Source organism: Trichomycterus rosablanca, chromosome 7, assembly GCF_030014385.1.
Source record: "Trichomycterus rosablanca isolate fTriRos1 chromosome 7, fTriRos1.hap1, whole genome shotgun sequence".
Lineage (NCBI taxonomy): Eukaryota > Metazoa > Chordata > Actinopteri > Siluriformes > Trichomycteridae > Trichomycterus > Trichomycterus rosablanca.
Genome location: NC_085994.1, coordinates 21,259,858 through 21,366,134, shown reverse-complemented (window position 1 = coordinate 21,366,134; position 106,277 = coordinate 21,259,858). Strand labels below are relative to the sequence as shown.

Sequence of the window (106,277 nt, the reverse complement as noted above, 5' to 3'; positions counted from 1 at the left end):
TAAGACTGCAAGGGAAGCTCAGCTTCCCCTAAAATGTCAAAAATTTAATGGTCAAATATGTACAGTTGTGTAACATTTCATTGACTACAAATGCATTAGAACACGTTCATCTCAAAGACGAGTTCATTCAGAATCAGCTACTTATCACATATCGACTGACTCGATTTTGTTAACTCCCGTAGCGTCAATGCATTTGCCCGTAGAAGCTGAGCGTCTATTCACTTCAATGGGACTGCATGGAACGGTTTTTTTCATTGCTTCGAAACTCGCCGGTCATTGGATAAATGCCACGATTTTGTCCCGCCCCCGGACGCTGAGCGTCTCTGGGGGTGAATGGAGCTGTGGGCGGGTCTGGACGCTGAGCTTCTGCAAGATGATTGGAGGATCAGTCAAAAGGCTGAATCCCGTTTTGATTGACAGCTATTTTGATCTCTACACCATCACTTAATCACTGGGAGCTTCAGTCCCATCGCGGATTTTGCGAGTGAAGTCGAAAGACAAACTGCAACCCATTTCAGGCCATTTTCTTGAAAAGAAACGGAGGGCAGAATTCATGTATAAATAAATTGACAAATTTTATGATGTAGGCCGACAATGAAAGACCAGCAGCCGCCACTGATATAAAAGCGGAGCTTTAGATGGGATAAGGCGTAGTTATTGTAACAGACTTTTCTGTGGTTGTATCGTGACAATGGTTTGATGGACGTTTCTACACGAAGTGAGTGTGTTTTGACCCTTTGGGGCTTCCATAGTCCATGGAATAGCATGCTTGGCTAACGACTCTAGCTGTCCGCTATTCGGTACCGTAACAGAAAAAGTAATAAAAGTGTTCTGCTCCCGACAACTTGTGAATATACCGTGTATTTATTTCTTTATTAAGCAAGTGCTACGACGCTACGACGCTCGGTTACATTTGAGAAACGCTGTCTTAATGAGAGATGCCGTGCACGGTCAAGTCTCAACATAAACTACGGATGACTCGCAGGGCCAAATAGAATTTGCGTTAACGGCACTATTTTTTAAAATCGCGTTAAATTGAAATCGCGTTAATGCGTTATTATCGCGTTAACTTCGACAGCCCTAATATACAGTATACAGTATATATATATGAAATTTCTTTGCACTGGGCCCCAGGAGCTCCTTGTTATGCCACTGCTCTGAGTACATTTTAAATGAGTTACTTTTTACTTCAGTACATTTTTAGACTAGTAATTTTACTCATACTTAAGTAAATAGCACTTTTACTTGACTACAATATTGTAGTACTCTTTCCACCTCTGGTTACAAGACACCACTGTAGATCATTAAATGTTTTTGACTTTTAAAGAGTCGGCTCCCGACGTTCACCTGAAAAGCCGATTCGAAGAGCCGACTCAGTGACGTGACTCGTTCACGAACGACACTTCTCACTACAGTAATAAAAACACAAGTGCGCCATCTCTGGTTAGTAGATTAGGCGTTTCCTTTTTCCAAAGAGAAGAGCTAGTTAACCATGGCTGTCAGACGCGGAGCATGCTCACACGGTGTATGAACTGTACTGCACTTCCAGTTTAGCACAGTTTACCACGAGCTGGTTCAGGTACAGACACAGACCGGAGCAGTTTACAGAACCGGTGTGTGCGCTAAGTTGTAGGTTCTGATGGAGGAGTCGGCGGCGCTGTTTAACCGGGAGGAGATCAATGGTACAGTGTGGGAAGTACCCGTCAAATACGTCCGATTAAAGCAGATCGGAACCGGAGCTTACGGCACAGTGTGGTTAGTACCGATTTATTTTTGCATAAATCGAGATTGCACCAAGATCAAATGTGATGTTATTTATACAGGCCTGTTCATGATGTCCATATAAACAGTGTGGAAATTCCACTAAAGGCTGTTTTGCTTCAGTGTGTATACTTTTCTTTCTCTACTGTAAACATTTACATTACAACATTATTTCAGAGCCAACGTCTTCCCTGCTATTCCAGTCAGTCTCTTACTTTCCCTTTGCTTGTCTCTTTCCTGTCTTTTGTTTGTCTCCTGCATGAGTTTTGACATGTCCTGTATGGCTTGGAAGGCCAAGCTCTTATCATAATGAGATAAAATGGACAGCAACGTCTTATTGTTATTATAAAAATACCAGTTACGTTGCAGTGGTTTAGAAATAAAGTGGTTTAGTCATTCAGTCACAGCAAATGCAAATCACCTTCAGATAATATTAAGTGTCCCTTTGAAAATGTCTGGATCAAGTCAGATTTAACCAGTTTATTGTACTTAAAACCATTTTAATAGTCTGGTTTTCTATGATGACTACATTTACATTTACATTTTCGGTATTTAGCAGACGCCTTTAATCAAAGCGACTTACAGTACAGTTACAGTATACAGTCTGAGCAATTAAGGGTTAAGGGCCTTGCTCAAGGGCCCAACAGCAGCAACCTAGCGGTGGTGGGGCTTGAACCAGCAACCTTCTGATTACTAGTCCAATACCTTAACCGCTAGGCTAACTAAGACCCTAACTAGTCAAAACGGAGCTACATCATTGTTAATGCTCCAATTAATAAAACGACATTTACAGCATTTAGCAGACTTTGAATAGTTGTTGTAACCCTATACAATACAAGCATTTGAACGTTAAGGGCCTTGCTCAAGGGCCCAAGTGGTGGAATTTGACCCAGCAACTTTCTGATAACTAGACCAGCATCTTAACTACAATGAACGCCTTTATTTGTCATATATACACATATCTACACTCACTGTCCATTTTATCAGCTCCACTTACCCTATAGAAGCACTTTGTAGTTCTACAATTACTGACTGTAGTCCATCTGTTTGTCTGCATGCTTTGTTAGCCCCCTTTCATGCAGTTATTTAGTGGTCAGGACTCTCCCAGGACCACGACAGAGTAGGTATTATATGGGTGGTGGATCATTCTCAGCACTGCAGTGACACTGACATGGTGGTGGTGTGTTAGTGTGTGTTGTGCTGGTATGAGTGCAAAAGACACAGCAGCGCTGATGGAGTCACAGCTGGACTGAGAATAGTCCACCAACCAAAAATACCCCGCCAACAGCGCCCCGTGGGCAGCGTCCTGTGACCACTGATGAAGGTCTAGAAGATGACCAACTCAAACAGCAGCAATAGATGAGCGATCGTCTCTGACTTTACATCTACATGGTGGACCAACTAGGTTGGAGTGTCTAATAGAGTGGACAGTGAGTGGACACGGTATTTAAAAACTCCAGCAGCACTGCTGTGTCTGATCCACTCGTACCAGCACAACACACACTAACACACCACCACCATGTCAGTGTCACTGCAGTGCTGAGAATGATCCACCACCCAAATAATACCTGCTCTGTGGTGGTCCTGTGGGGGTCCTGACCATTGAAGAACAGCATGAAAGCAGGCTAACAAAGCATGCAGAGAAATGGATGGACTACAGTCAGTAATTGTAGAACTACAAAGTGCTTTTATATGGTAACTGGAGTTGATAAAATGGACAGTGTGTGTAGAAACAAGGAGGTGGTTTTAATGTTATGGCTCATCGGTGTTCATATACACATGTACAGTACAATGAAATTATTTCTTTGCATACCCCAGCTGGTTTGGAAGCAGGGTCAGTTATTGTACGGCACCCCTGAAGAAGAGCGGGTTAAGGGCCTTGCTCAAGGACCCAACAGTGGTTGCATGGCAGAGCTGAGATTTAAACTCTCAACCTTTTAGTTGATAGCCCAAAGCCCTACCCACTAGGCTACCACTGTACCTGAGCTACCACTGCCAATTTTGTAAGATTGGATTGGTCAAGTCAATTCAAATGTATTTATGTAGCACATTTATGCCTGGAAGAATACATTTTAGACACCCTTAAGGTGGACCATACTATTTTTTATCTCATCTGTCTGCTTTCACTTCCACTATTGAATGCATCTTCGGTAAGGTTGCAGTTGGGCGAACAAGAGAATGTGCTCCGTGTTAATATAAATAGCTATCTATCTAGCTTGTTTAATACACTTTATTGCTTCAGTCAAATGTATACTGAATAATCAACCAGTGTTTAAGTTTTGCCTGAAGTTACACTTCACTAACTAACTACCCTCCCCCAGTGTTTTATTTTAACCTCATTTTGGGGGGTCCCCCCCATAATTCAAACCATGCTGTTGTGCATGCCAAAGGCAACAGTGGCAAGGGAAAAACTCTCTTAAAAGTACAAGGAAGAAATCTTGAGAGGAACCAGACTTAGCAAGGACCCATCCTTGAATGAATTAGATTTAAACAAACCATATATACACACACAAATAATTTTAAACAAAAGTTAACTATAACTATGTAGTTATTGCTAGTGAAAAGGGTTATATGTGTGCCCGGCTTGTACATGTACCCAGAGTCTTGCCAAGTAAATACCCATGATTTAAGAGATAAAACAGCACATGCTAGAGCGTGTCTTGCAATAAAACTTTCCTGTCATACACCATAAGGGAATCTTTACCAACATGTGTATTACCTGGAGTTATTTTACAGCTTGTTTTAATAATGGGCTGAAAGAACCTAATCTTTTCAGACAAATAGTGGGTGCATGCACTTCTTTAAAAATACTTGCATGACCATCACATTAACATTAGTTAATTTTGTAATAACTAATTACCCCCCATCATTATGTAAAATTAATACCAAACTAGAGCTGGGTGGTATGACTGTACATTTGGTATACCGGCTTTGAATCCCCGTACGGTATGGATTTTTCATATACCGCCATACCCTAGCATAATTAATACAACAGCTGTAAGCTTCAAAAGGCAGCAAATCATATAATGTTGTCCGCCACGAAAAGCGCAATGGAGCGCTGTACAGATTAGATACAGCTCACTTGTTAACCAGGTAGCGTTAGCATAACAGTGTTAACAGATTAGAGAGGTTTTCTCGATATGGTGGACAATAATAAACAGAAACAGCAAAGAAATGAGCTGTGTCGGCAGTTTAGAAGTTTTTTGTTCCGACAGATTACAACACTTTATACTGTACAGTTTGTCGGGGCATGGTTGTTGCAAAAAAGCAAATGGAGCGACTTTACTACCAGGGCGAAAATACTTCAGTTGCAAGCTGAAAGCGTAGATATATATATTAAGTCATTCACTTTTCTACAACAGACCTGTGATCAAGTTGTACAATCAGTGGAGTCATACATCAGTACAATGGTATAACTGTGCACTTCATCAGCGGTGACTGTAAGACTGCAAATGTCATTTCATTTGTTAAAGCGAGAGCTAACAGTATTTGTATAATACTAAAATATTATATTAATAATAAACATCGTATTTATTGAATTGGTCTCACGCATACTAATTCCATCATATATTGTGTCATTTTGTGGGGACAAGCAAACCTTATAGTACTCAAAACCTTCGTTGTATACATGGTAAAATTTAAATCTTTTATATTCTATGTACTTATGACAGTAAAATCATACATATAAAAAGTCCCAGTCATACAAAAAATAAAACTGTGAAACCGTCAGAATCTTAAAAAAATACTGTGACTGCCCAGCCCTATACCAAACATAAGAAAACAGCTAATAAAATGATTCAGAAATGCATTCAGAACAGAAATCTACTTTCCATAAAGCACCTGTGCTATCTGTATCACGCTGTATAATGCTGTGTTAGGTAGAATAAAGATGCCGTGAACACATCTGTTATATGTGAGATTGTTATATCACATCAAGTTGATGTTTTCATGTCTAAGAGAATGCAGGGTCTGGTAAACTGCATGTGTGAAAGTAGCAAAGTCTTTACATCACTGGTGAAAATAACCTCTGCATAACATGTGTAGGAAAACATTACAGGTAAAAGTAACCTGGTAATAACACAGGTTTTATATGTGTAGAGACTTTTGTACACTCAAAAAAGTCCTGTTTATGTAAATGTGTAGAGATGCATAAAGCTGGAAAAGGTTACATAAACATTTCTAAAGACTTGTTGACTGTAAGACAAATTATCTACACATTCAGTACTGTTGTTACTTTTCCTAAGAGTGGGTGTCCTGCAAAAACCACATCAAAAGCACAGCATGCAGTGCTTTAGGGTTTGAAAGATAGTAACAGCAAAATACCTGCAGAAATCTCTCAAACTTAACTCAAGCTTAAAGTTTCTATTCATACAGTTTATGGCCAAAAGTTTGTGAACACCGCTTCAGGTGCTTCCAACTTTGTGGCAACAGTTTGCTGTCTTCTGTTTCAGCATGGCTGTGCCCATGTCCAGTGTCATAATAATGCCCATGGTTTTGGAATGGGATGTCTAACTTGCTAATGATCAGGTGATCACATTTTCTGAAAAATACTAAACAATATGGCCTCAATGGAAAGACACTGCAAAGAGAAAAATTAACATTGTCTGATGTCTTAAGTGGCAAATTCTACGTAGAAGTTGCAAATCGAGGTCGGATAATGCAAACTTTGGTTACTTTGCAGTCACTAAAAGAAAAATACATAAATATTTTTGAGAAAAATTATGCAGTTTTTTATTTCTCACATTACACACATTTTATTGATGTTTTTTTTATTTTATTTTATTGATGTTGATGAAAAAAATAAACTAATAAATGTGCATGTTGCCATAAATCAGTGTTCTGTACAGAAATCTACTGAAGGGCTCACAAATTCTAAAATAAAATGTAACGGTGGATATGATTCCAAAAGTCACAACACCTACTTACTGTTCTTCTAAAAACATCTAAAAAGTAGGTGAAACCAGTGATGAGTACCACCATAAAAGTCAGCACCACAGACTGGAGTCAACCCAGCCAGATATGCAGATATTTACCAAAGGCAAGACAAGTGTAATGTTTAGGTGTTAGAAATTCTATAAAAGCTGATTTGAAATACAACGGATTCAGCAAGTACTCGGACACCTTGACTTTTTATACTCTTGAACTTGAACTTTATTGGGTTCTGGATTTTAAAAGAATGTCATTTCCACTTTCACCCATCAATCTACATTTAATCACCAATAACGACGAAGTGAAAACGTTTTTGGAAAATTAATTTAAAATGAAATTGTTTATTCACTAAAGTATTCAGTCTTTGCGCCTTCTCTCCAAATTATGCTCATATGCATTCTATTTTGGAGGTGCCAAAATGCCCCTAGATAATTTTTTATAAAGTTTTTTATGTTTGTTATATTCAGACCGGGATATGCTCGTGTTTAAATAATTTTGTTATTTATGAATTTGGAAGTCCACATTTGTTAATATCAATCCTTGTTATTTTAACATGTGTGCAAGCCGTAGCCTAGTGGTTAAGGCACTGGACTAATAATCAGAGGGTTGCTGGTTCAAGCCCCACCACTGCCAGGTTGCTGCTGTTGGGCCCTTAAGCAAGGCCCTTAACCCTTAATTGCTCAGACTGTATACTGTAAGTCGCTTTGGATAAAAGCATCTGCTAAATGCCGAAAATGTAACACTTTAAGAATGGCAGGTAAATTTTGCTATGCGCAGTATGAGTGTACACGTTAGTTAGATTAAGATGAATGAGGATGGAGCCTAAAGGTTTTCTGACCGTGTCGCATCGTGTCTTTTAGTTAGATAACTGTTGGAATAATTACACAGCTAGGAAGATACTTACAAATATTTATATTTTAAATTTACTTTATTTGTTCATAGTTAAAGTAAAGTTTGACAAACAAAGGAAAGTGCGGTCTTTTTGCTTTTTTTGATGGATCAAGTGGACTGGATATCAGTAGAACACGCGTCAGCCATAGGTTTCCGCGTCATCTTAAAACTTTTTCAAATTTAGGATACACATATTTGTTTTAATTATTTCTAAGATGTGTCCAAAACTTAACTTGAGTCCACTTGTTTCAGTTTGAATTGATTGGACATAGTTTGAAAAGGCAAACACACAGGAGTCTGACTATGGCTGGTCTATTTAGGTAGAATAGCAATCACTGTGTCTAAATAAAGTATTAAATAAATGGTGTGAGAACTTTTGTAAGAGATTTCAGTTTTTAATTGTAATGAATTTTGTAAAAACTCAATACATGTTTTCATGGGTGATTTTTAGTCTTTTTTAGATTGATGGGTAAAGATGACAATTATATTCATTTAAAAATAAAACTCTATGGTCCGTGGTAGTCCAATTTTTGGTTTGACATCTGCAGCGAGACACTACATGCACCCAGTGCATCAACCTTTTACTTGGGTCTTATTGCTATGCCACTTTCACATTAGACAATCTACATACGCCTACACTCTTACACTCTCAGTCAGCTCCAGTGCTGCCGGGTGACATTTACACCATGCTGTAGTTTACATTCCAATACCAATACCAAGCAAATGATGTACCCCTGATCCTGAGCAGAGCTGGGATATATACTAATTAAAAAGTGACTATTGGGGCATATTGGAGGTAGCTCTTAAAAGAACTGACTAATTTGATATATTGTAGTATACACAGTGAGGAAAAACAAGTGATTTGAATGATTTTATACACCTAATGTTTTTAACTAATGTAATGTAATATTAACGATTCAGGATACAGATTATTAAAAAAAACTCATTTAATAATGTCTAATTACCTTATCTTTTTATTTAAATTTTATTTAAATATTATAAAAAACAGGAGAAATGTCGTGATGTCTTAATGTCGAATTGAAACTCATTTATAAATGAATGAGTTAATTGGCCATAGCTTTAAACTTTAATTCACCAAATGAAATGAAATGGTATTATTTACATACTATATATATTTATACAACAGTTAGTTCCGACCTTACAATCTGATTGGTTGAGAAGCGTTCTAACCGTGCTGATATTTGTGATAACAGCACGGCCTTTTCACACCACAACTGTATTACTCCGCTGACGCGTTGCCAGTAACGACAAGCTTCATGCACACAAACGCGCAGGCGTCACAGCCTTTTTTCCCGATCGCGTTTTAAATCCGTTATCTGATATACAATCTAGCGCACTGTGTAGGGAACATAACCAATTGTCTAATTCACCCACTAGTGCACTATGTAGGGAACATAAATCCGTGATCTGATACACAATCTTGTGCACTATGTAGGGAACATTAATGTTTTTGTAACGCGAACAGTTAGCAGCTTCCAAAAGTTCACCCATATCCTTTGGTGTGTGCAAGAGGTTTTTTATTTCTTTTTTCCCTTCAGAGGTTCTTGCCTTTTTCTTCTTGTTCTTACCTCCCTGAAATGAGTTTTTGCAACTTGGGATGTCTGCTTTGTAGTGTTAAACTTTATATTCGTTGTGGAACTACTTTTTGGCGGAAGGTATTGTCAATATTAAAGCATATTTATTATGAAATTCAGGGCTTCTTTGATTTATTTTCTTTCTTTATTTTGTAAAAACTGTTGTATAAAAGCAATAGAACATGTTATTCGCGATAACACGCTCCCTCTCGTGTTCTATTGCTTAAATACTGTATATACACATGGAAAGTACAGATCTTTGTGTGCCATTTGTTCAGGTAGAATATGTTTGTTATGACTTGGATAACAATCAGTCAACATTTTATGAGTAATGCAAAAATCTGGGTTATTCCCAGGGATTTGCAAACTTGCAGGTGTACATTCTTCTTCATGTCATGTGTTGTAATGATTATGATGCAATCTGATCATTTTGTCTCATACCCTACCCCTACTAATAATCCTTAAATGTCAAGCTTGTATCTACTGAGGTGAAAACTAACTGTAAAATGTACCTGGTTTCTATGTTGGTGGGCTTTTTCTTTGTGAAAACATCTGGGCAGCCCCGTTCTTAAAACCTGCAGTGCAGTGGGGTGCAGAAGTGCAGTCATTACAAACTTGTGGTTATTTGCATTACCAACATTTTTAACCTTGCCTTGTCTGCCTTGTCCTGTTTTAGCTCAGCCATCAATGAAAAAACCCAGGAGAAAGTTGCCATCAAGAAGCTACACAGACCCTTCCAGTCTGATATCTTTGCAAAGAGAGCCTATCGAGAGCTGAGACTGCTCAAGCACATGAAGCATCAAAATGTAAGTCCTGTGTATGATTTCTTGCATAATTAAAATCGGCTCACAGAAAAGTGTTAGAAAGACACGGTTGAGGTAATTGTTCCAGTGCAGGTTGTTGGTAAAATTCTGAAAGAGCTGCTATTTTATCTTATATATATTAGGGCTGTCACGCGATTAAAATTTTTAATCAAGATTAATTGCAATTAAAGAACCAAATTAATCACGATTAATCGCGTGCAAAAATAACAACACATAATTTGAACAGTTATGCACATTTTTATTGCAACAACATGTTTACCAATAAAAAAATTATAAAATTATGATAAAATGATTAAATCTAAATAATTTTTAGAAAGCCAGCCAATTCCTGTATAGAGTTGTTAACAGCTACCCACCTTTCAGCCAGTTATTTCAAATGAGTCTGTTCACATTAGTAAGCAAAAGTGAGGATCTTTACCTGTTCGTAACCCTGCCACTGAAAACAGGCGCTCATAATATGAACCATTTCTAGATGCAACACCAGTGGTGTAACTAGGAGCTCATGGGCCCCAGTGCAAAAAAATGTTTTGGGCCCCATCAACAAATTGCATATGCTGATAGCTGATCAGAATGAATTAAAAGTACTCACTCAGAAGTTACATTTACATTTACATTTTCAGCATTTAGCAGACGCTTTTATCCAAAGCGACTTACACAATGATCACAATGAAGTTACACTTCAAGTCCAAATTCCTGGCTCTGGTATTTTTAATGCACAGTTTTTTAGTTATTTTAATTGTACTTAACGAAAATATTGTCATATAATAATAATGACCTGGCGAGTGCAGCCAATGTGGGGGGGCAGTGAGGTGAGTGATTGAGTTTATGTCTTGGAGGACCCCCGCCCCCCCTGCCATGGGCCATCCAAATTCATCTGAAATACAGTTAGACTGAGTCTGAGCTCATTTTACCTGTAACGCGTATCCGTGCGCGCAGACACCTGACGACACAAATCCGTGCTCTGATCAAAGATGATGTTAAAGCGTAAATTAATAACTGTAATTTTGTCTAGTGATGATTTCTCACGCTTTTTGAAAATAATTATTTAAAATACCTGATATTGATACCTGCCCGTGTTATTGTTATACAGTATAAAAGGTCCTGGGTTCGATCCCCAGGTGGGGCGGTCCTGGTCCTTTCTGTGTGGAGTTTGCATGTTCTCCCCGTGTCCACGTGGGTTTCCTCCGGGTGCTCTGGTTTCCTCCCACAGTCCAAAGACATGCAAGTGAAGTGATTTGCAGACACTAAATTGTCCACAACTGTGTTCGATATAACCTTGAGAAGTGATGAATCTTGTGTAATGAGTAACTACCGTTCCTGTCATGAATGTAACATTAAAATCCTAATAAAACAAACAAAATACAGTATAAACACAATGTTACTGTGTTAAAGCAGTGCAAATTACCACAGAGACACATATTTACATGGCACAAACATAGCCCAATAAAAATAGTTTGATAAAAAATTTTAATCTCGATTAATTTTTTTAATCGCCATTAAAATTTTAACGCGTTAATCGTGTTAATTAACGCAATTAACAACAGCCCTAATATATATACAAATCGACAAATCATATATCGACAAACCATACAGTATATAGTGTTTTAGTCTGTTCTAAACTGCCGACACACCTCATTTCTTTGGCAGGTTCTTTCAGTGCATATCAGGTCTTCCTCTCTTCATCCTCCATCTGGTTTTGTTTAGTTTTTTCACCATATCAAGGAAGCCTCTCCAATCTGTTAACACTTATGTTAGCGCTACGTGGCTAACTCATGAGCTGTATCTAATCTGCACAGCGCTCCATAGTATTTTTAGCGCTGAACAATATTATATGTTTTGCTGCCTACTGAAGCCTACAGCTGTTGTATTAACTATGCTACGGTATGGAAGTGTTTGAAAACTCCATACCGTACGAGAAATCAAAGATGGTATACTGAATGTATTGTCATACCACCCAGCACTAACTGTTCTAAATTGTATGCCTAATTAGTGCACTGCAAATGGCTTAATTACGCGTTATGTAAGACATAAAAATCAGGAATGCTGCCTGAAACTGTTAGCAGAGTGTGCATGAATTAAAGTTGTCTTGCAAATGAGTATGATGCAGTAAAAGTAATTTGTAGTTGTAACATATAAACATTGCCTGGTTTGCTAAACGTTGATATTTGATGTGACATGAAGGTTAGAAAGTACAGTATTATAAACAGCATGTTCTTGTCAGACAGACATGGTACTCATTGTGTTCCTCTGTTGTTGTAGATTTAACTTTCAAAATGTGTAAATCTGCTGATCAGTTCTTTTTAAATGCCGGGGTGAATTCATACAGAGAGATTTCACACGTAGATGAACAATCTATGCACTCTGTGCTTGCACCTTGACCAGACAGTCTGCCTCAGTATTTCAGAGGCAGGGGGGTAACTTACTTTCAATCCAGTTTTCCCTCCCTCAGAAACAGCAAATTATATTTTCCAGTAGCACTGCTGATAATTAAACCCATGTCTCTGTTCTGGTAAGCTACCTTATTAGACCGCTAGCAGTCAATATCAATTATATATATAATTAATGCTGTTTTATGATTATTCATTTAATAACTGGACTTTTGTCTCCAGGGGCACTGCTGATAATTAAACTCATGTCTCTGTGTTGATGAACTAGCTTATTAGACTGCCAACAGTCAATATCAAATATATATAATTAAAGCTGTTTTATGATTAATCATTTAATAATGGGACTTTGTGTAATATCAGAAAACCCAGCTCTGCATAATTTACTCATGTCTTTTAGGAGTGTCTCTATAAGCTGTTCTTTAATGACATTGTCCAATAGTAACAGTGACCCCTTTATTTTGTTAATACTCATTATATATTATTTAATCGATTGTGTTTTTTACTTCATGCTGTTTGATTGGAAGCACAATAAGCTTAAAGTTATTGGTGTATAACATATTTACTCCTAAATTACATAATTGTTTAACCCTTATGTGGTGTTTGGGTCTGTGGGACCCGTTTTCAATGATTACCAAAGAAAAATGATGCTATTTATCATTATTTTAACCTCAGACTCTTTGCCTTTGGCTCATTTTGTGTGAAGAACATATAAAATAACACATTTTTAATAAGTTCACACTGTACACCCCCCTACACATTTCTATTACACGTGGTGTTCGGGTCCACTGGACCCGCAGGTATAAAAATGTGTCCCTTTACTGTGTCCTACTACAACATGTCCTGCTGTCAGTGTGACAGACAGAGAGAAACAGAGAGACAGGCAGAGAGACGGAGAGAAAAACAGACAAACAGGCAGAGACAGACAGACAGATAGTTAAAAACAGACAGACAGGCGCAGACAGACAGACAGACAGACAGACAGACAGACAGACAGACAGGAAAAAAACAGACAGACAGAGACAGACAGGAAGGCAGGCAGTCAGAGAGAGAGACAGACATACAGAGAGACATACTGATACAGACACAGAGAGAGAGAAACAGACACAGCATACATGCATTAAATGAATGTATGTAACACACACACACACACACACACACACACACACACACACACACACACACACACACACAAAGTAAAGCTGACCCTCATGTATTGTATAAGCTAGCATAAATAGACTGTGTTGAATGGGGCTGATGTGTAGACTGATACAGATACTGTATCTGTTCAGGCTGGTGTTTCTTACACTGACATGTTTTACATTTCTTAAGGTTGTTCCATTTTGATTTGTTCAAAGTAAACATGTTTTTCCAGCCATATTTTGATAGTGATTTTTTTCTTTTTTATATTTTATCACAACAAACGGATGGCACTATTATTTATAAACATGATCCAACACAGGTAAATAGTAAATGTTAACCAAATATGCTGTCATTATTGCCTTAAAGTAAACCTCTGATATTTTGTATGGTAAATAAGTTATGGCTGTATTGATTTAAAAACACAATAATGCGGTGGGTCCACCAGACCCGCAAACATTGGCTGAGTAACAAAACTATGAACACCACACAAGTGTTAAATGTTAATTTTTAAATATTAAAGGTGGAAAATGGTACATAATGCTAACCAAGTAATATATTATTTATATAATATATAATAAATATATTCTCCCTAAATATCTTCTAATTTCCAGCAGAATATGTAATTACATTTAATACAGTCCACACCCTTCAAAAGCTCATTGCGTCTTTGTTTGGAAATGTTCTCCTACTTAAGGCTGTTTTAGAGTCTTGTATTCAGGTTAGTGGCACAAGTTGTGGCATGTCCAACATGGCAAAACCAATCGATAAAAAGAACCTCTGACTCCAGGTGTACTCTGAGTTGCCAGTTCAGTAAGTTGTACTGTATATTTACTGAGTTTTTGTCAGGTTTGGGGCAAACATGAGCCTTTTGAACAGCTTTATTGCACTTTGGCATATTCTAAATGCCTTTCAAATTGTACTGACAAAAGGGAAACATATTATAAATTATAATATTTGTAATACTATTGTAATATTTGACAATAGTGGTGGAGACCACTGTGTAATACCTTTGGTTCAAAATAACCCAGAGTTCAATTGAGTTGAGATCTGGTGAAAGTTCATAGGGTGGCAAAGAGTGTAGTGCTGTCCGTCACCTTACAGCAAAAAGGCCCTGAGTTTGGTTCCCCGGCCAGACGACCAGCGTCCTTTGTGTGAAGACTCTGGTTACCTGCCACAAGTTAAAAGACATGCAGCCAAGCCAATTGGAGCTACTAAATTGTCCCAAGTGTGAGTGTGTGTGTGTGTGTGTCTGCCCTGTGATGGACTGCCGACCTGTCCAGGGTGTTTTCTGATTTATACCCGATGAATCCTGACCAGGATAAAGCGGTGGTAAAACAGACAATGAATGAATGCATGAATGAAAGTTCATAGCATATTCATTTTAATATTCACCAAACCATTTGGTGATCCATTGCGCCCTTTGGGTGGTGTCAACTTTGAGGAGACCACTTCCAGCAGAATAAAATATTGCATCATATTGATCGGGTGATCAGTCACAGATGTTTATGGTTAGTAGATGATCAATACTCAGATAGACTAAACATTCAAACAATTCTTGATTTGTAATAAAGGCTCAGTGTGTGACAAGAAAACATTTTCAACACCATAACACCACCAACACTACAAACTGTTGTCACATAGCCGGTTGGGTACATGGAACACTGTGCTTTACACCGAATTCATTTTCAAATGCTATAAGCCTGTGCTTGTTGTAGCCTTAGAGCCCTGTTCTTGGCTGGCAGGAGTGGAACATGGTGCAAACTTTCACTGATGTGGCATTTTCACTTCAAGGCTCAACTTGTCTTTTTCAAGATGCTTTTTTGTTTACCATGATTGAAAAGAGTCTTCGTGTTAGCTCAAACCAGTCTAGTTGAAACTCACGGATTGTTGTGCATGAAAATCCCTGAAGATCAGCAATTTTTGACATTCTCTAAAAAGCCTGTCTTATACCATTAAACATGCTTTTAATAGTCACTTAAGTCACCATTCATGATGTTCATTTCAGCTACACCACTTGCTACCAGGAGAATAAAATCAAGTATATGAAATCAACTGTTCATAACTGCTTCTGACATGATCTGGGCATGTGTTTAATGCTCAGGTTAAGACAGGCCTTGCACGCTCTTTATTAAGACGAATCATCACATACTGATACAACTGATTTAAAATAATCATAATAATAATAATCAAACACTGCAAAAATCTGATTTAGGCAATAATTTAATTAGCCTGTTCAATTACTTAGTAAATCTGATATTTCCATAATAAGATTAGTTTTTAATTACACAATGTATGTACTTCTTCAGTTACTTTATGTTTCCTATGATGTGCTGATATCAACAGTAAATGTATCATAGTATAATATACAAACCATGTTTCCAGAAAAGTTGGGATGTTTTGTATGAAATAATATAAGAATAAAATGTTGGAAAAGAGGTGTATTGACCCCTGTGTTCCATTACCTTTTCTTTTAATGACTTCTTAATGCTTTGGGAACTGAGGACACTAATTGTTGCAGTTTTGCAGTGGAATTTTTGCCCATTCTTGCTTGATACGAGACTTTAGCTACTCAACAGTTAGTTGTTGTGATTGTCTGATTCTCCTTTTATTGCTGCTCTATACCATGAGGCTATTTACATTTACATTTACATTTTCAGCATTTAGCAGACGCTTTTATTCAAAGTATACAATTTAATCTGTATACAATTTAATAATGGCTTTCACTTAATGTAATAAAGTTTCCGGTTGCATTTCTTAATGCAGTGGTTCACTGTGTTAAGTGACAATCATTTTCTGAAGTACTACCAAGTCCATGTGGCTATATTTATCACAGTTACATGTTGGTTTCTCATGCAATGCCGTCTAAGAGCTCAAAGGTCACATGCATTCAACAGCTTAACCCTACATTGACTGAAATCTTTTCAGATTCCCTGAATATGTTCATAATATTATGAACAGTAGTTGGTGAAAGACTTATATAATTGCAATTTTGCATTAAGAAATAGTCATTTTTGAGCAAGTCTCTCCTGAAAGTGTTACCAATTCACTGCTTTTTGTGAAACACGATAACTTGAATATTGTATTTCTATACTTTTGCTCTTACTTTGCATGTGTCCCTTTTTAAAGTGTGTTCCTAAATACAAAATACAATTAAGTTAATCAGTGAAAACGTTGGAAATCTTTTCTTTCTACTTTTGTCAGTTAAATTAAGATTCATTCGAATTAACAGATCACAGATTCTTCTTTTTATTTTCTTACAAAACATCCCAGCTTTTTTGCAACAAATCCACAAGACTTGCTCTACCTGTAATTTCTTCCACTGAACGTTCCCCCTGTTATTTTCTGCTTGATTCAGGTAATAGGGCTGCTGGATGTGTTCACACCTGCCACTCGCCTGGAAACCTTTCAAGACTTGTAAGTAAAATTTCAGCCAACCTTTACTACTGTGAGTTCATGTGCATAGACCTGCACAGTTATGTTAACTTGTTCTACAATTCTTAAAGGAAGCATGTGCTAGCCCTGAAGTTGTTTTTATCTAACAGTAGACACAGAAATTTGGAAAATCAGTGGAAATTGTAAATGTCTAACACTAAAACAAAATCATGTCATTTCACTGTAGCTCAGTGTGCTAAAATTACAGAATCATAGATTCAGAGCCTTGTTATCTAAACAACTGTGCTAGTGGCAGGTAACCAGTTAACCTATTAGTTTTTTACTGCTCAGCTCTTTAACCGTTGAGATCATGCCAAAGTTCTGTGTTCTGTTCAGATAATATCATACAGCAATAATTACAAATTTGTTTTTCTATTTTAGCTACCTGGTGATGCCGTACATGTTCACAGATCTCTCTAAAGTGCGGGGTCTGCTTTCAGAAGACCGGTTGCAGTTCCTGGTGTACCAGATGCTTTGTGGTTTGAAGGTATGTCAGCCTTTCAGCTGCAATCAGTCAATGAGCCAGAGTTAATAAACTGCCTGATGATGGACTTTAGATGTCCAGATGTCCTTTTTTTCAACCTCTTTTTGGAAGTAAAAAGGGCATCCAGACTAATTTCTAAACTGCCTTTAATGGCCATTTAGACTTTCAGAGTGACATTTGTTTTCTATAATAACCATATACTGGTATCTATATTTATTGTTTATTTTATAAGCAAGACCTACCTTACAGATTAACTGACTGCAGCCCTGTTGCTCTGTACACTTTGACACTCCCCACTTGCCATACCCCATTCGTTAATTAAAAGGGACCCCCACTGACCTAATGTTATTGACATGGTTCAGTATGTTTTTTTCTGAAATAAGTGTATCAGGTGTGGCAGTAAACCTCCTTAATGTCAATGCTGGGAGTTGAATAGTGTTTCAACCATAACTCTAAACTGCCAACTGATAAAAGACCTAAGTATAGGAATGTAACGATACACTCTACCCATGATGTGATGCGATTCACGATACTGGGTTCACGACAGATTTTTTTCTTGATTTTTTTAAACAAAATTAAATTAAAGACAAATTATGACAAAGTTTCCTTTTGTTATTTTTCTTTAAAAAATGAAATACTGTATTTGTGTTTATCTTGTATTTATCTAAATAATGAATGCCCTTTAAGTACAAACTATGTAAAACAATGCTGCACATTTTCCTTTTTGTGTAAAAAAAACAAAACTGAAATGAAATAAATCCCACATAAATAAGTGAATAATACAAATAAAGAAAGTATTCTCACATAAATACATTTGGTTGGAAAATTCCGAACTTGGCAACCCTGTAGTGACGTCAACCAGGCGAGGTGAATAACGCCAGTGCCCTCTGCTGTTTAAAGTGAATATCGATTCATTATACATGTAAACCGATTTGAATCGTTACACATGTGAATCGATTTTTAACTGTCTTGTGGTGCATCGTTACTTAAGTATGATTAACACACATTGTGCATGAAACAAGAAGATAGTTCAAGTCTCCAGCTGAACACATAAACTATGGGTATGTGCCCCTGATAAATATGCCAGCAAGTTTAAATAGTACTTAAAATCCCAACAATGCTGCTGTAATGAATACACTCATACCAGTACAACACACACTATCATATTATTACCATGTTGGTGTCATTGCAGTGCTCAAAATTTTTTCATTGCATATCCCCGCTTGTTTGGAAGCTGGGGTCAGAGCGCAGGGTCAGCCATCCTGGAACAAAGAGGGTTAAGGGCCTCTACCCACTAGGCTACCACTGTCCCTATTTTGTCTTCTATTTGAGTCCTCAGGCTTCTTAATGGCTCATTTATTATTCCTTTAATTGTACTTATTCATCTTGTTGCTGGCTGCCTTCTTTCTCCATAAACTATAACTCTTCCAGGCATTTCTTTTCCAATAAATTGGTTCTTCTCATTATGTGTCCAAATTTATCTGTTTTGAGTGAGCGGTAAGGTTCCATTGGGCTAATTTACCTAATAAACTGCTTGTCTTTGTACATTGTTTATGCATGTTTGCATTATTGATCTTCTGTGTATAGAATACAAATGTAAACAGCACTATTTTTATGTCTACTAACTTGCAAATCACTTGGACTATGGGAAAATTGATTTGATCTTAAGAAAAGTATACTTAGCCATGTTGTTAGGACTGAACAAATGTTGTTGTTAGAGTGCTAACTTTTGGAACAAACTTGAATAACATAGTTGTATGGTTTTGAAGGTATTTTTCAACTATTTACACCCCCCCCCCCCCCCTTCCTCTTCCCATTCTGCACCTTATTCCTGGTTGCAAATTCAGGTTAATACCATACCATACCAATACCATACAATCAACTATCACAGGTCATGGGCCTGAAAAAAGTGTCAGGTTTGAACTTGTGGCACATGTTTTTGGAAAGGTGGCTGTTTTACAGATTCCATTGGATAAAAAAAAGAGTGAATATCATGTACTAAATTAGAATGTCAACCTGAAGTGAGGAAAGTGTAAAGTGTAGCTGTTTTTAGCATGTAGCTCTTTCAGTGTGAACTGAAACCACATGAAATAAAGCTGCACATTGTGACTTGTTTAATACATCTTGTCTTTGCATAAAATGTTACGCTTGCTTAGCTTGCTACTGCAAGTGTTTGTCCTGTAATACAAATGAAAGCTTTGTCACACCCTGTTATACCTGCATAATGAACACATTGTTAAACAGCTATATAATGTACTGTATAAATTTGCCAGATATATAAAGAGTGTATCACAACTTTTAATTATTAGAATAATGCTAAAGCTGAACATATGTCAGCTATGTTTGTTATCTAGCTAGGTACATGTTCAAGTCACCACCAAAAAAGTGCAAGCTTGTTTACATAGGAAATACATAAAATATACGTTTACATTTACGACATTTAGCAGACACTCTTATCCAAACGACTTACTTTGACAGTATATTGTCTAAGCAATTGAAGGTTAAGGGGCTTGCTCAAGGGCCCAACAGTGGCAACCTGGCAGTGACCTTTCAATTACTAGTCTAGTACCTTAACTGCCCTAGTAATACTGCATTACCATAAGTAGTGATGCAGTATAAAATAAAGTTCAATCATTATTCATATAATAAAAAAGGAGCGTTTTGTTGGAGTTGCAGTCTTATTAACATAGACCTCAAAACAGTCTGGCCATCAGACTCCTACTGTCTGGTGACGGTGTCTGCATAAATGACAGAGCAATGTTTAGTGAAACGAAGAGCTTGACAGCTTCAGACATGTTGAAGTGGGCATATGTTAGCCTACAGTCCTCCGCAGCCAGCATGGATGACGTAAATACGGCAGAAATAGTGCAGTGGGGGAACTAGATAGAGGTATGGCATGATGAAACAGCTAATGAAGTGGGTGCCACACAACACCATAGTTTTAGAGGTCCTGGGTTCAATCCTCATCAGTCCAAATTGTACAAACAGAGCCAGTCTTAATTGCCTCTAGATGTGAGTGAGTAAATGTATGAGTGTCGGGTTTTGGTGGTGCAGCCGTCTGATGCGTCGGCCACCACCGTTAAGATTCAAGTTCAAATCTCAGCTTAGCTATTACCCGTCTGGCTACACAGCCACATTTTGCTGTGTCTGTTGGAAGGGATTCTTCATTACTGCTGAAATTGCGGGCTTTGCTGGTTAAAGGCACCTGCACAGAGATGGTGCCTGATGGATAGCAATGCATGAGAAACACAGTAACATAATGAACGGGGCAGTAAAGTAGAACAGTGTGATAAACATAAACACTGAGCATTCTAAATGTAGATTTTAAAGTGGGTAACAAACAGCGTCTCTTAAGCACTAAACAAGACATTTTAATCAACGAATAGATATGCAGTTCAAATACTAAATGTCTTTCTGACATCATCAGTGAAGTTATTATAAGATGTTAAGCAGTTTTACCTTTACCTTCAGTTTTACCCAGGGACAATGGTAGACTAGTGGGTAGAGCATTGGGCTATCAATCCAAAGGTTTTGGGTTTGAATCCCTGCTCTAACATGCAGCCAGTTAACCCTCTCTGCTTCAAGGTAGCTGTTCCAGTACTCTGGCTCCAGCTTCCAAACGAGCTGGAATACACGAAAAGAAGTTGTTATTAAACTGTACACGTGTCTGTATATTTGACAAAGTCATTTTATTCTATTCTGTAATGGGACGATGCAAAAAATCCACACATCCAGCACTTAGGGTCGGTTGTGTTGAATTTCATACCAACCTTCTTACTCTGTATGGACTGTAGCTTCACTCTCCATTGGAATCAAGTGTCAGCTGTCGGAATTTAAATGACATTTTTAACTAACAGCGTAAAACAAACAATGACTTTAAACATTGAACAATTGGTTAATCATTGATTGGGATGTCCTACTTTTACAAGCATTCTTTTGCTTGTTTTTACTGCACTTGTAAACAGTGGTACACAACAAGTGGTAACTACTACAGTCTTTAATTGTGTATTTTAGACAGAACTTTGATCAAATCTGCAGAAGCAATATGAAAAGTACAACTTGCCTAGTAAAAAGGGTAAAAAATAACATTTAGACTTTATACTTTTTGAAATGGTATATGGTTGTTTTATTTTATAAATAAGTAATTAAAAATATGTAGGTATAAGTAATTATAAATAAGTAAGTATACAGTAATTATATGGAAAACAATGTTATTTCATATAAGTGAATTGTAGGGGAATATAACCAAAACAAGTTATTAATAAAATTAGAAATAGAAAAGCACAGAACTCTGAAAGTAAATTTAGGGCAGTTGTAGCCTAGTGGTTAAGGTACTGGACTTGTAACTAGGAGGTCACTGCTCAAACAAGGCCCTTATCCCTTAATTGCTTAGACAATATACTGTCACAGTAATGTAAGTCGCTTTGTATAAAAGCGTCTGCTAAATGTCGAAAATGTAACTGTACATTTTCTTGCCCTGTGACATCAAGGTAATCAAGTCTACAGTAAATTGTAATGCAGCAAGTTTTTATAACCCAAAATCTTGTGTACGTTCCAGTTTTGTATTCAGTTGCAACATGAAGGGTTAAACAGTTCTGAACATGACTAACTGATGTAGACTCATGTTTTTTTTATGTCTCTCCACAGTACATTCATGATGCTGGCATCATTCACAGGGTAAGTTTTTGGCAGTACATAACTGGCATCTGTCATTACTCACGATTTTAGAACAAGGCTGAAATGATGATAAATAATTAAATAAAATGTCCATGTTCACAAATTCTAGAAACAACCAAGTTGTCTTTACACACTCATCAGCCGTAACATTAAAACCACCTCCTTGTTTCTACACACACTGTCCATTTTATCAGCTCCAGTTACCATATAAAAGCACTTTGTAGTTCTACAATTACTGACTGTAGTCCATCTGTTTCTCTGCATGCTTTATTAGCCTTTCATGCTGTTCTTCAATGGTCAGGACCCCCACATGATCACTACAGAGTAGGTATTATTTAGGTGGTGGATCATTCTCAGCACTGCAGTGACACTGACATGGTGTTGGTGTGTTAGTGTGTGTTGTGCTGGTATGAGTGGATCAGACACAGCAGCACTGCTGAAGTTTTTAAATACCGTGTCCACTCACTGTCCACTCTATTAGACACTACTACCTAGTTGGTCCACCTTGTAGATGTAAACTCAGAGACGATCGCTCATCTATTGCTGCTGTTTGAGTTGGTCATCTTCTAGACCTTCATCAGTGGTCACAGGTTGCTGCCCATGGGGCGCTGTTGGCTGGATATTTTTGGTTGGTGGATTATTCTCAGTCCAGCAGTGACAGTGAGATGTTTAAAAACACTCATACCAGCACAACACACACTAACACCATGTCAGTGTCACTGCAGTGCTGAGAATGACCCACCACCCAAATAATACCTACTCTGCAGTGGTCCTGGGAGTGTCCTGACCATTAAAGAACAGCATGAAAGCAGGCTAATAAAGCATGCAAAGAAACAGATGGACTACAATCAATAACTGTAGAACTACAAAGTGCTTCTATATGGTAAGTGGAGCTGATAAAATGGACAGTTAGTGTAGAAACCAGGAGGTGGTTTTAATGTTATGGCTGATCGGTGTATATCCTGGGATGTTAATGATTAACACATTATTTGATGCTGTTGACTGCTGTCCATTGAAATGTATTTCCAACTTGAATAGAGAGCAGAGCTGTAGATTTTGCACAAATTAGCCGCACATTAATATGCACATTAGAAATATCAGCTCAGCCCATACCTAACTCTCTCTATGGCTCATATATTTAATAACACTTGCCTTTTTTGAATAACGTTTAGTTGAGTACTGTATTTGGTGCTAATTCGGGTTGGCTTGGTCTTGCAATACATGTAATTTAAAGATGTTACAGATATGCTAAGGTGAAAGAAATCAGAAAGGGAGCAAAATATTTTTATGGCATTGTTTAATACAGTTTTAACACTAACAATAACCACTCATAACATAATTTTTGCCACAGATTTATTGCCCGTTGTTTTTTCATACTCTGTGTGGCATTAAAGGATTCTGGTGAATCATGTTGACATTCAGGTTAATGCAGTAGGTGGTTTCCTGTAGGGTGTAATGCTATGTTTGCATGTTCAGAACTGTTCAGCGGCGTGCAGGCTCTATTAGGAAACGGTTTTAAGGAAACAGGACAGAGGAGTTGCACAACAGCATGTTGTGAAATGTTTGATTTGATGAGCGTAATGCAGTGTAATCAGAGTGGCTCGATTACTTTCTGCATCACTTGTTTCCTCTTAATTCTAAACTATGAATTTAAAATTGACATTATCGTTTCTCTGCCTTTTGGCCAGATCAGGTGTTGTATTTGTTCTTATCAGTTTAATATCTGAAACGAACAAGTAACTGCCGGCACTGTGGGAGTGGCAGCCTGTTACGGCAGCTCTTTCTGTTCTATCTTATCTTATATTTTGATAAAAATTTATGGGTTTACATTTCAGGTTTACTGTACTTTTTTAAAATAGCTATAAAAACTGTGTCTGTGCAGCTGGTCTGTGATCAGTTGCTTTGTTCCATTGTCTGCTCTAGTTTCCCGTGCATTCCCGTTCAGTCCAGATAACACAGTGTATAAGTACCTCACATTTTTCAAATTGCAAAAACCCTCTTAAACCAGTATTCACCTTGTTGTTATATCTGATTAATGTAGATTAATAGGTAAAATGTCCATTATATTCATTCAAAATAAATCCACAAGACATTGTTCAAAAAGCTATGGGGTCTGAACTTTATGGATCCCCTGTATATTATAACAGCATACTCAGAGTGCTTTATTCCTTATCTAGTTTACCATTTTGTTCAGTTATCATTTTTAGTTTAGTCTTCCAGGAAAATCAAGCTAATCCACATTTTCACACCTGAGCCAAGTAATAATTCACTGGCAGACTGAACACAATACAGTGTGGGCAGGCTGGTTGTTCCAGACATTTGTCTGAGATACTTGTACCAATGAATGTTGTTGAAGCAACAGCAGGATATTGTATTGTAACTAATATTCTGTTATTCTGTATTCATGCATGTAAACTTGGGGGTATAAATATTTAAATATTAACTGATTTAATTACGACCTCTGCTGGCTGATTATTGGCGGCTGCACAGAGACTAGGGATAATGCGTTGATCAGGGTGTGGCTTTCCGTACACAAAGCTGATCCGCATATGAACCCGCTTTGTGCAGGTGAAAAGATGCAGTTGGCTACTGCACACATGTCAGAGGGGGCGTGTGTCAGTCTCGGCTCTCCTCAACCAGGGTGGAGATCAACATCAGTAGAGAGAAAGTATAATGCAATCGAGTAATTGGATACAACTAGATTGGGGGGGAAATTGGGAAAAATGCAAAAAATAAAAACAAACAAAAAAAACAATGGAACAATAACACCACTGATATTAACTTTTTTAATTACTCATTTACAATAAGTCAGTTTAACTACTGTGAGGGTTTAGAATGGGTATGGTATCTGCTTTAGTTACCACTCAGACGTTTGATATTAATATTGAAAATGAAAGTGCAGTGGAATGGTAAACCAAAGTGAGAAACCAGACCACTAAAAGGAGATCATGTTCGACCACTGCACATATCCAGATGTAACTATTTGACGTGGTTGTGAGATGCTGGGCAAAAAACTTTATTATTAAAGTATTAATAGCTGAAAACTTAATGAACACACAAAAGGAGTAAAATACAGAATACATTTCAAATTGCTCTCTTTGATTTTCTCAGTTCCTCTTTTCTGTCACACTAAATAATTTCAGATCATGAAACAAAACATAATATTATACTAAAGAAACATGAGAACCGTGAACACCCATAATGCTGTTGTGAATCACTTGTTTAAGCAGGGCATCTCCATTTAATTTACATTTATAACCATGAGCTAAACCATAATGACCACCTGCTCAATATGCTGTCAAAACCACTCTGACCCACCAATATAAGGACTCCACAAGACACCTGTCTGAGAGAGTCCTGTGGTATCTGGTGCTGGGACATTACATCACCAACAGGTCTTTTAGCTTCTGTATGTTGTGACATGGATTTTCATATAGTACATCCTAGTGCCATCTCCACCTGATCTTGGAGAAAACAAATAATTGGACCAGTCAACTTTCTGTCATTCAGTTCTGATGCCTTTTGATGGTAGACAGGAGTTAGCGTGGGCACTTGGACTGTGCTATGTGTTGTGATATATTCACCTCATCACTAGTAACAATCTGCAGTTTCAGCCACAATAGCCTTTCTGTTGGTTCATACCAGACATCGTAGTCTTTATGTCTTCATGCATCAATAAGTATTCGCTGCCCAGCAACCTGTTGGCGGTATCTAAATTAATAAAAAAAAGTTTTATGTGTTGTGTTTTAATAGAAGTAATCTTTGTAAAATTTAATGTTTTGACTCTGCAAGTCATTTAAATGTACAGCATTTGGCAGACTCTTGTCCAGAGCGACTTACAGAAGTGCTTTCTTAGTAAACATTTCCTTTCATGAAGAGGATGTAATTTTACAGTTTGAAATTGAGATTGCAGTTAGGGGAAGATGAGGTTACTGGTATTACTGCCTTTTTTGTATGACTGGCAACATCTGTAGGAGATATGGACAGGTATTAGTGAATAGCACATGTTGGGGAAGGATGACAATTAATCAAAGGAAAATTAGGGTTAATGTGAAGAATTAATTGTTCACCCAAGAGTAGCTGAGAGGTTGGCCAGTTACAGTTGTTACTATAGGGAAAAGACATTGCAGAACAAAGAGGAGAAGAGATGAACCTGAAAGAGTACTCTAGAAATGACTTAGGTCGGATTATACCAATTAAAGCCCTACAATAAACACATGGGACATGGTAATAGCAAATCACCTGCACAAATTGCTCCCACAAGTAACCTCTTATCCATTGTATAATATGTATATTAAAACAAAAAACTTTGACCAAATGCTTTTTTAATGTTTTTGTATGTGGTAAATTGACCATTGCACTTACATACACTGATCAGCCATAACATTAAAACCACCTCCTTGTTTCTACACTCACTGTCCATTTTATCAGCTCCACCTACCATATAGAAGCACTTTGTAGTTCTACAATTACTGACGGTAGTCCATCTGTTTCTCTGCATACTTTCTCTGCATACTTTCTTTGCCCCCTTTCAAGCTGTTCTTTAATGGTCAGGACTCTCCCAGCACAACTACAGAGCAGGTGTTATTTGGGTGGTGGGTCATTCTCAGCACTGCAGTGACACTGACATGGTGGTGGTGTGTTAGTGTGTGTTGTGCTGGTATGAGTGGATCAGACACAGCAATGCTGATGGAGTTTTTAAACACCTCACTGTCGCTGCTGGACTGAGAATAGTCCACCAACCAAAAATATCCAGCCAACAGCGCCCCGTGGGCAGCGTCCTGTGACCACTGATGAAGGTTTAGAAGATGACCAACTCAAACAGCAGCAATAGATGAGCGATCGTCTCTGACTTTACATCTACAAGGTGGACCAACTAGGTAGGAGTGTCTAATAGAGTGGACAGTGAGTGGACACAGTATTTAAAAACTCCAGCAGCATTGCTGTGTATGATCCACTCATACCATCACAACACACTATGTCAGTGTCACTGCAGTGTTTAGAATGATCCACCACCTAAATAGAACCTGCTCTGTGGTGGTCCTTTGGGGGTCCTGACCATTGAAGAACAGGGTGAAAGCAGGCTAAAAACGTATGCAGAGAAACAGATGGACTACAGTCAGTAATTGTAGAACAACAAAGTTCTTCTATATGGTCAGTGGAGCTGATAAAGTTGACAGTGTGTCTAGAAACAAGGAGGTGGTTTTAATGTTATGGCTGATCAATGTATGTAAATCTAAGTATGTGCATTAAAGGACCAGGAAACTAAATAGTAAATAACATCAAGAGAAACAATATTTTTTTTAAATATGCTTGTACTAATGTTTTGTTTTAGGATCTTAAACCAGGCAACCTGGCTGTAAATCAAGACTGCGAGCTAAAGGTTGGTTAATATCGCTTTTGATTTCATGGTAACACGGTAGCTTGTCAAAGTCTATGTTGGTAAATGCTCTTGAATTTTCTTGAAGACGTGGTTGAAGGGATTTGTGAGGTATTAACTGTGTTATTTATCCATGGCTGCAGATCTTGGATTTTGGCCTGGCACGGCATGCAGATCCAGAGATGACAGGTTATGTTGTGACGAGGTGGTACAGAGCACCTGAGGTCATTCTGAACTGGATGCACTACAAAAAAACAGGCAAGACAATCATTATGCCTTTTAAATCACACATAATAATCAACCCAGTCCTGAGACTGGAAACTGGAAACAGTTAATCCACATGAGAAAGCAATGAAAAAATAATGGGTGCACACCCTCTTATAACTGGGGATGTGGCTGTGTTCAGAATGAATCAATCACATTTAAACTAATGTTAAATAGTACTAATTAATTAAAGTGACACCAATTAACTTAAATTTAGCTTGTATATCCAGATTTTCCTGACATTTATAGTCCACAAATTGCTTACAAAACATCAAAGGGATCTTATTGTATAAAGGTATCAGTCAGAAGAAGGGGACGAAATATTTTCATGGAACATAGTGAAAATGGAAATCACAAGGGAATAAAATATGGCACAACACTTACATTACCAAAAACTGGGCGTCCCTCCAAAATTGATGAGGCTGGGAGGCTGCCAAGTGGACAAGAGCAACTTTAGAGGAACTGCCAGAATTTCTGACAAGTACTGGTTGTGTACTACATGTGACAACAGTCTCCTGTATTCTTCATATGTCTGGGCTGTGAGGTAGGGTGGCAAAAAAATACATCCAAGCCTGGCTAAATATTGTAAAAAGCTACATCAAAAGCATGTACAAACAAGTGTTATGGTCTGATAAAACCAAGGTTGCAAAGACTTTTTGGCCATAATTTAAAAATGTGTGTTTGGTACAAAAAGTGAAGCGTGGTGGTGGCAGCATCATGCTTCAGGGCTGTTTTTCTTAAGCTGGTATTGCGGCTTTAGTCAAGGTGGAGGAAATTACAAACAGTTCCAAATATCAGTCACATTTGGTACAAAACCTACAGGCCTCTGCTATAAAGGTTAAAGAGGAGTTTCACTTTTCAGTATGACAACAAGCCAAAGCATAGCTCCACATAACAAAAGAATGGCTTCACCAGACGAAGTTTTGGAATGACCTAGCCAGAGCCGAGAGCAGAATCCAATTGAAAATCTGTCGGGTTACCAAAAGAGGGTTGTGCACAGCAGATGTCCTTGCAATCTGATACATTTGGAGCACTTTTGCAAAGAAGATTTTGAGTTTGAGTTTGCAAGTCAAAATGTGGCAGGCTGATAGACTACTACCCAAAAAGGTTCTTCAACAAAGTATTAAAGGTTGATTGTTTTTATTTTTATTTTCTACCTTCCCTAAAAGATTTCATTAGATTTTCAATTGAATTGTATATATTATAGGTCACATTAAAGGTGTAAAAAATTCTGTGATGATGCATCTGTTCGAAAACCTAGTGAGCTGCCTTGCTGCCTACTGCCTACATAGGCAGCTTCCTGAGTTCATTTGTTTATTAGGATTTTAACATCATGTTTTACACACTTGGTTACATTCGTGACAGGAACTGTAGTTACACAAGATTCATCAGTTCACAAGTTTAATGCCAAACACAGTCATGGACAATTTTGTATCTCAATTCACCGTACTTGCATGTTTTTGGACTGTGGGAGGAAACCAGGGCTCCCAGAGGAAACCCACACAGACACAGGGAGAACACAGCTGCCTAAGTAGAGAGGATTCTAATAACCCGTTGACTTATAAGGCAAGTTATTTGAACGCACTACTTAGACAGTGATTTAATCAGTTTTCGCTTACTAAGCTAACACATTTAGTCTCATGCCATTTAAACCAATGAGATGAGGTGGCACAACACGCTAGTGTACCAAAAACAGTTAAATTTGCTGGCAAGCCCGAATTCGCAAATAAATGACACTTGTACACATTTATACAAATAAAAAATCAATGATCATTTATTTACGTTTGAAAACAACTCCGTTCGTTGCTCCGCACCGTCCGCCATATTTTTTTATTTTCTTGTGAGAAAAGTTGTGCCGCACTGAATGCTTGGATCGCCTTCACCGCTAAGGCAGCATCGGATGCTCTTTCGTTCTTCTGTCAAATTACCGTTCAGATTTAAAGTGCCTTTAAGCATTTTAAGGCATCTGAGGAATTCGAACACCCTCCTTTTCGGGAGCGCACGTAGGATGACGTAAAATAATGTTTATGCAGAGAGCTCACTAGGTTTTCGAACACAGCCTTGGTCTCATTTTTTTCACATCACAAAAACCTGGTAGCTTAACAGGAGTGTGTAGAATTTTTATATCCACTGTCTATATTACATCATGAGAGGTCTGTTAATAAAGCACATTTAGTTTGATATTATGCTTTTAATCAAAGTGTATGCTTTGATTAAAAGCAAAACAGTTGTTTTAATGACTTTACCTTAACACATTTGCAACCCTGCAATTGAAAAAATTGCTACCTTACTTGAATGTAACTGCTATGAATTATTAATTCTGTTGTTTTTTGCTTGCTTTTTAGTGGACATCTGGTCAGTTGGGTGCATAATGGGAGAAATGTTTAATGGGAGGACACTCTTTAAAGGAAAAGACTGTATCCTTCGATATTTATCATATAATTTTCCTTTCAGTATTTTTTTGCATCCAGCTAGGGCTGGGCGGTATGACCAAAAATTTGTATCATGGGATTTTTTAAGATTCTGGCGGTTTCACGGTATATCACGGTATGTTTTTTTTGTATGACTGGGACTTTTTATATGTCTGTGGCTTATTCTATTGTCATAAGTACATAGAATATAAAACATTTAAATTTCACCATGTACTGTATATAATTAAGGTTTTGAGTACCATAAGATTTGCTTAGCCCCACAAAATGACACAATATATGATGGAATCAGTACGTGTGAAACAGTTGCAATAAATAAAATTTTTATTGTTTATTTAAGTATTGTACAATTACCCTTAGCTCTCCCTTTAACAAATAAAACTGGCAAACTCCACTGTACAACTTGACTGGTCTGTTGTAGAAAAGTGGACGACTTTAAATACCTCCGATTCCAGTTTGCTTATAACGTTGAAATAGCGACTAACTAAGTATTTTCACCTCGTAAGACAAACCTGAAATCCAGTGTTTTAATTATTGCTCTGAAAGCTTCTTTCTCGACTGTTTATAGAGGAATCGTGTCCTTGCGTATGTGGATTGTTACTGCATTCGTAATGTTGTTGTTTGCAACAGTCGTGGGTCGACAAACCTACAGAATATAGTGTTTTAATCTGTTCTAAACTGCCGACAGGACTTATTTATTTTGCAGGTTCTTCCGCTCTTCGAAGGACGGTATACCGTCCTACAGCCCTACATCCAGCATTTTTGAACATTTCAGTTTATTCCAAGAAACCTCCTGAATCATTTGCTGGGATGGATCTTGATTAGTTTTGCATAAGTATGAGGGATCTTCAAAAAGTTTCTGCACTTTCATATTTTGGTTGGAAACGGTGAGGGCGGGAGGAGTAGTAATTGGTCGTGTCTGAGAGACTGAGAGAGAGCTTATAGTCCGGATTTAGCGCCATCTGATTTCCACCTTTTTGGACCCTCAAAGAAGCTTTAAGGGGAAGAAAATTTTCATGTGATGATGATGTGAAAGCAGCGGTGTATCAGTGGCTACACGCTCAACCAAAATCATTTTTTGCTGATGGCATTAAAAAGTTGGTATGATGATGGAAAAAACGCATCAGAAGGTGATTATGTAGAAAAGTGATGTTATTTGTTTTTGAAATTCTTAATAAATAGAGTTAAAAAAGTGTGAAAACTTTTTGAAGAACCCTCGTATGTACTTTTTGACGACATTTACTTTTAGACTTCATTAAGATTTTTACTTTTGGATTTATACAGTATGTTTAACACGTTACAGCTTAACGCAAAAGCTTAAACATAAAAGCCATCTGGGTCAATACTTATTCACCATGTTTTACTGTGGGAATGTAATCTCCAAAATGCATTTTTGACTAACTCCAAAAGAGATTACATTTGTGTTTCCCTTAACATAAAGCCTAGCTTTGAGGAGTGTCTGGGCAATGGTTATATAGTAAACAGCTTCTTCTATTTGAGCTGTGGATCGTTAAAGTTCCTTTAAATTTACCATCTTGGATGTTACTCTAGGTAGAAGTGCTTTTGTGCAATAGTCTGTCTGTTTTTATTAATGAATTCATTGGTGCTTCACAGGGTGTTTAGAACTTGGGATAATTTGTATAGCCACATCTTGTTCCAAAACGTTGTCCTGGACTTGTTTGACCACTCCTTGGTCTTCATGATAATGATTGTTTAGGTATGTTCTCTAAGAAATTCTGGGAACATCCAGGACCAGGTGTGTTACAGCTGTATGTTTTAAGATCACTTGACAGGCTCCATTTAACTAATTATGTGATTTCTAGCGGACAGTGAGTGTACCAGAACTAATTAAGCAATTTACAGCAATCATGGATATCATAATTATGCAATCCTCCACTCTTTATGTGTAAATATGTGTGAATCTTTAACATCTTAACTTTAGACATGGACCAACTTGTTCAGATCATGAAGGTCACAGGAACACCTGGCCAAGAATTCATAGAGAAACTAGAAAGCCAGGAGGTAAGAAAGATGAATCTCTTCTACACGTGTATGTTCATGCAGCCATTTAATGGGCTGGCACTGTATATGAATGCATCCCAGAGATTAAAGCAACCTTTTACATTTGCTTTGTAAGTAGCAGGTGAAGTCATGTGTAAAATAAACAGATATATAAAAGAATTAGAGATCTAATTAGGCGAGGGATTTCTTAAGAATAATTAAGTTAAACAGTCACAAATCACTCACTGCTGTATAAAGCAATATTTAAAAGTAGGGCATCACTAATTGTGTCTATCTGTATCGGTATCGTCCATATCGATACAGATACTTTTTAATAATTAAGATAGATGCATCTTCAGATTGCTAAATCTGAATGAATTTTGATGACATTTAAGTGTATTATTGTAATGCATACATTTATTGTAAGTAGCTGCTCTCGGTAGGGTTGTAAATAAATTCAGATGTTTAAAGTGGTCCGATTTCTTGTTTCTGGTGCTTTACTTTCTCACAACGTTACCATCATGGCGTATCACCACAAAGCGGCTAACGCATAGTTGTGTTTGCTTGGTGAATACATTTGTACATTTTTAATAGTGACCGAATACATGTGTCCTTGTTAATTTCAAATAAAAAATCGATGCTATTCTGTTTACAATTATAAGCACAAAGTCAAAAGAAATGAGCTCTCATTCACCAAAACACAGAATAAGAGCCTCACTACGCATGCTCCGATTCATGTGCACAAGGTGCGTCCGTACTTTAAGTACGTATAGTTTACACTATTATTTCCATAAAATTTACCCTATTTATGTATCTGCAAAGCAAAGTATTCAAAAACCTACAATCTTCCAATGCCTACCAATGTACTGATGTCTGTTAGGATTTTAACAACATAACAACGTGACGGTACCACAACAAAACACAGCAGAGCAGGAGGTGAGGAGTAAGCTGTGCATGTAAGATGTGAGAGGAGCGGAGTCTGTACAGACATGGTCTTTACTTTCTGGCGAATGTGCTGAATGTAGCGGAGAAAAAGTAAAACTAAAGTATCGATCCCATCACACTAGTATCGATCCGATACCAATACCAACGTTGATATCGGTAATATCGATATTTGGATCGATCCGCCCACCACTAGTATTTAGCACCTTGTGCACTAATGTGTTCTATTGATGTAGTGTGCACAGAAAGGAATGTTTATACATTTTGGGATAAAGCAGGGTTCTTTTCCTTTGGTGAGTATCTAAAGATACTTTACCTAAATTTCAGCAACAAGAAAACTTTAATGTAAGTAAAAACAATGCCAGCCATTCTTGGTCATCTGTAATCTTTTCTCTGAACAAGGGAAGTTACGGCCCCTACTTCAAGTACTCAGATCTGCTCATTGACATCAGTAAAATAAATTCTGTGGTAAAAATGTAGCTATAGGCGCCCAGGTGGCGGATGTTCCGCTGACGCACCAGCGCCGGGTTTCTGAACTCCCGGGTTCAGGGTTCGGTGTTGCCACCGGTCGGCTGGGCGCCATCTGGCGGGCATGGTTGGCAGTGCCTGCAGCAGATACTAATTGGCCACCGTATCTGCAGGGTGAAGACCGGACTATATGTGGGTGGGTGGGTCTTTGTGCGCTGTGTGGGGACCCTGGTTGGAGGAGGAGACGCCCCGTCCGGGAAGCAGGGATGAGAAGAGGAGGGCTGTACACGTGTAGGGAAGGCGTGGGCAGCGGCGTGCTCTCCTTGGATGCAAATCTGGGGTCTGTCAGCAGCGTAAGACAAATTGGATGTGCTAAATTGGGAGGGAAAATGGGGAGAAAATGCATAAAAATACAGTGTATCACAAAAGTGAGTACACCACTCACATTTCTGCAAATATTTCATTATATCTTTTCATGGGACAACACTATAGAAATAAAACTTGGATATAACTTAGAGTAGTCAGTGTACAACTTGTATAGCAGTGTAGATTTACTGTCTTCTGAAAATAACTCAACACACAGCCATTAATGTCTAAATAGCTGGCAACATAAGTGAGTACACCCCACAGTGAACATGTCCAAATTGTGCCCAAATGTGTCGTTGTCCCTCCCTGGTGTCATGTGTCAAGGTCCCAGGTGTAAATGGGGAGCAGGGCTGTTAAATTTGGTGTTTTGGGTACAATTCTCTCATAGTGGCCACTGGATATTCAACATGGCACCTCATGGCAAATAACTCTCTGAGGATGTGAGAAATAGAATTGTTGCCCTCCACAAAAATGGCCTGGGCTATAAGAAGATTGCTAACACCCTGAAACTGAGCTACAGCATGGTGGCCAAGGTCATACAGCGGTTTTCCAGGAAGGTTCCACTCGCAACAGGCTTCGCCAGGGTCGACCAAAGAAGTTGAGTCCACGTGTTCGGCGTCATATCCAGAGGTTGGCTTTAAAAAATAGACACATGAGTGCTGCCAGCATTGCTGCAGAGGTTGAAGACGTGGGAGGTCAGCCTGTCAGTGCTCAGACCATACGCCGCACACTGCATCAACTCGGTCTGCATGGTCGTCATCCCAGAAGGAAGCTGACGCACAAGAAAGCCCGCAAACAGTTTGCTGAAGACAAGCAGTCCAAGAACATGGATTAATGGAATGCCCTGTGGTCTGACGAGACCAAGATAAACTTGTTTGGCTCAGATGGTGTCCAGCATGTGTGGCGGCGCCCTGGTGAGAAGTACCAAGACAACTGTATCTTGCCTACAGTCAAGCATGGTGGTGGTAGCATCATGGTCTTGGGCTGCATGAGTGTTGCTGGCACTGGGGAGCTGCAGTTCATTGAGGGAAACATGAATTCCAACATGTACTGTGACATTCTGAAACAGAGCATGATCCCCTCCCTTCGAAAACTGGGCCTCATGGCAGTTTTCCAACAGGATAACGACCCCAAACACAACCTCCAAGATGACAACTGCCTTGCTGAGGAAGCTGAAGGTAAAGGTGATGGACTAAACCCAATTGAGCACCTGTGGCGCATCCTCAAGTGGAAGGTGGAGGAGTTCAAGGTGTCTAACATCCACCAGCTCCGTGATGTCATCATGGAGGAGTGGAAGAGGATTCCAGTAGCAACCTGTGCAGCTCTGGTGAATTCCATGCCCAGGAGGGTTAAGGCAGTGCTGGATAATAATGGTGGTCACACAAATATTGACACTTTGGGCACAATTTGGACATGTTCACTGTGGGGTGTACTCACTTATGTTGCCAGCCATTTAGATATTAATGGCTGTGTGTTGAGTTATTTTCAGAAGACAGTAAATCTACACTGCTGTACAAGTTGTACACTGACTACTCTAACTTATATCCAAGTTTTATTTCTATAGTGTTGTCCCATGAAAAGATATAATAAAATATTTGCAGAAATGTGAGGGGTGTACTCACTTTTGTGATACACTGTATATATTTTTTTTAAATGTAGCTGTAGTTACACAAAAATGTTTCAGTGTATACAAACTAGGTTCCCTCAGCCTTAATGTAAGATCTAAAACGTTTAGGGACATTTGCTTTTCTCAGTTTTTATCCGAAATAATGGGGCGGCACCATGGCTCAGTGGGTAGCACTGTCGCCTCACAGCAAAAAGGTCCTGGGTTCGATTCCCAGGTGAAGCGGCCCGGGTCCTTTCTGTGTGGAGTTTGCATGTTCTCCCCATGTCTGTGTGGGTTTCCTCCGGGAGCTGTTTTCTCCCACAGTCCAAAGAGATGCAAGTGAGGTAAAGTGAAGATACAAAATTGTCCATGACTGTGTTTGATATTAAACTTGTGAACTGATGAATCTTGTGTAATGAGTAACTACCGTTTCTGTCATGAATGTAACCAAAGTGTGTAAAACATGACGTTAAAATCACAATAAACAATTAAATAAATTAATGAATAATGAAATGAGATCTATTCATCTTAATCATTCCTTGTGTACCTGCACCTTAGAATAAATGATCATGCCAGACTTGCATGTTTAGGACAAAAATAGAGCTGTAATTGGACAAAGCTGCAAGTCCCCAAAGGACTGGAATAATACATTTATTGTGGTCTGTTAATGTAGTTTTGTTTTCTGATTGTAATGGCTCCTCTTTGTTAATGCTTGTCTCTCCATGATTTGACTAGGCAAAGAACTATGTGAAGTCACTTCCTTTTTATCCACGGAAAGATTTCTCTGAACTGTTTCCCCGGGCTAGTGAACAAGGTAAGTGGACCAAATGAACTTTTTCTTCTAGACAAAGATGCATGTTTTAGTTGTTCAGTCACAGAAAACAGACAGTTGCAGTATTCACTGAAATCCAAATACTGCAACAACACTGTGTGGACAAAAGTGGACATTCCTCTCCTAGGTATTAAGTTTAGATGTTATAGTCAGACCCGTAGCTAACAGGTTCTAGACCAGGGGTGTCAAACTCATTTTCACCGAGGGCCACATCAGCATTATGGTGGCCCTCAAAGGGCCGATTGTAACGTATCCTGCTGTGATTGCAGTCTGTTGTTTTTCTTGGAGGCCGAATTCTGCATTTATATTGTCCTAGTTTACCACAGACACGGCCTCATAACACAAGAGATGCACCGGTTTCTCTTCCTGAAGCACAAACTTGTTTTCACTTTCATAAAATTTCCTCCTTATGCTTAATTTTCTTACTTATCTTCTTGTACATTTTAGGATCATGTGTAAATATGTGTAACATCTACATCTACATCTATATATCTATATATCTATATATATATATATATATATATATATATATATATATATATATATATACAGTGTATCACAAAAGTGAGTACACCCCTCACATTTCTGCAAATATTTCATTATATCTTTTCATGGGACAACACTATAGACATGAAACTTGGATATAACTTAGAGTAGTCAGTGTACAACTTGTATAGCAGTGTAGATTTACTGTCTTCTGTAAATAACTCAACACACAGCCATTAATGTCTAAATAGCTGGCAACATAAGTGAGTACACCCCACAGTGAACATGTCCAAATTGTGCCCAAATATGTCATTGTCCCTCCCTGGTGTCATGTGTCACGGTCCCAGGTGTAAATGGGGAGCAGGGCTGTTAAATTTGGTGTTTTGGGTACAATTCTCTGATACTGGCCACTGGATATTCAACATGGCACCTCATGGCAAAGAACTCTCTGAGGATGTGAGAAATAGAATTGTTGCTCTCCACAAAGATGGCCTGGGCTATAAGAAAATTGCTAACACCCTAAAACTGAGCTACAGCATGGTGGCCAAGGTCATACAGCGGTTTTCCAGGACAGGTTCCACTCGGAACAGGCTTCGCCAGGGTCGACCAAAGAAGTTGAGTCCACGTGTTCGGCGTCATATCCAGAGGTTGGCTTTAAAAAATAGACACATGAGTGCTGCCAGCATTGCGGCAGAGGTTGAAGACGTGGGAGGTCAGCCTGTCAGTGCTCAGACCATACGCCGCACACTGCATCAACTCGGTCTGCATGGTCGTCATCCCAGAAGGAAGCTGACGCACAAGAAAGCCCGCAAACAGTTTGCTGAAGACAAGCAGTCCAAGAACATGGATTACTGGAATGCCCTGTGGTCTGACGAGACCAAGATAAACTTGTTTGGCTCAGATGGTGTCCAGCATGTGTGGCAGTGCCCTGGTGAGAAGTACCAAGACAACTGTATCTTGCCTACAGTCAAGCATGGTGGTGGTAGCATCATGGTCTTGGGCTGCATGAGTGTTGCTGGCACTGGGGAGCTGCAGTTCATTGAGGGAAACATGAATTCCAACATGTACTGTGACTTTCTGAAACAGAGCATGATCCCCTCCCTTCGAAAACTTGGCCTCATGGCAGTTTTCCAACAGGATAACGACCCCAAACACAACCTCCAAGATGACAACTGCCTTGCTGAGGAAGCTGAAGGTAAAGGTGATGGACTAAACCCAATTGAGCACCTGTGGCGCATTTTCAAGTGGAAGGTGGAGCAGTTCAAGGTGTCTAACATCCACCAGCTCCGTGATGTCATCATGGAGGAGTGGAAGAGGATTCCAGTAGCAACCTGTGCAGCTCTGGTGAATTCCATGCCCAGGAGGGTTAAGGCAGTGATAATAATGGTGGTCACACAAAATATTGACACTTTGGGCACAATTTGGACATGTTCACTGTGGGGTGTACTCACTTATGTTGCCAGCCATTTAGACATTAATGACTGTGTGTTGAGTTATTTTAAGAAGACCAAAAATCTACACTGCTATACAAGTTGTACACTGACTACTCTAAGTTATATCCAAGTTTTATTTCTATAGTGTTGTCCCATGAAAAGATATAATAAAATATTTGCAGAAATGTGAGGGGTGTACTCACTTTTGTGATACACTGTATATATACAGTGTGTGTATATACAGTGTATCACAAAAGTGAGTACACCCCTCACATTTCTGCAAATATTTCATTATATCTTTTCATGGGACAACACTATAGAAATAAAACTTGGATATAACTTAGAGTAGTCAGTGTACAACTTGTATAGCAGTGTAGATTTACTGTCTTCTGAAAATAACTCAACACACAGCCATTAATGTCTAAATGGCTGGCAACATAAGTGAGTACACCCCACAGTGAACATGTCCAAATTGTGCCCAAAGTGTCAATATTTTGTGTGACCACCATTATTATCCAGCACTGCCTTAACCCTCCTGGGCATGGAATTCACCAGAGCTGCACAGGTTGCTACTGGAATCCTCTTCCACTCCTCCATGATGACATCACAGAGCTGGTGGATGTTAGACACCTTGAACTCCTCCACCTTCCACTTGAGGATGCGCCACAGGTGCTCAATTGGGTTTAGTCCATCACCTTTACCTTCAGCTTCCTCAGCAAGGCAGTTGTCATCTTGGAGGTTGTGTTTGGGGTCGTTATCCTGTTGGAAAACTGCCATGAGGCCCAGTTTTCGAAGGGAGGGGATCATGCTCTGTTTCAGAATGTCACAGTACATGTTGGAATTCATGTTTCCCTCAATGAACTGCAGCTCCCCAGTGCCAGCAACACTCATGCAGCCCAAGACCATGATGCTACCACCACCATGCTTGACTGTAGGCAAGATACAGTTGTCTTGGTACTTCTCACCAGGGCGCCGCCACACATGCTGGACACCATCTGAGCCAAACAAGTTTATCTTGGTCTCGTCAGACCACAGGGCTTTCCAGTAATCCATGTTCTTGGACTGCTTGTCTTCAGCAAACTGTTTGCTGGCTTTCTTGTGCGTCAGCTTCCTTCTGGGATGACGACCATGCAGACCGAGTTGATGCAGTGTGCGGCGTATGGTCTGAGCACTGACAGGCTGACCTCCCACGTCTTCAACCTCTGCAGCAATGCTCGCAGCACTCATGTGTCTATTTTTTAAAGCCAACCTCTGGATATGACGCCGAACACGTGGACTCAACTTCTTTGGTCGACCCTGGCGAAGCCTGTTCCGAGTGGAACCTGTCCTGGAAAACCGCTGTATGACCTTGGCCACCATGCTGTAGCTCAGTTTCAGGGTGTTAGCAATCTTCTTATAGCCCAGGCCATCTTTGTGGAGAGCAACAATTCTATTTCTCACATCCTCAGAGAGTTCTTTGCCATGAGGTGCCATGTTGAATATCCAGTGGCCAGTATGAGAGAATTGTACCCAAAACACCAAATTTAACAGCCCTGCTCCCCATTTACACCTGGGACCTTGACACATGACACCAGGGAGAGACAACGACACATTTGGGCACAATTTGGACATGTTCACTGTGGGGTGTACTCACTTATGTTGCCAGCTATTTAGACATTAATGGCTGTGTGTTGAGTTATTTTCAGAAAACAGTAAATCTACACTGCTATACAAGTTGTACACTGACTACTCTAAGTTATATCCAAGTTTCATGTCTATAGTGTTGTCCCATGAAAAGATATAATGAAATATTTGCAGAAATGTGAGGGGTGTACTCACTTTTGTGATACACTGTATATAGATAGAGAGAGAGAGAGAGAGAGAGAGAGATTCGGGGTCAACTTGTTCGTGACATCACGTGTTTCGCAAATTTCCATTCGTAGTCCGAAATTTGTTCGTACGTTAAGTTGAAAAAGATCACTCATAACCCAAAATGTTTGTATGGTAAACTGTTCGTAACTCAAGGGTCTACTGTAGAAGGTTGCTGGTTTAAGCCCCACCAGGTTGCTGCTGTTGGGCCCTTGAGCAAGGCCCTAAACCCTCAATTGCTCAGACTGTATGATGTCACACTATTGTAAGTCGCTTTGGTTAAAGGCGTCTGCTATATGCCGAAAATGTAAATGTAATTCTGCTTACTTTTAAATCCCTTAATGGCCTCGCCCCTTCCAACCTTAGTACAGTTCTTCACCCTCACCGTCAGAGCCGCTCTCTTAGATCCTCTAGCACAGGCCTACTAGTGGTTTTAGACTTGTGTCTGTTGGCAGAAGGTCTTTTAGTTCCTCAGCCCCCAAACTCTGGAACTTCCTTCCACAATCGCTTTGCGACTGTTCCTCCATCTCTTCCTTCTTTACTGCACATTATGTGTTAGTTTTGCTGTGTTCATTTTATGGTGATGTGTGTTCTTTCCTCTAATATTTACTTTATATAGTGCATTTCACATACCCAAAGGCACTTTACAAATTAAACTTATTATTATTATTATTGTTCATTATTAATGTAATACTTTTGCCCTGTTGCTCTATACTACACTGATATTTTACCAGCGGTGGACCTGTTGAAGAAGATGCTGGTTTTGGATGCTGATGTCCGCCTTACAGCTGATGGAGCACTAGCCCACTGTTACTTTGATGGTGTGAGGGATCCAGATGACTGCATAGAGCCTAAGCCATATGATGACAGTTATGACAAGGCCACACTGCCCCTAGAGGAGTGGAAAAGTAAGTGCACAAATAATATACTTACATAAACTAGGTCCTTGTCCACACTAATGCATATTGTTTTTAAAAATGCAGTTTTTTTTGTAACTCAGCAGTTAATTAGTTAATCATTTACATGGTTTAACACGTATTTTTGAACAGTTACACTTGTAATTATTAATTTGATATACTATTGATTGTGGCAGTCTAGTTTGCAATGCTAAATCTGCTTCCATTGTACTCATTCACACATTGATCTTGCTGGGTAGCAAAGTTAAAGATCCACCCACACCAATTCACACATCTGTATTAATCAGTCAATTGTAGTATAGTTTAGGGTGGAGATTTTGGGTGCCTTGTCTCCCCTCATTAAAAGCAGCTTTCTGACTATGTGGAATCATCTTACATCTGTGCAAATGGTAGCAAAGATAGAACAGTTTCTACACTCACTGTCCATTTTATCAGCTCCACTTACCATATAGAAGCACCTTGTAGTTCTACAATTACTGACTGTAGTTTATCTGTTTCTCTGCATGCTTTGTTAGTCCCTTTTTATGTCGTTCTTTAATGGTCAGGACTCTTCCAGGACCACTACAGAGCAGGTATTATTTAGGTGGTGGATCATTCTCAGCACTGCAGTGACACTGACATGGTGGTAGTGTGTTAGTGTGTGTTGTGCTGGTATAAGTGGATCAGACACAGCAGCGCTGATGGAGTTTTTAAACACCTCACTGTCACTGATGGACTGAGAATAGTCCACCAACCAAAAACATCCAGCCAACAGCACCCCATGGGCAGCGTCCTGTGACCCCTGATGACGGTCTAGAAGATGACCAACTCAAACAGCAGCAATAGATGAGTGATCGCCTCTGACTTTACATCTACAAGGTGGACCAACTAGGTAGGAGTGTCTAATAGAGTGGACAGTGAGTGGACACTGTATTTAAAAACTCCAGCAGTGCTGCTGTGTCTGATCCACTCATACCAGCATAACACACACACACACATCACCACCATGTCAGTGTTACTGCAGTGCTGAGAATGATCCACCACCTAAATAATACCTACTCTGTGGTGGTCCTGTGGGGGTCCTGAGCATTAAAGAACAGGGTGAAAGCAGGCTAAAAAAGTATGTAGAGAAACAGATGGACTACAGTCAGTAATTGTAGAGTAAAATGGACAGTGAGTGTAGAAACAAGGAGGTGTTTTTAATGTTATGGCTGATCTGTGTATATTCTCTGTGTTTCAGTGTGTATGGAAATCATTAAAAAAACTATTTAGAATGTCTTTAAACATATTTTGTCCTAATGTATGTAAAATGTGTTTTCAAATGTGTAGAAGGCTAATTATTAACAAAGTATAAGTCCAGTTAATATTGCCGTTATCTTTTTTAACAGGATTATCTTTTAAAGAAGTAAAGAGTTTTGTTCCATTCCCAAGAAGAGACTCGAAGAGAAGAAATACACTGACAATGTCTTAATGATGTTCACAGCAACATGAATATGTGGAGAGTCTGTGCACAAAAAAAGTGTACAAATGTTTACACATACAGCTGTTACAGAATATAACAATTCATGAGAAGTTAGTGATGTATCTTTGTGTTTGGCCTGATAGTAGACTATAGAACGTACTGATGTACAACAGTAACTGCCTTTCATTTGTTGCCTTGAAACCTATATGTACCTTTACGTTGTGGCTTTTATGCTTAAAGATAAAAGTATTTTAGAAGACAGTAAATAGATTTATATCGATTATTATTAAGTTGTCTTTTTTAACTATATAGATCTGTTAATAGAAATCATCAGATCTAGTTAGGTAAAAGGCGGTGGTTCTTATCTGTGTAAATTGTCAGCTGTGAGTGTCAGCTGTGAGAGCAAAGAGTGGTCAGTAGAATAAGCATGTAAGGCAGGGATGTCCAAACTACCACCCACGGGCCATTCTTTAATTTAAATAAGTATAATAATCTTCCTATTAGGATTATGACTGAACTGGTGAGTTAAATAAGCAAAATCTTAGTTTACACAATACTGGGTGTGTTCGAAAAGCTAGTGAGCTCTCTACATAGACAGCATTTTACATCATCCTACACGCTCCAGAGAAAAAGGCTGTTAGAATTCTTAGATGGCTTAAATTGCTGCCTAGTAAGGTACCTTAAATTTGACCGGTATTTTGCCTGAATAACGAGGGAGCATCAGATGCTTCCTTGGCAGTGAAGGCAATCCCAGCATTCAGTGCGGCACAACTTTTCTCACAAAAAAATTACAAATATGGCAGATGAATGCAGATGAATGCAGAGGAACGAGTTATATGTAAATAAATTATCATTGATTTTTAATTTGTATAAATGTGTACAAGTGTCATTTATTTGCAAATTTGGGCTTGTCAGGGACATGTTAGTGGACATGCTAGCGCGTTGTGCAACCGCATCCCATTGGTTTGAATGGCATGAGGCTGTGTAAGCTTAGTAAGCGAAAACTGATGGAATCGCTGTCTTAGTAGCGCGTCTGAATAACCTGACTTATAAGTTGATGACTTATTAGAATCCTTTCTCCTTAGGCAGCTGCCTATCTAGGCAGTAAGGTAGCTCACTAGGTTTTCGAACAGACCCACAGTCAAAGTCACTCAAATAGTAGTAGTAAGTGTAATTGTTAGTAATCAAGTAGATCTATTGCATTTTTATTTGTTTTATTAGAAAATAGTCTGTGGCCAGAGTTTGCATATTTTTAACTCCATCTGGCCCCTAACAAGAAAAGTTTGGACATCCCTGGTGTAAAGAGAAAAAGATTCACCTGTGTGTGATTTATACTTTTCTACCTAAATACCTGTTAAGGCTACTTTCATACAGTTGCTGCAGTGAGCCTCATGAACACTTTAGGCTGGTCCTGCAAAGACATATTCTCAAGGGTGTTCTCAAGGGAGCTACTATCAATCTGCAGCAAGCGCTGATGGACCTTCCCAACCTCTGTCTGCGCTTGTTTTGAGCCAAGGCTTTGTACCACTGGCGCTGCTTCTTTTGCAGTTCAAGAGGTGCTTGATGCTGTGAGGCACTCTTCTTCTGTAATTTCAGCTTTTGCTCATACACAAGTCAGCTCAGTACCATTTCCCCAATAATTGTAATACCTTTGTAAATCTATGTGGGAAAAAATTACTTTTAAATTAGGCAAGCCATAGCCTAGTGGTTAGGGTACTGGACTAGTAATCAAAAGGTTGCTGGTTCAAGCTTCACCATTGCCAGGTTGCTGCTGTTGGGTCCTTGAGCAAGGCCCTTAAGCCAATATTGTTCAGATTGTATACTGTAACTGTACTGTAAGTCGCTTTGGATAAAGGCGTCTGCTAAATGCTGAAAATGTAAATGCACTGCATCCATTTGATGTCAGTGCCCAGAGTGTACTGCAGACACAATACAATGCATTTCAACACGCCCTACTAAAATCATGGGAAAATGTGCTTAATTTCATGGACCTCATTTTTCGAAAAATTACAGATTTCACGGATTTTTAAAGAATAGTTCCACATTTTACAGCGGTCATTAAACAACACTCATAAATGTAAGGACAGAATAAATGGAAGCTACAGTACATAGCACAGCCTACCTTAACGGTTGAATGTAAACCTAAAACGTAAGCAACGGTGCGAGGCTCTGTCTCAAATACAAAAATTCTCGTCTGTGTTTTGACACACCCCCTTCTGCATCCACAGAATTGGTTGAGTGTGTTCCAAACTCAGTTACCCGAGTAGTATTTTTAGCTGCTTTACACTTCGACATCTTGAAAATTTTGACTAACCGATTGCTAACAGAATTCCCGTAGGATTGCTAGGTCCACCTCAAAGCGCAAATTGAAAATGTTGAATCAATAAACACACACCTCATATTTTTTATTTTAAAGCAGATTGCATATTACTATGAAAAAGGCTCATTTCACGGTCCGTGATGTGATTTTCACGGACGTGAAGTAGGTAGGGCCTTACTTATTTAAGCAAGGTCCACTTTAAACCTCTTTCAGTCTTTTAAATTTACATAGTCATCAGAACTACAGGTGACGTCCACTATTAAGTGCTATTGCATTCCCTTTATAGCTTGCTGAAGGTGTGACGGAGGCCTCACCAGCCATAGGCCCCCTAAAACATTTGTAATGTAAATGAATTGACTTAACACATGCCAAATGGTCTTATCAGAGGATGTGGAGTTGACTTGTGGAGTATGTGTTATGGAGTTGACTTGTCTTTACATTCCACAGACGTTTAATCAAGGATTTGAACGTAGTATATGGTGTATGAATACAGCTATGCTATGCCTATGTGTCTTGCAGTAATTTCTGTTATGCCTGTAGCAGGTATGGAGATTAAAATGGGATTGTTTTTTTTTTCCTTTAATAATTTGTGAATATTTTATTGTGCATAGCTGATAGTTTGTATGATACTTAACCCTTTCTACACTAAGACAATCGGTATGTGAATGGCAATATATGCCAAAAGAATATTTAGGTCTTACATTGTCTTATTTTTGAATATTATGTAGAAATTAAGTTGAATAAAATATTCAAATATCTAAAACTGCCTTGTACTTGTGTTTGCTGTAAAGTTTAATCATGTTTCTTTTATTACTGAATTTGTTTTGTTAGTAAATACAATTCCAGTCCACTTTAGATTTACACTCATTAAAGTATTTGAATCTGACTTATAAATGAAAATGTATGCATGAATTTGTTTAAAGGAAGGTAATAGGGAAAAAAAGGATTAAGACACTACTATGTATATAGGTAAGTAAAGTTATCAGAAAATGTATTTAATCACAATTCAATTAAAAAGCTAGAGAGCCATAGCATACATCCTTAACATTCTTGTCAATACTGTTGGATAGGTAATACTTTAGTGGTAAGTTAATGGAACCACAGAAGGTATCACCTCCAGACGTGTGCGCCTTGCAAGATCTCACAAGATGATAACTAACTAATGATAAGGAAGGTAAGAAAAGAACCACCAATCGCTAACAATATACAGTATACAGTTACATTTTATATATACAGGGTGGGCAATTTATATGGATACACCTACATAAAATGGGAATGGTTGGTGATATTAACTTCCTGTTTGTGGCACATTAGTATATGGGAGGGGGAAAACTTTTCAAGATGGGTGGTGACCATGGTGGCCATTTTGAAGTTGGCCATTTTGGATCCAACTTTAGTTTTTTCAATGGGAAGAGGGTCATGTGACACATCAAACTTATTGGGAATTTCACAAGAAAAACAATGGTGTGCTTGGTTTTAACGTAACTTTATTCTTTCATGAGTTATTTACAAGTTTCTGACCACTTATAAAATGTGTTCAAAGTGCTGCCCATTGTGTTGGATTGTCAATGCAACCCTCTTCTCCCACTCTTCACACACTGATAGCAACACCGCAGAAGAAATGCTAGCACAGGCTTCCAGTATCCGTAGTTTCAGGTGCTGCACATCTCGTATCTTCACAGCATAGACAATTGCCTTCAGATGACCCCAAAGATAAAAGTCTAAGGGGGTCGGATCGGGAGACCTTGGGGGCCATTCAACTGGCCCACGACGACCAATCCACTTTCCAGGAAACTGTTCATCTAGGAATGCTCGGACCTGACACCCATAATGTGGTGGTGCACCATCTTGCTGGAAAAACTCAGGGAACGTGCCAGCTTCAGTGCATAAAGAGGGAAACACATCATCATGTAGCAATTTCAAATATCCAGTGGCCTTGAGGTTTCCATTGATGAAGAATGGCCCCACTATCTTTGTACCCCATATACCACACCATACCATCCATTTTGGAGGGATCTATCCAATGTGGGTTAGTGTCAGACCAATAGCGGTGGTTTTGTTTGTTAACTTCACCATTCACATAAAAGTTTGCCTCATCACTGAACAAAATGTTCTGTGTAAACTGAGGGTCCTGTTCCAATTTTTGTTTTGCCCATTCTGCAAATTCAGTGCGCCGATCTGGGTCATCATCGTTGAGATGCTGCAGCAGCTGGAGTTTGTAAGGGTGCCATTTGTGAGTAGCTAATATCCGCCGAAGGGATGTTCGACTGATGCCACTCTCCAGTGACATGCGGCGAGTGCTACGCTGTGGGCTCTTGCTGAATGAAGCTAGGACAGCCACTGATGTTTCTTCATTAGTGACAGTTTTCATGCGTCCACATTTTGGCAAATCCAACACTGAACCAGTTTCACGAAACTTGGCAAGCAGTTTGCTAACTGTAGCATGGGAGATGGGTGGTCTCGTAGGGTGTCTTGCATTGAAATCTGCTGCAATGACCCGGGTACTGCGTTCACCAGACATCAACACAATTTCTATCCGCTCCTCAGGTGTTAACCTCTGCGACATGTCAATGGCTTTAAACAAACAGAAGTTTGTAAATAACTCATGAAAGAATAAAGTTACGTTAAAACCAAGCACACCATTGTTTTTCTTGTGAAATTCTCAATAAGTTTGATGTGTCACATGACCCTCTTCCCATTGAAAAAACTAAAGTTGGATCCAAAATGGCCGACTTCAAAATGGCCACCATGGTCACCACCCATCTTGAAAAGTTTTCCCCCTCCCATATACTAATGTGCCACAATATATATATATATATATATACTGTATATATATATATATATAGAGAGAGAGAGAGAGAGAGAGAGAGAGAGAGAGAGAGAGAGAGAGAGAGAGAGAGAGAGAGAGAGAGAAAAAAGAGTATATATTAATATATTCCCAACATATATTAATATAAAACATGATTGTTTGCTGATACCGATACAGCTGAAATGGTTGAACATTATAAAGTAGGTTACTAAGTCAGTGTCAGTTTGAATAGATTTCCTATTTAAAACTGCATCATTCTTATCACTTCTATCCCAAAAGCATGTTTTATTATTTAACATGATATATTTATCATGTTTTATATGATTTATATGGTAAGAAAAAAGACTTAAATGTACTGTTCTTATTACCAGTCCAATGTTACCACCAACATACACTGATCAGCCATAACATTAAAACCACCTCCTTAATGCTACACTCACTGTCCATTTTATCAGCTCCACTTACCATATAAAAGCACTTTGTAGTTCTACAATTACTGACTGTAGTTCATCTGTTTCTCTACATACTTTTTTAGCCTGCTTTCACCCTGTTCTTCAATGGTCAGAACCACCACAGATCAGGTATTATTTGGGTGGTGGGTCATTCTCAGCACTACACTGACATGGTGGTGGTGTGTTAGTGTGTGTTGTGCTGGTATGAGTGGATTAGACACAGCAACGCTGATGGAGTTTTAAATACCATGTCCACTCTATTAGACACTCCTACCTAGTTGGTCCACCTTGTAGATGTAAAGTCAGAGACGATCGCTCATCTATTGCTGCTGTTTAAGTTGGTCATCTTCTAGACCTTCATCAGTGGGCACTGTTGGCTGGATATTTTTGGTTGGTGGACTATTCTCAGTCCAGCAGTTACAGTAAAGTGTTTAAAAACTCTATCAGCATTGCTGTGTCTTATCCACTCATACCAGCACAGCATACACTAACACACCACCGTCAGTGTCACTGCAGTGCTGAGAATGATTCACCACCTAAATAATACCCGCTCTGTGGTGGTCCTGTGGGGGTCCTGACCATTGAAGAACAGCATGAAAGTGTGCTCCAAAGCCGAGAAACAGATGGACTACAGTCAGTAATTGTAGAACTACAAAGTGCTTCTATATGGTAAGTGGAGCTGATAAAATGGACAGTGAGTGTAGAAACAAGGAGGTGGTTTTAATGTTATGGCTGATCGGTGTATACTACAGTGGTCGTATTTACATGGCAGATTTGCCACTTTATATTACATCCAAAAAGTCCCAATAAACCACAAGACTTTGTCACTGTGTTAAACATTTTCCAAATTATATTTTAAATGTTATTTTTACTTAGGGATAGTCTCACATAAAAGCCCCTTTTGTACAACTGACATATGAACAATGGTCCTATAAAAAAAAAAAGAATTAAATTTACTGCACTATATAATAATGTGTCCTTTATTTGGCAAAATGCTCTTGTATCTTTACTCAAATTTGTGCTTCTTTATGAATAGTTTTAATTCATTTTGTTGACTTTTTACCATTTAATTATACATTAGGCCCTTTCTGTGTGTAGTTTGCATGTTCTCCCCGTGTCTGTGTGGGTTTCCTCTGGGAGCTCCGGTGTCCTTCCACAGTCCAAAATCATACAGGTGAGGTGAATTGAAGATACAAAATTGTCCATGACTGTGTTTGACATTTAACTTGTAAACTGAGGAATCTTGTGTAACGAGTAACTACTGTTTCTGTTATAAATGTAACCAAAGTAAATTACACATGACAGAGAGATAGACTGTTTGTCTTTGTGGAGTCATTTAAAACAACTGATTCACAAATTTCATACTGAGTCGGTATGTTAATGTGTTGCCCAAGTACAAAGCTATTGTAAGATTTTCCATAGTGTACACTGTAAAGGAAAATCGTTGGACACCCTAAAGCCATGGGTGTTAATATGAATAAATAAGCCACCTGTTTGCAACTGGTTTAAATAAAAGAGGTTTGAGTTGATGCTAGGGTTGCTAACCGTCTCGTAAAATACGGAATCATTCCTTATTTGGAAACTAAACGTCCATATTTTTATCAATGGGAGAGAAATGCTGCAGATTAGACTGAGACAGGGCAATATGTATGAAACAGAAGGAAACTGCTGCTACCGTAGGAATTAGAATTTTAGAAAGCATTTGGTTATTATTTTAAGTAGTGTTCACTTTTAGTCTTAGTAACGTCGTATGTGCGCAGGTATATCAGCATAACAACCTGTTTGTTGCTCCGCTGTTTGAGTAGTGCAGTGGGCAGAGCGCAGCGCGCATATTTTTCCGCGCTAGGTTTGAATCCGGCTTAGGGCGAAACTTAAGTAACACAAGCAGGGCCAGCACTATGGGGGCGCTGGGGTGGGCATTGTAGGAATTAGAATTTTAGAAAGCATTTGGTTATTATTTTAAGTAGTGTTCACTTTTAGTCTTAGTAACGCCGTATGTGCGCAGGTATATCAGCATAACAACCTGTTTGTTGCTCCGCTGTTTGAGTAGTGCAGTGGGCAGAGCGCAGCGCGCATATTTTTCCGCGCTAGGTTTGAATCCGGCTTAGGGCGAAACTTAAGTAACACAAGCAGGGCCAGCGCTATGGGGGCGCTGGGGTGGGCATTGTACCCCCCCCCCCCCTTTTCTCACTGCCCCCTTAAGCAACACAGTCCAGAACCAGGGCTACATGAAATGTTGTTTGCACTATTGAGATGTTACATGATGTTCTTGATGCATATTGTTTTGCCTAAAATATGGTTCTGATTTATTATTATAAAGAATGAAAAAAAACAGCCTAAATAAAACATTTTGATAATGTTCCTATGAGCCATCCCACCCCCACCCAACGCCTTCTGCCAACCCGCCCGGTGTTCCTTACTTCCAGTTCTAAAAGTTGGCAACCCTAGTTGATGCTAAAGATGACAGATTATAATCCAGTTATTACATTTGGAGGAAAAATGCTTTATTTTTTTAACAAGTTTGTTTGTTGGATTTTAACGTTATGTTTCACACTTTGGTTACATTCATGACAGGAACGGTAGTTACTCATTACACAAGGTTCATCAGTTCACAAGGTTAAATCAAACACAGTCATGGACAATTTTGTATCTCCAATTCACCTCACTTGCACGTCTTTGGACTGTGGGGAGGAAACCGGAGCACCTGGAAGTAAACCCACGCAGACACGTGGAGAACATGCAAACTCCACACAGAAAGGACCCGGACCGCCCCACCTGGGGATCGAACCCAGGACCTTCTTGCTGTGAGGCGACAGTGTTTTAACAAGTAGCCTTTGGATAACCTAATTTAGTAAATAAAGTGATACTTATTGTAGTAATGTATTGTGTTAACCCTTGGTTTTGTTAGGTTGGGGAACTTACATATAACTAATATATAATCGCATCGCAAGTATATGAAATGACAATAAGTGTAAAGTACGTATTTCCCACCCCAGAATGTGCCTTAAATCTTAATTATAAGAACAATTGTTCTGCACTATGTAATATATCTGTTAAAATATATTTATCATACTGTTGTCACTTGGAACATGCTTTTTTACCTGTATTGTATGCAATGTGCTATTCCGCGCTTCTGTGCTAACTGATAATTCTCAGTAGGTAGTGAAGTGCAGTAGCTAGCTGGCTGTGCTGGTGCTGGTGCTGGTGGTGGTGGAAAGTTGTACCTTTACTTGCACCATGAGCAGTGGCGCAGCATTTGCGAATACACATTTATACATTATAAAAAATGCTTTAAATGCACTGTACTTAATATGTTTTAGATAAAATGTGATAAATGTTTAAGTGTAAGCATGTTGTTGTGTGAAGAAGGGGCGTGTTCTCGGTCTGTTGACTGAAAGCCCTGCTCTCTCCCACTGTACTAGCTAACCTGGCACAGCTACGCTAGCAGCTAGGTGGCTGAAAATAGCCAGCTAGCCTAGCTTTCTACTTTCTGTCAGGGAAATCAGTTCATACTGGCACTGTGAATTGTGTATATGCAGTAGCAATGGAGTTATCTTCCTGTGTGAGCCCGGGGAGACATTTCTACCACCGTATAATGACTGACTGAGTGGATAAACTGTCCTTTATCGAACAATTTGACCGGCTTTTCGGAAAACCCACAAGCTAGCGGTAGCGGGAAAAGCGTCTTTGGCGTCAAATACACATCGTTTGTGCTTCAAAAGAAGGTAAATTCTTTGTGCATATGCTTTTAATGCATATTTAATAGCTGTTTGGTCAACAGGAAGCTAAAACATTACACCAGCTCGCTCAGTATCAGCTACCAAACATTAACCTGCCTGAATAATAGGTTTACAAGCAGATAGGAGTTTGTATTGGGCTTTAAAGCTAACCAGCTTAGTCGGTATAATATCCACTGTTTTATAGTGTATGCTGCTTTATTCACTTCTATTTACAGTTCATATGACGGTGCATTTGTACTCTGTAACACATATTGTGCGTTTTGTGCTGTTACCATGACTTCTACCTGAACTTCTGCTGTTAACATGGCAGACATTTCATTCTAGAACTGACCATCTAGCTCGCATATGATTGGTCAGAATAGCACTCCGTGTCTCTTTCCGACGACGCTGATTGGCTGTTTCGGTGCACCTATGTCTATAAAACTTGCTACATTCTTGGCGGCGGTCAGGCTTGTCTCTGACGACGGTAAAGTCGACAACTTCAATACAACTTTTCTGCAATATTAACTAAACTTCTTATTACAGCCAATATAAAAAGTGTCACAGTGTTCAGACTGTGTGTTTATCTAAAATTATCAAATGTTAAAGCGATAAAAGACGAAGTGCCACAGGCCTCAAGTAGAATATGAAAGTCCCGCCTCCAGAGACAGCAAAATAAAAACACAGCGAGGGCGGCCTGAAACTAACTTGTATCTTATTTGCCATTACTTTATATTACTGTATCTTTAAACAAATACAGTTATGTAGATAACGCCTCTTTCTGCTTCACCTTAATATGTGCTGTTTGTTGCTGGTTTTATATACGTTGTAAAGTGTCAGGTTTCTGTAGGGTTAAGCGATTTTTATATCGATATTGCAATATATTATCAACATGGTAATGATTCTCATCAGATGTCAAGGCTGTCATAACTTTAGTCATATTGTTTACTGCAAGTGCTCTTTAAAAGCCCTGATTTAAAAACTTGCTACTGAATCAAATACCTTTATTTGGCTTGCCTTGCCTTGGCTTGCCTTTATTTGACTTGGACAACATGTTAAATTGTATTGGGCATATACACTGATCAGCCATAACATTAAAACCACCTTCTTGTTTCTACACTCACTGTCCATTTTATCAGCTCCACTTACCATATAGAAGCACTTTGTAGTTCTGACTGTAGTCCATCTGTTTCTCTGCATACCTTTTTAGCCTGCTTTTACCCTGTTCTTTAATGTTCAGGACCCCCACAGAACCACCTCAGAGAAGCTATTATTTGGGTGGTGGATCATTCTCAGCACTGCAGTGACAATGACATGGTGGTGGCATGTTAGTGTGTGTGTTGTGCTGGTATGAGTGGATCAGACACAGCAGCGCTGCTGGAGTTTTTAAATACAGTGTCCACTCACTGTCCACTCTTATTAGACACTCCTACCTAGTTGGTCCACCTTGTAGATGTAAAGTCAGAGTCGATCGCTCATCTACTGCTGCTGTTTGAGTCGGTCACCTTTAATATCTTAATCAGTGGTCACAGGGCGCTGTTGGCTGGATATTTTTGGTTGGACTATTTTCAATCCAGCAGTGACAGTGAGGTGTTTTAAAACTCCATCAGCATTGCTGTGTCTTATCCACTCATACCAGCACAACACACACTAACACACCACCACCATGTCAGTGTCACTGCAGTGCTGAGAATGATTCACCACCCAAATAATACCTGCTCTGTAGTGGTCCTGCGAGAGTCCTGACCATTAAAGAACAGCATGAAAGGGGGCTAACAAAGCATGCAGAGAAACAGATGGACTACAGTCAGTAATTGTAGAACTGCAAAGTGCTTCTATATGGTAAGTGGAGCTGATAAAATGGACAGTAAGTGTAGAAACAAGGGAGGTGGTTTTAATGTTATGGCTAATCAGTGTAATTTTACATGTAACATTACCCACTGCTGCTAAAGCAATGGCTTTGGATGTTTGTAATAAGTTTCAAATTGTGCTTTCTTGGTTTAAATGACCAAAAACAGAACTTTAATTCAGGAAATATTTTGGCCACAGACTGATTATTACAGACTGAGACATTAACTTCACTGTTTTCCCCAATATGGTTCTGTCAGCACCTGTTCCAGCTCTCACACCTAAACTGTTGGGATTATTAGACCACATCAGAGGTCTTGCTGCAGTGCACCGTCTCACCTCTCAATTCTATCTTTCAATTAAGATGGATTATATATATATATATATATATAAAAAAAATTATGTCTATGGCATAAACTCAAAAGTTTTTGGCAAATCATCTACAAATTCTACCCTGTTATACCATTGGAAGCTTAATTTGCTAGTTCAGAAATCTATTAAGCACACATACTTGCTGAGTTTCATTGTTTTAAACACTACACACTATTTTATTAGCTTAGTTTTTCTCAATTTTACTTTAGAACTTTGTGTGCTTTTCCTTTTTTTTCCTCTGTAATATGAAAGGCTGTTTTAGATGGAAAATCACACAATTCTGCAGTCTACTGTTGATTGGCAGTTAAATAACCACATTTCACTCTGCGCCATTCAGATTCAAATTTTCTGATTTTTTTTACAATTTGTTATTGTGTTCTTTTGTCACTCACTTTAGGTTTTCAGTGCTGTTGCACCACTTTGCCTAGGTTTTCATTTTTGGCATAGGTTCAAGTATGAATACAAATATTGTCTTTTTCTTTTAACTGATAACTGTCATCAGTTCACAGGTAAATGACAACCGACAAGCTTATAGTGTCTCAATAAATTATACACATCACTGAGTTTATTGAATCACATCACTTTATATTTTATTAGGGATGTAACGATACACTCTACCCACGATGCAATACGATTCACGATACTGGGTTCACGATACAATTTTCCCCCAATTTTTTAAACAAAATGAAATTAAAGACAAATAATGAAATTATGAAGTTTCCTTTTATTATTTCTCCTAAAAAAATAAAGTCTTAGCCGCTCAGGTGGCGCAGCGGTAAAACACACGCTGTTCACCAGAGCTGAGATCTCGAATACATCGTATCGAATCTCGGCTCTGTCTTGCTGGCTAAGGCTGAGCGGCTACATGAGCAACGATTGGCCTGTTGTTCAGATAAGGGGCCTGCACCGAGACGGGGAAGGAGTGCGGTAGAGGGTGTGGCCCTCCGTTCACAGCGCTGTACTGCAGCTGCACTCATCAAGTGTAGGCGATAAGATGTTCATGACATAAACTGAACACTGAGCAGAACCACTTCAGCATTCTAAATCTAGAGTCAGTTTTAAACCGTTCACATCTGAACTGGATTTTCTGAATCGTTTAATAATGTAAAATTATAATGCTAAGTTGTTCATTGTGAAAGTAGTGAACCAATCCTTGCAGTCTGAGAAGTGTAACCTATTGTTTTAATATCTGTGGCCCACAATTACAGTTCTCAAGCTGCAGTCAATGATCTACATATTTTGGATCTTCCACAAAGCTGACAAAAGTCATTTAATCATGCTTGGTGGTAGGCGGGATAGTACGCTTTTGCAAATATCGATTTGCAACTATAAAGTGTTGTTAACATTTGCAAATTCAGCATATTACTTTAAATTGTGTATGCATTATTTACCTGTTACCTAGGTCCTAATTACTTTTGAATTTCTACTTAAAGTTTATTTGTAAATGAAATTTAATGTGTGTTTGTGTCTACGTAGGCCCAGGCTTGCTGGGGCTAAAAACAGTAACAATGAGGAAGCCACGTCGAAAAGGAGCTTTGCCCGTCAATATGGGTGACAAGAAAAAAGACGCTCCTGCACCTCAAGAGTGTGGTACTGGTCAGGTGGTAGCAGTTGTGTCACAGCCTCGCCCACCCTCACCCTACAGACTTAAGATCTCACCGACTCGAGAGACTCTGACCTACGCCCAGGCCCAGAAGATAGTGGAGGTGGATCTGGATGGGCGGCTGCACCGCATCAGCATCTTCGACCCACTGGCCATTATCACAGAGGACGAGATGATGGCGCAGGACATGGCAGAGTGCAACAGCAACAAAGAAAACAGTGAGCAGCCACCTGCAACCAGCGTGTCCAGTCCGGCACGCAGGCCAGGAGGTCATAAGGGCAAGAAAAAGGACTCTAAACATGTATCTTCTTCCTCTCAGAACGCACAAGGACAGAATAAATTGCAAAACTCCACCCATGGGCACAGTAATAACCATTCTCGCTTACCTGAGCCCACTCTCAGAGTTCTGGACTCGTTTGAGCCTTTAGAGGCTCCACCTCTTCCTGCAGCCTACTACCGTTTCATAGAGAAATCACAAGAGGAGCTGGAGGCCGAAGCAGAGTATGACATGGACGAGGAGGACACAGCCTGGCTAGAGATGGTGAACGAGAAACGGAAGTCTGAGGGACAACCACCTGTCTCTGCAGACACGTTCGAGACTGTAATGGACCGGCTGGAGAAGGAGGCCTTCCTGGAATCAAGGATTCCACAAAATTCTGTAGACGAGGACGCTTTCTGCTGCGTGTGCCTGGATGATGAGTGCCTCAACAGCAATGTCATTTTGTTTTGTGATGTGTGCAACCTAGCCGTACACCAGGAGTGCTACGGTGTACCGTATGTACCCGAGGGTCCATGGCTATGCCGGCGCTGTTTGCAGTCACCTTCCCGACCGGTAAACTGCGTGCTCTGTCCAAACCAGGGCGGCGCCTTTAAGCAGACAAGCGACGGCCATTGGGCGCACGTAGTTTGTGCCATCTGGATTCCAGAGGTGTGCTTCGCAAACACGGTGTTCCTCGAACCCGTCGAGGGTGTAAACAACATCCCAAGTGCTCGCTGGAGACTTACATGCTACCTGTGCAGACAAAAGGGACATGGAGCCTCCATCCAGTGCCATAAGGCCAATTGCTACACAGCCTTCCATGTCACCTGTGCCCAGAGGGCCGGGCTGTTCATGAAAATCGAGTCTGTCCGAGAGACAACGGCTAACGGTACAACCTTCTCTGTGAAAAAGACAGCATTTTGCGAGGCGCACTCACCTTCTGAGAAGGAGGGATCAGATGATGAAGATAATATGGGAAGGGTGCTGGTGGGCAGAGCCAATCGAGGAAGGAGTGCCTATGCTCCAGTACCCCTGCTGAAGACATGCTCACAAAGCAATAAAAAGGAGGTCAGTAATAATAAAAAGAAGGGGAAGAAAAGCCCAGACATTACATCCAAAAAAGCAGTAACACCGCTGGTCACTGTGCCACAGATTCCTTCTCAAAGGTAAGCACATTTACATGACATTTGAGGCCTTTAGCAGACGCTTTTATCCAAAGTGACCTTCAGTTGTAACTGAATACAATTTGTGCATTTGAGAGTTAGAGGTCTTGCTTGGGAGCCCAACTGCATTTTGACTTGGCAATCATTGCCCACTCTGCCCACTCCAAATGTCAAGATTGCGAGGGCATCTCCTGTGACTCCTGTTACTAAATTCACAGGAAAATGTGCCTAATTTCACTGACCTCGTTTTTCAAAAATCACAGATTTCACAGATTTTTTTGCCACATTTCACAGCAGTCATTAAATAACACTAATAAATGGAATGATGAATAATAATAAATTGAATGATGCCCCCCGTGTCCACATAATTGGTTGGGAACTCAGTTATCCGAATAGTGTTTTTAGCTGCTTTACACTTCCACATCTTGGACATTTTCTAACCGATTGCTAATGTAACTTAGCATCTTTAGAGTTTGCTGAGTTTATAAAGAAAGAAATAAACGGTGCATAGACAAACAATCGGAAACATAATACTTTACTGGCTTGTTCTTTTGAGGCGCAGAACAGACTACTGAAAGATCACGTGTGTAGAGAAGCACACTTTTACATTATGGAATCCTTAAAGGGGCAAAATGCAGTCAATATGTAAACACATACATCACACATTGTCAGCACACTACACCACAGATTGATTATCAGTATGATTGCTAGGACCGCCTCATATTTCATACGCTACGTGAATAAAAAAATGTTAAATCACCAAACACAAACCTTAAATTTTGAATTTCAAAGCAAATTGCATATTACATGGGAAATGGCTTATTTCACGGTCCTTGACTGTACATTTTTACGGCAGTGAATTAAATAGGGCCTAATTCATGATATAAGTAATGCCTTGGATATTTTATGTATGCTTCTCCTGATTGATACCTTTTAACAATTAGATCTCATGTTTTGTAAGCTCTTTGTGGACCATGGCTACTGATTACTATTTAACTTGAGTTTGTGATTGGTTTAGATCGAACACACTCACGACCCCTAATTATAAGAGGTTGTGCACACTTATGCAAACTTTTTTTTCCCTCTAAACAATTTTATTATGTTTTTCAATTGAATTGCACAGATTATAGGTCACATTAAAGGTGGAAATAAATCTGAAATGATTACATCACAAAATATTTGCAGTTTAACAAGGGTGTATAGACTTTCTATATCCGCTGTATAAACATGCAACTGAAAAGTAACAGGTTAAACCATGTAGACATGTGGTTTTCCTTTGATAAGGTCATGCTATAAATGTGCATGTATTACAAGGTAAAATGTAATAAATGACAATGTGTGTCAGTACTACTTTGTGAATAAAATAATTTAATTAGAAGGTAACTGTTACTGGAGTTTAAAGTAGTTATGTAGCAAGTAAACAACTTTACTGTAAATATCACACTAAGTTAAATTACTGACTGACTCATATAGACTCAAAAGCATGTAACCTGCTCATCGCAAATTAGATTTCTTGTACAGTTGACCCTTGAGTTACGAACAGTTTACCATACGAACATTTTGGGTTACGAATAATCTTTTTCAACTTAACGTACAAACAAATTTCGGATTACGAACTAAAATTCGCGAAACACGTGACATCACGAACAAGTTGACTCAGACCGTCTCTCTCTTTCTCTCTCTCTCTCTCTCTCTCTCTCTCTGTATATGTATATATACTGTATATATATATATATATATATATATATATATATATATATATATATATATATATATACACACATACACACACACACAGTGAGCGGACAGTGTTTTTTGGTGTTTTCTTTATATTTTGTAAAATTTATTTTTACAAACCCCATGTAATTTGTAAAATATAGTATTGACCAGAATGTGTGAACTGTTTATTGTCTTGAAATGTAACTGACAAATGTAGAAAAGACAAACCTAATTAAACTAATTTTGAATTTGATGCCTGCTACATGCTAACTTGGGACAGAAGCATGTTCAACTTTAGGAGGCATTTTTCGGTGTGTTCTTTATATTTTGTAAAATTCTGTATTAAAATGTCCCCAAAGAATGTGCAGAGAATCGTAGTGGTGAGAAAATAAAACAAATCTATTACTGTTTGTTGTTGTATAATTGCTGCCACTGTGTATCAGACAGAGGGGACAGTTAGTAAGAGAGAAGAAGGAAGTTATTCTTTCGTGCAATTACACCTACAAAATGCAATACTATTGAAATAAAGAAGGAAATAATAGAGAAATATGAGAGTTGTTGTTTCTAGTAGATCAAATTTTATAAAAAAAAAAACGAAGGAAATGTATTATGGTGTATAGTAAAGCACACGTACTGTACTGAAATGTGATGTGTGTTTTATGTACAGTACTACTGTGTATTGTTGTTTATTACAGCATTATCTATTCTATAATTTAAGGGCAACTACATTGTATTTATAACAAAAAAAGACCATTTAAGACATTAGAGAGGTCAGGTAAGGTGGGGGGTTTGGGAGGTCTGGCACGAATTAATTCTATTTACATTATTTCTTATGGGAAAAATAGGTTTAACTAATGAACATTTTGACTTAAGAACAGTCCTTCGTAACCAATTAAATTCGTAAGTCAAGGGTCCACTGTATTTATTTGATTTATCAAAGCATATAATCATATCTAAAATGTATTTATTTTTACAAACCTCATGTAATTTGTACAATATAGTATTTTTCTTGAAATGTAACTGACAAATGTAGAAAAGACAACCCTAATGAAACTAATTTTGAATTTGATGCCTGCTACATGGGACAGAAGCATGTTCAGTTTCAAGAGGCTTTATTGTCATTTCAGCTGTATATTTAAGTACATACTGAAATGAAAGAACAATCCTCCAGGACCATGGTGCAAACAATACAGTATACACAGTGCAGATAAAGTGCAAAAAATACATAGACTTGCAATAAATACAAGGGACATTTTGGACCTAACAAGTAAAGAGACAGGATCAAGGACAAGTATATTGTAGGCCAGTACATGGTACTGAGAATATATAACATGAGGTTGTCCTAAAACAAAAGGTAACATCACCTTGTCATGTCAGTACAGTAGTGTTCAAAAATAGCAGTGATTTTAAAAAAGTGAATAAAGCACAAAATCATTATAATAACTTTTATTTCCATAAATGCAAATGCACTGAAAATACTACACTTTTAATTCTAAATCAAAACATTAACAACATTTAGCCAGTTTGTGTTAATCCTTTACAGAAAGTTAAGAAAAATGAATATTAGGCTGTTCAAAAAAATAGCAGTGCCAGCATTTTTCTTTAAAAACTCAAAAAATGTATTTATAAACTGAAAATGTTTGAGGTTTCACTTTACTTTAAATTACTGAACTAATATTTAGTGGCATAACAATTGTTTCCGAGATCTGTGTTGCATGGAGTCGACCAACTTCTGGCACCTCTGAACAGGTATTCCAGTCCAGGATGATTAGACTACATTCCACAGTTCTTCTGCATTTTTGGGTTTTGCCTCAAAAAAACGCGTTTCAGACGTCAGCCCACAAGTTCTCTCTGGGATTGAAGTCAGGGGATTGGGCTGGTCACTCTATTACCTCAATCTTGTTTGTCTGTAACCAAGATGTTTTGGGTCATTGTCATGTTAAAACACCCATTTTAAGGGCATTTCTTCATCGACATAGGGCAACATGATCTCCTCAAGTATTCTGATATATTTAAACTGATCAATGATCCCTCGTATGTGATAAATAGACGTAACACCATGGTATGAAAAACATCCCCATATCATAGTTTTGTACCACCATGCTTTACTGTCTTCACAGTGAACTTTGGCTTGAATTCAGTGCTCGAGGGTCCTCTGACATACTGTCTATGGCCACTAGACCCAAAAAGAACAATTTTGCTTTCACCAGTCCACAAAATGTTGAGCCATTTCTCTTTGGACCAGTCAATGTGTTCTTTGGGAAATTTGAACCCATTCAGGACACGTCTTTTTCTTAACAACGGGACTTTGCAAGGAGTTCTTGCTGGTAAATTGGCTTCACTTAATCATCTTCTGTACTTACTGGGAACTTCAGATGTTCCTTGATCTTTCTGGAGGTGATCACTGGCTGAACCTTTGCCATTCTGGCTATTCTTTGATCCATTCAAACAGTAGTTCCACGCTTCCTTCTGCATCTTTCAGGTTTTGGTTGTCACTTTAAGGCATTTGAGATCATTTTAGCTGAGCAGTCTATCATTTGCTGCACTTCTCTGTATGTTTTTCCCTCTAAAATCAACTTTTTAATCAAAGTACGCTGTTCATCAGAACAATGTCTGGAACAACCCATTTTACCCAGTATTTCAGAAGGAAATGCGCTATGACAAATCTGTGCAACATTTGCCCCCCCCTCCTACCTTAAATAAGGGCCAAAATTGACACCCGTTCTTCTGCAGAATGAATGACTTCACCAATTGAAGTCACTGCTATTATTTTGAACAACCCCCTTTCAATCAATGCTTCGATTACTCAGAATGAGCAGCATGCATGTCCTAATTGTTGGGTTTGTTTTGTTTTCAATACTCTACTACACTTTCAAGTAAATTTTTTGCTATGTAGAAATAGCATTTCTACTAAAAATTTTGATTTATCAAGTTAATGGTGTTGGACTGCTATTTTTTTGAACACCACTGTATATGTATCTTTACTCATATGTAAGCTGCCAACCCTTGACCACTAATGCTACCCCATATTGTATCATATACTGGCTTTTGCACTTCATTAATAACAGCTAAAATGTGGAATCTAACCACAGCATGTAATTCCATTCAGTGGTGTTTCTGCACAGAATTGATGTATGGCTTGCTCTTTGTGTAATTGAGTTTCAGGTTGCATTTTTTTATGCAGTGGTAGATTGTGTTAAGTGCCAACGGTTTTCCAAATTACCCATCAGCATGTGTGGCTATATTTATTACTGTAGAGTTTTTTTTTCTAGTTTTTAATGCAGTGCCGTCTAAGGCATTGGCGGGCACTTCGATTCAACAGGGGTTTCTGGCCTTGCTCTATACAGACTGAGCCCTGATTTCCTAAATCATTTTGCATTGTTATTTATATTATGCATATATTATACATTATTTGCAATCTTGCATTTAGGAAAGTTCTTTTTGCATTTACTATGTTTGACACAAAGTGTTAAGCTACCCATCTTTGCTAGAAAAGGCTGAGCCTTTGGTGGATTCTCCTTTTATACTCTTTATACCTGTTACCAGTTTACCTGCTTATTGTGGAGTCTTTCAAAACAGTTTGCATGTATAAAATTTGTTTATATTTACAAAATACATAAAAAAATTCTGTCTTTTTTTCATACTTTTCTATAAAGACTGAGATTTCTCTGGATTTTAGGTTTATGGCAGGTTCAAGAAAAGTAACAAATCAAAGATTCTTGTTTTATGGCATTTTTTATGAAATGTCTCAACTTTTCCTGAAATGGGGTTTGTAAATTAAATTTCATGAAATATTACTTGTTTGTACTCATTTCCATTTGTATTTCCACAGGTTGAACAAAGTTTTTAAAGGAATTATCATCCAAAAAAAGAACTATTTTATGCAGAGGTTGCACAATTATTGGTTACTGAAACGGCAGTCACGCAACGGAGTACCGCTTATTCGTCGGTTACACTCACATCTGCAGACCCAGAGAAGTGTGGATCAGGTGTGTGTTTTATTAGAATGCTTTTGTTTTTAACATCTGATTTTTCTGGTCTTCATATTCTTAATGCCTATAAGCCAGTTGTTAGTATCTTAAAGTCAGCTACTAATGCCTAGTTCACACTACATGATTTTTGCCCTGATTTTCGCTCGACGACCGGCGCTAGATTTGCCAGCTCGGGAGTAACTCTGCGTTCACTCGGCGATCGAAACTCGGTTCTTAATCACTATGTGTGAACTGCTCAACAACTCGATCCGAGCGGCTCACCGACTGAAGTTATATGTCTAGCTTGTCATATATCTGGACAACTGGCAGTGAGTGCTATGTCGAACAGCCAATGAGAACGCAAGATACGGTGTAAGGGGAAATGCAGGAGAGGAGTTGTAAAAAGGTGGGACAGGGCATAATATAGTTTATATCAGAATACATTGACATACATTTTTCTCCCCATTTTCCGCGCACTCAATTTTGTCTTCCGCTGCTACCAGAGATACCAGATTGCATCCGAGGAGAGCACATCGCTGTACACGCCTCTTCCGACATGTGCACAGCCCTCCTCTTCTCGCCCCTGCTTTCTGCACAGGTGTCTCATCCGCCAATCAGGGTCCTTACACAGCATATGAAGAACCACCCACCCACACATAGTCTGGCCCCCTCCCTGCAGATACGGTGGCCAGTCAGTATCTGCTGCAGGCACTGGCAATTATGCCTGCTAGATGGCGCCCAGGTGACCGGAGGCAACACCGAGAAGTTCAGAAACTCGGTGCTGGTGTGCAAGCGGAAGTTTTACAATATTTCTGTCCTCAAACTTTGATCGCTCGCTACTTGTTGACATGCATTTTTTAACGTGGTATCATTAAACCTTTCGTCACTTCTCGCATTTGTTTTCGAGACAAAACGTAGTTTGGGAGACCAGAAAAGCTCGCCTGCAGTTCCAGTTGGTGATAGATCGTGTAGTGTGAAAGCCACACCGACTTGAAAGACTCCTGATTACAAGAGATCCAGTCGTGTAGTGTGGACTGTACAGCGACCTGACGACTTGGAAAGTCGTGTAGTGTGAGCTTGGCATAACCAGAACCTGTTGTTGTAGTTGAATAGCTTTGAATCAATGTGCCAAAAACTATTTACCTTATTTTATGATATCATAATGTTTTTTTATGTGTCTTTGATATTACAGTCTTTTAATGTGTGCTTTTCTGTGTGAATTTAAAGGCTGAACCAGATGAAAAGGTAAGCGCTGTGAAAGAAGAACTCAAATACTGGCAAAAGTTGAGGCATGATCTGGAGAGAGCACGACTTCTGGTGGAGCTCATACGAAAGAGGGAGAAGCTAAAGAAAGAGCAGGTACAAGAAGGGTTTTACTTTAATACCAGACTTTTTTACCATCAAATGATTTACTACAAACATCACATATTTTACTCAAACGGCTACTTCTTAAAACACAAAATCTTGTTATTCAGAAAACATAATTACACAGGAACATGTTATTATTCAAAAACCTAATTCTATAATACACATTACTAGAATATTATTTTCATTTTATGTTTTTGTGGTATTGAGCCATATAGGGATACACCACACACAGATATATTGGGTCTGCTCGAAAACCTAGTAAGCTACCTTGCTGTCTACTGCCTACAAAGGCAGCTGCCTAAGTAGAGAGGATTCTAATCCGAGTCATCGACTTATAAGTCAGGTTAATCGAACGCACTACTTAGACAGCGATTACCGCAATTCCACACGGTTAGCCTCATGACATTCAAACCAATGGGATGAGGTGGCACAACGTGCTAGCATGTCAACTACCATCTCCCTCTGTGTACCGAAAACAGTTAAATTGTCACCTACAAGCCCGAATTTGCAAATAAATGACACTTGTGCACCTTTATACAAATTAAAAATCAGTGAGAATTTATTTACGTTTGAAAATAACTCAGTTTGTTGCTCTGCATTCGTCCTCCATATTTGTCATTTTTTGTGAGAAAAGTTGTGCCTCACTGAATGCTGGGATTGCCTTCACAGCATCAGATGCTCCCTCATTATACAGTCAAAATATAGTTCAAATTTAAGGTACCTTATTAGACAGCATTTTAAGGTACCTAAACATTTTAACAGCCTTCTTCTCTGGAGCGCACGTAGGACGACGTCAAATGCTGTCTATGTAGAGAGCGCACCAGGTTTTCGAACACACCCATTGTGTATTCAACTATCCGTTCATTAAACAAAGAAAAAATAAAAAAAAGAACAAAAAAGAACACCTGACTGTTTGTGGTAGTTTTAAAAATATTGTACTCTTTTAATATAGTAGCTGTAATGTGTAACTGAATACATTTATTTAACAATGAAGCCATGTAAACTCAGAGTATCAGGGTTTAGCCACCTTGTGTGGCTTAGTTATACAGTATCTCACAAAAGTGAGTACACCCCTCACATGTCTGCAAATATTTTATTATATTTTTTCATGGGACAACACTATAGACATGAAACTTGGATATAACTTAGAGTAGTCAGTGTACAGCTTGTATAGCAGTGTAGATTTACTGTCTTCTGAAAATAACTCAACACACAGCCATTAATGTCTAAATAGCTGGCAACATAAGTGAGTACACCCCACAGTGAACATGTCCAAATTGTGCCCAAAGTGTCAATATTTTGTGTGACCACCATTATTATCCAGCACTGCCTTAACCCTCCTGGGCATGGAATTCACCAGAGCTGCACAGGTTGCTACTGGAATCCTCTTCCACTCCTCCATGATGACATCACGGTGCTGGTGGATGTTAGACACCTTGAACTGCTCCACCTTCCACTTGAGGATGCGCCACAGGTGCTCAATTGGGTTTAGTCCATCACCTTTACCTTCAGCTTCCTCAGCAAGGCAGTTGTCATCGTGGAGGTTGTGTTTGGGGTCGTTATTGTGTTGGAAAACTGCCATGCAGCCCAGTTTCCAAAGGGAGGGGATCATGCTCTGTTTCAGAATGTCACAGTACATGTTGGAATTCATGTTTCCCCTCAATGAACTGCAGCTCCCCAGTGCCAGCAGCACTCATGCAGCCCAAGACCATGATGCTACCACCACCATGCTTGACTGTAGGCAAGATACAGTTGTCTTGGTACTCCTCACCAGGGCGCCGCCACACATGCTGGACACCATCTGAGCCAAACAAGTTTATCTTGGTCTCGTCAGACCACAGGGCATTCCAGTAATCCATGTTCTTGGACTGCCTGTCTTCAGCAAACTGTTTGCGGGCTTTCTTGTGCATCAGCTTCCTTCTGGGATGACGACCATGCAGACCGAGTTGATGCAGTGTGCGACGTATGGTCTGAGCACTGACAGGCTGACCTCCCACGTCTTCAACCTCTGCAGCAATGCTGGCAGCACTCATGTGTCTATTTTTTAAAGCCAACCTCTGGATATGACGCTGAACACGTGGACTCAACTTCTTTGGTCGACCCTGGTGAGGCCTGATCCAGGTGGAATCTGGAAAACCGCTGTATGACCTTGGCCACCATGCTGTAGCTCAGTTTCAGGGTGTTAGCAATCTACTTATAGCCCAGGCCATCTTTGTGGAGAGCAACAATTCTATTTCTCACATCCTCAGAGAGTTCTTTGCCATGAGGCGCCATGTTGAAATTCAGGGACCAGTATGAGAGAATTGTACCCAAAACACTCAATTTAACAGCCCTGCTCCCCATTTACACCTGGGACCTTGACACATGACACCAGGGAGGGACAACGACACATTTGGGCACAATTTGGACATGTTCACTGTGGGGTGTACTCACTTATGTTGCCAGCTATTTAGACATTAATGGCTGTGTGTTGAGTTATTTTCAGAAGACAGTAAATCTACACTGCTATACAAGTTGTACACTGACTACTCTAAGTTATATCCAAGTTTCATGTCTATAGTGTTGTCCCATGAAAAGATATAATGAAATATTTGCAGACATGTGAGGGGTGTACTCACTTTTGTGAGATACTGTATGTTGAAGTAAGGTTTACGGTTTCCACACACCTTGTTGTTTTTCTGTAACCGAAATTGTGCAGAACAAGGGTGTAAATGCTTATTTTGGTTTTCAGTGAAAGTTCATTTAGAAGTAAGACAACTGTTTTTTGTAAGCTTATCAACACTAAACCTTCTTTTCCAAGTTTGTGAAGGAGCAGTGCCAGTATGTAGCAGATAACAAGTCAACACTGAACAAGCTGCAATGAGTAACATAAACCACCAGAAAACACAGACACATTAAAGAGCAGTCTAAATTACAACCAAAACAATCAAACAGGGTATAATAATTTGAGCAGTTAAGCACATAAGTGCACTAAATGCACAGTGAAATCCTCTTTATATTTCTGTGAATTTATCAATGAGACATTATAGAGAAAACCTCAGTGCTAGAAATTTTAGCTGAGGTAAGATAACGTTTATTTATAATATCTTGTTTAGCTGCTGTTAATCTAGAAAACATATAAGGTTGTAAGATTGTAGAAAACAGAAAGGGTACTTACTAATGTTGTGTTTATTTTCCACCCACTTCATATTTTTTCTCCATAATGACTGAAGCACAGAAACATTCTTGTGCCATGCAAGGCTCCATGCTTTCAATTTTCATTATTCACGGCAATAATATGGTGGCTATAAAAAGAGCAAGTAGAATGTTTACACTACTGCAAAACATGCTGGGCAAGTGAGGCTAAAATGTGTGTGAAACAGATACCATGACTTTTTTTTCCCTTGATGGTACATAATGACTTTGATTTTTTGTATAAATCCTTGGTGTTACCAATCATGCCATAAATAACACAATTGAGAGTATAAAGTGGCTTAAAAAAAATCTAATAAATGAATAAACAAAACCTTGAAGTTAAATAGCCAAACATGACCGTGATTTGATTGAAATTCTATACAGTTAAGAAGCATTTAGCAATAAAAGCTTTTTCTTCAAATGAACCTAGTGACACGACTTCAAGTTGGTGTACTTATTATGTAGTACTGGTTTAAACACACATCACCGCATTTCTAACAGTATTGTCAGAGTATGATACTTTTTGTTGATTTAATAGTCTAGAAATGGGATGAGAGTAAGTGCACATTCACATGAGAAGCAGCAAAATCGCTTTTCCGCAGGCTGTGCCATTGTTTCCTATGGAGTGTGGCGGTGCTGCTTAGATTGCTGCTGCATTTCTTTATATGGTGCACCTTTGCCGCAATGGGCCTGAGATTTTTGCGTTTGCCGTGACACTCAAAGTTTACCTAATTGAACTTTGACCCAGTTTGCCGTTGACCTTTTCAAAGCGCCTCCAATAAGACCAACTGTTTGATATGATGTGGTAAAGGCGACTCGGGCAGTATGAACAACACTTAACGTGAACAAAGCTTAACATGGCTTATTGTACTAAATCAATGGCCTAGGAATTTCATTAGAGGAGAGAACTATGTTGTTCTTTTAGTTCATTAAGCCACATTAAACTTTTTTCACGAGAAGCGTTTTAGACTCTCTTGAAAAAGCTGATTCTCAGCACGTTCCTCAGCACCCCAAGCTGTAACAGAGTTTAAAAGTTAAACAGTGAGAAAAATCCAGCTAAACACAGATACATGTGGACGCTTTTAGAGTGAGTTGGCTGTTATTTCATATAAATGCATATTTGTGCCGTGGTGCGCTCAAGCCAAGGTTTGCAGTTTTGCCGTTTCTCATGTGAATGCGCCCTAACACTTTCCCACTTTGCATCCTGCAGGTCAAAGTGCACCAGGCAGTGATGGAGCTTAAACTGACTCCTGCTCTCATGCTGCAGCGCTCCACTTTGGACCAACTGCAGGAGAAAGATAGTGCACGGATCTTTGCAGAACCCGTCGACATCAAAGAGGTATGGACAAAATATTTTTATCTGTCTATAAGAGTGACAGATGAATTTGCTTTTTCTTGTTTTTATGAACACCTACTGTGTATATACTACTGTGAGATCCTGGTAAAGGACATAAAAATTATGTTACAATTATTTGAAGCACTTCGAATTAAGATAACTTTTCTTATTAAGCAACATAGTAGGGATGTCAAAATGCCATTATACACCTACATACTATATTAATACCATGTTTAAAAATGTATCAATTCTGTTTTGCCAACTATCTAATGTACTAAAGCACCATAATTCCATCGATTTGACAACAAGCAAAGAACTTGTTTGTAGTTTTCTCTCATTTTTAATGCATGTGTCGGGCAGCACAGTGGCTCGGTGGGTAGCACTGTCACCTCACAGCAAGAAGGTCCTGGGTTTAAACCTCTGGTGCAGCAGTCTGGGTCCTTTCTGTGTGGAGTTAGCAAGTTCTCCCCATGTTTGCGTAGGTTTCCTTCAGGAGCTCTGGTTTCCTACCACAGTCCAAAGACATGCAAGTGGATAAATTGGAGATACAAAATTGTCCATGACCGTGTTTGACATTAATTTTAAAACTGATAAATCTTCTGTAGCAAGTAACTACTTGTCCTGTCATGTATGTAACCAAAGTGATGTTAAAAATCTAATAAAAGAAAATATAACGCATGTGTCAGTCTATAGTGCATGTGGCATTAAAGAGGTAGCAATTGAACTTGATACTGTAGTTTCTCGATGAAGGATTGAAGGACTGTACACCATACAATATCTAACCATGAGCTTTTTAATATGCAGTTGCAAAGCCATGGGCATTAATATGACACCCCCCTCCAAATTTTGCAGTCAGAACAACCTTCACTATATATAAAAATATCACTATACTATAAAAAGTATGATGAAAATGGTATTAGTGCTTCATTAGTCAAAGGTGTGAATTAAGTGTATTTAAATAATCAGTTATTTGTGTCTTGGGGAAAATAATCTTTCTTATTTGACTGTTTGATATTGAGAAGTTATTAAAGAAAGAATGTTTCTCACAAGCTTTAACGATATTCTTTGTGCATCTTAGGTATCAGATTACCTGGAGTTTGTTTCACAGCCCATGGACTTTTTGACCATGAGGTCCAAACTGGAGAAACACCAGTACCGCACACTGTCCGACCTAGAGGCAGACTTCAACCTCATGATTTCCAACTGCATGCTTTACAACGCCAAGGACACTGTGTTTTATAAGGCTGCAGTGCGTCTAAAAGAGCTAGGGGCTGCTATACTTCGCCAAGCTCACAGACAGGCTCACAATACAGGGCTGGACCCACACACCGGCATGCACTTATCAGAACCACCGCACAAGAATGACTACTACCGCAATGCGTTGGAGGATGGTGAGTGGCAGCCAGTTGTGCTATATTGTATTATGTATCCTTTTTCTTGCTTTAAAATCATGTCATTACCTTTATGTTTTTTTTTGGCCTGCTGCATTGTAAACTGTTTTTATTCCTGGTGCCGGCACGATGACTCGGTGGGGTAGCACTGTCGCCTTACAGCAAGAAGATCCTGGGTTCGATTCTCAGGTGGAGCAGTCCAGGTCCTGTTTCCTCATGTCCCCAAAGACATGCAGTTAGGTTAATTGGAGATACTAAATTGTCTATGACTGTGTTTGACATTAAAGACTTGAACTGATGAATCTTGTGTAACCAATGACTACCTGTTCTGTCATGAATGTAACCAAAGTGTGTAAAACGACATAAAAATCCTGACAAATAAATAACTGTACCCGGTGCATAGCTGTTGGGAGGTGCACTTGGCAGTGCCATTTTCAAGCCCAGATTTAATAATCAGGGTTGCAGCATCTAGCATAAATACTGTGTTAATTAATTAGCTATGTAACTATGTTGGTGTACACACTTGGTTTGATCCTATCTTTCATGTACTAATTGTTGGCTCTGTGTACTGCACAGTGGACACTCTGTTGGACCCAGAGAACCGGGTGCACATGTCTGTGGAGGACCAGCTGAAGGAGCTGTTGGAGAAGCTGGATGTAGTGACAACCATGCGCACAAGTGGAGCTCGCACACGCCGCATTCGGCTGCTTCGCAAAGAGATCAACAACATCCGATACCGTCGCAACTCCCACCTTTCCAATGGAGACACCAAAGAGGACGAACAAGAGGACGACGAAGATGAGGAGGACAAAGACATGGATACAGAGAACAACCAGTCTGCTTTCTCAGACAAAGGTAAGATTGTAGTTTTACATCTGGTTATTTTTTATTTGCAATTTCCTCCCAATTTATTCCCGAATAAATCTTATTTAGTATCCCACCTCCACTATGCAGGACTCCACTCCTGACAGAGTAGAGTTATGACTGACATTGCCCCCTCCAACACATGCACAGTGCAGACTGCTTCTTTTCACGAGACGAGTTCATATGGTCTATGATCTCTATTATTCCTTGACTCGTTGTGCAGGCTCCATCGAACAGCCAGCAGAGGTCATAGTTGCATCGGTTTCTGAGGTATTTCCTCTTGGAAATCCCACCCTGCGGATGAGCCAATCAACTACTGTATTGGCACTCGGCCTGCCCAGAGCAGAGCTGAGTTTCAAACCAATGAGATGTCAGCTCTGGTGTGCTATGGTGTTTTACTGCTGCCCCACCCAAGCCCCTTATTTTAACCCATTTTTATTAATTTATCGGGGTGCCTATAATTGTGGAGGGGAAAGCAATACATTGTTGTTCTTAAATCATGGATGAATGAAAAAGTGCAATCCAACATTTGTTTTTTGTCCTTAGATGACTGTAAATCCACACCTCCTCCGACTCTGGAGCCCTCCGGCCTGGCTTTTTCCCCTTCCTCTGGAGATACCCCCCTGGAGCCCCCCATGCTCCGACCAATGACTGACCCCAAAACGCCCCCTCTTTCTGAACCTCTCAAGTCATGCAATAATAGCATGGACACAGACTCTGAGGCAGATCTTGTCTCCCAGAACAGTCACCTGAGGGTGCGGGACACTCCGCCAGTGCTTTCACCCAGTGACAACAAGCTTCTTAACGGTGTCTCCAACAATGAATCCCCCAACCGGCATGTTTCAGGAGGGGTGGGCCGGCGCACTGCCATCTTGTTCAGAAAAGCAAAAAATGGTGCCAAGCTGCATCGCGACAAAGACAATCGGCTGCAGAATGGTGAGAGCAGAGCTTTACCGAACCCTCTCAATAGCAGCTCATCCACCACTGCTACGCCTGTAACCACAAACGCAGAGGCAACGACTCCATCTCGAGCATCAGTGCCGCCACCCATTCTTACTCCGGTCGTTCAGAGAGGACGCAGCCGCAGTGCTAGTCCTGAGGGCCAACGGGAGAAAACTCCACCTCGCTCTATAGAATCAGGTACTGTACTTGGGTTTCAGAATTACTCTTTGCATGCTTGTGAAATTCCTGCTTGTAGATTAAGTGAATCATAATAATTTTATGATAAGCATCATACATGGCTTTATAAATATGGTTGCTAACCTAATGTGCAAGTAAATGTTATAATGTGTTTGCCCATATACAGTATAACAAGACAAAAAGAGTTGCTTTTTGTGGTTAATATATAAGGTGTAGGTTTTAACCTGTGGAGTCCGAGATGATGTGTTTAGGATCAAACTGTGGGCATGTATGTGTGGTAGGGTTATCACATAACCAGCTTAATGTCAGAACGCAGTGAACTGAAAACTGCTTTTACAGTACTTGCTGTACACCAAATACTATGATTAGTTCCGGCTGTTCGAATACCTTGGCTTAGCGCACAAATACAAAAGTCATATGGCATTATATGAACCAAGCCATTGCATAAGGCTGCACATGGCATAAGGCTGTAAAAGCATTTGGGCCTGTGCCACCTAGAAATTCCAGTACAAATTTTTGCTGTTGTTGAAGCCAGATATATTAGAACCAGTTGATGCAGGTTGCATTTAAACTTTATTTAAACAAGTAAAAAGCATGTCAAGGCCACTCAGGTGGTGCAGCGGTAAAAAACACACGCTGACACCAGAGCTGGATCTCGAATACATCGTATCGACTGAGCAGCCACATGAACAAAGATATATAGGGGTGGGATATTAAAAAGCCGGATAGGGACTCTCTCTCATAACTAATGCAATTACGACCTCTGCTAGCTGATCGGTGGTGCCTGCACAGAGACGAGAAAAGAGTGCTGTGGGTCTGATCCGCACTGCACTCGTCAAAGTGTAGGTGACAAAATGCATACAGCTGCTGCCCACGTGTCGGAGGGGGCGCGGGTTAGCTTCGTTCTCCTCAATCAGAGTGGGGATCGGCATTGGTGGAGAGGAAGCATGACGCAATCGGGCAATTGGACGCGCTAAAAAGGGAGAAAAAGGGCATAAAAACAAAATATAAAAAAAAAGCAAGTCAGGTCAAATTAATTTGTGTAGTGCTTTTTACAGTAGACATGGTCTCAAAGCCATTTTACAGAATCCAGGACTGACAGAGCAAAAACCCCTGTTCAGCAAGCCGAGAGCGACAGTGGCAAGGAAACACTCCCTTAAAATTATGAAACCTTAAGAGGAACCAGACTCATCAGGGACACTTCCTCCTTGGGTGGCCTGGAGAATAAATCGAATGAATAGGATTTACACAAATTATACATACAGTGTATCACAAAAGTAAGTACACCCCTCACATTTCTGCAGATATTTAAGTATATCTTTTCATGGGACAACATTGACAAAATGACACTTTGACACAATGAAAAGTAGTCTGTGTGCAGCTTATATAACAGTGTACATTTATTCTTCCCTCAAAATAACTCAATATACAGCCATTAATGTCTAAACCACCGGCAACAAAAGTGAGTACACCCCTTAGTGAAAGTTCCTGAAGTGTCAATATTTTGTGTGGCCACCATTATTTCCCAGAACTGCCTTAACTCTCCTGGGCATGGAGTTTACCAGAGCTTCACAGGTTGCCACTGGAATGCTTTTCCACTCCTCCATGACGACATCACGGAGCTGGCGGATATTCGAGACTTTGCGCTCCTCCACCTTTCGCTTGAGGATGCCCCAAAGATGTTCTATTGGGTTTAGGTCTGAAGACATGCTTGGCCAGTCCATCACCTTTACCCTCAGCCTCTTCAATAAAGCAGTGGTCGTCTTAGAGGTGTGTTTGGGGTCATTATCATGCTGGAACACTGCCCTGCGACCCAGTTTCCGGAGGGAGGGGATCATTCTCTGCTTCAGTATTTCACAGTACATATTGGAGTTCATGTGTCCCTCAATGAAATGTAACTCCCCAACACCTGCTGCACTCATGCAGCCCCAGACCATGGCATTCCCACCACCATGCTTGACTGTAGGCATGACACACTTATCTTTGTACTCCTCACCTGATTGCCGCCACACATGCTCGAGACCATCTGAACCAAACAAATTAATCTTGGTCTCATCAGACCATAGGACATGGTTCCAGTAATCCATGTCCTTTGTTGACATGTCTTCAGCAAACTGTTTGCGGGCTTTCTTGTGTAGAGACTTCAGAAGAGGCTTCCTTCTGGGGTGACAGCCATGCAGACCAATTTGATGTAATGTGCGGCGTATGGTCTGAGCACTGACAGGCTGACCCCCCACCTTTTCAATCTCTGCAGCAATGCTGACAGCACTCCTGCGCCTATCTTTCAAAGACAGCAGTTGGATGTGACGCTGAGCACGTGCACTCAGCTTCTTTGGACGACCGACGCGAGGTCTGTTCTGAGTGGACCCTGCTCTTTTAAAACGCTGGATGATCTTGGCCACTGTGCTGCAGCTCAGTTTCAGGGTGTTGGCAATCTTCTTGTAGCCTTGGCCATCTTCATGTAGCACAACAATTCGTCTTTTAAGATCCTCAGAGAGTTCTTTGCCATGAGGTGCCATGTTGGAACTTTCAGTGACCAGTATGAGAGAGTGTGAGAGCTGTACTACTAAATTGAACACATCTGCTCCCTATGCACACCCGAGACCTAGTAACACTAACGAGTCACATGACATTTTGGAGGGAAAATGACAAGCAGTGCTCAATTTGGACATTTAGGGGTGTAGTCTCTTAGGGGGGTACTCACTTTTGTTGCCGGTGGTTTAGACATTAATGGCTGTATATTGAGTTATTTTGAGGGAAGAATAAATTTACAGTGTTATATAAGCTGCACACAGACTACTTTTCATTGTGTCAAAGTGTCATTTTGTCAGTGTTGTCCCATGAAAAGATATACTTAAATATCTGCAGAAATGTGAGGGGTGTACTCACTTTTGTGATACACTGTACATACATTATACATACATACATAGTTTTTTATTATTCAGTCCAGTTTGTGATAAAGTCCGTAGTAAAGGCCATGCCAGCAGCCCATGTTAGCAGCCCACTGACTCAGTAATTGCCACCAGTCCTAACAATAACAATGTATCAGGCATTGTACCAGACAGGCTACACATTTTTACCCCTTTATCTGAGATAAAAATGCTATACAGCCTAAAAACAGTACATAATAAACCATAACAGTAATACCAAGATGTAACAAAGCATGATTTACGTTTACTGTTTGGTAACATTTTTGAGTCATAGTTTTGGCCGTTGCTCATTTTTACAAACCTTACTCATCTCTAAAGTTCTTTCTGGCTTCTGTTCACAGCTCTTACTAACGGATTCAATAAGCACAAAGACAGCGGCTCAGACTCTGAGAGCAGCCACTCACCTATCCTTAAAAAGGAAATGTAAGAAATTAAATAACTCCAATACATGCACTTTCATTAATATTGAACTGAACTGTGTCTGTTATCAACTGAATTTTTTTTAACACTTTCAGCATTTCACCACCAAAAAAAAGCCGGGGAAAACCAGCGTTATCCAAAGTACCCTTCCTAGAGACTGTTAATGGAGATTCTGACTACACTGGACCTGGTAAGGATAACTCCTTACTAGGGCTGGGCGATTTTGCAAAAAAAAAAAAAGGCATCAAGTGATCGCTCAGCTTTGATTTTGTCCTCTTGTGATTTGGGGGGTGGATACAACATTTTAAACATTTAAGGATGTGTAATGTGTCATTTTAGTCCCATAAAACTTTCAAACTGTATTATCCACTATTATGTGTCGTAGAATGATTCGATTCTATTGAACGGCCCTTTAAGCCAAAATAAAGGAACCGATTCGCGCATTTGGGAGTCGTTACATACATACGGCTCTTTAAAAGGAACCGAGACAAAAGATCCGACTCCCTATCGCAGAATTCACTGCAGCAGTTTCCCAGACGCGATTTTTTTACTCAGTAACGGATGTGATTTAAAATGTAGCGAATTACAATTCTTAGTACAAAACTTACTTAAGTAAAAGTAAAATTACAGGCTGTAAAATCGACTTTAAAAAGTACAAGTACACAGAAAAAACGACTCAATTACAGTAACGCGAGTAAATGTAATTCGTTACTTTCCAGCCAATCCTGATCGCGCTCATCGGCTCCGTATTTTGATTCAGTTCAGCGGTGTTTGATTCAGTGAATCTTCATTAAACTCTTCTGTTCGTGTCTCGTTTTGCCGATCGTGTTTGCGCTCCTTATTACTGAATCTAACCGTTACCGTGTATAATCCTTGTTGTCTTCCGTTTACTGTTTTGGTTTTCGCTGGTTTTGGACTCTACCTGATTTTGTACACTGTTTTCGCCCTTTTTATATTAAACTTTCCCTGATTTATATTCCGCGAGCGTCTGGTCAGTTTCTGCTTCGTGACATGTTGGTATTTTAATTAAAATATAAAGTATGTAAACAATCGCGATTGTCACATTCTAACATCGGGTGAAAACGTTCATGCGAATTAACCGAATTAATCGTGAAAATCGCCCAGCCCTACTCTTTACCCTTACACCTTAGCAGCTAAATCAGTATGCACAAACGAACACATTTATTTTATGTCTGTGCTCTTGTTTTCAGTAGATATGCTGTCTATAGAGAGTGATGCTGAACCTGAACCTCTAGACCTTGTGTGGGCCAAATGTAGAGGATACCCATCCTACCCTGCTCTGGTGAGAGAGGGGTCACTTTTACTCATGTTCACTGCACTGCACTGCACTGCACATTTTACACCTGTACTCTTGTGTTCAGTAAAATAACACTTCGACCTTCATTCAAAACAAACAAAACAAAAATAATCTAAAGGGGCTCAGGTGGCGCAGCGGGATATTTCGCTAGCACACCAGCGCCGAGATTCTGAAGACCATCTCGGCTCTACCACCGGTCGGCTGGGCGCCATCTAGCGGGCACAATTGGCAGTGCCTACAGCGGACAAAGATTGGCCACCGTGTCTGCTGGGTGGGATGACCGGGCTATGTGGGTGGGGTCTTCAAATGCTGTGTAAGGACCCTGGATAGCAGATAGAGGTGTCTGTGCAGAAAGCATGGGCAAAAAGAAGAGGTCCGCAAGGACTGCGCACGGGTCGGAGGAGGCGTGAGCAGCAACATACCTTCCTCAAATGCAATCAGGGATCCCCAGCAGCAAAAGACTAATTGACTACACTACAAAATCTGGAGAAAAGGGGAGAAAATGCATAAATAAATGTTAAAAAAATAATCTAAAACATGCTACATCCAGTAAGGGCCTTTATAAAGAATGGATTCAGGTCTATGTTCTCTAAACCAAACAACAATTACGACCATCTAGGTTGTTATCAGCGTAAAGTTTAAAAGCCAGGGGCTATCATGATATAGGGGTGTGTTAGTACCCACAGCATAGTTAGTTAGAGATGTCAGCAGAAATTGATACTGTTTTTTTATAGTACCCATAAAGTGCAATGGCTTTTAAGACTGTTCCCATCAAACATAAAATATTTTGAGTTTTTGTAACCAATGCGTTGGCACATCTAGCACTGATATTTGGTTTTATTGGAACTTATTGTGCTCTAAATACTTTACTAATAAAATGATTATGAGCCACCGTATTACTCGGCTATCAGATGAGTAGAACACACCTGTGCATCCGTGTAGGTAATTGTGATTTAGTGGTCTTATTTGTCACTGATACAGATCATCGACCCAGAAATGCCGGAGGAGGGTGTGTTGCATAATGGTGTGCCTATTCCCGTGCCCCCTGTGGATGTGCTGAAACTCGGAGAGCAAAGACAGGAAGAGGCTGGAGAAAAACACTACCTTGTCCTGTTCTTCGACAACAAACGCACTTGGTAAGAGCAGCAAATGTAAAACCTTGCGTAAGCCAAATTTCAAGAGATTAGCCAAGCATACAGCCTTATTCTAGTTAGGGTGTCCCTGACAAGAAAATAAATCTGGAGCACTGCTATTTAATGAATAAGCAACTTCCCTCTGATAAATGTAGATTCATAGTTCAGTAACAGTTTTGGATGGAAGAGTTCAGAAAATGTGAATTGACACGCATGGGGGCATGTGTCGGCCTTGGCTCTCCTCAACCGGGGGGAGATCTACATCAGTAGAGAGGAAGCGTAATGCAGTCGGGTAATTGGACACGACTAGATTGGGAGGAAAATTGGGATAAATGCAAAACAAAAAATTAATAGTTTCTAATAAACGTCTTAAAATGAGATAAACTCAATTGCATTAACACTAAGTTGATATGAATCTATTGACCCCATACCTGAAGGAAATCTGATTGCACAAACTTTGTGAATTCTTTGTTAGTTGGTACAAGTCCTTGACGAGAGAAATACACACAAGTGAAACCTGTATAGAGTTTAATGATGATAGAGGTAGATGAGCAGAGTGAAGTGATACAGTTTGTTTTGTTTGGTCTGGAGATTACACTGAATCTTCATCTTTTACTACAAGTGTTGGTGGGGTTTAAATATTCCTTGGGTTTCTTAAATGGCTCTACGTCTGTGAGCAGCTCAGGTGTGCCTTTATGTGATTTGCGAATCCTAGCACGGATCATTAATTAAGCAAATTATCACACTGCAGTTGCAGGAAATTTAATTATACACCACATGAGGGCACTGGTAGCTTAGTGGTCAAGGTACTCGACTAGTGATCAAAAGATTGCTGATTTAAACACAGCCCTGCAAGTTGCCACTGTTGGATTAGATTCAGTCAGTTGTAAGTTGCTTTGGACAAACGCATCTGCCAAATGCAACAAATGTAAAAATGTAACAATAGGCACTCACTATATGCACCATGTCACCTCACACAACTTTCTGATTTTCAAATAAGGTTAGCTTATCTCCTAAAACTGGTAAACATCAAGAGTTCCACTGTTGTATTTTTTTATTTTTAAATCTGTATTTCAGCATTAAACAAAACTCAATGAGGCACAAGAGCAAATTAACAGTTATTGATATGCCAGCAAAAAACTGTAAATAAATATCTTTTATTCTGCTTGTTGGCTTATAAAACAAGCTTGTACAACTAGCCCATTACTGCTGGAATCCAGGGTCCGACTTCTCAGCGGCACTATTGACAAGTCGGCCATCTACATACAAACATGATTGGCTCTGTCTGCCCCGCGATAGGTTGGCGTCCTGTCCGGGATGTATTACTCCATCAAGCCAAGTAATTCCAAAGTAGCCACACCCACTGTAACCCTGATTAGAATAAAGCGGCGGTAAAAACACGAAAATAAAAATGAAATGCAATAAAGTGTGTGCATACAGCAACATGCGTCTTTCAGGCCTTTTTCCTTCAACCAATAAGACTGGCTGGTTGATATTTTGCCTAGGTGCGAGTGTGCGTTACCCTGCAATTCTGAGGCCGATGAAGCGGTTAATAAAAATCGATCAAAATGTAGACTTCCAGGTTTCAGTGGACCTGTAGTGATGGTAATTAACTGCAGTCCATTTACATTTACAGCATTTAACAGACGCTTTTTGTCTGTGAATGACTTACAACTGTGACTGTATACAATCCAAGCAATCCAGAGTTAAGGGACTTGCTCAACAGTGGTAACCTGGCAGATGTGGGGCTTGAACCAGCAACCTTCTATTACTAGTCCTGTACCTTTACCATTTAGCAGTGATGGTGGAAGTGAATCACAACACAGCTGAATATTGAGTTACAAGCCACACCTAACATACTTTGAAATACTTCTGTTCACTATGTAAAGAACTGCGGCACTCACACCTAAGTGTGAAATATTTAATCGCTACATGCCTTCATTACTGGTATTAGTATTGATGACTAAATGTTCTGAGCCGACTGTTCTGCCATGTGTTTGTGTTATGAAGATAAATGTACACAAAGAGGCAGCAGTTAAATCTTTGGCTATGTTGCAGGCAATGGTTACCGCGGGAGAAGCTACTGCCTCTGGGTGTGGACGACACAGCGGACAAACTGCGTCTTATGGAGGGGAGGAAATCGAGCATCCGCAAATCGGTGCAGGTGGCCTACGACCGGGCCATGAGCCACCTGAATCGTGGACGCTGCGCACTCGGTTTCATCACCTCCAACTTCATGTAGAGAGGATTCCTGTTGCACATCACTACCGTTTAAGCGGCTACATGGCCATTTTCCAGTTATCATGGACTGGGTTATAATGAGAAGTCACATTTGACTTGCTGATTTGACTTTTTAATGCAGTTCATTTCTTTCCAAAAAAGCATTAGCAGCCATGCTGTCGGGTTTATTATTTCCCCTTAAGGTTTGGATGGGTTAGAAAAAAAATATGTGCGATAACTGTGATTGATTTTAATACTAGTGTCACTTTAAATCCTGTGGTTTTTTAGTGTGGGCTGTCTGAAGGTTAATAGTTCAGTAGATATAAAGATGTCTGTTTTGACAATGATTTATTAGTACAAACGAGCAAATGAATCAGCAGGTGTGTTATGAATGAACCACTGCCATTTTCTTACAAAAGCTTTTTACTTTTTAACGTTTTACAAACCACTTTCTTGTATATTAAGACTCGTGTATATACGTATGTTTTTTATTATGCGATATCTAATTTAATTCGGGTCTTGTGTATGATGGTCTGGATGTATGAAGAAGTTAGATCTCCTCTGTACATATTTGTAAAAAAAGAATCAGCTCACTGGCACACTGCAAACTGTATTCCGCTTGTGTGAATAGATTATGTATGAAACGTATATAGATTCACAGACGGTCGTCTTTGCTCAAACTTTGTCATTTTTGATACGCAAATATGTAATTTATTTATGGAGCACAGAGAGATAGAGAGAACATTTAATTATATATTGGGTAAAGATTCAAATAAAAGCTTATTTAAGGTTCAGAGTTGAATAGGGTTTTAACAGAAGGGCTTTGTGACAGGGGGCATCTTTTCCAGCGTTCACAGACTGTTAAACAAGTAACAAATTTTTATTTGCCTTTTTTTGCACCACGAAGCACAACGCCTTGTATTTATTGAAGAAAGTTGTCGAGCGTTTATCAGTTTATAAAATGGAAAACTTTTATGCTTGTACAAATCGCTGATTTTACTTACTCGCCAAATAACTTGTCAGAACCAGTATTTTCTCACGTGGGGAAAATAAATGTTCTACTGAAACTCTAAATTTTGTCTTCTTTTTATTTTTACTATTATTTACAGTAAGTCAGATAGTTAATGCTTTAATAACTACAGTGAGGTGATAATTAAGACCAACCAACAATCCAAATAATATAATGTTTACCAGTCTAAGCTACAGAGTAACAAAAAGAAAAACAGCTTCACCCTGGAAACATGTGGCTGTCACCTCAGTTTTGAGTTAGGCTTTGCCATATCAACATGGTTGATCACACTGTCAGCAATAATAAAGTAGCATTAAAATACTTTGAAATGACATTGCTGTAATATTGACTTCAGACCAACATGGATACTGTAGTTGGTCATCCATATTGTGGACTTTACAGAACAGAATGCCTTCATTTGTCATACACCGATGAGGCATAACATTATGACCTGTAACTGACTGACTGGTCTGTATCTATGCAGCCCCATACACAACAAACTGTGATGCACTGTGTATTCTGACACCTTTCTATCAGAACCAGCATTAAGTTATTCAGCAATCTGAGCTACAGTAGCTCATCTGTAGCCTTTGCTCCCCACGTGCATCAGTGAGCCTTGGCCGCCCATGACCCTGTCGCCGGTTTACCACTGTTTCTTCCTTGGACCACTTTTGATAGATACTGACCACTGCAGACCGGGAACACCCCACAAGAGCTGCAGTTTTGGAGATGCTGTGACCCAGTCGTCTAGCCATCACAATTTGGCTCTTTTCAGACTCACTCAAATCCTTATGCTTGTTCATTTCCCCTGCGTCTTACACATCAACTTTGAGGATAAAATGTTCACTTGGTGCCTAATATATCCCACCCACTAACAGGTGCCGTGATGAAGAGATAATCAGTGCTATTCACTTCACCTGTCAGTGCTCATAATGTTATGCCTGGTCGGCGTATGTACAGTATGAGACAAAAATGACATCTGTACCTTTGTCTATAACTTTGGCAAATGTTAGTCAATTGTTCAAGTTCTTTCACTGTTGCAGGGCTAGATCATGATGAAAAATCCAGACTCATTGGCTAATTTTTATGTGTTGACCGATGGGTTTAAGGTTTGTCCTCTTGGCTGAGCACCAATTCTTGCACTGTGCTTTATAGCTACACAGCAGTTTTGAAGTCTTTCTTTTTTCTAGTTTTTCTTTGGAAATTCAGCAAGAAATCTCATACAGTTTATAACCTTTAGGCAGATTAAAGGGTTAATTAAAGCTATTATTGTGTAGAGTATTTTGGGTTCCATGCAGGCAAAATCAGGCTAAGACTACATTGCTTACCTACGACCACACATTCTTCCCTCTGGAACTGCAGTTTCATATCTGATACACAGAACCTAGTACCTAGAATTGAGTTTCAGTGATGCCAATGGCAAACACACAATAGGCAGTGTCTGAGGGAGGGAAACCAGATGACCTCTGCTGCCACCACTATGGGCTCCTAATATTTTTTTTTGTAAGTAAGTTGCCCACAGAAACGAGTGTCCTAAGGACCAGGGTTAGATTTTTGTTCCCGGTACCTGTGTGTGAGGAGTGTCTGTGCGGGTTTCCACTGAGTACTCCAGTTTCATCTTCAAAATTATGCATACAGTGATTTGGCGACTCCTAACTGCCCCTGGATTTGAGTGAGTCAGCTCATCAAGATTGTAATTTTAAGGCCAGTGTTTGACCTCACCCAGGATGAAACAATTAGAAAATATGAATGAAAGAATGAATGAATGAACTAATGAATGCTTATTATTGATTGCACATTGGCACAGCAGATAGTGAGGGTGTTGCACAACTTTCTTCAGACCCAACACAAATCTGATGTTGTTGGTTATGGAAAATGAATGAATGAATTTTATAATTTAGCACAAAGATAATGCTGAAATCCCTCGCATCTGATGTACACTATATTGCCAAAAGTATTCGCTCGTCTGCCTTGACACGCATATGAACTTGAGTGACTCCCATTCTTAATCCAGAGGGTTTAATATGATGTCGGCCCACCCTTTGCAGCTATAACAGCTTCAACTCTTCTGGGAAGGCTTTCCACAAGGTTTAGGAGTGTGTTTATGGGAATTTTTGACCAGTCTTCCAGAAGCACATCTGTGAGGTGAGACACTGATGTTGGACGAGAAGGCCTGGCTCACAGTCTCTGCTCTAATTCATCCCAAAGGTGTTCTATCAGGTTGAGGTCAGGCCAATCAAGTTCTTCCACACCAAACTCGCTCATCCATGTCTTTATGGACCTTGCTTTGAGCACTGGTGTGCAGTCATGTTGGAACAGGAAGGGGCCATCCCCAAACTGTTCCCACAAAGTTGGGAGCATGAAATTGTCCAAAATCTCTTGGTATGCTGAAGCATTAAGAGTTCCTTTCACTGGAACTAAGGGGTCGAGCCCAACTCCTGAAAAACAACCCCACACCATAATCCCCCCCACCAAACTTTACACTTGGCACAATGCAGTCAGACAAGTACCATTCTCCTGGCAACCGCCAAACCCAGACTCGCCCATCGGATTGCCAGACGGAGAAACGTGATTCGTCACTCCAGAGAACACGTCTCCACTGTTCTAGAGTCCAGTGGCGACGTACTTTACACCACTGCATCTGATGCTTTGCATTGTGCTTGGTGATGCTGCTTGGCCATGGAGGAAAGGAAGGGAAATTTCACAACTGGACTTGTTGCACAGGTGGCATCCTATCACGGTACCATGCTGGAATTCACTGAACTCCTGAGAGCGACCCATTCTTTTACTAATGTAGAAGCAGTTTGCATGCCGAGGTGCTCGGTTTTATACACCTGTGGCCATGGAAGTGATTGGAACACCTGAATTCAATGATTTGGATGGGTAAGTGAATACTTTTGGCAATATAGTGTATGTAGAAATATCTATGGTCGAACATACAGAAGAATCTGGACATTTTTAGACATCTATATTTTTCTTTTTCCATCATACAATGCCTTTTAAAATAAATGCAATTCTAGAGTAAAAATTAATACAAGAGTATTCGTATAGTACAAGAGCACAGTACATTTGAGTATTAACTACTGTATTATCAAAAATAAGTTTCACTTTGTAGGAGAAAACATTCTTCCTCAAATCACAAGATTGTTGATCCAGAGTCCGATCTTGTGGCAGACCTCAACAAACAAGGAGTAATCTGATCTCAGACCACTTAGAGTAATAATGAACACTAGAACTAATCTCAGTTAGCGCTCTGTTTTTTCTATATTCTCAATGTTGCATATCCCAGATCTGCTGTGGTAGGAGTGTGAGGTGATTATGGTGTAGCGTCCTCAGCTCGGTTAGTCGACCAAGCAGCCTAGCAAAGCGACATGGCCCGAGATTTGAACCCTGACCGTTCCTGCACACCTTGGAGAGAAGCTCCAGAATGAACTCCTGCAGGTTCTCTACACAGCTCGCTGCAGGCAAAGACAGCCGGTCTGCTTACATGCAAAATAGAGAAACACAGTTGAAATGGCATTTATGTCAAAAGGGACATATATACAATAGCAAGCTTGGTATTTCTATAATATCTGCAAGTGTTTTTTTACAGTGAACAAAATTGTGGAAGGGAGTTGAAGCCCTGCAATGGATTGGCAACCTGTCCAGGGTATTCCTGGACCTGCTACAACCCTGACCAGTTTGATGAAAATGAAAAATCCAGTCAAATTGTCTAATCAAAAGGGGGTAGTCAAGTTCTCTCTTAGACCAGCGTTTCCCAACCTTTTTTGCGACACGGACCGGTATCATATATGAAATAATTTCACGGACCGGTGGGGAAGTGAGGATTTAATATTATTTAATAATATTGCTCACAAACAATGTGAAATGAGCTTTTTTCGCTGCAACAAGTCGCTGCTCCCACTTAGAGTTGACAATAAGACAATAACATCCGAAGTAGCACCTCTAATTATTCATTCTTTCTGTGCGGCCCAGTAATAAATGTGCTGGAGTTTATCCCAGCTTTTCAATGGGTGCAAGACACATAGTAACCCCAGTCCATCGCAGGGCAGACACACATACACACATACATGCTATAGGGCAATTCAGTGTCTCCAGTTAACCTGACTGCATGTTTTTGGACTGTGGGGGGAAACCGGAGCATACACAGGGAGAACATACAAACTCCACACACAAAGGACCCGGACCGCCCCGCCTGGGGATCGAACCCAGGACCTTCTTGCTGTGAGGCGACAGTGCTACCCACCAAGCCACCGTGCCGCCCTCTTAACACTCAATTAATTATCTTAATTATAAGTCTGTTTATATAAAAATACTCCTGGCAAAATAAATATAAACATCAAAGATAAAGATCATACCTGAGCAGAGTACCGCGGTAGCAACCAGCAGAGCATATTCAGCCTCCGTCACAGCGATGGCTGCCATACTATGAAAGAAATTTAGCATTGGCCTCAAGATCTCCTCACCCATCCCTGTTTAATGAAGAAGATCAAAAACAAAACAGAACTTAATTTTGATTCAACTTTTATTTTGTAAGATTTTGGTGTGTGTCTGTTGAAATGTGTGCTTATTAAGTTAAAAAATAAATTGGTTGTTTAGAAGGTAGATAACTGGAAAGCTAATATGACTGTCAGGAGGACACATGAAAGACCAGTTTGCAATTTGTTTAGGTATTTGTAGTGGTTTCTTGAGCAATACAAACAACTGCTATTCTACATAGATCATTTTTGTATACATAAATAACATGTGAATTTATTACTTTTTAATATTCCTTGCTATTAAAACCATATACAGTGGTACTCTGAAACGCAACATCAACTGGTTCTGGGAGTGGCGTTGAGTTTAAAAGACGTTGAGTTTCAAGGTATTTTTTCCCATAAGTATGTATGGGAAACCTGGTAATGCGTTTCATAGTACAGTAAAACTGCATATATTTTAGGCTAATGTAAAATAATGGGGTTGTTTTTGACACTTATACGCTGAAAATAACATGAATATAATATAAAAAACACTGAAATACAACTGAAAACACTTAAAATCAATAAAAATACAATAAAACCTGCACTTTACCTTTACTTCTTTATTGTTTCCTTATGCTTCTTAATCTTGGAGATGCTTGATCTTGGAATACCATATTCCGTTCTGTACTGACGCATTTACATGAAAAGTGACAAAAACGCTTTTGCGCTGGCTCAAGCAAAGCGTTGAACAAAGCGGCTGTTCATTGTTAATTTGAAATTTGAAGAATACATTTTTTAAAAAGCTGAACACGTTGAGTTTAAGGTAAATGTTGAGTTTAAGGGTATAAATTACTTGACGAAGGGCGTTGAGTTTCAAAGATTTTGAGTTTAGGGGACGTTAAGTTACAAGGTACCACTGTACTCCACAGTAATGCACAGCAGACACTTACCTGAGTTTAGTAGAGTTTCATGGCTGCTGGTCTTGGATTGTGAGGTTTTCATCCAGTCATAACTAATGTTGGACCCACTTACAGGATACAGACCTGATAAAAAAAAATGGAGCTTAGTGACAGTGAACAGTTTATATGTTTGGTCTCATACAGTATCATACGGATCAACGCTGAACTACCTGCACTGTACTGGGATGGATTTTCACCAAACCGTTGAGCTGACAGCAGGAACATGACCTCCACAGAAGAGCTGGAGAGAAGAATGCTCTGGTCAGCATTGTCCAACTGCTCAAACCCTAAACACACACAGAATGAAGAATAGGTAACAGTTCTGTTCAGACGCCATCTAGAAGTTCTATGGAGTATGAAGAATGAGAGGTGTCGGACCTGGTATGCTTTTTGAGAACTGCAGAAGCCTTTCTGTCTCTAGAGGGGTCAGGAAATCTATACCGTCTTCTAAGCACAACCACTGGGGCACCTAAAAAGAAATGTAAGGATATTATGTTGTTAAAATGTTTTTTTTAAGCTTCATTCTGAACTTTACATCTTACATTTACTTTACATTTCAATCAAACCCTGGTCTGGAATGCCCCTTGTTTGGCATGTTCGTTGGTAAGTTCTTAAAAATCACGTGTGTCAAAGGTGTAAAAATATTACCATACCTTACTTTTTATAATGCATTTTCTCCCTTTTTTCTCCCGGTTTTAGCACGTCCAATTTATAACCAATTGCGTTATGCGTCCTCTCTACTGATGCTGACCCCCGCCTCGATTGAGGAGAGCGAGACTGTCACACGCCCCCTCTGACACATGTGCAGTAGCCGACTGCATTTTTTCACCCGCACGAGGCGAGTTCATATGCCGATCAGCATTATTCCTCGACTCTCGATCAACCAGCCAGCAGAGGCTGAGTCATAAGGAGTCCCTATCCGGCTTGTCCTACCCTATGAACAACAGCCAATCAATGATCATGCGGCCGTCCAGCCCAGCCGGCTGCCCAGAGTTTTGATACAATGTATTCGAAATCCCAACTCTGGTGTGTTAGCGTGTTTTACCACTACGCAACCTGAGCAGCCCCTTACCATACCTTACTACACATTAACTATAATGTAGGCTAAATCATATTCATAATAAGGGAAACATTATACATTTTATGTTTTTTTATTATGATACTTTATTATAAATAGGTTTTCAACAATATATATAAATATATATATATATATATATATATATATATATATATATATATATATATATATGTATATAATCCCACAAACCTATAAGATCATGCTTTATATATATATATACAGTATAGTATCAAATATAAAGTATTTGATCCCCTGCTGATTTTGTAAGTTTAACCCCTTACAAAGACTTGAACAGTCTATCATTTTTATGGAAGGTTTATTTTAACAGAGAGAGACAGAATATCAACAAAAAATCCAGAAAAAAAACATTAAATAAAGGTTATAAATTAATTTGTATTTAATTAAGGGAAGTAAGTATTTGATCCCCTACCAACCAGCAAGAATTCTGACCCCCACAGACCGGTTATGTGCCCATGAGGCACACAAATTAGTCCTGTCCCTGTATAAAAGACTCCTGTCACAGAATCAGTTTCTTCCATTCAAATCTCTCGACCACCATGGGCAAGACCAAAGAGCTATCAAAGGACGTCAGTCCTTTGAGCTATCAAAGGACTATCGCACCAACAGTGGTCTCTTTCTCACCAAACTTCCTGCTGATGGTCTTGTAGCCCATTCCAGCCTTGTGCAGGTCTACAATCTTGTCCCTGACGTCCTCTGATAGCTCTTTGGTCTTGCCCATGGTGGTTGAGAGATTTGAATGGAAGAAACTGATTATGTGACAGGAGTCTTTTATACAGGGACAGGACAGGATTTTTTGTTGATATTCTGTCTCTCTCTGTTAAAATAAACCTTCCATAAAAATTATAGACTGTTCAAGTCTTTGTAAGGGGGTAAACTTACAAAATCAGCAGGGGATCAAATGACCCACTGTAGATAGATAGATAGATAGATAGATAGATAGATAGATAGATAGATAGATAGATAGATAGATAGATAGATAGATAGATAGATAGATAGATAGATAGATAGATAGACAGACAGACAGACAGACAGACAGACAGACAGACAGACAGACAGACAGACAGACAGACAGATATAGAAATATATAGATTTATATACTGTATATGATATATGATAGATGAGCACTGATGTATCTCATGGCTAGCAGTTTTTTTTCTCTTTGCTACATATTCACATGACCCCTTATAAGCAGGCTGTCAACATCCAGCAAGATTCACTCTTATCAAACTGCTCCAAGTTTCCTCTGTTTCAAGATATTTGCTCTCACTGTGGTTCAGAGGAGTCATCATATCTTAGACTTGGCTTAGTTCTTTAACCACTCCAAACATCTCTAAATCTCATTGTAGATCAGAGCATAGTTTTCCTATAGTAACTTTCTGTTGACTGCTTGACTCTGATGGTAAGGTTTATGGTGTGTTAGATGTGTATTCTGCTGGTCTATCTGAAATCATATCTGGATGTGTTTAATTAGCTAAACTGTTGGTTAACTGCTTGTTAAAGTAGCCAAAAGGGAAGTACATTTTTTCCTAAGTAATATGGTTTCAAAAAACAACATGATGTAAACTTGTGATTTAAGACAGGGTTAGTCAAAAAAAAAAGGGTCGCAGAGAAAGTAAATAAACGAATTTTAACTGGCACATAAACAGGAAAAGAACTTGTAAACAAACACCCTCTTGTGGAGGCTTTATGCTACATCTTGGAAACCACAGTAGGACCAGATTGTACAGAAGCAGAGCTGAAAGAGTAAGATGCATTGTTTGTGCTGCCTGGGTCACATGAAAATTTAAGATAAGGAATTAAAAACAAAATACATGGGACACATCGCTGTCTGTTGTAATCCACGTGTAGTCAATGTGTGCCTCTATCATCTTTTCAAATGTAAATGTAAATCTATGCACATACACCTACCCTGCACTGTATTGCGTCCTGACCTCTGAACCAACGATAAGCTTCTACAATTCTGTTCAGGACGTATTTCTGCTCTCTTGACAATCCCAGAGCCACCTGAAATGCACAAAAATACAAATACCGTTCACTTAGTAAATTATGCGCAAAAATGCTGACAGATTGAAATGCTAACAAGCTGTTTGAACAACTTTAATTTACAATCATCATGCGTATAATTTATTTTTAAGGATTTTAACATCATGTTTTACACACTTCGGTTACATTAATAACAGGACAGGTAGTTACTGGTTACACAAGATTCATCAGTTCAAGTCTTTTAATGTCAAACACAGTCATGGACAATTTTGTATCTCCAATTCACCTCACTTGCATGTCTTTGGACTGTGAGAGGAAACCCAGGACCTTCTAGATGTTGGGGCGACAGTGCTACCCACCAAGCCACCATGCCACCCCATCATCCAAATAAAATGGAGTCTTTGTTAAACCACTATTAGGGCACTTCACTGTAAAGTACTGTACGTATAGCTGCTGGGATTGGGTACGTACCCGTGCTGGTGCAGGTACTCTGCTGGTAGAGGAAACATTTCTGCTTTCGTTGCTCTCCTCATCCTCTGTAGCAAGTGCTGAAAGTGAGTCTCCTCTGTGCTTTGTGCCCTTTCGCAACCTCTTCGACTGGCATTGCACCTCGGTCAGTAGACCTGAAGAGACAGGAACTTACGTCAACTTATGTCATCCAATCCACAACACTCACTGATCACTTCATTACGAGGGTTCTTCAAAAAGTTTCCACACTTATTTAAACACTATTTATTAAGAATTTCAAAAACAAATGACATCACTTTTCTACATAGTCAACTTCTGATGCATTTTTCCCAGCGTCGTACCAACTTTTTAATGCCATCAGCAAAAAATGTTTTTGGTCAAGCGTGTAGCCACTGATGCACCGCTGCTTTCACATCATCATCACATGAAAATCTTCTTCCCCTTAAAGCTTCTTCCAGCGTCCAAAGAGGTGGAAATCAGATGGCGCTAAATCCGGACTGTAAGCTCTCTCTCAGTTTCTCAGACATGACCAATTACTACTCCTTCCACTCTCACCATTTCCAACCAAGATACAAAAGTGTGGAAACTTTTCGAAAGACTTCCTCTGCTCTTAGAACACCATTTTGTTTTTTTGCGACATGGATTTCAAAAGGTCTTTTAAATATTCCCTTTGCTCAATGTTGACATGGTTGCATCAGTAACTCTGTAAAAAGTGATTCAGTCATATAGCAAAAACCACATTAAAAGGATGTAAGATTTACTTAATCAAGCAGAACCTAGTAATTTATTTGAGTACAGTGGACCCTTGACTTACGAACTTAATTGGTTCCGAAGGGCTGTTCAAGTCAAAATGTTCGTTAGTTAAACCTATTTTTCCCATAAGAAATAATGTAAATAGAATTAATCTGTGCCAGACCTCCCAAACCACCCCCTTACCTAACCTTTCTAATGTATTAAATGGTCTTTTTTGTTATAAATACAAGTATATCTCCCTGAAATCTTAAATAATAGAATAGACTTTCCTGTAATAAACAATAATAAACAACAATACACAGTAGTACTGTACATAAAAAACACACATTCAGTACAGTACGTGTGCTGTATCATATACACCATAACACATTTCCTTATTTTTATATAAAATGTATCTACCAGAAACAACAATAACTCTCATATTTCTCTATTATTTTCTTCTTTATTTCAACAGTATTGTATTTTGTAAATGTAATTGAACAAAAGAAAGAATACTTTACTCAGTGATTTCCTTCCTCTCTCTTACTCACTGCCCCCACTGTCTGATACACAGTGACAGCTACTGGCAGGAATAATTATACAACACAACAAATGTAATAGATTTGTTCATTTTCTCAGCTCTACGCTCTCTTTGCACATTCTTTGGGAACATTTTAATACGAAATATAAAGAAAACACTGAACGTTCGCTCACTGTATATATATAGAGAGAGAGACAGTTGGAGTCAACTTGTACGTGACGTCATGTGTTTTGCAAATTTTTGTTCGTAATCCGAAATTTGTTCGTACGTTAAGTTGAAAAAGATCGTTCGTAACCCGAAATGTTCGTATGGTAAATTGTTCGTAACTCAAGGGTCCACTGTATAATATACATTTTTGTATTTGTTAATTGTACCTACAATAACAAATGCTTATATTTTTATAGCATAACTGCTGCAAGTTGGAAAACTGCACATTCATGCTATGAATCACCTTTTCTACCATGTCCCAAATACATTATAGTGAATTCAGATCTGGTGGCTGGGGAGGCCATTAAAGTCCACTTATTGTCATATTCGTTAAAGTGGTTTATAATATCAATAATATATAAATCTGGAAAGGAAAAAAACAGAAGAGAGGACAGAAAACAAATGTCTTAAAGAAAGAGCTAAAGAGAGAGATAAAAATGAGAGGATTTGGTGATTTGGTGCTTTATTATGCACTATTAAAAGATGACAAATGCTATGCTGTGGCTATGAATGTATGCACATGGGCACCACCAATACTTAGACTGTAAAAATTCAAACAGTGCTTGATGCTTTAACAACTTTGTAATTACTGTAACAACTTTTAAATCAATGTTTTTCTCTGACTTCTCTTAACCAGGCAGGCAGAACTGCCACTCACTGGATGTTTTTGTTTGGTATATTCAAAACGGTCATTATAGAAACAACAACCCCTGTTGTTGCATTTTCTTTCTTCATATGATAAGCAGCAAGCTTTAGTAGACCTGTAAGGTGTCAGGTTTAGAGCAGTTTCGGCTCATTTTTTTACATTAGCTTGACCTGACTGTGGATAGTGTTAGCTATGTTCTAGTAGATTCCAATTTATAGTCTGGTTTTTGGTTCTTCTTGAATAAAATCTAACCATCTGGCAATGGATTGGCGGTCAGTACAATGTTTTCCTGCCTTGCACCCAGTGTTACCCAGTAAAATTGGGTCTGTAGCAGCCCTAACCAGAATAAAGCAATTGATGAAATTATTATTATTATTAGTAGTAGTAGTAGTAGTCGTAATAGTATCTTTATTATTATTATTAGTCACAAAATGTAAACTGTGCTGTAAACTTTGTTGTAATCAGACATGACATTAGTGGAGGAACTTACACTCGGCTAACATGCCCACGGCTCTACACTTGCGCAGTCGACAGTCCTGGCACTTGCGACGCATGTACATGTCCATCTCACATCCACCACCACTTTTACAGCGGTAAACAGCCTTTTTGGTTACACTGCGCCTAAAAAAGCCTAAAAACAACACAGAGATTAGATGAATTTTTATCCAAAAACTGGAAACAATTATAACAGAACATAGTACAACAATTTTAATCTTCACAAGTTTACAGTTAGTAATACAGCTAAGTAGTCTACAATTGCACTAAAATGCTGCCACCACTCACCTTTGCAGCCTTCACAGGTCAGAGCATTGTAGTGATATCCTGAAGCTTTGTCCCCACACACCACACACAGTTCATCCTGACCCTTGACCCTAGCTCCAGGTCCCATTCTGGGTCTCTTTATGCCTGTCGTAATGCCCATGCTGCCTCTCGTCTGTCCTTGCAGGTCCATGTCTGATTGGCATGGTGGTTCCGGACATTGTGGGCTGTATGTGTATACGGGGTTACACGGCTGAGAGCTGGGGGGTCCGTACACAGAGAACTGAATGTTGGCTGAGCTATAGTGCTGTTGGCTGTAGGGAAAAGCCTGTAGATCAAAGTCCTGGTCCACCAGCACATCTGCAGGAAATAATATTCATTTTAATAATATGTAGGATTTAATTTATTTAATACACCACAGAAAGTGAATTTCACCTAAATGTCAGTATTTTTCAGACATGATTTAAAATTATGCTGACATGAATTAAAGGAATGCTTCAGGAACGTCATGCACATCCAGTGACTTGCACGGTTTGGGAATAATCCCATGACTTTTAAGAGGCTGTTGGGACATAATAACAAAAATATCAGAGCAAGACCTTGTGATCCTCTAAATGACTCTGAAGATAGGGCACAGCTGGAGGTCTGTGAAGTTTAGGATACTAGTTTCCTATGTTTTGGCCTTACTCAGAAAATGTAAATATACAAATGTTCACCTTAAATGTCTTTTAACCTTTGCTCATTCATATTAATGCTCATGGCTTTGGAATATGTTCTCCAACAGGCTCATAGCCAGGTATCCACATACTTTTGGCTGTATAGTGTAAATACATTGTTTGTTACATTATCCTTGTAGCAGTAGTGCATCTATCCGCCTCTCAGTTTTGCAGCTTTTCCAGAGGAATCAAAAATCATCTAATTTCTGTGTTGGCCTTTGATCTCAAAACTGACCACTGAATGGTGCCCAGATGGCGCAGCGGGATGTTCCGCTAGCACACCAGCATAATGTAATAAAGTTAAGCACATACACCAATCAGCCATAACATTAAAACCACCTCCTTGTTTCTACACACGCTGTCCATTTTATCAGCTCCACTTACCATATAGAAGCACTTTGTAGTTCTACAATTACTGACTGTAGTCCATCTGCTTCTCTGCATGCTTTGTTAAAGAGTAGGTATTATTTAGGTGGTGGATCATTCTCAGCATTGCAGTGACACTGACATGGTGGTGGTGTGTTAGTGTGTGTTGTGCTGGTATGAGTGGATAAGACACAGCAGCGCCAATTAAGTTTTTAAACACCTCACTGTCACTGCTGGACTAAGAATAGTCCACCGACCAAAAATATCCAGCCAACAGCGCCCCGTGGGCAGCGTCCTGTGACCACTGATGAAGGTCTAGAAGATGACCAACTCAAACAGCAGCAATAGATGATCGTCTCTGACTTTACATCTACAAGGTGGACCAACTAGGTAGGAGTGTCTAATAGAGTGGACAGTAAGTGGACACTGTATTTAAAAACTCCAGCAGTGCTGCTGTGTCTGATCCACTCATACCATCACCATACACACTAACACACCACCACCATGTCATTGTCACTGCAGTGCTGAGAATGATTCACCACCTGAATAATACCTACTCTGTAGTGGTCCTGTGGGGGTCCTGACCATTGAAGAACAGAGTAAATGCAGGTTAAAAAAAGTATGTAGAGAAACAGATGGACTACAGTCAGTAATTGTAGAACTACAAAGTGCTTCTATATGGTAAGTGGAACTGATAAAATGGACAGTGAGTGTAGAAACAAGGAGGTGGTTTTAATGTTATGGCTGATCGGTGTATACTACTTGACGGTTATTTCTGCCTTCCATACTTGACAGTATATCTCTTTAATATCACTCAACCTTCTACTTCTGTTCTTCTCTTCCAGATGTTCTGTATCCTGTTCAGGCTGAGGATATGCTGTGTGACATGGCTAATCTCACATTTGTTTGTAAATAGTTGAAGTTGTCTATAAACAGTATGTTGGTGAACAGTTCTACTTACGTAATGTAACATAGCTTTACCTCACTGCCTTCACAACAACAAATAACTGGGTTCAATACTAAAACACACAGTTTGTATTCTGGATGTAATACTGCACATAATATTAAACTACATGTATTACTTTCTGGTGTATACACCCATTGCAAGCATTCAACTATGTGGCAACAGTTTGGGGAATGCTTTTTCAGCAAGGCTGTGCTCCCATACTCAAGGTGAGGTCCATGCAGACATGCATTGAAGTTTGGTGTAAAGGAACTCCAGTGGTTTGAAAAGAGTTATCACCTTAACAACAATAAGCACCTTTGGGATGAACTGGAACATTAAACTCAAGCCATGCCGTTTTTGTCTAACATCAGTGCAAGTCCTCACAAATTGACCGAATGGGAAAGGTGTTTGCTTTGGCACTTGTTGCATTTAAGTGCTGTTTAAAAAATTGCATTGTATGTCTTCCAGGAGTAGCTGTAAATTTTTTATGCATTTTCTCCCCTTTTTCTCATGCCGACTGCATCTTTTCACCTGCACGAGACGAGTTCATATGCAGATCAGCTTTGTGTACGGAAAGCCACACCCTGATCAATGCATTCTTCCTCGTCTCTGTGCAGGCACCATCAATCAGCAAGCAGAGGTCGTAATTGCATCAGTTTTGAGGTCCCGTCTGGCTCTCACCCTGTATGAACAACAGCCAAATGGCAGAGCTGAGTTTTGCAATTGTGCGGTTGAGATGTCAGCTCTGGTGTGCTAGCGTGTTTTACCACTGCGCCACCTGAGCGTCGAGAAGCTGTACATTAAAAAAAAACAACTTTAAGCTCAGGAGACCTTAAAGTTCTTTCACAATAGAGAAGCTACATTGTAGTTACTAATAGTTATAGTCATTCTAATTATATATATTTTAATAAAAGTTAGTTTTTTCCTAGCATATCTTACTAAAAGGTTATAGGTTATTTAACAAGCACATTTTGCTAATAATTCTTCTCCAAATGCAACCAAATTAAAATAAAAAATCAGCACAGTAAGTTAGTACTGAAATATCAAAGATGTTCTGACAGGATTAGCAGTGATTTAAGTACACTGCTCAAAAAAATAAAAGGAACACTTAAACAACGCAATGTAACTCCAAGTCAATCACATTTCTATGAAACCAACCTGTCCAGTTAGGAAGCAACACTGATTGTAAATCAATTTCACCTGCTGTTGTGCAAATGAAACCAACAACAGGTAGAAATTAGAGGCAATTAGCAAGACAACCCCTATAAAGGAGTGGTTCTGCAGGTGGTGACCACAGACCATTTCTTTCTTCTCTTCCTTTCTGGCTGATGTTTTGGTCACTTTTGCATTTTGTCAGTGCTCTCACCCCTAGAGGTAGCATGAGGCGGTGTCTACAACCCACAGAAGTTGCTCAGGTAGTGCAGCTCATCCAGGATGGCACATCAATGCGAGCTGTGGCAAGAAGGTTTGCTGTGTCTGTCAGCACAGTGTCCAGAGCATGGAGCAGATACCAGGAGACAGGCCAGTACACCAGGAGATGAGGAGGGGGCCGTAGGAGGGCAACAACCCAGCAGCAGGACCGCTACCTCCTCTTTTGTGCCAGGAGGAACAGGAGGAGCAGTGCCAGAGCCCTGCAAAATGACCTCCAGCAGGCCACTAATATCCATGTTTCTGCTCAAACTGTCAGAAACAGACTCCATGAGGGTGGTATGAGGGCCCAACGTCCACAAGTGGGGCTTGTGCTTACAGCCCAACACCGTGCAGGGCGAATGGCATTTGCCAGAGAACACCAAGATTGGCAGATTCGCCATTGGCGCCATGTGCTTTTGACAGATGAGAGCAGGTTCACAGTGAGCACATGTGACAGACGTCTGGAGTCTGGAGACGCCGTGGAGAACGTTCTGCTGCCTGCAACATCCTCCAGCATGACCGGTTTGGCAGTGGGTCAGTAATGGTGTGGGAAGGCATTTCTTTGGAGGGCCGCACAGCCCTCCATGTGCTAGCCAGAGGTACGCTGACTGCCATTAGGTACTGGGATGAGATCCTCAGACCCATTGTGAGACCATATGCTGGTGCAGTGGGCCCTGGGTTCCTTCTGATGCATGACAATGCTAGGCCTCAAGTGGCTGAAGTGTGTCAGCGTGATGAAGGCATTGATGCTATGTACTGGCCTGCCCGTTCCCCAGACCTGAATCCAATCGAGCACATCTGGGACATCATGTCTCGTTCCATCCACCAATGCCACATTGCACCACAGACTGTCCAGGAGTTGACTGATGCTTTAATCCAGGTCTGGGAGGAGATCCCTCAGGAGAACATCCACCACCTCATCAGGAGCATGCCCAGGCGTTGTAGGGAGGTCATACAGGCACGTGGAGGCCACACACACTACTGAGCCTCATTTTAACTTGTCTTGAGGAATTTCCACTGAAGCTGGATCAGCCTGTAATTTGATCTTCCACTTTGATTTTGAGTTTGATTCCAAATCCAGACCTCCATGGGATAATAATTTTGATTTACATTGATCATTTTTATGTTATTTTGTTCTCAACGCATTCCACTATGTGATGAATAAAGATTTTCAACTGGAATATTTCATTCATTGAGATCTAGGATGTGTTATTTTAGTGTTCCCTTTATTTTTTTGAGCAGTGTATAATGTTAAATTAAACAGAAAATAACTCACCGTAGTACTGTGGTTCTGCGATGCTGTAGGTTTCTCCTCCAGAGAGGTAACTACCAGCAGTCAGGCTCATCTCAGAGTCCATCCACTCCCTCATTTTTGCTGCTAATTTCCCAACCACAAAAAGTGCAGAGAAGTCCACGTATACCACAGAGCAAGAAACAATTCATACATCATTATCTAAAGAATAACTATAAATTTCAGTCTTTAAATTGATGTGTGTTGGATGAGTCTCTAAGACACAGACCACACTAGTTCTGGAGCTGAATATGCTATATATAGACAATTACTTGATTTAAAGCTGCAAGTGAACATATTGAGGTCAGAGTGCATAAAGACAGGGGACACTGAGTGTGAGAATGGAATAGAAACGAGCCCTGCTCGTCTAAACAGCTGCTCTGGCACTGGTTTTAAAGAGTGGATTAAACAGAACCGAATCCCTGGTGTCTCCACAGGTCTGATCTGGAAATGGCCCTCCCAGTAGAGCACAGCAGCTGGAGGACATTTATGAGCCACCTGAATGTGCATAATGCTCACAGAAAGTTCTGAAAAGGCATTTTGACATACTTTCTCAATGATATAATGTCTTCAATCTTCAAAAGTCATCATATTTGCACCGCACAGTATAGATTAACTATGAGGCTATTTGCATGATACACAATACTTATATAATGTGCAGTTCAAGTCAAATACTTATATAATTTGCAGTTCAAGTCAAATAATTATATAATAGGCACTTGTAGCCTAGTGGTTAAGGTACTGGACTGGTAATCAAAGGTTGCTGGTTCAAACCCACCAGTGCCAGGTTGCCACTGTTGGGCCCTTAAGCAAGGCCCTTTACTCTCAATTGCTTAGACAATATACTGTCACAGTACTGTAAGTCGCTTTGGATAAAAGTGTCTCCTAAATGCCAAAAGCTTGTTTCAATTGCTCAAATAGGGTTTAGTTCAGGTTACTGTGAAGGAACTCTCTGATTTTGTTGTTGTTGTTGCAAAGCTTTTAGGTTTGAGATGAAAATTTGTCATTTGTAATGAAAAATGAAAAATAGATGCCACATTTTTAAAAGTGGTCTCAGACTTTAAACCCATTGTACATACACACGATCAGCCATTACATTAAAACCACCTCCTTGTTTCTACGTACATTGTCCAGTTTATCGGCTCCACTTACCATATAGAAGCATTTTGTAGTTCTACAATGACTGACTGTAGTCCATCTGTTACTTTGCATGCTTTGTTAGCCCCCTTTCATGCTGTTCTTCAATGGTCAGGACCCCCACAGGGCCACTACAGAGTAGGTATTATTTAGGTGGTGGATCATTCTCAGCACTGCAGTGACACTGACATGGTGGTGGTGTGTTAGTGTGTGTTGTGCTGGTATGAGTGGATCAGACACAGCAGCGCTGATGGAGTTTTCCTTGCTGGACTGAGAATAGTCCACCAACCAAAAATATCCAGCCAACAGCATCCTGTGACCACTGATGTAGGTCTAGAAGATGACCATCTCAAACAGCAGCAATAGATGAGCAATCATATGTGACTTTACATCTACAAGGTGGACCAACTAGCTAGGAGTGTCTAATAGAGTGGACAGTGAGTGGACATGGTAACTCCAGCAGCGCTGCTGTGTCTGATCCACTTAAACCAGCACAACACACACTAACACACCACCACCATGTCATTGTCACTGCAGTGCTGAGAATGATCCACCACCTAAATAATACCTGCTCTGTAGTGGTACTGTGGAGGTCCTGACCATTGAAGAACAGCATGAAAGGGGGCTAACAAAGCATGCAGAGAAACAGATGCACTACAGTCAGTAATTGTAGAAGTACAAAGTGCTTCTGTATGGTAGATGGAGCTGATAAAATGGACAGTGAGTGTAGAAACCAGGAGGTGGTTTTAATGTTATGGCTGATTGGTGTATGTGTGGCGCATGTGCCATTACAGACTTCTACAACTAATATAATATAACAGGACTTTCTTTGTGGAGTTTGCATGTTCTCCCTGTGTCTGCGTGGGTTTCCTCCGGGAGCTCCAGTGAATTGGAGATACAAAATTGTCTATGAGTGTGTTTGACGTTAAACTGGTGAACTGATGAATTTTGTGTAATGAGTAACTACCGTTTCTGTCATAAATGTAACCAAAGCGTGTAAAACATGACATTAAAATCCTAATAAATAAATATAATTACATTACATCTAAATTAAGTATTTAGAAGTAATAAAAGAACCATCAAAACAGGTCTGCTTTTAAACAGAGGCTGCAAGTACAAGGATGTTTACAATCAATGACCTTCAAATTGCCATGGTCTTGGGACTCATGTACTAGCAGCTTTAAATTAAGTGCAGTCTTGTTTATGGTGGTTCTTGGGTTAATTTACCTTTTTTCTATTTTTCAGTGCTGTATCTATTGTTTATCTAAAGATCGACAGTGTACCTGGGTCAATCGGGGCTTCTCGTGGGAGGGCAAGAGTGATAGACGGCTCATCTCTGATGCTTTGTACACTGTTTGCTCTGTTTCACTGTTTGCCATGACTCTGTTTGTCCTGCAGTTAATATGTCACCCTGAGAGGGTTTAGGATTTTGGGAGTTTCATTTACCCCAGTCTGATACACATAAATGGTTTAGATCTAGACATGCATTTGCTTACCTGTCGCCAGTTACAGTAAACTGTACCAATGGTACTCGAAACTGTGGCTTGTGTATCGCTGTCATTTTAAAATGTGGCTTTAAAAGGCTTAGTTGTTTTTCAAAAACATTAAATATCTATAGCTAATCTATAGAGTTAATATGTCTATTTTTATTTAGTTCTGCTTATTAAATTGTATTTTTATATTGTTTTCTTCTATGTCTTTTTAATTAAAAATGTTCTATTAAAAACTATTCAGTTACTAGGCAGCACAGTGACAATAGCTAGTGCTGTCACCTCACAGCAAGAGGGGCCGGGGTTTGATTTCCTTCTGTGTGGAGTTTGCATGTTCTCCCTGTGTCTGTGTGGGTTTCCTCCGGACGCTCCGGTTTCCTCCCACAAGTCCAAAGACATGCAGTCAAACCAGTCAGAGCTACTAAAAATTGTAGCGAGTGTGAGAGTGTGACTTTTGCCCAATGGATCGGACCCTGCAACCCTGACCAGGAAGAAGCAGTGACAGGTCAGTGGTTAAGGTACTGGACTAGGAATCAGAAGGTTGCCGGTTCAAGCCCCACCACCACCAAGTTGCCACTGTTGGCCCCTGAGCAAGGCCCTTCACCCTCAATTGCTCAAAAAAAAAATTTTGTTCAGTTATAATCTAAGCAATTGAGGGTTAAGGGCCTTGCTCAAGGGCCCAACAGCAGCAACCTGGCAGTGGTGGGGCTTGAACTAGCATCCTTCTGATTACTAAAATTAATGTTTGGTTGCCCATTCTATTACAAGTACAAATCTAAGATAGCTACCTTCAAAGCTACAATTACTGTTCCCTTTTTAATTGATATCAGACTAATAAACAGTGTATTATTGTTTACTGTTTATAGTATATAGATCAGCCATAACATTAAAACCACCTCCTTGTTTCTACACTCACTGTCCATTTCATCAGCTCCACTTACCATATAGAAGCACTTTGTAGTTCTACAATTACTGAGTGTAGTCCATCTGTTTCTCTGCATGCTTTTTTTGCCCCCATTTAATGCTGTTTTTCAATGGTCAGGACTCTCCCAGTACCACCACAGAGTGGGTATTATTTAGGTGGTGGATCATTCCCAGCACTGCAGTGATACTGACATAGGGGTGTCTTATCCACACCAAGGCTGATGAAGTTTTTAAACACCTGGACCAATAGTCCACCAACCAAAAATATCCAGCCAACAGCACCCCGTGGGCAGCATCTTATGACCTCTGATGAAGGTCCAGAAGAAGACCAACTCAAACAGCAGCAATAGATGAGCGATCGTCTCTGACTTTACATCTACAAGGTGAACCAACTAGGTAGGAGTGTTTAATAGAGTGGACAGTGAGTGGACACTGTATTTTAAAACTTCAGCAGCGCTGCTGTGTCTGATCCACTCATACCATACACACTAACACACCACCACCATGTCAGTGTCACTGCAGTGCTGAGAATCATCCACCACCTGAATAGTACCTACTCTGTGGTGGTCCTGTGGGGGTCCTGACCATTGAAGAAAAGGGAGAAAGCAGGCTAAAAAGGTATGTAGAAAAATAGATGGACTACAGTCAGTAATTGTAGAAATTCTATATGATAAGTGGAGCTGATAAAATAGACAGTGTAGAAACAAGGAGGTGGTTTTAATGTTATGGCTGATCGGTGTATTTACAACACTACATGAAGGAAACTGGGGTGAAAACACCACATTTAAAAACTTAATTTAATTCATTTAAGGGACAAACGTATCCAACGCCCATTTCATTATTACCACCAGTGGCCTAATTCTCCTTGTAATTTGCACTCTGACTATGTGTAGGAGCAGTTTTGATAGAGGCATTTTAAATGCTTCCATGTCCAAAGGGAAGGAGGATTCTTGTTATTTCTATTGTTATTAATCAACATGACTGGGGGTCATTTCCTCACAAATCCAGAAGAACAAAAACAGGACCTCTGCCTGCATGCCGCACACAGTTTCTTCACACAGGGTGAGAAAGAGTAGGACTGTTGAACTCTCTTCGAGAGGAGAGCGGGTTAAAGAGTTTCAACATTCATTCATTTTTCTCTAAATAGCAACACGTATATCTTCTTTATTTGCTGACTGATGGGCAGGGGTGGTCTCATGTTGCAAAACCCATTGGGAGTATGAGTTGTGTTTGACGTGGAAAGAGATTAATCATGATAAAACTTCCTAAAAACCTTTGGCTGTTAACTACTGTGCAGCACTGTGTACTAACCTAATAATTTTCTTTACCCCTGTAAATCACCCATCAAGGTCTGTCCATCAACCAGTCAGCATTTTTTTTATGGTCTGTGCTTTGTTTGCAGTAGTCTGGCTCAGATGATGTGGTGTTTATAAATTCCAACAGGAAGCAGCCTCTCAGATTAGAGTGGCCTTGCGAAGAGAGCTGGTGGGGGGAGAGACTAAAGTCCAGGGTTAACTAAAGAGATTTCAATACAGAATACTATCAGTCTCAGTAAATCCCTAGTTAAAGCACAAAGCTTCATCATTACTACAACTGAGCCCAACACTGACAGTGCAGGAGAAAAATGAGGTAACGTAACACACAACTGACACTAATTGCTTCGTCCTAACATAAACTGTGCCAATCTTGCCTTCAGCATGGCCTTGACCTCGAACGTACCAGTGACCTGCTTTCACTTTAAATGTACAAAACTGTAGTGCAATCGTGGTCCGAGTGATGTGAGCTTGTTCATGTACATAAAATAATAATTATGATTTTAAAAACTCTGATCTACAGGAGCACATATAAACAACCATTAAAGAATAATTAATGCCATTAAAATTTTAAACTGTACACCAAAGTGCCACAAGGGTGATCTGTGTGCTCAAAGCAAAAAGGGCCTAGGTTTGAATGCCCAGCCTAGCGGCCAGGGTCTTTTCTATGTAGAGTTTGCATGTTCTCCCTGTATCCATGTGTGTTTCCTCCCATATGCAGTCAAGCTAACTAAAAATGCCCTGTATGAATCTTTAAAAGTGGTAAACGTGGCACATATTTTCCCATATATATATATATACACCGATCAACCATAACATTAAAACCACCTCCTAGTTTCTACACTTACTGTCCATTTTATCCATTTTATCAGATCCACTTACCACATAGAAGCACTTCCACCACCTAAATAATACCTGCTCTGTGGTGACCATTAAAGAACAGCATGAAAGGGCTAACAAAGCATGTACAGAAACAGATGGACTACAGTCAGTAATTGTAGAACTACAAAGTGCTTCTATATGGTAAGTGGAGCTGATAAAATGGACAGTGAGTGTAGAAACAAGGAGGTGGTTTTATGGCTGATAGGTATATATATATCTCGTGCTGTGTGTGTGCTGTATATATTTATATGGAAAAAAAAATACCTCTTAATCATTTAATACAGGTGTCCTTATGCCACAGATGTATTGTATCAACTGTGAGTGATATTATCGAGGAGGCACAGCAACTCTGCCATGAAGTGGTAGACCACATAAAATCATAGAGCTGGGTCAACGTGCTGATGTGCATAGAGAATAACAGTCGCCAACACTCAGGTGACATCAGCACAAATACTGTGCACCAGGAGCTTCATGGCAGCTGCATGATAGCCTTATGTCACCAAGCACAATGCCAAGTGTAAAGCACATCCACCACTGGACTCTGAAACAGTGCAAACATATTTGGTGGAGTGACGAATCACACCTCTCTATCTGGCCGTCTGACTGGCAAGTCTGTGTTTAGAATTCAAGAAAATGTTATCTGTCTGATTGTATTGTGCCAATGGTTACGTTTGGTGAGGGGATAATGCTATGGGTTTGTTTTTAGTCAGGCCCCTTATTTCCAGTAAATAGAAACCTTAATGTTTTAGCATACCAAGACATTTTGGACAATTGTATATTTCTACATTTGTGGGAACAGTTCTATCTATCTATCTACTTACATGTGTGAGTGTGTGTGTGTAGTATACATATATCATATAAATAAAATATATTTAAAATCACATATTGATGAATATAAATAGCTGTACGTTTATAACTAGAAGTTATATATTTTGAATAAATACACTAAATATTTTATGTAATTTTAAATACATTTTTAGATCCCTTATCTTGAGTTATTTTGAGTTATATTGATTTTATTACACTTAGCTACTTATTTATAAACCAAATAATTGTTTAATATAATTTCTTATCCCCCGGCCACTCTACTGCATATGTTTTGGACATGTCCAAAGCTCCATGTATTCTGGCGTACAATTTTTGAAACTTTCTCTAAAATATTTGGGAGAGTAATTGACCCATCTCCGTTTATTGCCCTGTTTGGTGTGGCACCGGAGAGTGGCAAGAAATAAATTAGCGTTATGGCCTTCAGCTCTCTTCTGGCTAGAAGATTGATATTGTTTAAATGGAAGGACTCTGCTCCACCTACATATTGCCAGTGGTTTACAGAAGTCGCTAGTCATCTCAGACTGGAGAAGATTAGATACACTGTCCGGGGGTCTACCAAGAAATTTTACAATATCTGGCAGCCCTTTCTGGCACATATTGAGGAGGTGGGGGCTAACGGTGTGACAGTATAATTAACATATTTAACTTTAATGTGATGGCATTTTCTGTTTTGATTTATTGTATACTGACTGTGTTTTAAGTTTATATACTCATGGCTAGTCTGGGGGGAAGGGGACTTTATTCCTTTTTATTTTCTCTTTGTTGCTATTTTTGTAAAATTGTATTAAAAAACTAAATAAACAGACCTTGATAAAAAATATATATATATAATTTCTCATCATTTAATAAGAATAAATAAATAAATATTTAAATAAATATAAAATTGTATAAATATATAAAATATATAAAACACCAAACTATCTATAGCATTTTTATATCGTTCTATCAGTATAATTACTTTAAATGGTTAAATTATTGTAAATTTGTCCAGGAAAAAATCAGCTGTGTGTATTTATAATAAAAGTCATTAAAACTTGTAAAGAACGACGGTTAATAATCACTGCCACAGTCACTATACAACCACTATAAAATATAAAAAAAAATTTAAATACAACATAATACCTGAACATGATATTTAAAAGATTACATATATATTTGGCTAGATACAGAGCAGTCAGGCAGTAGTAATACATGCATTACGGAGTACTCACCAGCTCTGATGTTTTCAGCGTTTACTCTTCCAATATCCTCTTGATTTGCCTTCCCGTACATTTGTAATCCTGACAGAGGGCCAGCCTCTCACGTCCAACACTTACACCAAGCACACACACACACACACACACACACACAAACAAGCTGTGCTGATTTCTCCACAATACAAACGATTAACTCAAACAAATACCACTACATATAATTGTGATTCTGTTTATGTAGCAAACAGTATGGAAAGCTGTTAAAAAAGATTTTTATTGGCACTAAATGGATACTTGATTTATACTTAATAAATGTATACTGAATTTTGCTTTTATGTGATTTATGCAGTACACTTAAAATTAAAAGTTTGGATACAAATATAAAAGAACTGTGTCGTAGCAGTTCTGAGATCTTAATGATGATTAAAGTGATTACCGAAGCAGCACAGTGTTGCAGTGGGTAGTCCTGTCACCTCACAACAAGCAGGGCCTAGGACTGATTTCCCGGCTGAACACTTAGAGTCCTTTATGCGTGGATTTTGCATGTTCTCTGTGTATACATGTGGTTTTCCTCCGAGTGCAGTTAACTGGAGCTGCTAAAAACTGCCTAAAATGTGTGTGTGTGTGTGTGTGTCTGCTCTGTAATGGACTGGTGTTTCCTACCTCTCACCCAGTGAATCAGCCCCACTATGAACCTGACCAGGATAAAGTGGTGGTAAAATAGATAGTGAACGATTACAATTGGTGACTTTTTGTGCTAATGCAAACAGGACCAGGTTGACTGCAACAAAAAAATACATAGAACAGTGCTTTCTTTATCAAGATCAGGAAAAAGATACCTAACTTAACACATTTT

The 106,277-nt window shown here is 39.5% G+C and overlaps 3 protein-coding genes, 1 long non-coding RNA gene and 1 pseudogene across 10 annotated transcripts; 3 read left to right on the top strand and 2 right to left on the bottom strand.

Moving 5' to 3' along the window:
* The first annotated feature begins 1,507 nt into the window (after positions 1-1,507).
* mapk13 (mitogen-activated protein kinase 13) lies at positions 1,508-45,616 on the top strand. Of its 2 annotated transcripts, XM_062999134.1 has the most exons (12): positions 1,508-1,755; positions 9,853-9,982; positions 16,883-16,941; positions 17,341-17,446; positions 22,091-22,120; positions 27,456-27,503; positions 27,644-27,758; positions 30,110-30,181; positions 32,136-32,215; positions 36,312-36,390; positions 40,910-41,083; positions 42,460-45,616. In XM_062999134.1, the coding sequence occupies exons 1-12, from the start codon at positions 1,640-1,642 to the stop codon at positions 42,540-42,542; spliced, it is 1,092 nt and encodes a 363-aa protein (XP_062855204.1). In that variant the 5' UTR covers positions 1,508-1,639; the 3' UTR covers positions 42,543-45,616. The 2 variants fall into 2 exon arrangements, with proteins under 2 accessions (XP_062855204.1, XP_062855205.1); XM_062999135.1 differs by lacking the exon at positions 9,853-9,982 and having other exon boundaries at positions 1,681-1,755.
* On the top strand, positions 23,785-23,940 carry LOC134318622 (U2 spliceosomal RNA; annotated as a pseudogene).
* Positions 27,455-51,303, bottom strand: LOC134318290 (uncharacterized). Its single transcript, XR_010013373.1, has 3 exons — positions 51,216-51,303; positions 40,907-41,067; positions 27,455-27,744 (listed from the first exon to the last, which is right to left on the bottom strand). It is a non-coding gene; the product is annotated as an uncharacterized LOC134318290 (long non-coding RNA).
* A 136-nt stretch (positions 51,304-51,439) lies between these two features.
* On the top strand, positions 51,440-81,136 carry brpf3b (bromodomain and PHD finger containing, 3b). Of its 3 annotated transcripts, none has more exons than XM_062999129.1 (13): positions 51,440-51,839; positions 55,530-57,081; positions 62,630-62,786; positions 63,996-64,127; positions 68,521-68,649; positions 69,725-70,037; positions 70,614-70,892; positions 71,448-72,041; positions 75,313-75,394; positions 75,487-75,581; positions 76,606-76,694; positions 77,691-77,845; positions 79,901-81,136. In XM_062999129.1, the coding sequence occupies exons 2-13, from the start codon at positions 55,562-55,564 to the stop codon at positions 80,082-80,084; spliced, it is 3,729 nt and encodes a 1,242-aa protein (XP_062855199.1). In that variant the 5' UTR covers positions 51,440-51,839; positions 55,530-55,561; the 3' UTR covers positions 80,085-81,136. The 3 variants fall into 3 exon arrangements, with proteins under 3 accessions (XP_062855199.1, XP_062855197.1, XP_062855198.1); XM_062999127.1 differs by having other exon boundaries at positions 76,603-76,694; XM_062999128.1 differs by lacking the exon at positions 51,440-51,839 and adding an exon at positions 52,295-52,320 and having other exon boundaries at positions 76,603-76,694.
* Positions 81,137-84,024: 2,888 nt separating this feature from the next.
* nr1h5 (nuclear receptor subfamily 1, group H, member 5) lies at positions 84,025-105,522 on the bottom strand. 4 transcript variants are annotated; one of them, XM_062999130.1, is made up of 11 exons: positions 105,440-105,522; positions 97,640-97,741; positions 92,950-93,285; positions 92,657-92,797; positions 90,044-90,195; positions 89,498-89,593; positions 86,869-86,959; positions 86,661-86,777; positions 86,482-86,574; positions 85,430-85,543; positions 84,025-84,553 (listed from the first exon to the last, which is right to left on the bottom strand). In XM_062999130.1, exons 1-11 carry the CDS (start codon positions 105,498-105,500, stop codon positions 84,342-84,344), a joined length of 1,515 nt encoding a protein of 504 aa, XP_062855200.1. In that variant the 5' UTR covers positions 105,501-105,522; the 3' UTR covers positions 84,025-84,341. The 4 variants fall into 4 exon arrangements, with proteins under 4 accessions (XP_062855200.1, XP_062855201.1, XP_062855202.1 ...); XM_062999131.1 differs by having other exon boundaries at positions 84,025-84,550; positions 105,440-105,521; XM_062999132.1 differs by lacking the exon at positions 105,440-105,522 and adding an exon at positions 102,517-103,327.
* Between the last annotated feature and the right edge of the window lie 755 nt (positions 105,523-106,277).

Excerpts from the sequence above, each read along its gene's own strand:
- mapk13 (XM_062999134.1), top strand. The coding sequence starts at position 1,640 with ATGGAGGAGTCGGCGGCGCTGTTTAACCGGGAGGAGATCAATGGTACA. Across the intron at positions 1,756-9,852 it reads GGAGCTTACGGCACAGTGTG|CTCAGCCATCAATGAAAAAA; the intron begins GTTAGTACCGAT and ends GTCCTGTTTTAG. Across the intron at positions 9,983-16,882 it reads AGCACATGAAGCATCAAAAT|GTAATAGGGCTGCTGGATGT; the intron begins GTAAGTCCTGTG and ends TGCTTGATTCAG.
- brpf3b (XM_062999127.1), top strand. The coding sequence starts at position 55,562 with ATGAGGAAGCCACGTCGAAAAGGAGCTTTGCCCGTCAATATGGGTGAC. Across the intron at positions 68,650-69,724 it reads AACCCGTCGACATCAAAGAG|GTATCAGATTACCTGGAGTT; the intron begins GTATGGACAAAA and ends TGTGCATCTTAG. Across the intron at positions 72,042-75,312 it reads ACCTCGCTCTATAGAATCAG|CTCTTACTAACGGATTCAAT; the intron begins GTACTGTACTTG and ends TTCTGTTCACAG.
- nr1h5 (XM_062999130.1), bottom strand. The coding sequence starts at position 105,500 with ATGTACGGGAAGGCAAATCAAGAGGATATTGGAAGAGTAAACGCTGAA. Across the intron at positions 92,798-92,949 it reads GACCTGTGAAGGCTGCAAAG|GCTTTTTTAGGCGCAGTGTA; the intron begins GTGAGTGGTGGC and ends TGTTGTTTTTAG. Across the intron at positions 90,196-92,656 it reads CGTGGGCATGTTAGCCGAGT|GTCTACTGACCGAGGTGCAA; the intron begins GTAAGTTCCTCC and ends CTGTCTCTTCAG.